The following is a 144179-nucleotide window of genomic DNA, read 5'->3' on the forward strand; positions in this document are numbered from 1 at the left end:
GCAGTACCTCCATCAGCTCCACTGCTGACACAGTCACATACTGTGACTTTTCATTGAGCATCTTGGTTAAATTGGGTGAGATGGTCCAGATCAATATAAGTTCTAATCCTGTGTGTTGTAATTTTTTGCTGCCCTTAAAGTCAGCTGATTTTCCCCTCTCTTTCTCTTTCAGCATCTGCTAGCATGTACGTACCGACCGTCTGCAATGGAAGGGAAGTTCTGGACTCCACCACTTCATCTCTGTGATTGTGACTTGCAGTTCAGTTCTTGAGTTTTTAGACTGTTAGGCAAAATTTTGCACACGTTGTGCACTCCGGAAAACACCAGAAAACAAAAGAAATCAAAACAAAACTAGTACCTTTTTTTAGAAACAGTGTAATAAATTATTTTTGAGGATTGTACAGTATATAGTGATGTTCTGGAACTTTTTAGACTGATTTTAGCCCTTCTGTTGTTAACGGTTGTAAGGGACATGTAAATAACCATGGTTCACAATGTGCATAGTCCTGCGGTAAGGGAGTGATTTGTTGCAAGCACAGTTGCAATGTTAGATGACTTCTTTCCTATGAAATTTTTTTGTAGCTCCTTGTTGTAATTAACTTAGACTGCATTTCTATGTTGTATATTATAGTTACCTTACGTGTAACAGATTGGTTTTCTCAGCACAAAACAGCAGCATTAATGTAAAGGCATCAATAATAAAAAGATAAAAGTTTTTCAGCATGGTTTCATTTTTGTTTCTTCCTCCTTCAAGGTCATTACATTTCCCTAGACACCAGGGTAGGTAAAAAGAATAAAAAGTCTGCAGTACTAGTGTGTGTACACACGCACCTGTGTATGGGTCTGTGCTTGTGTTGTTACAAAATCCATATCACATAGTATGTGCTTACAATGAATGCTGTGTCAGGGTCAAGTATAAATTCCCTCTCCCTAAAAAAAAAATGCATATTATTAAAACATCCCAAGTGCTCTTTTTGTCATTAAAATGTAGGGTAGTTTTCAAAAGTGAAAATGTCTAATTGCATCTCAATGAGATATTAGAAAAAATTTTTGATCACTGGTTCAGTCATTTGGCGTGACTTAATGCTGTGATGCACACAATAGATCGGTAGCATATAAAAAACAAAGAGATTTTAGATTAGGTTGGCAACGATATGGAAGAAAATCTGTCAGAAAATTAGTTAAGACTGTTTTATACTTCCAGCCAAAATAAAAATGGTTCAGTTTGTCTGCATCAACAGTGCCGTGAAAGGTAATTGGAGGACTGCAGAAACAGAGACCAAAAAAAAGTCAAAAAAGAGAAATCCAGGAGACATTTACACACGTCTCTGGGGTGACCTTTGCATTCAAACCAAACGATTCAAGACACACATAACAGCTACTTAGACAACAGCAAAATACCTTTAAAGTCTGGCTTTTATAACTGCACTCTTAAAGCTGCCCTCACTCTATTAAAACAATCTGAAATCCTCCCTTCTGCCGGGTCCAAAAAGTCATTAAGGAAACAAACACACCTTTGATTAATGCGTCTGGGCATATTTACCTAAGGGCTTGTTCCCGTTGATCTCATTCCAGCTGAGGTCAATAGCAAAATTCTCATTGACTTCAAAGGCAACACCACTGAGGCTTGAAAGGCAGATACTACAGATACATGCTGTTGGATGAACAAGTTCTCTGGAGCCTAGTTCTCCTGCACTTGCAGATGTTTTTACACATTTCTGGAAAGGTGCAAGTCCTTAGGGCTGAACTGGCAAAGGAAATAGCTGTTATTTTGAATGCAAAAATTCAAGATGCAGGTTCTTAAAATTCCTACTCACAGATAGATGCCTAATTTTTCTGGACATCCACATGTCCACCAGCAAAGACCTCTTGATGTCAACACTTCTGTGACTGGCTACACAGGCAGCCATTTAAGCCTCTTCATCATGGAGCTGTCTAGTACAGAAATCCCTGTGACTTTCTCCAAAATAGGCTCAGCCTGCATTATGTGCAGAGCTCTGTATTCAGCTTCTTTCTCTTCACAAGCTCTAGAGTGCCTCATGTTTCAGGCTTTGTTCCCACCTTAATGCACAGCACAGGGATCAAGTTTTGACGGGTTGGGAGTCTTGCTTTCTAAATCAAGACCCCTTAAAGCATCTCAAGTTGGGCAGCTACATTCATTTGACTTTCGTATGCTCTTGTGGATTAAGAGGCTGTTCACAGTATGGCAAAAGGTCAGAATATCTGACTATAAAGCTGATGTCCCTGCATCTACATTATCTTTATGGAGCTCTTAAAAATGCCTAAGCCAATGAGAATTTCTTCTCAATTTTTATGGAAAGCAACAATCAGGGTCAAATCCACCTCACCTAACATTCATTGTCTACAGTATTAATAGCTACATATGAGATTGTCAACCCCTTCTCCCTTTGTACTCAGTGGAGGGAAGTAGGCATAATTCCCCTGGTTTATCTCAGACTGCTACTATGGGCTGAGATTAATCTCTCCAAATAAAGGTTAGCACAGCTTGCTCAGATCACAAAGTTTGCACTGAAAATAACGGCATTGTGTCAGATGAATTCCAACCCTAGAATCTAAATTGGCATCACTGAAGCTAATTTATAGCAGGTGAGGAACTTACTGTCCCGGAGTTTTCATTCATTTTGATAGCACTATTGAGAAAATGACCCAATGTCTGTGTCTGAGCACGTTATGAATACTTAGGTGGTCTGAAAGCCACTTGCATGTGTTTTTTTCATACAAAAAAACCCCACGTGGAGCTCTGGAGTTCCAGCCCCACTGAATGTTCCCAGCATTCTTGTACTTTACCTGGTTTTGTCTTGAAAGCTTTTCACTGTTTTCCATTGGATGTCCAGGGATGCAGATTATCTGGTATTGCCTGACGATTCAAGTAATCTAGTTTCAAAACACAGCAAACCAAAAAAGGAAAATGCCAAAGTCTGGCAGAGGCTTTGCACGCCATACTGGCATGAAAGTCTCTTGAGAAAGGGATTTATTTTTTTTTTACTGTTGTCTCACATCATTATTTTAGTTTCTCTGTTTAATACAGTTTATAGGCTTTGTTCCCATTTGTGTAAAACTTGGCTTTAGAGTATAAACCTCTTCTGGTCTCTTTATTGCTGCCATCATATATAAAGATTTGAGCAATTCACCTCAAAGCACAGTGGGTCCTGTCACGGTTCCTTGCATGGTGAAGGGGAGCCCCAAGTACCCTCGCTGTGAGCCTGAAGAGTCATCACACTGCTCTGAGCCCTGCATGCAGCCAACCAGGGGGAAATGCTGGGGACGAGAGCAAGGCTAAACCCAGTGTCTACAGTGCCTTACTGGCGGCTGCAGAAAAGTTTAGTTTTTCATTCAGAAGCCATAACTTCAGAGTACTTTAGCTCTCTGAAACAAATCAAGAGTGTAAAAAAGTTTGTGAAAAACTGATTACTTTTTATTTATTGGCTAAGCAGAAAAATAAAACTCAAAAAAATCATCGTAGGTCAATCTGAAGTCAGAGTTTGGGGTTTTTTTTGTCTTTGTTCTTGGTTTTGTTGTTTTGGGTTTTGGTTGGGTTTTTTGTTGTTTTGTTTGTTGTTTTTTTTTTTTTTGTAGGAGAGGTGTTTCTTTTTTTAAGTCTTGAGTGAAGTTTGAAAGCAAAATCAAAATCCACTGTTGTAAACCAAAACATTTTATCTTGTCTTAAAGTGATTGTTTTTCCTGAATTAATTGAACACAACTGGTTTCAGTGATAGCCAAAGAAATTTCAAAAGGACTTGTCTTTTCAAATTGAAAAATGATTAAAACCTATTTAAAAAATGTCATGTTCTACCCAAACGAAACAAATCCCCAAAATCAGCAAATATGTCCAAAATATCCTGGCTCCACCCAGAAATCTCAGCTCTGGTTAAAGAGGTTTCCACTGCAATCCTTCACCCAATTAGTACACTTAGAGTAAGGGAGACCAAAACAAACCCTTAACTCATCAACAAACACAGTCCAATGTCCATTATGTCATTGCCTACTCATTAATGCTTGCAGTCTGCAAGATGAAAGGCAGAAGCCATTTATCCAGAGCCACCTTAAAGCTTCTCAGGCACACAGGCAAAGCTGAGCTTTGTCACTGCAAGAAGAAAAGAGGCCAAGACCAGGCTGGGCTGTTTTTGCAATAGGAAGCAGATGGGTAGAAAGCAAAGGCTGGGGGGAGACCTGGAGTGCCAATCTTCTCGCTTCTCCTGCATCTACAGAAATGGCAGGGTCAGGGAGGGGGTCCTCTCTCCCTGGCAGTGCCACTTCCCTACAGACACCAACCCGTCCTTTAGAGGCAACAACGGCAAGGCAGATATAACGACTTTACCACTGCCTACAAACAGCTGGAAAACAGAGCATCTTACCCCTAAAGAGAGTGACTTTCTAGTACATTGCCATTTTAAATATGAAAGGAGGCAAGGACAGGAATGGGCTGTGTATAACACCAAAACTCTCAGAGGTCACTCTTTCATGTCTTTTATTCAAGCAAACACACATCCACACAACCTCGCTTTGGCTTTTAGGTGCTGTTAGAGCAGCAGCCTCACAGTACATGGGACCTTAGTTTTCTTCCTGATGAGGTCCAACTCTATATATCCAGAACACTAAACACAGTGGCAACTCATGATCAACTCACTTCTCATGTCTCCCTTGTTCCTGCTGCGCATATTCAGTGTAGGCACATCCAACCAGGTGACTGGGGATGTCACTGTACATTGTGATACACACTGTATATTTTAGGATGAGCCTAACCTGCTTTTATTTCTGTTCCTATCTCCTTACATGCTTGCCAAAGAAGCACAGTTCATAAGCATTCAAAAGCAGCAAGAAATAAAAACAAGGGGATTCAGTGAAATAAGTATACAAGGGGAAAGACTAAGCGAACACCACCAAAGATAAGCAGAACTTCCCAAGATTTCTCTTGAGGTTATTATTCCCTGATACATTGCCTGGAATAGCTATTTAAGGCGTCCATGCTTCATGATATGGACCAACCAGCAGCATTCCTTGCTTAGGAAGAAATGTCATCCCCATTGGTGTATCAGCACCAATTGTAGCTGCTTTTACTCTTACATTGAAGCATTTGTGTTGGCCACTGCTGGAGATGAGTCAACAACCACTGGCTCCTAAATGGCAACACTTGCTGCTATCTTGTCTGATTATAATTAAGTATCTTGATTTTATGGGTACTACTGGCTCTGGCAGGACAGAAAAACCAAAACCTGCAAACTTTCCCCTTTACTAACGAAGAGTCCCAGAACCTCTTTTTCAAGAGCAAATAGTCAAATCCTTTCTTTGAACAAAGATGACAGCTCTTCGAAGCTACTCAGTAACTTCCCATTGTGGCTCTAAGACACTTAATTTTCCCCAAACCTAGACTCTTAATCAATCATATTAGATACTACAAACATCAACCAACATAACCAGAGCCAAGATAGAATACATTCTTTGCACATTCACCCCCTAGCAAGCACTGTCAAAGCTGAGACAATAACATTCTGCTAATTTGCTAGTAATTTATACAGAGACACCACTAAAATGTGCTTAATCCTCAAAGAGATTCAGTTGCTTGACTCCAGACTTCAAAGAAAAGCATGCAAATGCAGCAATAAAATGCATTCCATTTAATCAAGTGAACACATAACAGATTGATTCACATTGTTTTATGGTATCAAATAACAGTTTCTGATGTGATTCCATGTAGGAGAAAAGGGGGAGGTTGCTGTAAGTATATTTTGGCAGAGTACTAGAAGAGGTCACAGACAGCTGATTTCTTAATGAAGTGTTAAAGGTTTCTAAAATTTGCCTTTTATGGGAAAAAGGAAACTTTCCTTCTCTACTATATCTTTAACAGAATGAAAAGAATAGCAGAAGTCAGCTAAAATATGCCAGTTTTAACTTGTTGGAAAATTCAATTTTCTTATTTTATGGTAAATAAAGTCTACAGTATTGGTTTGTATCCCCCTATGTTAGCACTGCACCAGATAGGCTATTAGATTGCCTGGAAGAATTTTCAGGAATATCATGACAAACCATTTGGAAGCAGAGCTGAGAAGGGTCATACAGCAAAGTCTGTAAGAGCTGACAAAAATTTTCCACTCTACTTTATTTGGAAAATAAGAGGGAAAGAGAAGGGAACCAAACAAACCCCTTGTGGTATTATGTCAAATTAAATATAGTTCATAAAAATTAAGGCATTTTGATGTTACAGAGATATGGGTCCAGTGATGAAAGAAGAAATGATGTTCTGGAGAATGAACTCTAATTATGGCTTGGAAAACATATGGAGAGAGAAGGGAAAAAATTAAAGGAGGTGTAGACATACGCAACATAGACAACAACGCAGTGAAAAGCTCTAGCCACCACTGCAGACCTGCAATGTTCAGGAAATGCTGCAGTTCTACCAAACATTTCAAGTCCAAAATTTCAAATATATTTTCACTTTATTTTATGAATGCCCATCCGATATATATCTTTGATGCAACAGCACACTAGTTGAATAAAAATCAACAACATAAAAACCCTCTTCATAAAAGATCCAAGAAGTGAAATCCCAAAGCCATAACCATTTACTCCGAGAGCATATCATCTTTGACAACCATATATAAATGACATCATGACAACAAATACAATGTACAATAGTAAGTGTGCAATGGTACAAAATATACAAAAAGGAATGTGTATTTCATATACATTCAACAATACCCCATAAAAATCTTTGTTGGGAAAGTGAAGTGCCTTTTCAAGAACAACAAAAAATGTACACCACTTCAGTTAAGATGCCTGAAGTATCTCCCATCAGAAGAATAAAGCCTGTGTTCTTTGACTGGAGATACAAAATAACTGAGCTGAATTTTCCCTAAAGAAAAAAAATCTAAACTTCATAAAATTTTCAGCCACATCTATAGTATAATAAAATATATAGAGTGCAGAAAATTCAGTTTAATTTAAATTTTGCTTAAAAGTGGGCCCTCTTTTCTTGATAGATCTAGCTCAGTCATATAAAATCAAAAATCTATATTCCTTATAGTAAAAAGACCATTTCTGCCCATATGTCTTTTCTGGTTTTGATGCATTCCACAATTCACATAATTTTGTTATAATGGAAATATGAGTCTTACCAGAGGTCAATACATGAATCGTTCCTCATTTTCTCCTGGCTCTATACAAGTCTTGCATAATTTTACTCAAATATTTTTTGCCTAAGTTTCAGATTCCTTTGAGTTCAACCTCAATGGGAATTTCAGGAAATTATTACAGTGGATATTATGAAGATCACATACTTATAATGTGGCTGATTTTATTAAAAAGTCCACCTATCCTCCAGTTTTCAAGGCACCATTTTGTGCCCTTCTTCCAAAGCAGGTACTTGCATTGACAGCAGAAAGCATTTAGATGCTGAGCTGAGCAAGTACGTAACCCATGTTCAGCTCTGCTGGGCATCCGTCCTCGTTCCTTGCACAGGTCCAGGAATAAAGGTGGCTCAGTTATTTCTAATAAGCCTCCAAACTGACAAAGCTGATCCCTCATTTCCAGAAGCATTGATTCTTGCTTTACCTCTAGAGTTCAGGCTTTGTTGGTTTGCAACCCAGGGAAAGGTGACATATTGGCAGCCCAAGGGAGGGTACTGAAACTGCCAACAACTTCTCTTGAAAGGACAAGCTTCCACAGAGAGAGACAAGTGCAATTTGCACTGTAGGTATCACTTTCCTTCTCTTTATAGAGTTTGAGCCTGCTACTGTCTATAAACTCACGGGCCCAGACCTACAATTCACACAACAGCAGTTAACACATTTAAATTTAATAGCACCAGGTTTTACCCCAACCCTGATGGCCATGACTTAGGCATCAGAATGGGTTCAACTTGCAGGTGCAACACCATGCCTCTTGTATGAGAAGCCAACACAGATCATCCAGCCCTTCAAAGCATTAAAATCAAAAGTATTTTCCAAAGTTCAAAACTCACCTGAGGCTCGTTCCAAGTACCACTCACAATTTTGATTTTAAGAGAGACTGATAGTTATGCTACTAAAGGGCAATACACAACCTTTGCAGGAGGTTTCAGGCCTCTCTGAAAATCATTTCTTATGAATATGTGTAGAAGGAGTGATAGGAAATGAAAGATACCTATAAATCATATGGCATGCCTGAGCAATGCCCAGGTGAATGCAAAAAATTCATGTTATTTGCAGTATGTATATCTCTTCCTGAGTTGAATTTCATTCCCAGTATGGAATCCAAGCGTCTGCTTTCTTTTTTGGCAAGGTACTCAATCACATGGTAAGGCAATCCAATTTTCTGGTTTGCTTCCTGTCTTCTTTCCTCCTAAATGGCCAAGCATTTCTCACCAAGATCACCACTACAATGTGTGCCAGAATATGTTTAAAATATGGTCCTGTAAAAATAGAAATTACGTTTGTTTCTTTGAAGGCAGCATTAATTCTTCATATATTCTGGGATCTTGAAGATTTCAGCTGAACAGATTCAAAATGATCTTCCTTTTCCTGCAATGGAAAAGACAGTTTTCTATCAACTGGGATTCCTCAAATTCAATCCAACAGTTACTACAGCCACTTCTAATATCTCCAGAGTAGCATTTGCCAAAGACTTCACTTTATTTCTGGCACAGTCATTAAGTGCACAGTTTGACCCTTTATTATTTAATAACACTACTAATTCTGTAAAAAATTGCAAAATCAATAAAATTATGCCATATATGTTGTTCATGGTACTTACTTTAGAGGGGATGGGGAAAGTTTGCATTTCACACTCATAGTATAGGACAGATAGTCAGACCTGATGAATTGCAAAGTAATCATATCTATGGTTATTATTACTTGTTAATGTGTTTCCTACAATAAATAAAATGTTTGGAGGAAAGTCTGTGAATGTGAACACCACTGCCTCACTCCTGGATTCCCATCCCAACTCCTCCTCTGGGAGACCCACAGGACAAAAAGAGTCCACAAATCCTCTGCCATCTTAAAAATCAGGGCTGGAGGGTTGAGTTTTATTTCTGTTTTTATTTGCTGGGTGACAGCCTAGGCCATCTGGCCAGCAGGCATCAGGGTGAGAAGTCTGGATGTACGCATTACTGCGTGTGTGAACGACCTAATGGTCCATGCAGAACCAATGAATGAAGGAGCCCTAATAAAACTACTCACTAGAAAATGCTGGTTCTTGCTTTGTGTATCTACCTTTTATACATGTTGATGTACACAAACAGTTTGGAAACTATGTTAAACTACCCTCATGATCTGATCTTTAAAGCCATCTCACTCAGATCAGGACAGCCTAGTGCAGACGTGAGAAAGAGCAGGGCAGAAAATTGTCCTGCGCTAGCCTACTGCAGAGTATATATTTCTTGCTCTCAAGGACCTGGTATTGTTACGCTGGAGACAACAGATGGAACTAGAACAGCCTCCAGTCTGAAGCAGTGTCATAATTCTTTAACTTCTTTATTCTCATTAAAAATAACAGTAATTTCTTTCTATATTACAGCTCTGAATTCCTTGGGTACTCAAAACCACTAATAGCTACATGAGATGTTGTTCTTCATAGAAATACCATTGCCTGAAGCTTGAACATATAGTTAGGAAACTTCAGATTTTTCTTTACCCCACAGTTTACATTTCTCCTCTTTTTCTCCCCTATTTTTCTCCACATATTTTTTCCATATTTTACATGCATATGCAGCAGGAGATGAATTTCCTCATCATTTGCATAAATGAGAACTGATGCCTATAACATTTGTTTTGGAGAAATATATATTAAATTCCAGTTATCTGCAGGGATACAGGACACAGATTTCAGTAAGCTAATGAGGTACTGGAAGCTGAGTTTGCCAGCTATGATTATCTAGCAGGAGAAAAAGAACCAGCTTAGAAATATCTGACAGTCTTGTTTAAAAAGGAGAAAATACTCAGGGAGACTGCTACAATGGATATAGGAACTTTCAAAAACTCTTTTTGAGTCCAAATAGACATTCAAGTGGTCTGAATACTAAAGTACTAAAGCTTACTTTAAAGAGAAAAAAAAACATTTCTCCCACACTTTTGTCTCTATACTTCTAATCAGGAAGGAGCCAGTGGTTGGTGCTGCAAATGGAGTCAGCAAAGCTTTTACAGTTATCAGGCGTACAGCAAAACATGACCCTCACCAGCAGCACTGGTCATTATGCTCAGCCACAGCCAGCCAAGCCATTTCACGAACAAAAAAACAATCATCAGTATTTCAAAGTCAATCCCTATAGGATTCAAAATGGAATCAACTTCCATTTTTGCAACACCACCACAAAATTTGAGGCGATTTGATTTTTATTTACATATTTACATATTCAATATTTTCAATATTCTTAATATTGAATTAAGAATTAATATTGAATTTCTGCCCCTTTCCACAATATTGATTTTGCAAGACAAATAGTCAGGCTGGGGTCAAGGGGAAGTTCCGCGTATTAGCTGTGTAATGGTAACATCTCCTAGGAGGGCGATCTGGGGAGCATGTAGTGTGGAAAGAGGACAGCAGTCTAAAAAAAAAAGTAAAAGAACAAAGAGAAGAGAAAAATAAGGGAAAAGAAAGGAGACACACAGGTTTTAATTACATTGCACTTAGTCACAGAAAGGAAAAAAGGAATAAATGAAAAAAAATCTTAACATTCAACATTCTGAAATATTATTTGCATAAGAAACAAGAAAGGGACCTTTTAAAAAAAAAAAAAAACTATTGTGATTTTTTAAGAACCTTGCTATTTTGAAACAACCCTCTTTGGCAAAACTGTTCGAAAGGGAAAATGTCATCCACCTTTATCCTGATCATAATAGATACCCCAGCTGAACTCCCTTAAAGACAGCACTACTCTTCCCATTGACTTCAAGGCATTTGGAATAAAGACCAAAGTGTTTGTGGGATCTACCATGACGGTTCTCTGTTGCTCGTCTCAGAAATGTTCAAAGGACACCAAAGACCTTTGTGCTATGAATTCAGACATGCAACAACACACCTCACATGCGCTGCAGAAAAAAATGTTTTTTGCTGCTGCTTCCCACTGAAATGGAGGAGGTTGCTGTATTGGGTGACAGGCTGTGGCTGATGCCTCCTCTTCAGCTGAATCCTATAGTACTCACAATGATGGTTCTCAAGTCAGCCATGAAGCCAGCCCAGGTAAGCTGCAAGCGGCTGGCTGGTGGCTGTGTTCCCAATGTTAATTTTCTGGATCTATAATAGCTGTGTTTGCCTCAGCAATGGAGGCGTCTGGTAGGAATTTGGGAAAAGAGGATCTCCCCACCATTAACTGCTCTTTTTAGGTATATCACCCATACAATAAAGAATGCTGCTGAAATCGCTCTGCAGAAGAGGGAGCATTTACTTAACACCGTGCAACATTTCTTATCATTATCCATACTGTGGATTTCAGCAGATCAACTATGGACCGGGTGATATGTGCGTGGGAGGCTGCACAAAGCACTGTGCGAATTAGCATCACGGCCTCATCACATCCAGTAATAAATAAAGGTAATAATTATTTTTAGTATTAACAGTAGTAATTACTACTCACCTTCGTTGCCAAGGACTTGAGCTTCCCCAGCAGTGACTGCTTATTTGAATATACTATTTCTTCTTCATTATCTTCTCCTTCCATTATAGCACAGCTGTCAGCAGCTGGCAGCTCACACTCTTTTGAGTTTGCTGTCATCACTAATTTGGAATATTTATACTCCAGCCTGAAGATATAAAGCCAGACAGGCATAGATTTTTTTACAAATGTCCCATATTCAAGGTTTTTGTAATTTAGATTATCTGCAGTCCTTCCATATAGTTACTTCTGAGGTATTTACTGGAAATTAGATATTTCTCAATCATTAAAAACATGTAACCAGAACAGTATTAACAATACATCAAGCTCCTGCTCTCCAGATTACCCCTCTATCCTTATAAAAGAGCCATGTTTTGCCAAAAGACCACAAATAGGCTGAGAGGATTTCCTGCATGAGGAAGTGTGACCTGTGTGCTGGTTGGGGCAACAGCCTGTATCAGAATCTGCATCACACCCATGTCCAAGGGGGCTATGGGGGAGAGGAGAGATGTGTAACAGTGTGTGGTAGGAGGCAACAAGAGGTGGGGACCATGATACTGGCGTTGGGTTTGGTGAACTTGAATGTGCTATAGGGCGATGCAATTCCATGGAGGTGGGAATCATGTTTTGAAAGTTTATGGAATGAGATTTGGGAAGCAGAGGACAATGGGGAAGGGGAACACTCAGCATGTTCAGTCTGAGAAGCAGGGATCTTTTGGGTGTATACCAGATGTGTTCTGCCAAAATAGACCTAAGCCATATACAGTCAAGAACCTTGATATTTGAAAAGTCATGGCAGTCAGGTGAAGTCCCTGGGGGCTGGAAAAAGGGAAACATTGCACCCATTTTTAAAAAGGGTAGAAAGGAGGATCCTGGGAACTACTGACCTGTCAGCCTCACCTCTGTGCCTGGGAAGATCATGGAACAGATCCTCCTAGAAGCTATGCTAAGGCACGTGGAGGACAGGGAGGTGATTCGGGACAGCCAGCACGGCCTCACCAAGGGCAAGTCCTGCCTGACCAACCTTGTGGCCTTCTATGATGGAGTGACTACATCACTGGACAAGGGAAGAGCTATGGATGTCATCTATCTGGACTTCTGTAAGGCCTCTGACACATTCCCCAACAACGTTGTTGTCTCTAAATTGGAGAGATGTGGATTTGATGGGTGGATTTCTCAGTGGATGAGGAACTGGTTGGATGGTCACATCCAGAGGGTAGTGGTCAACAGCTTAACGTCCAGGAGATCAGTGACAAGTGGTGTCCCTCAGGGGTCCGTACTGGGACCAGTGCTCTTCAGTATCTTCATCAATGACATTGACAGCAGGATTGAGTGCACTCTCAGCAAGTTTGCAGATGACACTAAGCTGAGTGGTGTGGTTGACATGCCTGAGGGATGGGATGCCATCCAGAGGGACCTGGACAATCTCGAGAAGTGGGCCCATGTGAATCTCATGAGGTTCAATAAGGCCAAGTGTGAGGTCCTGCACCTGGGTCAGGGCAACCACCAGTATCAGTACAGGCTGAGGGATGAAGGGATTGAGAGCAGCCCTGCCAAGAAGGACTTGGGGGTACTGGTGGACGAAAAGCTGGACGTGAGATGGCAATGTGCGCTCGCAGCCCAGAAAGCCAACCATACCTTGGGCTGCATCCCCAGCAGCGTGGCCAGCAGGGCGAGGGAGGGGATTCTGCCCCTCTGCTCTGCTCTGGGGAGACCCCACCTGGAGCCCTGCCTCCAGCTCTGGGGTCCTCAGCACAGGAAAGACATGGACCTGTTGGAGTGGGTCCACAGGAGGGTCACAGAAATGATCAGAGGGATGGAACAGCTCTGCTATGAGGAAAGGCTGAGAGAGTTGGGGTTATTCAGGCTGGAGAAGAGAAAGCTCCAGGAAGACCTTATTGCAGCCTTTCAGTACTTAAAGGGGGCTTATAAGGAGGATAGGGACAGACTTTTTAGCAGGGCCTGTTGCAATAGGACAAGGGGCAATGGTTTTAAACTAAAAGAGGGTAGATTCAGACTAGATATAAGGAAGAAGTTTTTTACAATGAGGGTGGTGAAACACTGGAACAGGTTGCTCAAAGAAGTTGTGGATGCCCCATCCTTGGAAACATTCAAGGTCAGGTTGGACGGGGCTGTGAGCAACGTGATCTAGTGCAAGATGTCCCTGCTCATTGCAGGGGGGTTGGACTAGATGACCTTTAAAGGTCCCTTCTAACCAAACTATTCTATGATTCTATGATTATTTTAACCCAGCTGAAAGGGAGTAATTAGATTGAAGAGATATACCCTTTCGGTCTTCAGACCTTGAGAAAGCAATGTTGCTTCAGGACCTAAGGTCAACTTCAAACTCTTGGGGGTTAAAAAGACAGACCCTGTTGGGAAACTATGCCATCACAAATTACTGTGGATTTCCTGTACTTTCCTCACCAGCATTTTTGATAGCCACTGTTGGCAGAAGAAACCTCAGCTTGGTGGATTAACAGACTGATCCAACATGGTATTTCTCATCGACATTGTCATAAGGTCAGATCCATGAAATGGCTTTCTGTTCACTACATCAAGCTTTTAGCTTACTTTTATACGGACCACAATCTGCAGTACTTACTTCTGGTTCTTCTTCCAAAAATAGCAGGTCAAGGCTATGAGCAGAACAGCTGTGAAAGCACCAACACCAGCTCCAACTTTTAGCCAAAAGTCCACTGTTTCACAAGTGCTGGTCCTTTTTTCTGGCAAGGGAACCCCTTTAATGCAATGCTTTGGCTCATTCCATACATACAAGGTTTCCTTTCAAATGGAAAACAGAAAACATCAAAAAGTGAGCTGCTTATAGGAAAAGAAAGAACTATTTAGAGTTGAAGAAAACAAGCTATTTTGAGGTAGACAGGTGAGACATCTTTTCAATGAAAGCAAACCAAAACATGTACTTCAGGTTTTCAGACACCAAGTTGAGTCATATTGTCTGCTCAACTGTCCCCTTGATTGTACCTGCAGGTTCAGACATGGCAAAAGGATTTCATCTTCCAAATTGCTCTTCACCTGGCACAATATGGGTTGGACAGCGATTGCGAATGTGTTGTGCCTGCATTGGAGCTGTTGATCAACAGGACAGTTCTGAACCTGTGAAAGGACTTCCTAATATTTGACTAAAGAAGGCAGCAGCAAAAAAATTGCAAGCAAGGAAAGATGAATTTCTGAACTGAAATTCTGAATCCTTTCCTAGCCTGCCCCTGATGTTTATGGCTATTAAAGGACTGAAGTCCTTTGGGCACTCCATCCTTCACAAATAACTTGCCTGCATGTATGAATGCATACAGAGTTCATATCCCTACCCACATAGCTGGTCAACACAAGCCAGCTCTCCTCCAGGAACCACTCTGCCCTTGGCACAAATATCCCTGAGTCTCAACACAGCACCTCACCAATAAGACTTGCACCCAGACAGCTCAGAGCCTGGACTGAGATTTCCCAACTCTACCTGCACTTACATGTCGACTCGCACGCCAAATTTCGACAGAGTCCAAGTTATACCCAAATGAACCCATCTGCCTTGGAGACATGGGTCCTATACCTGAAATCCTTTTTTGCAGGCTCCCTCAATCTCGTGGTAGTCTTGCTCCGTGCAGAGAGGGCAAGCTTCTGCACTTTCCCATACAAAGTAGAAAGTGCATCCATCGCAGGTGCCTGCGGGGCATGAGCTAGGAGGAGAGCAAAGCTTAGTTATCACTTATGAAACACTCTGGGGTTTGCATCTTCACTCCACATTCTGCTGCTGAAGATTGGTAATGGTAAGTGCAACAAATGGGTAAACATCCATCAAGTCAGCAGATGGAAAAATCTGGGGGAAGAATTTTTCCCAATTTGTAAAATGTTTTCTGAAGTGAAAACAGATGTTGGGCTGTCAAAGGTCTAAAATAACAGTTTAGTTCCTGGCAGTGAATGCAACTCACGCACCTACAATGAAGAGAAAGAAGCAAACGTTGGAGACCAGCAGAACTACTCCAGCGTTTCACCAGCACGGGCTAGCCCAGCATGCACGTCTATCGCTGTTCTCCTGCACTGGGTGACTGTTCCACATGAATGCTGCTATCTGGTTCCTGCTGTTCTAATGATGTCTGGGTGATTTCGTCCATATGGAATGGACTTGTCCTGTCATGGTTAATTATTAGAAGGATGTTCACCAGTTAATGAAGAAATAACAGCTTCTCTTAGTCTAAGAAAGACGAATGACCCTATTTTGTATTCAGCCTGCAAAGAAGAAAGTTGTACTGGCAATGGCAGGACATTCACACAGCTTTTGTTACTGACAATTACATCAGGTCTAACAGCAGCAGCGGCCAAAAGTCCATGCAAGAAGCTAGGTCATATAAATGTGAAATATATCCATACAGAAAAATGGATTTAAAGATTTTTTCTATATCATCTGGAAATCTCTTATTCTGATCTGAAGGACTGAAAAATCCACAGCCCTAAAAGCCCATTCTGGCTTATTCTGATTCGAATAACTGACAACTGTCCTCTCTGGATTATGGAACATTTTTTCAATGTACATGGCAAGAGAATTGACAGACCTTTCTCCTCAGCCTCTTTCAGCTTATACTGCAACTTTGTATGATACTAAACACCCTGTCTGGAGGATCAAGGAGTTATATACAGTATTATTTGACATGTATCAGATACCTCACTGTTTGAAAATAGCTGTGTGACTGCTGAGCTAATCAAAGGGGGCTAGGAAGAAGTCAACAAGACCTGAGATAAGTTACATCATGTCAGCTGTGTGCCACTTCTGTCCATGCTCACACTTTTAAAAGGTAGGTTACTCCTCCCTCGCTACTGGTGAGTTATCACAGCTCACATCATGTTTAACCTACAACATTAGGACACCTGAAGGATTTTCACACAGCAGCTGATAGATGGTGGCTTGTTTCCCAGCATAATTTGTAGTGTATCAATCAGGTCTCTAAGAAACTGGGGTAAACATCTCCGAAGGCGTTCAAACACCAATCACTCATCTATCACCTGTGAAGTAGATGCCCCTTTGCCTTCATTCAGGTGAGCATGGTTCACCTGTCCCAACACAGACAGGGACCAAAGAGGATCCCACACTTTCCACACTGTTAGCTTTTGGGAAGGAGGATCAGCGAGGGGGCAATCAGCAGATTTACAGCAACGTCCAGATGGACTAAGGTGGGCCTTGACAGCCAAAGAGGAGGATTATAGTTGAGGGGAACTTCTGAAAAATCACAGGGTGTTGCTGAGGAGTAATAGAATTAATTATTGTATTGGTTTTTTTCTGCAAGTTTTCAGTTGCAGTACTTTGGAAAAAAAGAAGTTTTTTGGAGTCACTTGAATCAGAGTGAAGAGAAAAAAAGGTCAGGCAAATTAAACACAACTGGTGCAACGGGTCCGGGATAGAAACTGGGGTGATAAGACACATAAATAAACACATATAGAACTTGAACTAGACAGAGTCAGGGCTCACATAAGCATTGCAATAGCAGATTTCATCATTCCTAGGACAGGTTGCTCTTTTTCAAAAAAAATCACTTTGTTCACAGCCACTGTTGTAGATCAAGGAAGAAAAACTACCTCTCAAAGCCCAGACTAGGCAGTTTTAATCGGATGCCAAAGACCAAAATAAGGATCTGAAATAAAGGAGAAGTGGAGACAAGAAAATATCACTACATTTGCTTTTGGCTTTAAGCTTGGAACAACCTGCCTGAGCTCTAACCTCTCTCACCGCACAGCCTAAATACACAGCAGTTGGTCTGCTGGGAGTAGACAGACACACACGTCCTTCACCTAGGAGAAATGAGTGAGACCTCCTGGGTGGCTGATGAGGGAGACAGCACTCCTCATTGCTGTTAACTATAAAGTTACCAACGAGTTTTGTAAAAGTTGCCTGAGGAGAAAAGGCTTTTAGGCACTACTAAGATGATACAAATACTTAAATACCTGGGCACAGAAAGCTCTCCTTGGTCTGGTTTGTTGGGGTTGCATCTCATTGTCACAACAGTTGCACGGCCATTTTCACATGAGGTTGTCACTGTTGAAGACCTAATGTCAAACAAGAGGAGAAATGTAATATGTTTCCACTACAGTAAATACGTGTTGCTCTTTCATAGGTCTCTGTCCATCCATGCAACTGCAGTACTAAAGAAATACCCTTTACCACAGCACTTTTGCTTTGTCAGCTGGAAGAAAAAAAAAGGAGCAACAGAAGCAGGGTGGGTTTCACCACTTCATTTAAATTTCAAAGTGCTGAGATGCCACTCAGCGAACTGCTCTGTTTTTCTAGCTAGTTTGCATTCTGCTGAGTCAAGGAATAAACCTGCCCACAAAACAGAACAGAACGATTAAAAAAGAGAATCGCAGGTGCTGTGGTTGGTGTGTCACTCTGCTGGAGAGTTTATGATGGCTCTCTCCTCGCCTAGTAATCTGAGAACGACACTGTCCTGAAATAGCACAAGGCAAAGGGGATTCAAAAAATGGCCCTTACTCCAACATGATGGACATTGTAAGCCCAGTTCATAATATACTCAAAGTAGGGTCACTGGTGTGGTGTTCAGTTTGCAAAATCAGACACATAATTTAAGTATTTACGTATGCATAAAGTGTTGATATCCAAAGTGCTATAGCCAGCTAAGATCTATCACTATACAAATATACGTATGTGCCTTAAGATAAGCTGAATAGCCCCACGGGCGCCAGAGTCCAAGCTTAGGAACTCAGTTCTTACATGAAGACACCAGCATGTAGACATCTTAATACAGGTGATCTTTGAGCTAGTTCTTATCCAAGCTAAGGTATTCTTTTTATGGAAGAACGTGAAAAATAGGAAAAGCACACTAGTAACTGTGCAGGTTGGAACAATTATTTTTAACCTCAATTAGTTCATTTTTGTAACATCAAAGTAAATACAAACGAATGTGAAAGAAAATAAGTAACTGGAAGTGGACATATGAAAGCCATATATAAGAAATTATGGAAACGAACATGACACTGGAAGTGGCACCTGGATGAATCAAAGCTCTGGTATCACTCCCTACAGATCAAGTGTAATTTAGATTTGAGTAAACAGTGTTTGCTGATTTCATGAGATGTTCTTCAACATGCCAATCAATATCAGCCAGATACTGATTAAAGAAAGAAAGATTAAAGGTGGATTAAAGATCTCCCCTCACCAATTTCATTTCCTTTAACCAAATGAAGAAATTTGACATAGCAATAAACAGTATTTTTTACCTACTTGTAAAAGAAATGCACATCAGGTATTTTGCTTGGAGAGGGAGGAAACATATCTGTCTTGATGCTGATATTTTCCAGTGTTGTTTCAACAGTAGCTCCTAAAATTTGAGAAGGAAGAAAAAAAAAGGCAACAAGCTAAGAATGGATTTCTGAGGGGTTCACATATAACATTTTCTCGGTCTGAAAGGTGTGGGTCTCAATAGCATTCAACAACTTTACTATACATTATACACTTTCTTCTATTCTAACTAAACTTTGCAGATTTGTATATTCCTCATACAGTCTGATTTCCTCATACAGATATAACTGAACAGAAAATTAATAAAACAACACCAGTGTAAATAAGTTTTGCTCTTTTGTATGAATTTAAAGCAATCACGGGATATTACAGAATCATAAAATCATTTAGGTTGGGAAAGGACTGCTGAAGATATCTGATCCAATCAATCAACTGCTCAAAGCATACACCTTGAATGCATAACCTTAACACATCATAACCACGTAACACCCTGAGCAATCTGCAGTACCGTGGGAGAAAAACTGAAAGATGCAATGACAAGATCCAGAAGGATTATGGAGTCATAGGCAAGCCTTGATCGTACATTTTGGAACAAATGACAGGCCGATGTGTGGAACAACACAGGTTACATAGGTCTGCATGGATTTTGGAGAAGAGCTGAAAAAGAGGAAAATTCAAGTAACCAAAGTTCTTAGAGATTCTTCCAACGCCATGAACCAAAGAACACAGAAAATATTGGTGCTGCACTGCAACATTTCAGAAGAAGAGTGAGCTGTACAGATGGGACAGGCTGCATCCTTCTCGTGAGGGGAAAAATTGCTAGAACAAGAAAAATTGGTAGCAGCCAGCAACTGGTAGAAAGATGTGAAAGACTGAAGAAAACAAGTTTTCCACTTGTTCTTGCAACAGTTGAGAGAGACTAGCTGATTTCTTAGGACTTTTTGACTTGACTTCGACTTGACTGGCATTACATTTGGGAGGACAATTCACAGTGCTGGAAAACCCATGTCTGGTTATAACCCTTTTCAGTAAATATAGTAGATAGCAAAGGTGACAGTTTGGTGCTAGACACTGGTACCTGGTGTAAGACAAGTCAGAGCTTGGGATTGTGACAGCCCGTGGATTAATGTGCTCAGTAACATTGCCCAGGAGGGCTTGCAGGTGAGGAATAGCTACAGAGCATCACATCAACAGACAGAACAAAATGAGCTGTGCTGCAGCAACCATCAGGAGAATGTGCAGAAAGATGTCAGGTTGTTGTGGAGGGACCTCTGAGAGTATGAGAACGTACGCTGACGTCAGCAAGGATTATCATTTCCTCTCATCAACGACATTGCATTGAACACAGGGTAACTTCAATTTGCATTGCGACACAATGGACAGAGATTAATTACTCACTAGACTGGAAGATGATAGCTCCTAGGTACCTTATTATATTGAACAGAGGCAATGAGAGAATATTCCCATCCAATATGCAATACTGTAGAGATGGCATCTCAAAGTGCAGTTTCTCAAAAATAAGAACACTGGAAGCAAAATCAAGTGTGAAAAAAAAAATGGCATTCTTCAGAGGATATTAATTATATGGCTAAAAAGCCACAATGACTGTCTCAAGAGTGACAATAGCTTTGACTAAGAGTCCACCTTGGATCAGAACAGCGGTAAAAGAGCAATTCAAATAAAAACATTGGCACAAGCTTCATGGAGGGGGAATACAGAATCAAATAAAATCAAAAGTTATGAGTTACAGAAAAATGATAATGGATGCTAAAGACTTCAGGGAAAAGCCTGTGTTTGGCAGCACTAGAAAAATTATAAGTTTGAAGATTTTTAGAAATACTAGAAATAAAAGTACATCTTATGGATAGGAAAGGCAAACTTCAACCATTTTAAAATGTAACAATTGTGATAAAGAAAAGGCAGCAGAAGAGCTTGATATCTTTTCTCTGTATTAGGAAAAAAATCAGGACTATCTACTCGCTTTTCGAGACAATGACTGAACACCTCATTCCTTCAGTGGCAGGAGAGGATATTGGCATCTACCTGGTATGCATGCTTACAAACTAGCAAACCCATACCTAAGAGTGACCTTTAATAGAGCTTTTAATGATAGCAAAATGTCAGAAGACTGATGGAGAGGGGATATGATGAGCCAAATTACAATGTGGCTAACATGGTGAGGCAAAATAACAGGAATGGTAAGTGGAAGATGGGTTTCAGTTAATGGCTAGATACATAATGAGTGACAGTCAATATGAATTTATGGAGAACAGCTCTTGTTGAACAAATCTGATTTCATTCCTTGAGTGCTGACGAATTTGGTTGCTAAAGAAAATTATGTAAATTTATCAAGTATTTCCCTAATTACCACATGAAATTCTAATTAAAAAGTTAGCAGTGTAATATCAATTAAGTGCACACTCTGGATTAAAAACTATTTAACTAACTAATTATAAAATTATCTGGCCGTGAGAAATTGTCATCAAATGTGGTATGTCTCCAGGCTTCTCTAGGCATTGATATCGGAGTCCCAAAATGCAAGATTATCATCAGGGATCTGCAAGTAACTATATAATCACTGTTGGTAAAGTGTATAGATGAGACAAAGATTAAGAGGAACAGGAATAAAATACAGAGCAACTTGGTTCATTTGGTAAGCTGGTCCCAATCAAACTAAACATATTTTAGCACAGACAAGTGCAGCAAGGGATGAAGGCCAGTCCTCAGGAAGAGAGATTTTCCCTTGGAAACTGTAACTCTGAAAAAGATCTAGAGTGGACATCAGATCCAAGAAGCCATCATGAAGCTGGAGTCTGGAGAAAGAAGGACTCAGGGATTCCATCCTTACATGTTAATACAAACACAGAAGTGATTTTTATTGCCATTACAATGAATTAAATACTGGAATACTATTCTGATGTTCATGCTTTAAGAAAATATAATTACAAGTTACAGAGGCTGCAGAAAGAGCCCCAAAAAATATTCAGATGCTTGAGAGAAATACATGATAGCAAGAGACTTAGAAGAACTTTGTCTACTTAGTTTATCAGAAGAGCAGACTGGGGAGGGTGTGATGATTCCAGTACACAAAATATTTCTCCAAGGAGGAAAATGTGGGTGTGAAATGGAGAAAGAATAACAAGAAGCAAAAGCTGAAAACTGAAGCCAGGCAAATTCAAACAGGAAACAAGTCTGCTTTAAAACAAAATACAGAGATGGTGTTTGACCAGCGGAAAAAAATACCAGTGACTGTGGAAAAGCTTTTATTTCTGGCAGTCTTAAAAGTCCAGGTTGAATGCTCTTCCAAAGATGTGCTTCTGTCAAACATGAGTTTCTGGGCTCAGTGCCAGGGAGAAAGTACAAACACTCAGTGCCTGTAATGGATAGGTGAGCAGACTAAATGACTTCATTGTGTAATCTGGCCTCAGACCCTGGGAACTTGTGAGATGGAGCAATGCAAGACTTAATGATGTGCATGGCCCCATGCTGCCCTAAGCTTCCTCCTTCCTCGCCTAATTATGTCCCAGCACCAGCTTCTTCTTCTGAAATTGCCCAAGTGGGGACTTGGCATGGGCAGAAACACTTGGACTAATGTGACTACTACAGTGATTGGTCTTGCTCTGCGTGAGGTGGGTAGGAAACATGAAAGAAAAACAGTGCTTTTTAATTACATTCTCCAGATTTTTGTGCTGAAATTCTATGCACCACGGGACCCACCAGACCAAACATGGGGAAGAGTGAGTAATATGTGCATGGAAAACAAAGAATGGGGGGAGCCCTTACTCTTCTCCTCCTCCAGCCATTAGCTGGACCGAAACAGCAGCAAAAAGCAATGGCATCTGTCCACATCTGCTTCACAGCTCAGGAACAAAGTGGGACTGAATCTTGGGCTGCCCCTTCGCTCCTCTCCCAAGGTAATGCAGCACTGCTGAGCTGAGAAGGATTTGCTCTGCAGCCCTAAACACATGAGAGTACATCCATGATAACAACATGCAGAAGACAAACCATGTACCTAAGAACCTGTCAGCAAGGCTGTTGGACTGCAGAGCCAGGGCTGTTCGGAAACCCTTGCTGTCTGACGGGATGATGGTGGACTGACAGACAAAAGCTCCCACAAAGTTGGAAAAATCTTCTGATTCTGCAACCATGTCCTTCAGAGTAACATCTGTGATATTGTCTGTGCAAATAGCCACCTTCTTTCCCTGTGGACAATCAGGAAAAAATGGGGAAGCTGTTGGTTGTTGATAAGACATGAAAAAGTTTGGGAAATGAGAGACTGCAAACTTCCTAATTGCAACCTGGATGAGTTTCATTACTGCACATTAGAAGCAACTTGATGATTCTATCATGAGAGGGACAAATTGCAACAGCAAACTGTGCCATTTGTGAAAGCTCCGATTAAAGCCTTGTACAGAGCCAGAAACACAATGTCACCTCTGGTATGTGTCTTATCAGAAACCTGTGCTACGAAGCACTCCTCTTTGTTTATCTTGACAGCTCAGCGTTTACTTGCAGAGCATAATAAAATGGCTTGCAAAGGAAACCATATTTCCCTTGCCTTTAAATAATATATTGTAGAATACGTCTTTATTTGGGATTTAATCCAGATAAAATATTTTCAGAGCACAAATACATGAAATCCCTAAACAGACATATAGCCTTCAAGGCTGCATTACTGTCAGATGTCGAGACCAGTGCTAGAATCTCAGAGCAACAGCAAGGAAAGACAAATCACCAGACTCAGGTGTCCTGACAAAACGTCAAGCACTCAGGACCTAATGGTAACGTACCAACTACAGTTGGTAGTACCGTAGTACCATCACAGTAGTTTGGGAAAATAAAGACCAGATCCACAGGGGAGTGAGCATGTCTGTACATTTGTGGATCTAGTTGTCAGCAGCTCTAATCCAGGTGGTACTTAAACACGCATTTAAGCCTAGAAGTATGAAAAACACTGTAAAGAAATGTGACTACTCATTTGCCTCAACTCATGCAAATCCTTTGGTACATGGGAAAGAGACTTCAGAACTTTACAGGGCTGAACATCAATGTAAACTACATGCATTGGCTTTCATGGGACAATACACATCACTGGCACTGCTCCGAAATTTCAATTTATATATGTGACAACATGCTCTGGTACAGTCCAAGCCCCAGACAGAAAAATCTTGACTCTGGGGCAGAGACTGTTTGCACTCTTGGACTAAACACATTTTTCTACCACTTTAAAAGGCTGCAAACAAAGACAGCAATGAGCACCTCGTCCACTGGCAGAGAGCACGGTGACGAGGGGCTCTGCTGACAGCAACATCTCCAGCCAAGTCACAAGGGAAACATATGGAAAGAAGCTGGCAACTGAAAGACTCAGGCTTTTCACTTGAGTTCCTTGGTGGCAGCACAAAAAAGGTCAGGGTTGTGACCCAAGTGACTTGAAGACACAAGAACTAAGAAAAGGTAGGGATGTGACAGGGTTTTCCTTCTGAGCGTTACTTATGCCTAAAACACTGTCATCTCTGCTCTGGAAAATCACTTGGCTGCTCAAAAGTCCTTTTGCACTGCTGAGCAAGATCCAGAGGAAAGTGTTTGCATGGTCTTGGCAACAGCTCAGCTGTAGGAGAGTCCTCGTCCTGTCTCAGTGTGATCCCACAGAGCATCAACACAGGCAGCAAATTGGTTAATCCCCGCGACCCTCAACACCAGCTGAGCTCACCTCATTCCCACACAGGCTGATGTTAAAGAAGTGGAAGAACTTGGTCCCTCGGGAGGTGAAGCTGGGTCCGCTCATCAATGAGCCCACCTGGCTGAGGTTGCTAAAATCGTAATTCAGGCTCTGGTTATCCTTGATGTACGACACCAGGCAGTCACTGAAGCAGGCAGAGTGGTCCTTCAGAGAAGGAGAGGCATCCGTTAAAAAGCAGTTATAGACCAACAGCAAACCGTTCACCTGGGAGTTAAAGCAAGCAGGTGCAGACAGGACTGCTTTCCTTGTTAAGGATGGAGGGGAATTTTGTCCTGTTCCTGTAATTCACCTTTCTCTTGGGAGAATTCCCATTCCTGTTTCAGTCCCTTGCAATCACATATGAGGACTTTAATGTTCCCTAAGCCTGGCCTTTCTGCTGTCTGCTGCATTAGTCAAGAAAATGCAGAGTTTCTTGCTTTGTTTTGTTGTGGGTGCTTTTAGGATCCCAGTGTCCCAGCTTAAAGCCCCGTAGATCGACCAGAACACGGCCTCAGTTATGCTTACATTGTGCAAAGGAAACACAGGAAAGAGCTCAAGAAACAGGGACAGGATACGAACCCAGCTGGAGAAAGGCAGAATATGAACAAATCGGAGCACTTCTTCAAGTCCCTGTGCGGCTCCTTGCCAAAGGATGCTGCACACGATAAATGTTTATCTAGGCTTAAGGGCAATTTCATGTAAGAGGAATTTGTTACAGGTTTCTAAAGGCACAGAAACATCATCCAGCTGAGGGAGCCGCTGAGTTTAAAACAGCAGGAGTCCGGGACAGTTGTAGGTGGAAGCAAGGTATATGCTTGCCCTGTTCTTACACTGTCCCCAGTACAGCTTCTTGAAATGGACCTTTTTTTGAGCTGGTGTGGTCAATCTTATCTTCTTATTGCATATTTGCAAACAGGAATTAGACTAGGGACATATTTAGAAGAGTGGGACCATTGGTTATAATTATACTTCAATGTTCACAAGGCACATACCTGTAGGAAAGCACTAAAACTGTCCCTTTCAGTGCTTATATCCCAATAAACCCTGTCTGCCCATCTCTCAGAGACACTCGGTTTCTGTACCTTGGTGCTCTTGCTGCCAGGCCCACATGGGATGCAGGCCTCCCTGCCGTAGACTTGGTGGATGGACAGGAAGGTGTTGGCTGGACACTCCTTGCACTGGCTGGTCTCCTTTTCGATGTAGTGTCCCGCCGGGCAGGGCACGCACGATGAGCCAGACTGCTCAGAGCCCAGTGCACAGGCCCGGCAAGAAGAGGCAACTCCATCCACTGCATTGGTCACCGTGATGGAGTAGATCTTTGCCATGTCATTGATGAACTGTCTGCTCTGGAACAAGAGTTGAGGAAACCACCCTGGTGCCATTGCGCCATGGCATGTGGACACTAATCACAGCACCGTGACCCAGAACATTGATTCAGGGATGGACTTATGCATGCACCTGTCTGTCAACATGGATGGTTTATTCACAGCTGCCTCCCAAGGGATGCTATATGGTGACAGCAACTCATCCTTTACAAGAAGCCTGTGAGCTTCAATGGAGGGCAAGAGCTCTGGCAGTGAGTGTCCAAGGAAAGCTGTGCTGTAAAGCCCTGAACGTAAAGAAGTACTTACATCTTGGCCCTCGTTTATTCTCTGAAAGGCCCAGGTGAACGTGAAGGAAGCATTTTTGGAGATGATGTGAGTGTAGGATTGTTTCTCTTTACTTCTTTCCCATGATTCCACCACATTGGTATTTTTTCGATTAACATCCTATAAAATGGGAATAATTTTTTTTTTAAAAAATGAAAAGTGTGGTCCTGGAACACTAAACACTAGTGTTTTATTATACAGAGATTAATATATATAAATGACTTTTTACAATTGCATTTAACATTTAATAAAGGAGAGCAAACATATTTATTTTGCTTTCCATCACTGCCAATTTTTTAATTGAGAATGGGTGTCTATTCCAAAAGATGCTCTAGTCCACACAACAGTTAAGTTCAAAGTCCTACAGCAGGTTATAAACGTTATGAGGACAGATTCAGCACAGTGGTTCTTTCAGATTTGAAATTCCATTTTTGTACAAAACATGTGGGTACCAGAGCACAGAGAGAGGAAGGTCAAAATTCAAAGAAAAATTGTAGTTTCCGTCATCTTCAGATATCCATTTTGTTGGTGTCTCTAGTGAAACAGAACTAAGGCCAATAAGACAGCGTCAAAGTTTACACAAGAAAAACCTGTTCAATTTATATTCATGTTTCTTATGTTCCATCAGTTGTAAATGTTCCAGTGAAAGATGCTTTTCCTTTAAAAGAGTTTCCTTTAAACTACCACCTAATTTCCACTTAATTCTCTTTTAATTAAGAGCAAATTCCTTTAAAGTACCACTAAATACAAAAAAGAAAGGACCAGCTTCCCTTTGCAATGGCAGGGGCAAGGGAGCCGTCACAGATCCAGTTACCTTCCTCAGCTGATGGACTTTCGATAAGCAGATGACAAAAGTAAAAAACACAGCCCTTTGCTTTCCCAAACAAATGTCTGTCTGCTGCTCTCCCGATTCTCCAGGTCACTGACAGGATCAAGAATAAATTTCCAAATTTTCCATTTCCTGTCCCTCTGTCCCACATCTTGACTTCTGACTCTATTAAACTTCTGGAGGCTAACTCAACTGCACAAGAGACACGGAGAATTTTATCAGTCAGCTTAACAGGGGAAAATTTGACTCTTTGGTGTCCAATGAGTTATTTCAAAATAAACAGATAAGCAGGAATGGTTCACAACTCACGTGGTGGAGGAATTTTGCTAGGTCATTCATTAAATCCTTCCTGCAAGGGCACCTCAGATATTAAACTAATGTCATACTTAATCTTAGTCATAATAAACCTAGTGCAACTAATCACGCCTATGTAGAGGTATTAAAGTGGCATGTGGAATACTAGGTTCAGTCCTCAGTCATGGAGAGAGAGGTCTCACTTACCGCCATAAAGTACAACACACAATCTGCTGAACAGATGGTCTCAAAAATAAAAGTAATCCGTCCTAGTTCTGACCCAGTTGCTCCTGTCACCGATGTTGGAGGTCTATTTAACAGAGAAGGAACGAAACACTTACATGGTGCTCTCCAGACAGGCAGCAGTCAATCCTTCAAATTGCTTTTCATACAGTGGGGAAACCATCAAAGTCCTGTCACATAAAACCTGCCCTTGCAGAACTGCGGAGGTCAGGTTTGCACAGCAGCTCTGCACTGGGTATTGGGCACAGCAAGATTATTTTTTAGGTATCTGACTTCTTTATGGTACAGTTCCCTCCTTATAAGCAACACCCAAATTTGACCGTATCAGTAGGGAATTTTTTTGCTTAAATGCATTGCATGCTTTAAGTGATTTACACTGATTTAATTGCATCTGCCCTCCACTAGTGGGAGACGCATTCAGGAGTTTCGTACAAACCAGAAGTATTCAAGGTGCTCCCCTGCAAAGTACTAAACAGTAAACTCCAACACATCAAACATTTACATGGATAGGTTTCTTGCTTCTCTTTTATTTTCATTTCTGTTTGCCCATACTGTAAAATAAAAATCAGTGTTTGCTCATTGGGTGTAAGAAGTCACAACCCCCCTCAGTTGAGATACAGCAAAGGGAGGGTGAGGTTCGTTTTGCCATACCTTACCCATCTTAATAATTGGCACCTGGTCTGAGCTAGGAGTCTAAGCTCACTCTTTTGACAAAGAGGCACAAGCACCTCAAGCAGCTAATTTGTCCTGTCTGAGGGTCCAGGAGAGGTGGGATGCCCTGTTCTCCTGCGGTGCCTGCATCTCTCCACTGGCTCCAGGGGAAGCACAGCCTGTGCAGGCTGCCCAGAGCCACAGTGCAAAGTAATGTGGGTTTCTGTAAAACACCTGCAGGGCAGGCACCAATAGACACTCCACAGCAGGTTTAGCTGGTTACTTTGGGATAATTTAGAAACAGAGGGATAGGAATATTTTTTCTCTGTTTCTAGACAGCCAGCTGGCTGGCATCTCAGACTGAAGCAAACACTGCTGAAAAGCAAGGTCTTACAGAATAGTCTGCTGCAATGGGCTGAGTGGGGACACAGCAATAAAACCCAACTTTCCCCTTGGCTCTCATTCGTGACATCATTGCACTTCAGAAAGGAAAATTCTGTTCATTCCAGGGATAATATGAAATAGGTGTAAGAGGCAGAGATAAATGAGAAATAGATGACAAAAAGTCCTGTTCCTTACTTAAATCCCGGGATGTGCAGGTTCAAGATAAGATAGTCATTGTCAGAGCCTCCTGCCCCACTCTGGATGTGATCACCAGCCACCTCCCAACCTTCATAGGACAAAAAAGAAAAAAAAAAAATCAAGAAATGGATGGTTTCTGGGTCATATGGCAAAAAAAATTCTATGTTACCACACTTTTTTAAGCAATTCAGTATTTTAGTACATTTTAAAGATGTCTGTGATAAACTGTAGAGCAGTACAATAATGCTTTTGAATGAAAAGTTTTAGTAACTGTATGAACTGCTGATTTTATAGGCAAATGTCACCTTGAAATCAGCAAAGCAATTGAAATTCCCTGACCTGTGCTGTGCAGCTCAAGGGGGATGATCCATCTGATCTCTTCCAGCCTTAAAACAGATGAATCAATGAATCTATGTGTTAAATGTTAAGCATATATTTCAGTGCCCCTCTGCTCTACACACATAATTCAAAGCTTGAGTTACATCAGGCTGACAGGGCAAATCAGACTGAGGAAAATCTCTCAGAGAAGGCTGGAGGTTGGGAGAAGTCCCAAACGGGACGACTTTCACCGGTGAGCTGTGACTGCTCTCTGCTGCAATCTCAGCACATGTGCAGAGAGAAATCTCTGAGTGCTAAATGAACAAAGATCACAGACTTTAATTAAGTTTGCCAAAAGAATTATGTGTGACCTCAAAAGGCATAGTTATCACAAAACATGAAAGGAGATAAACTAGAGAGAAGTCAAACAGTTGGATTTTTTTCATTGGGGATATTTGTATGCATCAAAGTCTATGCTGGGATAGATCCTTGGCTGAGAGGACTTCACATAGGCTGCAGCTCCTGCCCTCTTCTGGTATACAAGAGATTTTTTATTTCTTCTTTGTGATATTGTGACATTGCTTCGTACAGGAAATTTCAAGCCTGCTGCAATTAAAGAAAGGGGGGGGGGGAAACTGTGTTGTGACTCATGTAGCAAAGAGCATATTCATTTTGATGAATGCTCCATTACAACAGTGATCAGCACAGGTGAAAGACAGGCAGGTAACAACACAGGGAGTTCGGCTCACCGTTCATCCCATCACACTTTGAGTTGCCGACATTAAAGCAAGACGTCTTCATGTTGCCTGGCAGGATGTTCCACCACTTGTACTCAAACCCAAGAGCTGGTTCAGTCCCAGCAGGGCAGGCTTTGCATTCTACAGGGAGAGAGGGCGGGAAGAAAAATCACATGGCCAAAGTGCACCTCAAACAGTTTTTAAAGAACATAGACATTACTTTTTTCTCTCTGGGGCAAGTGATGAGCAAAGAAAATAATTTATTTCTTTATAATTAAACATCAAAAGACTTGTCAGGACCAGAAGAGTGGAAACGAGACCAGCATTTTATAAATTGTAGATTATAACCTCATGGTAAGTAATCTGCAACTGATCCCCCAAACCACACTTCCTTTTTAATGGCTTCAGCTGAAGGTTTGATCATAATGGTAAATGAGTCCCCACAAAATACTGTAGGTGACCACTGGGCCAATACATCTCAGAATCAACAAGTCAGAGTTTAGGCTAGACAATATTGGCAGGGTACTCATCTGACAGTGCTTAAAATGAGATTTTCACAGGGAAGAATTTGGCACGGACAGGAGAATGGGTGAGGAGGAATTACTGACTGTAAAAGTTATGATTCCCTTCTCAGAATCCCTTAAAATAACCCTCAGGATGTTTATATCAGCCAAGAAATGCATCCAGAACACAACAGGTCAACTTAGAGCAGCAATCCCTGATAAGAAAGGACTTCAGAGAGAAAACAGATATCTAACTCCTTCTCTCCAATGTTATTTAATAAGTATTTTATGCAAAATGAACTCTGGCTTATGATGATGTGTCATTAAACTAAGTCACATGCAAGCAGACAACTGCTTCTGGGGACACAAGCAATTTTTTTGTGGACTCCTACCCCGTGTCCCATCCGAAAATGTGCCTGGTGGGCAAGGAGTACAGGAAGATGAGGCGTTGTTGTAAAAGCCAGGATTGCAGGGTGGACAATCCTTCCTCTCTCCAGAAGGAGGTAGGGTCAATGCATCGGGGAGATCCTCTCTGCAGATCTTGGGTTCAATCCATTTGTACATAATCTGAGTCTGGAAGGAGAAGACACCGAGCTCACATGGTGTGTTTGAAGCTTTAGGATGAGATGTACCAATCAAGGTCCCTCTTGTAAATAAAATTAGGGTATTCCCCATGTTTTAGGCCAAAAACAGACCTTGCACATCCAGGACAACAAAGGAAAGGGCAGAGAAGGAAAACAGAAGTGACCAGGTTCACAGGTGATTCCAAGATTTCAGGTCTTAAGAGCAAAGAAAAATGTGAAGCTTAAAACAATTACTACTGTTCATTCCTATTTATCTAGTGGATTTTCCCCTGAAAATGTTTCTGAGGAATGTCAGATAAATAATTCCAGCAACTGCATAAGCAATCTCTGCATTTTAACCATAGTAACCCAAAATATAACTTCTGCATTATGAAATCCCTTTATCAAGAAGGCATCTGTTATCAGAGAACACAAGTTCTGCATTTTCTCCATACTGGCCTGTTCTCTGGAGAGCCCTCAGTTCTCTCCAGCCATTTTCACCTACTGAGCGAATGCCAAAATGACACAGGAACTCTTCCAGCCCCTCTCCAGTCCCTCCACATTAAATAAGGAGCATTCTATGAACACTAACATGAGTCAGTCCTTGGCTTTACCATATACAATGGTATCACCTCTCTGACATCACCTCTGTTTGAGGAGATACAAGTTTTCTGGCTTAGGTGAGATGCATCACCCGTGGTGCTGGGTTTCAAATTTCATCTGTCTTTGGGTCTATCCCTGAAAGGGTTTAATATCTCAAGACAAAAATTAGTTAAGTTCCAGAGCTGAGAAACCCAACTGGCAAGACTTTAACCTGGCCACAGCTCCTTCTCTGGGTCCTTCCACTCTTTGGTCCCAGCAGTGCAATCAGGGATCCCTGAGGCCAGAGGCATGGGTGCAGAGGTTGACAGGGAAGATTCCACCTTATGAATTTGGTTCAGGGCCCTGAGCACATGCCCCTGCCATCCCGGGCACTGAGCTGCTTGCGCTCAAGGTTAGCCCTGTGATAACACAGAGCTGTTCAAGAAGTATTGACCTGCTTTGAACCTGTTTGAAAAAAAAGCTAGAAGAAGCTTCAGTGCAGTGTCAGACCTCAGCTCCTGGGAGCTGCAATTGAGCTGAGGCTCTCACCCTTTGTCCCTGCTCGCACTGTGTTGCAGCCATGCCTGTGCCAGGTCATGTACCCTGGCTGATCCACACCCTGACTGACCCATGGACTTGATGTCCCAGCTTGACATTGGTCTTGCCTCATCACTATGGACTTGTCTGGCAGCCTCGGCTGAATCTGGTCACGGACGTTGGGTCTGCTTTGCTCAGGTACTGTGGTACTGCGGTACTGCTCCTGCTGTCAGAGTGGCATCTGCCTCTGCCTGCCTTTCTGTCACACTTGGCTCCCAGCTCCCTGTCCCTTATGGATCCATCTGCCCTTGCTGCTCCTGAACACTTACAGGATTTTCTAAAGTATGGTTCCAGAAATGCTTCAGCAGCATCAGGGTGCACAGCATTTAAAAAGGATCAGAAGTTGGTAAAGTACCTGTGCGATTGCCCAGACCCCAGACACACTGTACACGCTAAACTAATCCTACTGCATCTGAGCAGAGGGAAAAGGGTCAGGGAGTGCCCACAGCCACGTAGGTGAGGGTTTCTAAGACTAGGGCTGAAGCAATCAGCCTAGGATTTTTAAAGCAGTAGATAGGTGAAAAGTCAATAGGAGTCAAGTGCCTAAATTTCCTGAGGTCTCTTCTACACATGGAGTGGGGACAGCAGGAGGGAGACAACCGTCTCGTGTCCAGTGGAAAACCTGGCTGATTTTAGCAAGCAATGGATCAATAGACCTTTAGGCTGGTGCTTTACAGCCACTGTTCACCCGAAATTGGGCTGCAGAGTCAAGCCCTCTCATTGGACTGCATCACATGGAGAGATGGCTGGGGAGTACAGCAAACCTGGACTGATTTCCAGAGATGCAGAGCACTAAGTGGTGAAAGCAGTCCTGAAAACCCAGCCAGTATCTGTGTATCTATGACACATGTTGGGTTTGCAACTGGAAGATGAAGGGTGTCTGCAGAAAGACCCACTTTGTATGCTGATGATGTCCATCAGTGAAGGGAAAAGCCATTGAGGAGGCAGGAGGAAGGTCAACGGCAGGACCTTATTCAGTGCCAGGGAGCCTTGAATTGCACAGAGCAGTGACAGGGTAACCCGCGGGAGGCTGCAATTAAAGCAGTACCTGGGGGTGTAGCAGTGAACACTGCTGCTAATTCCTCAAGTCATTACAGGAAGTTAACAGAGCAAGAATCAGTGAGCAAGAGCAGGTTGTGGAGCCTGCCAGCTCTGGGGCTAAACTCACTGATGCTTCGTTATTAAAGCACACAAACTCTCAGCTGCATTTTGGAACTGGCTGACCAAGAGACTTCAAAATACTCCATCCTGCCAGCAAATATTAGGCCAGCAACCTACAGGTGCTACAGATTTTGACTATTTGCCATCCCATCTGGATCAAAGAGAGATGGAAATGGGAAGACAAAAGACAAAACAGGCCTGACCACGTGTCCACACCTTTGTGGGCTCCATATCCCAGTAAACAGGAGTTTCTTCTCCAAATCCCACCAAAATTCCCACTTGACTGCTGGGGCAAAGGGCAGGAGAGCTCCAAAGCCAGGCTGCTCCACCAGCAGGTCCCTCTATGAGTAGAGCCAGTAGATCTAAAATCTCTGAGTGAAACAATTTACTGAGAGTCCAGCTGTTTTGAGGCGTCCCATGAGGCAAGCACATTATTAGCAGCTAAGGTCTGCTGCTGCACATGAATACTCCCAGGCTATGTATATACCATTATTTCAACAGATCTCAGGCTCTTCTTTGATGCTAAAACTAGAGGACATGATACACATCACACCTATGCAACCCAACACTTTTCCACCTGAAATAGGTATGGTCATGTCCAATGCTCCTGTGCCATGGAAGCACCTCAATCATGCCAGGGCATTGCTAGGACAGGGCAAATTGTCACAAGCCAAAAGTATGCCAGGAAAGATTGCTAAGAACTAAACAGTAGGGCTTATTCTGGGACAGTACTTTACCCTGTGCTCCAACCCTGTCTTTTTATGAGCATGGAGGTAGCACGGGTGACCCAGTTAGAGTAATCACAAGTGCAAGGAGCTTAGCATTTTACGACAGATCCCTTAAGCAGACCCATGACAGGCAGATTCTTACAGATGGATAAATGCTGGAGAGAAAGCAGCTAAAGGACAAGCCCAAAGCCTCAGAGAGATTCAATGCTGGAAGCAAAATTGGGAAAGCAATTGGGAAAGAGATTCCTAGAAACCCTAACTTGTGTTCAAATCAAGGGATCATAGTAAGCTTAAAAATAAGCTTCTACTTACTTTTCCTTCCTTATCACATGGGGTATGGATCTGGAAAAAGTCTTTGTTTGTGCATGGAGGACGCTCTATACATGCACTGGATCCCTCATCTAAAAAGAAAGGGTGAGGAACAGGATGTTAAACTATCAAATGGTCCCTGGAAACAATTGTAACGAGCTTAAAATCTGGAGATTAAAGTGAGTCAGCAGAAAAATACAAAACGAGAATGAAAAATCAAACTCTTAATGGAGTCTACATGAACGTTTCCCTGAAATGAAGTGGGGGGAACAGGGAAAATACCAGTTATGCTTGTACTATCATACTGAAATTCATTGATTGAGTGTAACCAGGGAGTCACCCAAACACCCCAACCCTTCACCTTCAAGCAGTAATTTATGTAGTTTGCCAAGCATGGAAATACATTGTCACTTGATAAGGAACAAAAACATTCTAAGCCATTATAAACTTCCTTACAACACTGGCCCACTTGTTCCTCTCCCCAGATCTTTTTGCAAAAATTCCCATTCCCATCATAAGCACAGGCACAGGTCCCCAGGCATTTGCCATAATCTGTGATAGCAGGTTCTATGGTCGGTAACTGATTCTTCAAAAACTTTCTTATAAAAGAACTACAAGGAAGAAAACTGAAGACATTTTGACCATGAAGAATGGATTTTGCCTGTGTTATTTGATGATCACCAGCTAACCACAGCTGGGAATGCAGAGGACTTTGGGGACTAGGGTTTGCAACCAGACCACCACAGCTTCCAACCACAGGGGAGGCAGGGACAGGCCAGAAGAGGATTTGGAAAGGAGATTCCTAGAAACATGACAAGTCTGAAGGCAGTGATGAAGCCAATTCAGGTCATCGCCACCTGGTAACACAAATTACCACGAGAGGGCACAGCACGACTGTTATTATCCTTCAGAGAACTGTTCCCTTCGAGGTCACAGAAGACCTCCATCCCTTTATATTAGTGTAGGTGATCCTAACCAAGATCAAGTGTGGCCCATTATGTCTATAAGTGCCCCCTGCAGCTTTTAGGAAGCCCCATCTTCATTTCCCCTTTGCATATCAACTGGAGACTAAATTTAATTGTTGGATAAAAACATTCTCACATCTGCACGCAGAAACAGCTTATGACCTTACGTACTCAGACTCTTTTGGTTTTTCTTATCCCATTTGATTTACGTACCTGCATAATACATTTCTTCTTTACACTTGGTGCATTCTTTAGCTCCTTTCTCAGAATAAGTATTTCTTGGACACACCTGGCAGCCAGATGAACCTGGTTTGTCACTGAAGGTACCAGGCTTGCATGCGAAGCATTCAGACGTATATGCAACTCCTGTAAGGTAGATTACAGGTAAAACACTGAAATACAGAGCGGTATGCTCCGTAACTACCACCTGCCCGCCTGTGGGAGAAAGTGAGCCAGCTGGATAACACAGCTTAAAAATCACAAACTTTCACCACTCACTTTAGACACTTTGGCTTTGCTGACTCATGATTTAGGTCTTTAATCTTTGCTCCTCAATGCAAGTCTGACCCATGTAAGAACCTTCTATGACACTCCAAGCTTGATTACACTTAGAGCAGGACCAAAAGAGCAATCCCAGATTAATTAAGTTATTTAAATAGTAATTTAACTATCACTGTTACGATGAATATGTCCATCTATTTATCACTGTTGAGAGGCTAACTGATAAGCATGGTCTTTCTACGCTAAATAAAAGAAAACATGTTTATTCTTTTTCTCCTTCTTTGCTAAGCCAGTCTTCTCCAGTAGACGGCATCACTTACCAGCTAAATTAATTTTTCAGCCTTTCCCTGCCAGTTTTGCTGTTCTGTTTCTACACTTTAGAGGAAGAGACATGGGACAAGGGGGCTAAAAAAGCCACTTCGGTACTGTAGGCACTCCAGTAGAAATAGCACTTGGCAAACACTGTGATGAAAGAGTGAGATAAGACCTAAAAGGCAAATATCACTTACCTTCAATTGTGATGTTTTTCACCAGAACTGGTTTTACTACTTTGGACCCCATGAGAATCCCTGTTGTTCTCCAGTATAATATATTGCTACCTGATTTCAGAGTTACCTGCAACAATATGCATGACAGTTAGCAAGCATCCCCTCACCAAAAAATTGCTTTATTTCTTACTTCCATTACTCAGATTTCTTGCACCCTAGCAGCAATCCTGTTTTTTTCTAAGTTGCTTAGTGAGTCAAGAAGTAAAGGGGAGACAGCTAGGCAGATGCTGTAGGGACATCTCCGAGGAGTGCCAATGTGGGTCTAATAAAAAAGCTGCTCAACACCCCAGTTTTATGGAAAAACACCAAGAGCTGCTTCTGACCTTGTTGTAAGCAGAACTGGGAAAAAGCTGTTCCTGCCTTTATCCAGCTACCCCTGGCACTCAGGAGATCTTATCTCTAGCTCTATGTTCAGATATAGTCAATCAGTTTGTTTTTAAAGCCTTGAGATACACTTTTATAAAGAAACCCAACATGACCCAGAGTTCAAAAATCCAGGCTTACAAGCAAGTTTTGTTTATAGGCTTTAAAAATCAAGCTCTGCCTGCATCTAACACTATAGCATCATGACCAGTAAGCCAGGCACAAACCATGAATAACCCCCGCAGCAGTCCCATCCTCCTGCTCATTTCTGACCCTGAACAGCAGATGAGATGCAGGAAAACAACCCAGTTTCCAACTGCTTTGACCTACTTGCCTTCACAGCGTGGTTCAGCATAGCCCCTGTGCTGGCATAGGAAGGGTGGTGGCCTGGTGGCACCATGGCTGGGATAAGGGAGAGGAGGAGGAAGGCAGGACCACTTCTTTCAGCAGCAGTGTTGATGCCTGCTGCCTTCAGCTCACCTGTGTAACTACAGTATCACTCTACTCACTAAAAGCGTCAGGTTTACCAAGACCCTGCCTGGCCTGCAAAGCTGTACCATATCTACCAGCCCAGTACAAGATGCCTGCTGCCAATACAGTGATACTGGCCTGAAGGTGCTATATTTTCACATAAGAAGAGGGATAAACTCTACCAGCATAAGGGTCCAGGATAATGAGGTTTACAGCAGTGCTGTACAGGCCTGGACAGACCACAGTTTTTGTTCACCCAAGATAAAGAGTCCAAAAACTCAGCAAAGTGGAGATACAGCATATTGTATCTTCCACTCCCCAAATACCTACTGTCCAGGGGGCAGAAGAGAGCTGGGTTACCGCAGGTAACAGCAGAAGTGGGACCATATAGAACTGAACATCATGTTGTGTGGTGTAGAGATACTCAGCATCAGCTCTGGTGCAGCAGGACTCACGTGCTGAAAGCAGAGGCTGCAGCAACTGGAAAACTGGGCTCAGAGAAGCTGCCAGGACAGGATTTGCAATGCAGACAAAAGCATTGAGGAGAGCCAGAACAGTCATCTCACCTAGCTCGCATGTCTACGCTTCAGCCAAGCATCCAAGCAACCTTCATAGCCAGTGGAGACACTTACACATCCCGGACAATGAGCTCAGATGCCACCATCTCCCGTGCAGATGCTGTTTACATCTCTCAGCTCACCCAAGTCGATGCCCTGGCCTTGGATCTACCTCTAGCCTGTGCCACTCACCCCTCCTCACCCAGTTCTCCTGCCTCCTGATGTGACTCGCACGGGGCTTGAACCTGAGCTTACAGGCATTGCCAACCAGAGCTGGCTCAGGAATATGGTTTCTCCTCCAGGAGGATAAGCAGACCATGGAAAACAGAGACCAGGCTGCTGTCCATGCCCATAAAAAGCCTTTTTCTTCTGGCATAACGTCACCTATGCTGGGCCTTTGCTGGTGTGGCTCTGGGAATTAGGGTATGATGGTAAGCCAGGCGTCACCATGAGCTAATGAATCGATCTACCCATGGTCTGTGCACCAAGCAAACTCAGCCACTGGGTCACAGGCCAGCCAAAGGGCTGCTGCTGCCAACGTGGACATGCTTGTATCAGTGCTGCAGCAGCCACCATGGTGCTGCCAGCTTGCTTTTCAACCAGGTAAGTCACCGCGGAGCACAAGCTGGGTGCAGTCCAGCTCTTCTGCACACACTTGACAATAAAATGCCCGTCCTGCCTGCCTCCACATACACACACCACTCCCGTCACTCTGCTGAGCAACAGGGAATAATCTTGCGTTCTCATGAGCAAACAACTGTTGTAGAAGATTTCAATTGCAATCATGCAGAATGACTGTGGTATGCGGATTTGCATAAATCTATTTAAACTCATAAAGCACTTGATTCAAAGCCCAGGGAAATCAATACAAAGTCTTGCATCTATATCATTTGCTTTGGGATCAGCCCCTTAGAGATCTCGGTGGCTTTGCCCACAGTACTAGGAAAGCTGTGCTTCTTCAGATGCATTCATAGGATCTGGCCCTTATTTGCTCTCTGCTCAGAGGAAATCACAGACATTTCTAAATGGGAAAAAAGCTTCATGAAGGATTTTTTTGTACACTTACAGAATGAGAGCCCCATTCCCCATTGTCTGTTAGCTTCACCCACTTGTCTGCCGTGGACTCCATCTCTTTGCACTGGTCATTTTGTATCTGTTGATTAAAAACACAAGATCAGTGACCACAATCAGACGCATCTCCCTGTCAGCATAATCACTGCTGCAGGGAATGATAAGATTCAGCTTTGGTTTTGTTGTCTACATATTTAGAACCGCAGCTGCCTTATTTGTGGCAAAAAACCCAACTTCCAAAACCTGCTAGCAGCTTAACAGTGCCTGCAACGACCACCTCTGGTGCAGATGGAAAAAAAGAGCAGGAGGAGATCTTAGCTTTGTCCTCTTGCTATCTGGTCAGACTTGGATGCTGAGCATTTTGTCTCGGTTGCCTCCTCCTTCTCCTGAGCCCACCAGGACCCAATTCTCTAAAATCCAGAGGCCGTGGGCTTCTAAGCCAGAGAGGAGGTAGGAGTGGACAGGCCAAAGCTAGAGACAAACTGCTTTCTCTGCAGCCTATATCTGCCATGTCTTTGGCTCCCTGCCACCTGACCTTACTAGGGATGAGAGTAACATTATCAAGGGAGAGGCAACATTCCATGGAGAGTCTGCCCTGGCAGAGGTGTGAGGTTGATTGTCCCTCACCCAGGTCCAGTGCAGCTCAGCAGCCTTTCCTTGCAGCACGGTTTGGTGCATGGCCTCACAGCCGTCCACTTCTTTCTTCTCATAACTGTCTTCTCTGAAGAAAAAGTATCAAGTCCCTTTGAGGCACGAGTTCAATTACTCAGCTTTTGTTCCACCAGGGAGAAAGGCCAGTTCAACACTTTCAGAAAACCTGGGGACAAGCATCCTCCTCAAAGTTACTCCATGTCAAGACTGAAACAAGTCACATAACCCCACATCCTCCAAAGCATCTGTGCACTTAATTTCCATCTAGATCAACAGCACTGAGGAAAAGAGGTGAGAAGAAGCACCTAAGTAGAAGGTAGATCCCTAATTATCTTGTGCAATCTGAGCCACAGCACCTATGTGCCTCGGTTCCCATCTGCAAAAAGGAGATAAGAATATATAGTCTCTTCCCACAAGGTGTAAAGGGGTTCAATATGTAAAAAGAGCCTGGGAAGGGCAGGCTGCAGAAGCACCGGGTATCTAACAAGAAGTGTCCACACTTGCTTTCTACGTTTGAGGACATCTCCTCACTTACCCTCAGATTGGCAGTGCCTGTGAGTGCCTGGAGAGCCCAAAAACTTAACCATTTCCCAGCAGCCTGCAAGCCACTGCCACTGAAATGACACTGTCCAGAGCTAAAGTGTCATTGTTAAGTATATTTAAGCACAAAGGCATGCTGGACAAAAAAAAATTTACTTTTAGAGGAGTGATAAATATGGTTTCCCTGAAATACTGAGGCTGACTGGGAATTATTTACATGGGCATTTCTATAAAGGACTGCACCACTCACTGCTTCTTGAACAGGGAATGATAAATTTAAGGAGGTGAATGAGTGGGATATGGATAAAAGTAATATTCAAAAAGCCATTTTCAAAGCCAGTGCTCAGAGAAACAATATATTTGCTCCATTGCAGGAGCAGGTCAGTCAGTCAAGCAACTGGAGCTAGGATTCATCATCCTGGTACATTCATCTGACAGCAGAAAGCATATTTGCTGCTTTCTCCCCATGAAGAAGGCGGGATAGTCTAAAAGTAAAATGGCTAAATAATATTGCCTTCACCATCCGTTATCAAAGTGCAATGGATTGCACTGATGTAGTAGCAAAAGGGTGCCTCCAGCAGGTTATTTTTGTCTTCCTTTTCCATCTTTACTAAGGATAAGGATACTTCGCACTTTTCTCCAAGCTTCAAGAAACATTAACGAACTCCAGCTAAGGCTTCGCAGTCCTGTGAGACATCATGAGCTCTGTTTTTCAGATGAAAACCAGAACTCACCAGACTGGGAGAGAGGCAGTAACAGAGGAGATATTGAAAAATTCCAGTCATCTCCTGCTCTGAGTTGCCCTCTCATTGAGTTTTTTTCTTTCCCAAATGGCAGATACAACATGCCAGGGAAAGCAACCCGTTGGTGAAACCTTCCAAAGTATCTCAGTGACGTGGAGCATCTGCACCGCACTGCAGAGCCTGGTGCTAGGATCCCTCTGCTCCCTGGACCCCAACCAGTCCATCCACGTGGGCAGAGCAGGGCAGTCCTTCCCATTTGGGTCCTTGCTGATCAGATTGTTTTAGTAATTTGGGTACAGCGTGGCACAAGCCCAGCCAGGCTGCTCCCATTTCAGAGCTAATGACCCCCAGCTCCTCCATTTCACAGTGCGAACACGTTCTCAGAGCCTATTTCCTACTGAAAGTCATCTGAATTTTTACTCCTAAATCTCTTTGGAGAACTGCTGTTTCTGGCTTTTTCTTTCTTCCTTTTTTTGTTTTTTTTTGTTTGGTTGGTTGGTTGGTTTTTTTTAAGGATCACTCTTTTGTCTCTTCTCCTGCTTTTCTTTTCATCTTAATTGCTATGTCCCAAATTGACCTGAAACTAAAGCTAAGATTTCAACATACTAATGCCTTGGGAGCATCTCAGGTTCTGGATGCCTGCCTTGGAAGAAGTCTTTTTAAATGTCAAGTCCCTTCAAAGGCATCTCAAGTCAAAAACCCCCAAACTGAAACATCTACTACCAACAGTTGTCTCATAAAAGGCTGGACTAACAGGGGCAGTCATGACCACTAATGGAAAAATCCCAGCGCATGGTAGATAAGATCAGTTTAGCCTGAGTTTTGAAGCTGAAATAAATGCCAAAAGGCAGCATAAGTGACAGAAAGAGAAGATTTTTTTTTTTTATCTTGTTCGGCAATAACAAGCTATGGACATATGGGGAATTTAAAGGGAAGAAAAAGCTGTTTCTAATGGTCTTTATCTGGATTGAATTCGTACAATATAAGGTTGGATTCACCATGTAAAAGGCCTTACAAAAAATTCAAAGAAGATATTGTTGTCAATATACTGGTATTCGAAGAAGACAGAACCGGATTTCTTCAGGTGCACAGCATAGATGAGAGATACTGTACAATCATCCCTGTTCGACTCTATGTAATTCCCTCGAGGCGTCCACGAAGAGCTGATGAACATAAACAAAACAAGCCTCAGCTGAGATCATAGGCACTGAGGAGACTTTTCTTACACTACTATACAAAAAACATGTTACTTAATAAAGAACCCAGAATCCCACAATAGCTAACTAACTGCAATGGTTTTATAACTTTATTACTGGATTCCCATTTATTTTTCATGTAAATATAACACTTTTCATTAAAACCGTGCATGGGAAAAGATATGTAATAGAAATTTAGGACCCAGCCTACATAGGAAAGGTTTATTATCCATTGGTTCAACATACTTTCAATTATACTCAAAAACAGCCTTCTGCAACCACCATGAGTCTCTGTTACTGTACCATGACCCTGGAGCTTTCAAGCTACAAATAAGAGTAGCTCCAGGCTGGTCTTAGACTCACTAGCTGCTGATGAGCCCAAGGAGACCGTGATGACAGCAAAGAGATGGCAAAAAACTTTGCTTTCCAGCCACTCATTTGCCATTACTAGGGCTGGTTACCCTCTGGAGAGCTTAGATAAATCATTAAGCTGGCTTTGTGCTGCTGAACTGTCTCAGGTTTACCCATGGCTGCATAACCCAGATGCAAACAGAACTTCTTACTTGCTGCAGCTGTCAGCTTTATTCTCAGCCGAGCCAACTGCTGTGTCCATGAAAGTCGCCACGTTGGAGAATCCTGCCGGCAGCTCATCCCACTCGTCAAACTTGATCCCGCTGCCCAGTGAGTAGGTCCCTTCTGCACATTTGCTGCACACCTGGTTCTTCATCTCCAGGTACTCACCAGAGGCACAGGAGAAAGCTGGGGAGACAATCGTTTCCAACATATAAATGGAGAAATTAATCCCAATTAATTTCCATTAATTTTTTGCCACTTAATTAATTAAGATTGAACTGTCACTAAAGGAAAACAAACAGGAATTCCCCAGGCCCAGGAACACAAGAGCTGAACTACCAACACTGGCTACAAAATTGAGATGTTCACCAGTGCCTGTTTTTTCACCAACGTGGCAGCACTGAAACCAAATCTCAGATGACGGCTCCTGATTTGCAGCTTGTCTCCACTGGCAAAACAAGATTTTAGAAATGAAATGTCTACCCACAGACTGTGCCCAAAAGCAATTTGTGAAAATGAGGGCTTGTAATACAGTTCTCCTCACCCTTGCTCACCCACCTGTTACACCTTGACCTCAATTAAAATCACCAGCACCTGAGAGCCAGAGCAGACTTGTCTCACCCACCTGTATGGTAGCTAAGAAGAGTGCACAGCAGCATGTTGACTGTAATATAACACTACAAACCTCAGCTGAGAGTCAGAGACCTAATCCAAGGTCCACTCCACATTTCTCTTCACATAGGCTGCTTACAAAGCCTTGAACACTTTGCCTGATAGACCAGGTGGTCTTGGAAAAGATCACCAATGGGCCTGTGTCTCGCGAATGGGGATCTTTGACTGGGGTGATATTAGCATGCTGAGAAAATAAACCCTGGTTGCCAGCACAGCAAAGACAGTACTCAAACATATGTAACTAGGGGAAATATAATTCAGAAGGAATGTTCACAAAGTGCTTTTTTTACTGATGTCTTTAAAATTACTTACTCCAAGTAACTATGTATCCCTTGTTCCAGTCTGATCACATCTCTATCTGATAAGGGAAGAATATTCCCATTATATAGAGGAAACCTGGACAGCAGCTAAAGTCCTGTATGCTCACAGAGCCCCATGTCTGTGCCAGGAATCGTAACTCCTGCCCCAATGCTCATTTCAACGGCAGACCATCCTGCTTTCCCCCAGCCCCATGCTGTACCACGTCCTCTCTGAGACTGAACATCCTAGCTGGAAAACAAATGAGTGCTTTCTGCAGAACATAGTATTTCCTATGTTGCTGGCAGATTTTTAAACTTAACTGCGCCAGTTCAGCCAAAGCAGGATTCAGAGCAATGCACACAACTCACATCCCAAGAAATGGTGGGATTTTTTTACTGGTTCACACATGCCACGCTGTGCAGTGACAGTTATTTCATAAACTCACTTTAAGAGACATAAACTCACAGTCTGAGAAACTGTAGGACAAGACCAGACTGCTAGCCAAAGTGGTGAAACTGGCCCAAAACATCTGACGCCAGCTGAAGCCCCAGCATTTGCAGTTTCACAGATGTGCTGATGTTTACCTAACTGCAGAAGAACTTTTTTGATTGTAAGTACATTGATAAAGTCATGGCTTCGTAACACCAATTTCCATCTGAATCCAACTGCAATCCAGGCTCCCATTTCTGTGCTGGCTCTCGCAGCATTTCTTTGTGTAATTGTCCTTGACGGGCAGCACTGGAACGCAGATACAAGGTCCATTTTGATGGAAAGATCTGCCAAAGGCTCATTTTTCCCTCTTGGTCATATCAGCATACTCTGAATTTGAACCAGTGGTCTTCAAGCAAACAAATCTGTTTTTCTAACCCCGTCGCTCACTGGTGATGGACCAAGAAGGAAAGTGGGCAGGAGCCTAGCAGGGATGGGTGCTGGGGTAGGTATATGCAAGTAAATCCTGCCACAACAGATTTCTGTGAAAGACTGGCAGACAGGCAAAAAATCCACCCTCAGTGGGGGCAAGTGGTTTTCTGTAGGCAGTGGTACATGATAGAGTGGTACATTTAACATCCCATCTGGCTACCTCTGCGACCTCAGCTCAAGCCATAGGATGTAGCTGCAGCTGGGTTTCAGAAGCACAGCTTTTTTCAGAGACTCGGAGAAAAGAAGCGAGCGCTTCCCCATGTGTCTGAACGGAGACCACACATTGTACAGCTTTTCACCTTAAATTCATAAAGGTGTCCTGACTCACTGCTTTAGCACTACTAATTAATGCTCCTTTATTTTTTTTCTTTTGAAGGGTGCAGAGAGAAGCCATCAGGAAGGGAAGTAAAAGAGCAAACTCTCTCATGACATATTCAAATCCTTTAACAGTTTCAACATTTTTTTTAAGAAAGTTAAATAGCAAGAAATGGAGAGCGCTGCTTAACCACACGTTCCAGATTTATGAATTTCAAATAAGGAGTCGGTAACTGTGAGCAATTTGCTGCCATAATGAAGACAAGACACAGAAGGCAGCAGAGCCTCCTCTTCCATTGCAGATTGGAGATTATTGCTTTAACCGAACTAATATCTTTTAACTCCTTGCAACCTGATCATTTTAGAGAAAAAAAGGGTATAAGAGATCGGGCAGGCTGTCACACAGGACACTGCCATCCGTCGCTCACCTTCCAGGAGAGAGATGAGGCTTTTACTTATTTAGGTAGGGAATTACCTTCTTTCCCTTTTCTAAGAATTGTATTTCAAAGGCAGCAGCATTTCCCATCAAAACACATACGTCTGCAAGCACACTAGCTCTGAGCATGGCAGCTGCTTGCCAGGTTCAATTTGGGGCTGAATGCGGCTAATAGCAACACGAAGCACTTTCAACATTGGAACAGATGCATCATTTGGTCTTGTTCCAGGTGGTTGGGAGTGGCTGGAGGGGAATGGGGAGGAAACATGGCGTGTGATGAGCACGGAGATGGTCTCCTGTCCTAGTGTCGCACGACTTGCTCTTCCAGCAAGGGGGGAGACCAAAAGCCAGGCTAAACCCTCTTTAATCTAAGCAGCATCAGTTCAGGAGTCCGTCCCAGCCAGAGATGGGCAGGTTGTGGCCATGCCCAGAGGGACCCTGCAGAGCAGATGTCCCCCGCAATGGGCCAGGAGGCACTTGCCCAGGGTGGGGACAGGGCACAGACAGATGCTGCATCCCAGGGCACTGGCACTTTGCCTTGCTCGTGGCTGCTCCGTCTCACAAAGACGTAGCTGAGCCCAGATTCAGCACTGACCGGCGACCACTTGCCCACAGAAATGGTTGACATTATCGCAGTACCGCTGTGTTTGTGGGGGTGACACATGCAAGGTGCTGTGAACGGGAAGGACAGCATCACCAGGAGGTTAAGGTGTGATGTGAAGTTTCAGGCATCAAAATTATATATTTTAGGTGTGTGCTCTGATTCGTCCTCCACTACACCCTCCCTCTTGCTTCAGACTCGAGAGGAAAAATTAGTCTCCTGGCTTAGAGGTAGCCTTTGTGAACACTGTCTGCCCCTGACCCCAGAGCCCATTTGTTTAAGCATTTGATACTTAATTTTCAGAGAGAACATGTCTATTGAATAACTCCTTACATGTCTACCCTGTTTCAGAAAACAGAACTAAGGCTGCTAAATCACGTAGGCAATTCTGAAAATCTTTTCCCAAATCGACACTATTGATCCTGTTTGGACATCACTATTCCTTTCCCTCTCGACTGCAAACTTTTACACAGAGCAACGCAAATTGTGAAGACTGAATTTGATCTTTCTGTGAAAAAAACTGTGAAATGCATTAAAAGGTTTCATGACTTGCCCCATCATGGGCATTTTTAAAACTGGGAGAACATTTTCAAAGGCAGTTAGGAAAAGCACGACATACTGAGGTGCTGGATACACTGATGCCTTCAGCAGCTCCAGTGAAGCCAGTGATGCAATTATTGGTGATTTGCAGCTGCAGCTTTCTTAAAATAAATACAGAAGGGAAAAAAAATGTTGTGGTTTGCACAGGCGACCAGTCTTGGTCACAAAAGATGCTGTAAAATACTGTTAGACGCTGCCACAGGCAGCCACACACATTCATACATGCATGCAATAAAGCTGCCACCAGATTCACTTCATAAAAAATTAACAAGAGCTACAGTACTAATACCCACCGAAACCATTGTATGTCAAACAGACCTCATTTCATTCTTTAACAGGATTACAAGTCACTTGATAAAGGTGACTGAGTGGATGTAATAGACTTAGGGTTTCTAATACAGTTAACTTAGTTTTGCGTGTCATTCTGATGAAGAAGGTAGTACCACACAATACCAGTAAGGCACATCTTAAATGGATTAAAAACTGCCTGAGTAACAGATCTTAGGCAGGGCTGTTGGTGGGAAACGAGCACTGAGCAGGGAGGAAGGGGGCAGTTCTGCCTGCCCCAGGACCGAGTCTGATGGCTGTCCACATTTTTATCAATGATCTGCTGGCAAATAGAAAAGGAACAGTATTAAAATTGGCAGGTAAGAGACTGTTGTCAAGCCTGCACCCACTCGAAGTCAGTGTGTTTGTTAACAGAGTCAAATGTAAAGACAAGCCACTGAAGGCAAGAAGTGCCAGCCCTGCCTGCAGAAGGCTGAAAATTATCCCAGAGAGCAGCAAGTCTGAGGGTTGGAGTGGACCCGCCATTCATCAAGAGCTTCCGCTGTCAAGACGTGCAAAAAGGTCCTAGTGAGATCTGTGGATATATTTAGAGGTGGAGGCGGAGATGTATAGGATGAAATGTGTGTATTACAGGCAAGAAGATCGTTCTAATAATGAATATAGTTGTGATTCAGCATTTTTAAGAGGTCAATGTAAAACAAAAGGACTTTAAATGCTTTTAAAAATAGGGGCAATGTCTTGCAGCGAGAGATCTGAAGTGCTTAGTCTATTTAGTTTATCAAACGAAGACTGAGTCAACTTGATTAATATATAAGCATCTCCAGGGAGAGAAAACACAGGATCCCACTAGACTCTTTAATGAAGCGGAGAACTGCATAAGAAGAACTACCTTCTGGAAGCTGAACCCAGACAAATTCAAATTGGAACTAACGCACACATTTTTAATAGGAAGAATGACTGATAGCTGGAACAACCTGTCATGGCATGTGATGGACGCTTTGTCTCTCAAGTGCTTCATACCATAACTGGACACCATATGGAAGAAAAGCTCAAGCCAAATACAAATTATCAGCCTCAGCATCAGCCTAACTGGATGCATTTTAATGGCCTGCGAGGTCAAACTAGCAAATCTGATTAATACCCCTCCTCTTAGACTCTGTGAGTCGAGAGCAACAGTATCTTACCTCCCTCCTGGGACACACCACGGACGTGGGGCATCCTGAAGCAGGAGCCCTGCCCACTGTGTAACCACTTCCAAGGAGTGCTTGCAATAGATTACTCTGCAGATCTGATAGCACTTTACAATCACTTTGCAGAAATGGAAACAGCTCCCTAGAGGGCAAAACAGACCATAAACAGGCTTGCCTCATTTGCCCTTTGACTGCAAGGCTCCAGGGTCACATTCTGCCTTTTAGCACAGCTGTGGCCCTCTCAGTGCTTTTGATGGACTCAATGTTAGTTGGCACATTTCTCTTCTAGTAACTGATCCTAACAATCACATGTTGCTTAACTTTCTGATGCTGGGGGTCAGGACAGGCTTATCGTGAACACAACTAGACTGACAGAGTAGATCCTCACATGTATATTACTACTCAACTACTTCTGAAGTTTGAAACCTGCCTCTAGAGTGTTTTCTCATGTCAAGTATCTCCCAGATATTGCCATGCTGTGAGAGGGATCAGAATATTTGTGATTTCACCAGAAGATTGATCAAGGCTGCCTCAATGCTCTGCATCCTCCAACACCAAACTGATAATATATTCAGTTGCTCCTCTCCTTTACGCAGCTCTGGCCACGCAGTCTTACACCTTCCCTCAGCTAGCTTCCCATCCCACACCACTTGGACCCACTACTTCTACCTCTATCACTCTTCTCAGCAGATGTTTTTCTCCAGACATTTCTCACTTATGATACCTAAAACTATCTCAGTTCTGTTTATTCTGTTGCCACTGAGCATGTGCACATTCATGTGTATCTTTCTGTGTCCTCCTGGCTCTGAATACATTACAATTTAAAAAAAGACACGGGACTGGATTTTGCTAGATTATAACAACATTAGACGGGGGTAGCAATGGAGCAATTCTACCTAGACCAGTGAAAATACACAGGAAAAATAATCTCAAACACTGGCTTTCCATCTCTCCCCCCTCCATTCCTCTGTTGTTCATCCAAAGCCCCACTGCCTGGGATTCAGGTGAGATGCTGCCATGTCCTGCAGGCAGAACCTGGACTGCGCTGTCTCAGCCTTCTGTGGGCAGAGGTGAAAACTGTAGCTCAGAAAGGAAATATGAGGTTGGCAGCATCCTGCAGTTGCCCCTCTGAACAGCTGCTGGGTTCAGCAGATACATGCCACAAACCTGGAGGGGAAGATGTGGCCAAGGACAAGTACACAGAGGCATCTGTTCAGTGATACCCTGGGCCATTGGGGTCCACACAACATGGAACCAAGGACCAAACAAAATATGGGATGCAGAGGAAAAAAGAAAGCCAAAGGACGAGAGGAAATCATTGCTTCATTATTAATATTTACTATAATCTCAGCCAGCTTCAGAATGTCTTCCATGAATAATTTATATGAGGCTTCTCCAATAGGCTGTGAATAATTGATGTTCGTTTTCTTCAGTCATTATATCACAATGTGTTATCAGGAACCAGACTGAATCTTAATTTAAGAAAAAAGTCTGTCAAGGATGTTTAGGCTTGAAATGTGATCACACTGAAAGCTGATGTAACTTGAGGAAGAGTACCTTCTGTGAAGGAGACCATTCCTTTTTTTAAGAGTAAATAATTTTTCCTTTTATCCAAGAAATTACAAAATAAAGCAACACTTTTTCCAGTTCACCTCCTTGGCAGGAATAGTACCATTTTCCCCAGCTGGCCTGGCACACAGAACAGTTTTATTATCACTTTTATTTCATCATTTGGACACTGAAAGGTGTGGTTTTGGAATGGGAATACTCAATAAATTCTTGAAAGTGTGGTGTAGAGCGGAGGAAGGCAGTCATCACCAAGAGGCTAGGAAGCACATTTGCTGCCAGGGTTACAACAACCATCCTAATGGATCAGCACTGGAGATGGCAGAAAACATACCTCAAGGTGACTGAGTAGCTCTCCAGGCCCCACTGACTCCATCAGGCTTATTTTGATTGGTTACCAACCAAAGTGGTTGGTGCAAATGCCTTCTAGTGCCATCTGAGATGTCCTCTGCGCATGCGCGCGCGTACACACACACAGACACACACACACACTGCTTGCCTCTCATCCCTCTACCAAGCCATAGCAGATCTCAAGGTCTTGCCAGCTGCTTTCCTGTTGAAAGAGAAATCAGTGACTCAGAGGAAGCCGTGTTTAACTGATTTAATTACATCATGTACACAAAGAGGGTGAAGAAATCATCAAAAGACATTAAGGTCAAGCTTTCTCTTGGAAGTCTCAATATACGTATCAGCATGCAGTTCCCAGTAACTCTTCTCCAGGAATTAAACTCTGCTTGTTCAGTCCAAACTATTCTGCTTTTTTGACTATTTACCTAAAAGAATCTGTGCTTCAAAAAGGCAACAGTGGGACTTTTTTTGCAAAGACAGTGTATTGCTCATGCACGGAGGAAAAAATCGGGAAAAATTACTTGTAAAACTGGAGTATCTCTCAGGGTAACAATACGCATTAGGAAAACATCCAGATGGAAATGCCATGGCAAAATGTAGCCCCAAGCCTCAGTCCAGGCGAGAAACCTAATGCCATCAACAGGACTCACCCACCCGATTTGAGTTAGGAACATGCATTAGCAGGGATGCTCCAAGAGGAATAGGAATAAACACCTGCTTGAGTGCTTTGCTAAATCACAGCCTTTTAGTAGTGACTGTCAAACTGTGCCATGCACACCACTGCTAGCTAAACACCTTTGCGACATGACAGACTTGCATTAATTCCTCAGCTTCACAGTGTTCCTCAGAGCAGCCTCTGCTGCTGTGTGCTAGTCCCCTCCCCAGTGTGCTCTAGTCCTTTCAGAAAAGGCATAAAAACTTTCCGAGAGATACAAAAGAGACTCAGGTGAAATTGAGTTGCCCAGTCCTGCAGGCCATACACACAAAAGTGCCCCTATAAAGATCATGACTTTGAAATCTACTTCTCGCACATCTTGCTGTTCATGTCAGACATGGCTCCAGAGACAGAGTTATATCATTTTTTTCTCTGTCAAACATCCTTAATTGCTAGGTAATACATGACAGGCCAAGGGCCAAATCTATAGCATAGCAAGAAATTCTCCGATTCCCTGGATTTCATGTCCACTAAGAATCAAGTTTTTTGGTACTTAGGTTTGAGAGAGCAGCCTTCCATATCTGACTCTTATACGTTGACAGGCAGCTTCATGGGAGCCATACGACTGTTCAAAGGAGAAGGGAGAAGGGAAGATGTTAGTCAAAATGAAGGAGCAGATCAGCGTATACCATTCGAGTCAGCAATCTCAAGGATGGAGGAATGAAAAGGGAGATCTTCTGAATACATTTTTTGAACATTGTCTCAAAATAGTACTTTCCTACAGCTCAGGATACCCAACAGCATCTGTCACCTTATGTAAGTATATCTATGTGCATATGTCAGATCTAAATGACATGGTTAAACACCAGCAGCCATTAATAGCTTGACCTCATTGTTTCTTCCAAGGTGAATACCCAGAGAAGCAACGTCTGAATGACATTGAAAATGAAAAAAATATTAGCACATCAAGGTTGATGAAGAGAAGATCCAGTGCTTTCAAGCCATGAGAAAAAACAGGAATGGATACACGCTTAGTCCTCAGAGCTATGTTGATGTCACCATATTTCCTCTCTTCAGTTGAAACAAAGAAATCCCAATCATTTCAAAACTCATTAATGAGGCCAGAAAATAATCCTCAGTGAATGTCAAATAAAAAAGGAAAAAAAAACCTTTCTGATGATTTGTTAGGATTCACATGTTTGTTTCAAGAGGCCGTAACTCTGGACTTATTTAAGCCCTATGACAAGTAGTTCTTACGTGCATTCATATATGAAGACAAAGACACTGTGGTGATAATAAATTTTTTGATTACATAACAAACTATTTTGAGACAACATAAATAAATGTGACTGTGTTTATTAACAGAACCATTCTCATGGGAGTATTTGTATGTATATTCACATCCACATGTGCAATAATGTAAACATTAAAGAAACTACTAAAACTTATTGTTGCCATTTTCAAGTCTTCACCAGCCAAATTTCAAAGTTCTAAGTAAAACTCCAGAAGAATCAATTCTTTAGCACAAAGACTGCACAGAATTTGCCTGAATACAAATCTAGTTGACAATGAACAGATGTAAACTTTATGTCAGAAGGCTGTAACACAAGCACACAGGTTTTGCCAGATGTATAACATTCATTTTATATGATCCACCTACACAGATATGTATGTGCATACACCATATGTTATAAAATTTGCAGATGCCCACTGATTTCAAGGGAATTAGGAGCAGAGCCACTTCTTACCTGCTTGGGATACTCAATCTTACCAGAGACCCAGAGAAATCAAACTCAGAACCTTCTATTTAGGTTTTCTGTTACAAGAGCAGAATGGTAAAACTCCTGCAGATCACCTAAATTGCCTTAAAGTGTTATAAAACCTACAAGCCTTAAAAAGGCCATTTGCCCTAATTGTGTCTAAAGCACACTGCAATTAGCAGGAAGATCCATATCTCCTCCTGTGGTATCCTAGGAGCAGATTACACAAGTTAGAACAAACTCAACAAACACAGCTCAGTAGCAATAAATCAGGACAAATTTTGGTTCCAGGTCCCAGAAAAGCCCATTGTAATTAAGGACAGTCTGTTTTCTGAAGTCAGTGGAGCTTTTCACACGCTTACCTTTTGGCACATGCTCACACGCCTCACCTAAAAACTGAAGCACATTCATGATTTCAAAGAAGTTGCTCCCGCCTTAGTGGCACCAGGTAGAAGTGGAGTTTGCCAAGCAGAGTCGTTAATAACTCCATGGCACCATACTTGATCAAGTTCTTCCATATTACCAATATTTTTTGTGTCTCCTTTCTTAAGAAATCTTGCTGATTATAATTATAACTGGCATTTGGATGCTGACTATAACAGGGACCCTATCAGAACTTTTTCCCCTTGAACATGGCAAATTCAACTCCTTTTGAAGTTGCTCTATTATTCTCACTGCAGTTTCTTTATTATGTACATAGCGCCACTAAAATTAACAGATATTTATGAGATAAGGTGCAACCTATTCTTGTTTAGGTTGGCAAAAAATAACTCGTATTCTGTGGAATAAGAGAGTTAATATTAAAAAATAATTTGAGGTCAAAATGTGAACCCTTTAAGCCCTTTTTGGTCACAAACTGCTCAGAGGAGCATATCAGTGCACCTGGGCACAGTAAGGGCACACTCGGAACCAGATATTCAGGTTGTACTTGAGTGAAGGGAGATGACGAAGAGAGGAAGGAAAGGAGACATGGAAGGAAGGCAGGCTCCAAATTCAGACTTTTAATTTGAGTGCAAAACATGCAGCATATGGTCAGGCTGGCAGAAAAGCCTGACTGTGGCCACTGAAACAGACTGCAGCGTAGTGTCAGTGGGAGCGCAATGCCAAGTCCTGCTCCCACCGCCAGGCCCTGAAAGGTCCCCATTAGGCACTACATACAGCCGCCACACCAAAGCAAAGGGTTTTCAGAGATACCAGCCATATGGGGGTGCAGGCAAGAGCTTAGCCCCAAAAGCAAACTGCTCCTGTTGACTGCCATACATATTTTCCGTTTAAAAAGCCAAGCACACTGCCCTAATGGCAGGGATCCTTATCAGCTAAATTCCCTTCCTGCTATCAGACTCATGAGGAGATCAGAGCGAGATCTGTGGTAATTAAAAATGAACGAGACCAAATTAGTTAAGCACATTCCCGACCGTCAAGAAGTAATGGAGTGATTCAGAGAGTCTGGATTTCACTGAGGGAGGCTTTCTGCCCTCCACAACCCCCAGTGCAATGCTCCCTGCCTCCATGTATGTACCTTACCTCCAAAACGGCACTGGGAAGATGCCTGGAGGGGACGTCTTAAACGTGAAGCAGAGGAGAGCCACACAGAGTAGCTTTAGGTGTAATAAATATTGCCTTTTTCCTAGCCAAGATCCTTGCTGTACTTTTAATGTGTCTCTTTGCAGGATCCCTTGCAACCGTGATGTGCTGGTGTCAAAAACATGACTCATCTCTGACCAAATACCAGCATGAGAGAAGTGGCAGAGCTGTCTGGTGTGGCCATGCTGTGGCTTGTCCGGAGGCAGCCAGACCCCACCAGGTGAGCCTTGAAGTACCACACCGTGCTGAATGGCAAAACGGAGGCTGACACCCTGATGTGGGGTCTGAAAGTGGCAATGGCCACAGTCCCTCGGGGCAAGGAGATCAGAAAAAAAGAAGGGAGTGAAATATAGAAAGGGCCATGTTGTCCCAGTGCATTGCAAGCAAGCTATCATGCTGCAGAGCTGCTCCCGCACCTTCCCTCCCACATCTGGGGTCACTGCATAGCAGGATCTCCTACAGCATCACAAACATCTGTCATGTGAGATTCCTTCGTTCTTCCTACCTCCCACCTGGATGGTAAAGATGTTGTGGGGAGGGTGGCAGGAGGGGAAGTTGGTCTCATCATGCTGCTCTGTGCTCAGGGCAAGATAAAGTAAAAAAAAAACTTAATCCAATACCCAGGTCATAGAGCAGTCAAAATATGACAGTCCTTTCTACACTGAACCCCATGACTAATTCTCAGAGGACCCTGTCTTCTCTTCAGGTAAACTTTGCCAATTAAGTTTCTGTAGACCCAAAAGGAATGAGTCCTGACATGTTTCGGAGACTACAGCCATTTTGGGGAATGCTGGCAGTCACTCTCAGCAGGTCACAGTCAGCTGTGCTTTGCAGGTCAGCGTGCACTTCAAAATGCAGCAGAGCACAGAGATACCCAACCTAATTTTAAATGGGCTCATTTGAATGAAAAGATGTAAAACACAACATCCTGAAAATGAGCACATCTCGAGACACCGATTGAGCTCCAGTGCCACAGTTAGCTTGCTCCAGATATGTGAAGCACCTGAGCTAATATATTTTTAGCAGTCTCAAGTGTCTTTCCACTCCACCGGAGACCACAGTCTAGACATATTTACAGAGATGGCTGGAGACATTTAACATATTGTTATACCTTCTTTTGAATTTGTAGTTCAGGGACAATTTAAAGGGAACAACTGCTGAGCATTTGGAAGTGGGAGAGGTTGGCGCAGTATTCTCAGGATCCAAAATTAATGACAGCCTGCAAGTAACTTCTGGTTTCAGGGAGCAGTAAAGATCAATAGCAGATATTCTTAAGCAGCAGGCATTTCTGAATAGATGAAAACAACTGCAAACAGTACATCATGAAGTCAGCAGTGGTGGCAGATGTGTTCCAAAAAAACCCAAGTTCTTACACAGATACCTTCATATCCAGTGTCCTAACTGCCACCAAGGACCACTGAGGGCTCTGCCAACCTCAAGGAGACAAAAAAAGCTCTAAGAGTTCATGCTACTATACAAATGAAACCCTTTTTTAAGAGCAGAGACATAGTTGGCTCAGCTATATCTCAGGACTAGTAGATACCAACCAAAACTTCTGAAGACAACAGATCTCCACAGCTGGAAATTGTCCTGCCTGTGGTGATTGTACTGTGGTCCCCAGCTCTACAGCCTGAAGGACTGAAAGAGATACCTCAGGGAGTCCAAGACTCTACCAAATGTCACGATGAGCCCCAGTGTCAGGATGCTCTGGTGCAGGGTAGGATCTACAAGATGTAGCAGAATCTGAATAAGTTTGTAGAATGACCAGAAAGACTCATCTCAAAGGATATGCCATACTTATAATATTTCTTGATAGACTTCAGGATAAAATAACTCTAGACCTATAAGAAAAGGAAGGCATCCCATGGAGTCATTAATTACTTGGTGAGATGTATATGCAAGCCCTGGCCAAGTTTGTAGCACAAATCTCACTCTGTACGTGATCCACTGAGAACGTGTGTTGTAGCAGCCCCAAATACAGAACCTTTCACCTTCCTGAGGCTATAGCAATTTGTGGTTTTAGTATAAGACATCCTTCGTCCAACTCCTGTGTTGTCAGATGAGACAGAAGCCACCAGCTCAGAGAATATGACAAGTCAGTGAGGAGGTATCTATCTGTCAGCATTTCCAGTACAGCTCATCATCAACAATAGACCCCCATGTGAAAACTCTGAAGAGCTGGAGGGCACATAATTTTCAAAAGCTGCGTCTTCCAGTATATCCCACCCATTGAAGAACAGACTGTCAGCCAAACTCTACATTGGTTCAAATATTTTGCAGTAAAAACCACCACGTTAGCCAAGCCGAATGGGAGGGGTGTTCCCTACACATTCCTGCAGTGATTGACTGCTGTTGACAGATTCATGTTTTCAGCTTGAAAGATTGGTTGTTCTTAAAGCAAAAGGTGGAAGACTAAGAGATGAGAAACCTAAAATTACTTTTGCCATCAGAATATAGCCAGACATCTCCTGAAGCCAGATAATCTACTACAGACACAAAAAAAAGACAGAACTTCATTAACACCACTGCACTCCCAAGAGCCCAGAGAGATGAGATCTGAAGGGCTCAGTCAAAAAAAAGTCAAATATCCAATTGCTTCTCAAACCAGCTGAACTGCCATGGGACTTAACAGCAACACAATGAGGAGGTGAGAAAACAACTGAGATGAGTTTTCCAGTGTATGTAACAGAATGCTGTATTTTGGTGTGTAATATCACAGCCAATCTACTGGGCAAAGTTTTCCCCTTGTCTAGCAGGGGGGCAAATATGGAGAAGCCAGAGATTCATCTGTTGTTATAAAACAGTTGAATTTTCATTGGAACTGATTTAAGACCAGAAAGACACACAAATAAGAGGAGATGAAGAGGCAAGTGCACCGTTTGTCAAAATCTGTAGCAGAAAGTCAAGGAGAGTGTAATGTTGCTGGACCTTAAACTATTTATCACAAGGTTTAAGAAGAAATAGTATATAGCAGAAAAAATGAGTTATACCTATGTACTCCAGAGTACACCAAAAGTGGTTGTGCAGCAGAAGGGATAACACTATCTGCTCCTTTATATTGCAGACAGCAAAAAGTAACAGGCTTGAAGTACAAGAACAGAGATTCAACAGCAGAAAAATCTGTAACAGGAGGGAAAATGAATAGAACAAAATAGATGAGCAAATATCTGGGGAGCTTGTGGGCTCTTCATCACCGGAGGTCCCTGAAAACAGTCCAGCCAAACATCAGCCATGAATGAAAAAGTCATTGCTACTATAGCTATTTGGGCTGGGGGATGAGTTATGGGGTCACCTGAGGTGCTTCCCAGCTCTGTATTTCTGTAATTGAAAAACAGATCCTAAGGATATACAGAGATTCCACATTTAAAATGTCAGAAACTAAACCCAAATACCAGGAATGACACAGGCAGCTTCTCAAATGATGCTCGCAAGCAGTCAGACACCTTCCAGTGGTCAACACTGCTACAGAAAACATTTATGTGTTTTACGCTGGAACATACGCCATAAAGAAATGAACAATAAACCTTTACAGGAGGAGTCAGAAGTGAATAAAACCTCATCTCTCCTACACTAGAACTGAAAGGACATTGCCATTGTTCATCCCTTGTTCATCTGCTTGTTAGCTACAATAATTTATACCCCGTGGTACAAATAACTGAGAAAATAAAGCACTGCTATGGTCTTTTGTGCAGAGAATTGCTAGAGCAAGGAAGTGTGATGGGAAAGAGCATTCAGCTTGGGAAGCTACAGAACAGTGAGGGAATAGTTCAAATGTATTTGCAGAGCAGCAGTTCACTTATGTCCTCAGGTGCAAAGTGTTTTAACATCAAAAAAAAATGCAGGAGCAAGTAATATGAGAACACTCCAAGTTGTTAAAAATAAATATATAAATAAAATGCAAAAACTTCATCATGAAAATAGCTCATGCAAATAAGACATTTACCCTTACATTCAGCTTATTAATTAGCTAAATAATGCAGGTAATGAGAAATGACCACTCCTGGTCACCATTTTGGCCAATACAGCTACAAATGAACTGGAAAGCTGCAGAACTTAAGAGTATGGCAGCTTAAGACAAGCAACCACGTCTCTTCAAGGGGTGTTGTAACAGATGTGGCTTGTCTGTGACTTAGCATACAAGGGTACCTGTAGCAGATATGGAGTTGTACAACTACACTGCAAAGACAATCCCTGCTCCACAGCTCCAAGAGATAAGAAGAAGGATTGGAGGGGAAGGACTAACTCGGGGACACCCAGGACATCAGTGACAGAGCTAAGAAGCCACACAAGGGTAAATAGCACAAACAGCTAGTAATGGTCTGTAAAATGAAAAGTGCCGACATACTGCATTCCTTCCCTTTCACCGGGTCGGGTAGTCCAGAGCACTCCACCAATGGATTTGGGACGGCCACCCTCCATCTGGAGCCACTGCTGTCGCATTCTGTGTACTCGAAGTGGTAATCTGTCTGCAAGCAATTACAAAGAGTTTCAGTTTCATCATAACATTTGCATATTAAACTCATTAATCAAGACTGAGATTAGCAAACTCAGTTATAATTAAACCAGAAAGGAAGTAGCTGGTGTGGAACATACTGTGCAGCACTCTCACTGCTTTGATTATCACTGTGTATCATCACAGAGCAAGCACAAAGCACAGCACTTGTGCGCAGCACAAGTGTTAAGGCAGAGGGTGGGATTTGCAAAAGCACTTGAGAGACAGGACACAGATTCCACTAGAACTTTTTTCCCAGTCTCTTAGAGCAGGATTGATCCCAAACTTCTGGCCATCATGGTATCTGATCTACAGTAGCCAACAGGCTTCCTCTTTGGTCAATGGAGCAAGCCATACCCAGAGCACAAGTCATCCCATGTTAGTCTGGATGTCTAAGATGCGTGGGACAACTCACCTTCTGCGGGTGCCTTTCCCTCTTCATCGATTTCAGAGGAAGCCCAGACAAATTAGCAGAGATAAACCCAGTATTGGGATACCTCTGAAAATGCCATCCAGGGTCAGCTCTGAGGAGTACCTCAAGGCAGAATGATGATGTGAAGTAAGATCATCCCTATGGTCTCTGTGACTGAGGTAAGCCCTGAGCAGTCTAAGTGAAAAGCAGTAAGAAACTTCCTAGCATTAGCTAGGAAAGAATATTAGCTATTTATCTTATTAATAATATTGATTCAGATCCTAGATACAATCTAGACTCACATCTAGTTACATTTTTAGTTTTGTCTTTGTAGCTTTGTTTCCAAATTCATAGCCCAGAATTTTACTATTAAAATAAACCTCAACATCTCATTCTTGAATTGCTTTGATATCAAGAGAGAGTTTGGGTGAAGCTGGCAGAATTGGTCTTCAGAGGGAACAGGCCTATATTAAAATGACACATACTGGCAAGCTTCATGAGGTGTCTCCACATGGGCAAGGCCACCTCCAGCTCCTTTTGCAGTCAACAGAGGGAAAGCATTGGCCACATGCCTGTTTTAGGCACCTGCTGCAGAGGGGATGAGGAGATAAGAAATCCTAGAAATGCCTCTCTCTCAACCGGCTACAGAGGGAGACCAGTCACTTGCTTTGGATGGAGACTTCTCCATTTCCTCAGGGGAACCCCACCTCCGACACTGCACGGCCCTGCGTGGCCCATAAAAATAACACGCAAAATCACGGGACTGAGGAAAACAGGATCAGAGCTTTAGCCACAGGCTCGAGGTTTACACAGCTTTAGGGTAGGCTGGTGTGGTGGATCCATAAAATTTGTTGGTTCCTTTCAATTTAGCTGGCTTCTCCTGGCAGGACTGGCCACAAACCAAAGAGGTGGAAGGCAACGGTCATGTCCACAGTCCAAGGCACAAGCAGAAGAGCTCCTTAGCTGGCGCAGCTGACTCTCACTACCGTGAAACCCACCCATGAGGCAGCATAGGTCTGCCTTCCTAAAGATCTGTGCCGCCACGACTGCAGACATCAGTCCCTAAGCTATGCTACCCTAGGAGGAGGTACTCTGTGCACACAAGGATTATTTTGGGGGCAAACTTTTCCTGCTCCTTCTATGACCCCTTGAAGTGCCGACATCCCACACGAATGGAGCAGAATAGGGGGAATCAGGTGGATAAGGGTGAGTCCATGCTCACTCTGGTAAAGATTAGTTAATACCTTCAAATATTCAGCTGACTCACAAGGAGAAGACTTGCAATTCTCTTCATTTACTTATAGAAAAACAAACAATACTGAGTTTAATACTTTTCCTACTGTTACCACAGCTCTCCAGAGATATTCAGATGTTAATAAAGTACTACCTAAACATCATTAAAGCCTTTGGTATTTCGCATCCAAATGCAAATAATATTCTGATTTCTCTGGAATTAATATTTTCATGGTTCAACAAATGTCTTTGTGACTCAGCCTACGGTTTAGAAACCTAACTAACAGCATAGCAGAAAGGAAAACTATTTGTCTCAAAAATAAATCAAAGCATAAGAAGATACTATCAAACCCAGAGGTACACATGAAATATGATACACCACACTCTCAACTTCATGAATATACTCAATTTAAATATGCATTTTCCCACTTTCATCTCATTATACAATCTTCAAGGAACAGAAAAAAAACAGTCCTTAATCATCTTGGTATGAAATCTGCCTATAAGGCAACCAGAATACATAAATAACATATCTGTAATAGAGCCATCTCATAGTTCATATCACATAAGAAAAAAATTATCTATTAAATTAAATATGCAAGACTGGAGTGAAGCAAAGAAAAGGATATTGAAAGCCTCTGAATCTGACTCATATTCAGGTCTCTTTTCTATTTCATATCAGGTCAAAAAAATTACAGAGAGCAGTTTGGTGTCAACAATCCAGGTTGCTCTCATAGCTACCCTCTCAAAATACGCTTCAGGGATGTCTAGCCAGCAATCCCTCTGCAGCCAAGAAGGAGCCAGAGGGGGTCTCAGAAGTTGTGCAGCTGGGAGGGACACACCATGCAGTGCAGAAACATCTCCTCTAATGGTGTCTGACTGGCAACTATCACCGGAGATTCAAAGCTCAGGACAGCAACTAAAATTATAAAGAAAAAAGCATTTCTGCTCTCCTTCCAAATTCAGGCAGAAGAGTCAGGTCTCCATCTCTCCTCTTCCATCCCTCCAGGGAAATCTCTCCAGCTTTAACCAGTCAGATGAGGTTTCCAGGGGAGATGGACCCAAGAGATGTCCTTCCCTCTGACTACCCCATTCCTGTGTGCAGCTACCTGTGTCCACCAAGGGGTCTCACGACTCACTAGGAAGGTTGTACAGCAGAACTAAGTTCTTACATGATGTCTTTCTGCTACTTTTTCCTCTGCTGTGATCAGTTCCCTTATGGAAGAGGGGCATTTTTCTTTGTTTTCTATCATCTCACTTTCAACTCAACTTTATGTCTGAAAACCTCAGACTTGGCTGTTCCTCTGGTAATTGACTGTAATGAAGACTCTGCAAATTAATTTCTGCCCTTGGTCACACACGCATAGCTCCAAAATCTCTTCCAGCTACCTGCACTACCATCTTTTCCCCTATAGTATTGTTTTACCTAGAAACAACCACTGAGGGTCGAGTTGTATCGCTCTTTTAAAACCAGACTATATTTGCGCCACACTACAGGCATGACAGCAGCTCACAACTTTGGCTGCACCACTGGCCAGCTTTAAATTAACCAGCTTGCCTCCTGACAGTGGGTGAATATAACTGCATGGAGCTCTGGTTCAGCTAAATGATCCAGCATCTCAAGCTGATTTAGCAGCCATGGTGATGCTGTCCTCAGCACCCAGCATAGCTCAGGTCCATCCCTGTGAGCTGGAAGCACGCCTTGACTGCAGCACTGACACCCTCAGAGCACATGTGATGTATCCAAGCACTGGAAATCACCCATTAACACTGGCTTACCAGGCTCAGCACTTCTAATCTGCCTCAGCAATTTGAGCTTGCAAATATAGAAGGCTGACAGAGGAGCCTCTTCAGCACCGTGGGACACTTACAACACCTTTGCAACTCACTGAAAAACGACGTGCCATTGTGCTGGGATTTCTTCTCCTCCCTGATGGAGAAAATTCTTTACCCACCAGTTCTCTGAAATGAATTTCATGGCAAATCCATTGCCAGATATTATCCATTCCCAGCTATTACTCTGGTTTTGCTTTCAATGTTTTTTCCCTACTATGCATCCAGACATATAGTATCTTCAAATTTGGCCATGGGCCTGTTTTAATTTTAACTGTAAGTCTGACCCTGTTTTATTACTTCTCTGGGTTTGGCCTTAATGTTCTAAACATATCCCTCCCCCAGTTCAGCTGTTATTTCCTATAACATTTCCTACTTTATTGCTCATAATTCCTAGGTTTTGACAAAACTAGTTTGAATTTCAGACCCAAAAAGTAGGTTTCCACAGGAAAGTGTCAGAAAAAAAATGAACAACACCCGATATAGGGTTAAGCTAAAAAAAAAAAAGCAATTTTCTAAACAGAAAATTGATGCTGTTCCAAGAAGCTGCTCAGAATCAATGTGTAGTCCTCAGCATTAAATTTTAAATGAAAGGTTAATAGTAACCTGAAAAATGCCGCCAAAAATAGGCAAGTGTGTTTGTTTTAGCCTGTTCTGAATTTTGCTTTATTGTTCTTGGGGAATTAGTAAAATCACATCTGCGCTACCATGTGAAGCTGTTGTAAGAAACTCTCTGACGTACATACACTCTCTTTGAAGAACACCATGTACAAAAAAGATGCCCTCATGCATGCACATGACGTCAAAGAGATGGTGCACTGGTCACAGCTCTGGCCAGGGGGAGAAAAAAACCAACAGAATATGTCCAGCATGCTATGTTCAAAAGGCATCAATACAGGATCGATGGTGTGGGTCTGCCACCCTCACATGTGCCCTGTGCAAAACGCCCGCAGACATCTCCTGGCTCTGCGGGGGCACCCACACCGCCTGCTCTGCAGCCCTTCTCTGGCTTCCAGCCCACCATCAGCTGGCTGAGTGACACTTCAGCGAGGCATGTCCTCCCCATGTGTCCTCCAATTCCACTCTCCCTCTTCTCACACAATCCTTGTCTTGACTTTAAATGGCACTGAATGCTCCTCCTTGCCCAGGTCCCCGGGACCCAGTGCATTTGGTGTTGGATGCCTCCAGTGCAGAATTCTACATCTGAACTAGTTATCTCACAGTCCTTTACAACTGTTGACAGACACAGGCATTTCCAGGGCACAGCTCCTCTAGTCTTAAAGTATATGCTTATTTCAGGGCATTTCTGAAACTCCAGAAGTATCAATTTCCTCTCCATTGACTGGAGAGCTTTCTCCCAGATGACCCTCTGTGAAACTGAGCTTTCTCCATAACAAAGAGCAACACCCACTTCATTGCCTTTCCTATTTTTCTGCACTACTCTTTTCATTCCCTCCTTTCACCTAGATGGGAGATGCCCTGTAGCCCTTCCCACTTAACTAGAACTGAAGGGCAGGGAGGGCACAAGCCCTTACAACCAGTTCCCAATGCACTGAACACTTGATCCACGCAGAAACAATAGATGAAGCCCAGGAGCAATATACATTTACCGTATCTGTTATGAAATATAATAGCAAATCTCTTGCAGTTTAACAGCTTGATCTGCTCATGTTGTTTTCCAACCACAGACATCATTAAGCCAAAAAAAAAAGAAAAAAAGCTTCTACTCTGCCTGCCACAATATTACTAAAAAAACAACTCTCAGGAGGTTGGAGGTCTGTCGCTTATTCTTTCCCTGAACTAGCACTGCTTGTTCCAGTGATACTTTTGCTTAACCCGATTAACTGCACACAATGCTATTAAAAGATATTGTTTGCCAAAAGGGGCATCCATAATCTTTACAGACCCATGTGCTATCTATATTTACATGTGCAATAGGGATTAGCTGTGTATTTACAAAAAAAAAAAAAAAAAAAAGGCCCCCACACAAATAAAAGCCCCTTTAAGGAAAGAATGAATTCAGGAGGAGATAAGAAGGGAGTCCAACCTCACTGACCACTCTTGTGATCCCCCCAGATTAATCCCACTGCAAAGGAGACAACGCTTTCACTTCCCTGGTGCACTGCGACGTGATATCCCAAAAGATGGCAGATGTAGAAACACGGCAGTCTCTCCGCGTGGCTGTGTTTCCCCATGTCTGGCCTCTGTAGCATTAGCACACTCAGGGACTACGCTTTCAACACTTTGAGACTACTCCAGTGCTTTCAAGGGCTGCCTATCAGTCACTTCTAATTCAGGCTTTGAAAGAGGAGATGCAATTTCCCATTTCTTATTAGTTTTGGGCTTCTAGCCCATCCTCCTCTTTTACTGCACTCATTATTTCTAATTATATCCTCTGGCATCAGTAAATATTCCTGCTTCCCCTCTGTTCTCCTATCTTCCCCAGCCCATGACTGAGCAGCAGACCCGTCCTTCAGCAGAGCTCTCTCACATCACTCATTCAGACCTAATGCCCAGCTCTACGCTTCTCCTGAATGTGAACATGTTCCTCTTTAATCTCCTTTGAAATTACTTATATCAGTGCTTTTCAACTGAAAACTTGAGTTGGGCTTTCAATTTTTTCCGTCTTTATTCCTAAATCCCCAAATTCCTGAAGACATTTATGTGTATTCTGTCATATTTGTCTTTCCGGACTCCTAATTCATTTGCGGCTTTTCTGGCAGTGAGAAACCCAGCCTTAATTGCATTACTTAGAACCCCACAAGGCAGCTGCATATATTCATACTTTCTGAAAATCAGGCTATTTGCGTCTTGAGCCTAATTCAAGCACCAAGTTTCAACCACCAGAAGCTGAGGTTGAACCACTGCCAAAGCCATCTGCAAATAAAAGACGAACTGAAGAGGTGTACTGAATGTAAGCCAAAATTCAGCAAAAATATATCATCAATATTTGTGAGGAATCAGAATAAATTACATTTTAGGTAAATTTTTATATAACCTGTTTAAACATAATTTCCAGGATTCTAACCCAAATGTATTAAAATAAATGTCTAGTCCTAGGCCAGCGAGCAGAGTGACCTGCAGTGGACAGAACTCTGCAGAAGGATGGGGTAAGTTCAGAGAGCCATGAACAGCTCCGTCAGCAGGAGGAGGACAGAGACAACCCTTATCAATGTTTAGAAACAAACAGCTGATAGAAAAGTGTTTGGATGAATATTGTGTCCCAGTGGAAATGAGAAAGGTACTGAGCTCTCATACCAACCAGGTCAAAGGACTTCCTTTGCCCTTGGTCAGCATACTGCAGCATGGGATGATGGTCAGCAAAGAGAGGACGTGCTTCCAGCACATCTCAGATGTCCGGAGTAGGACACGTGAACTGTACTCATTTCTCCCTCCAGAGTTGGAGGAGGTAGCTAGCCTAGCCTGGACACACACATTTCTGCACAAGCATCTGAGGTTAGGTGGGACAAGTCCTTCCCTCTGTACCTCTTCACCCAGCTGTGACATGCTGGGCTGCCATTTCAATTTTGAATGCATTGGTGCAGCCTCTGAACAGCTCCTAGTCCAAGAGGCACCCACCTCTTAGCTAAGCCTTCCAGAGATGCTTGTCATAGAAATAACATGCTCTTACTATGGCAGAGTTTTAAAATAAGAGATAACAGGGCTAGAAGGGCCCCTCAGAAGCCGTTTAGTCCGTCTTCTTGTCCCCCATACCTAAATCATTCCTGAAAGAAGTTTGCCTAACCTCTTAGAAAATCCCCAGTGATGGATGTTACGTAGCTGCCAAGGGTAAAATGATGCTAATGTGCATGGACCATTCACCAGGCAGCTAATGAAGCAGTTATCATCATCAAGGAAGCTGAGCACAAGAGCTAGGAGAAATACGTGGGGGTGAAGGGTTTATTTGTTGAAAAGCGCAGCCCATTTCAACACATAAACAGATTCAGAGAGCAGGCTGGCACCAAAGGCAGCCTTGTCCTTCCAAGAAACTGCATTTACTGTACTATACATTTGCTATATGGCTTGCTAAGGACAGCGCATTCCCATGTAACACAGCATCATCTGCATGAAACTTCAGGGCTGTGCTCTGAGCAGTGTCTTCTCTTGGCCTTCAGCCACCCTCACTCTGGCTGAAATCAGTGGAGATTTCACCAGCCTCGCTGGGCACCGGACAGGGTCAGACACAATCATCTTTCAGCAGGGACGGTGTGCTTTTTCACTCTGACATTTCTTCAGCCTTTGCCAAATCCCTTTCAGCAGCAGTCCAGTAATGACTAGGAGAGTTTTTATTATCATTATCTTATTTATCCAAAAGGTCAGGTCAGCCAGCAGCCCTTTGACTGTAAGAAATTTATTTTTCTTTTAAATAAAACTTCACAAACAAGCTATGTGCAGCACTAGCACAGCCACCTTTGAAAGTGTCTGGGATTATTTATTTTTGCAACCTAGAGAGAAAAGTAGTTCTTAGTAAAACAGTGGCTCTTTCATCCAGGGCCTCATCTGTTGCCCAGCTAAGTCAATAAAAGATATCCATTGGCTTCAAAGGGCAACAAGATGAGCCACAGTCAACCAGCTCATTTACTCATCACCCTAAGTATTAAATAACAGGCAATGGGCATTGCCATCCTTGCAAGTAAAACGCTGGAGAAAGTAAAGACCTTTCTACCTTTTAAGATCATTCCATTGAATTTTATGGGTGGAAATACCAAATACAGAATTCTACAGGATGGTGTAAAAAGGCCCTCAAAAAGATTATTTTCAGCCAGCCAAAAACTATCTGTGGAGGCATCTCCAGTGGTGGCTTAATAAGTTTATAAGGTGTATAGGGCAGTTTGCCTGCCCTGACCCACATTTTTCCTCTTCCCTTGTGTCAGCACTACAGCTTAGAAGAACCTGATGCATCGTAAACTCTTTTTTTTTTTTCACTACTTTTCAGCCAGAACAATTCCTTGATCCAGTTTTGTGTGATCCAGTTATTTGTGCGAGCACTGCTGTAGACACAGGAGAAAACGGCAATGAGTGCGCAAGGTGGCAAGATGGAGAGCAGAAGAGGAGCAGGGAACGCGACTGACCTAATGGCCACGCAGACTTAAACTGCGTTAAACTGATGGTGAAAGTGCGCCTTGATCCCGATGGCTCCTCTCCCAGCTTTCATAGCTGTGTTGTTCAAGAGTTTGGGTCTCTCTCAGGCACCACAGAACAGTTTAATGAATACAGAAATTAAAACAGTCTCTAGGGATACACATCTCCACAGCCACTCAACAGAATTTCCAAATGCATATTCTGGTTCATAGCAACAAAACCTTACAAATCTTCATCAAAGAGAGATTTTTTTAATGCCAATCAGGCCATAAAAATAGAGTTAAAGAATAAACTTTGTGCTCTAACTGCATCGTTGGTAAAACGCTGACTCCTCTTTTAATACTTCCCCCCTGCTTTACATAAAGCAACTTGCAGGAAAGCCATCAGCAAGAAATTCAGACATTATGATACATGCTTGAATGGTATCTTAAGCCCTAAAATACTTTTTTCCTAAAGGAGAAAGTAGGAGTTAAACCCTCCCATCCTGCTCCATTGCCTCCCCATAGCTTGACTTGGGTAATTTGGAGATGTAGGAGTGAGGGCTGTAGACACATCTCAGATAAAGTATGTGAGATGGAAGCAGTAAATGGCACCTTGTAAAAATGATGGGAGATCTCAAATCCCTTATCAAACAGGAGGATTAGGACTCGTTTATAATGCATAGGCAGTTTAGTTTGGACCAGACGCACAAGTCCTCCTCCTTGGTCAACTGCCGGCTTGCTGTGGAGTCTCAAGGAAGTCTTCACTCACCTGCCCTACAAGTATAATCTCATTCTGCACACCTGCAGGTAATACAGTTCTCTGCAGATTATTTTGGGAACCAGTCCATTTCTGAGCATCTTACCTAAAGCCAAATTATGAGACAAGGCAGGAGTGGAATCCAGAAGCTGTGTCCTTAGACAGATAACACTTCTTACTCTACAGGCAAAGGGCAAAGCCACAAAACAGATCTAAATTAACTAATGTAATTCCACAGCATTTCACCCACTGTCTGCATAGCTTCAGAAGAATGAAAGGCTTGGAGCACTTATTTTCTTTACATTTAAGACCCTGTAATAGGCCAGTTACAGGAGCCTCGAATAGGATGCTTGTGTCAGGACAGAGCTTGTAAAAACAGCAGGTTAATAGCCTGTCACTGTGTCTCTGATGGGTCATTCCACATATGAGCGCCACCAAAGACACAGCAGAAAGAGGGCATAAGTTGTCAAATAGTATAGCACAGAAAGCAGCAGAATTTTCCCCTTGTTTCTCCACCAACACATCCCTGTCATCATCTGATACAAGAAGTCTCCTCTCTAGGCTGAAGGGATATTCCTGCAATCATTTGCTTTTGGGCTCCACTGCCCAGGACTATGAAAAGCAGTGCTGCTTAATACCTTTGGAGTATGTTGGGTTTAGAATAGGATGCCAGTCAAATAAGAGTAGTTCAAGGATCAGGAAAACATTTCAACACTGCTCTCAAGTGGGACCTGCTGATGGAGGACTAGACTGAGGAGTTCCACCTTCTCATCAGAAAACTTTTTATAATATCCATCCCTGTACCTCCTACAAGGTCACCAAACTTTTTAGCTGAAAGGTAACTGTCTCAAGGGTGACACAACTTTCTTAGGCCACAAATAAATTCAAATGATGGTATGAAACTGTCTGGCATGTTTCCAACAGCAAGGATAGAAGAGAAATGAGAGAGACACGTTCAATACCCAGAGCTTCCGCTGGGAGGAAAATCTGCTAGATGTGATCAATTAATTCATTGTAATAAAGAGCACTGTAACCTGCTATCGATCATTTTTTTCCTGTGCTTTGTATCAGATGGATTTCTAATATATGCACATGTCAGGGGACCGAAAGGAATATTACTCAGTGAGTCTTTCAATTGGCTTTTTTAACTACAAATCATGTGATAATTTTGTTAACAAGTCAGGGATGTGTTAACGATCTGATGATATTTCATTTATGACTGTTGTCTAGGTAGGGCCTCCAAAGTGCACTAAATACAAACAAATGAAAAAGCAGTCACCTTTAACTAGTGTGCGGGCACGTATGCACCTGCAAGCGCATTTTCATACACACACACAAAAACTCACACAAGGATAATTCTGTCATCATTTAACCCACAGGCTCCATCTCTCCTCAGCTGATAAAATTTGGTAGAGCTCCACAGTCTTCAGCAGAGCTACACTGATTTACGCCCACGGAGACTCCAGCTTTTTGTTTATCTTTTAAGAGAAGGACAAAAGGTCGTTAAAGGTAACACATCAGTCTCAGGTGAAATCTGGTGTATCTATCTCACCGCTGCTCCACGAAACAACCCCCCCAATTGTGCAGCCAGAACTGTAGCTTTTTGTCTCTGCTTTCAAACCCTTCCAGCAATGACAGCTAATTAGGTGCCGCAGAATTAACTTTCATCTTCCACCTGTGTGCTGGTGGTGACTAATTGCATTCACAGAACGAGTCAGAAAGCAATTCCAAGCACGCCAGTAAATCCCACCATGGACCAGCATGAGGAGACTCTGTAAGGAGGCAGACAGGATGGGATTGACCTTGCCAGGACGGGGACGGCAAGGACAACAGAGCAGGAGCTCGATGTCTTTCCCTATCTTGGAATAAAAAAATGTTCTGAGCAAGTGCTCCTTTTCACGATGCAACACCTCAATGCAGCCAGGGCACTGGGCACAAACACTGCTCCCTTCCAGGGTCCCATCATGGCTCCTCAGGGTCTATGGCATGGGCATGTCAAGGCAATGCCCGCAGTGCTCCAAAGGAGGGTTGTAGCTAACTTCTGCCTTCTCTGCCTTCTCACACCCACTGAAACACCGCAGCAAAGTCCATGGCTGGATTTCTTCCCAGGATCTGACAAACCCATTTCCCTTATCCCCCCTCTCCCCAGATGCTTTCGTGTTGTGTTACATATCACTGAAGTGCTGGTGCTCTGGGAGGAATATTAACATTAAATATAAATATAGGCATTGCAGCCAAAGCCATCTGTTCCTTTCTGTCGATTACAAATCTATTCTCCTCACCCTGTGCTACTCCAGCCTTGTACTTCTCCTGCAGCCTGTCCCTGTGGCACCCCAACAAATACGCACATACACAAATTTGACTCCAATTACCTCTACACAGGGATGCAGATCAGCCTGACGAGGGATTGCCAATAGCAGGGAAACAAGTATCTGAGCTCCTAAGGTCTGTAGAGCTGGATAGAAAATATCATGATGGACATTGAGAGGGAAACACATCATGGGGGCAATGCAACTGCCCATTAATAGCACCCTGAGTGCTTCAGTGTCTGCTTCACCTCAGCTACATGGAGGTGAACCTGTGACTCCGGTAAGATAAAAATCACGTTTCAAGTGAAGCACATGGTGCTCTGAATTCAGGCGGTTGCCAGCAGACCACTTTAACCTGTCCCGAGACAAGTGCAGGTCTTTGGAGAGCTGAAAGGGATACAGGTGCCCCAGAAATACAGGAGGGCAGAAATACAACGTGGGACAAAGCAGAAAGGCATTCAGACCCACATGGTAAACCAGGAGCAACCAAAGGCTCTTCCTTTTCCTTTAAGGACTGGGACCTAAAGCTCCAGCTAAAACAGCTGCAGTAATACTTCCCCACAAGCTCCACATAATCGCTTTTCCCCTTTTCATTATTTCTATTTCCTATTTCTATGGAAAACTCCCATGGGAAAAGGTCGCAGAAGATTTGGACAGAGATAGTCTTCAGCAAGCGGACCAGAAAAAACAATTTACAACCCTTTTCCCGGAGCCGTGACAACTCTCTTCCCTCCCTCTTGACATTGGAGATGCAAATGAGAATTTTCCTAGCCTTGTGTCCTTGCCAAGCCAGACCAGCCTCAACCCTCCAGCAAAGAGCAGATGCCAGAGTCCCCATCTTGTCCCTGTCCCCTTGGCCACCTGTCAGGATCGCTGCTCACGCCTGCATGGGATGGCCAAGCTGCTCAGATCTGCCCCGGTCAGTAACAATAGCTCAGGAAAGCTGTTTGCTCCCTCAGTTCCTCTTCAGGTAGCATGCAGCAACGGAGCCAAAACCCAGCAAACAAAAGTTCAATCAGTCGAGGCTCAAAATAGAAACAAGACCATGCTGACTGTCACAACAAAGCGCAGAAAGAGTTGCACAGGCTTGATTGCATGCAGAGCTAAAAGAGGCGTAATATTTGTTCCTGGGGCTGCAGAATTTGCATACGACTCCCTCTGAGTTTATCAGGCGTTTTCACTGTGTAAGGAAGTAAATAGGTATTATTAATTCCGAGCCAAAAGCAGAAGAAACTCCTCATTTTACAGGAATTTATAGAACTGAAGGCTCAGGCTTGCTGCGCTGCTCCACAGACACCAGCGACAGATAGTCAGGCTCTGTGTCTTTGCCACGCAGCAGGGGAAGGAGTTGCAGCTAACGCTCTAACATTAAAACATACAGGAATCAACCCAAAAAAGCACCAAAGGCAAAATTCAAAGCAAGTCTGAAATTACAGGAAAAGAGCAAACCTACTGCTCTCCCCATAACTGGCACATCACCTGAGGCATGGGTACGAGGAAAGACCACAGTACATGCTTCAGTCAATCTCTGTTAAGCAAAAGTTCAGCACACGAGCTCTTGATCAGCTCATGACATTCACCTACCTTGCTGCAAATTCCTGTCCGAAGCAGGATCTGTCTGCAGGGGTTTGTGTTCCCCCTCTAACTGGAAAATGTGAAATTCTGAAGTAGTGGTTGCACCATGCCCAAATATTTGAAATAGGTGAGAACAGCCCCGATGTCAATACCTGCCCTGTACTCCTCAGCTTCTAGATCTGAGAGGTGAAATGAGTGCCTACGAAAAATGTTATAATTCAGTGTTTAGCTTACATCTGCTTCCTTACGACACAGAATACCAAAGCACACCCTGGGCGATCTGGTGTCTTAATCCTCACAGCACCTTTCTATGGAAGACAAGTGTTGTTATCCCCAATTTAATCCTGCACAAGAGCTCAGACCCAGGGTATTTAGGTCCAATTTGCAAATGGTACTTAAGAGCCTTCCTCCTATCCAGGCATCTATTACTACAGCAGCTGAGCTCTTGACTGGCTTAGTCATGCTCCAAGTGCTATGACAAGGTGGCACACAAGAAAATTGAATGCAGGTCTCCTGATGGTCTAAAGACTGGATCAATCTCCTCCTTAAGAGCATCCTAAATCTGTAGTGTCAACCCTGCCTGAGGGACTGGTGGAAGGTGTTTTCACCGCGGGAGGAAATCTTGCAGCAGCCCCCAATGGCCATCCCAACCAGCACCTCAGCGGAGCTCCAAAAAGCAGCAAAATAGGAACATTTGCCCCATTTTTGTCATTCTGCAAAGCTTTCCTGATAATCCATCTGTTTTCTTGCGAAGGAAAGCTCATCACACAAAATCAGGGACATGGGCTTCTCCAGCCAATTAGGCAGATAGCACTGCTAAATGTGCTTTTATTGACCGAACAGGCTTCCCCCTTTGAAGGCAGCAGGTGCCATTCAAAGGCATTTGGCATGTGGGCCGTTATGCCAGGCCACCAACATCATCCATCTTATGTCAGCCAGCATGATGGAGCCAGCACAAGGTTAATGTAGTCTAGATGTTAAAAAAAAAAAAAAAAAAAAAAAAAAAAAAAACCACACTGGAAGGCAACGTGCATATAAAGCAGCTGACTTCCAAATACTGTTAACTCTGCATTTCTCAGGCTAATGTTGGCATGGGTTTCCACAGCATCTTCCCACCACTGACCACAGTGCACTTTGCAAGCATTGACGTTTTAAGCAAGACTCAATATTTAAGGAGGGACAAGTGGAAATTAAGAGATGTCATATGGGCATGACTTGTTTGTACCTTGCAGTGGGCAACTGAATGCATTCTTAATTGGCTCTGAAAATCAGAATTAAGCACAAGCATAGCATGATTATGTTTCCATTTTTCTCCACAACCTGTACCTATTTCAACAGTATCAAATCTGCCCTGAGTTGGGAGTCTGGAAGTTTGCTGTCCTCATTTAAATGAGTCTAAATGTCTCCCTTCACTGTCCAAGGAGAGAGGTAGGGCCTCCAGAGGATGGTACATGTCACCTCAGAGGAGTCTCTGCCACCTGAGGGTCTTTAAGGTGAAACCACTCGGGATGTCAAAGTCATTCACTCTAAAGGCTGGAAGGAGGGAGGGGATGAGAGAGGATTGTTTGAGTTGTGGGGTTTTCTTAGTTGAAAAGCAAAGAATATTTAATTCTGAAATATCAGTTCAACAGGAGATGGCTTGCTTTCCAGCTAAAAGCATGCTTGTCAAAATGCTTTAGAAAACATTCCTTTTAATGTGGCAGGCTTCAAATCCCACCCACCAAAACATTTTCTTCTAAGAAAAAAAAAAAAAAAACAAAACAGAAAACCAACCCAGTGGACATTTGTCTCTCATTTCACTCATCTAAATACTGCAGGCTTAAAATTTTGTCAAGACTCAGAATATAACCACAGCATAACCCATATGGCAGTTCCACGCAAGCCGGAGAGACCCTAGCCAAAGCTTTACTGTGTCAGATGGAGACACCATCAGTACTAATTCGTTGTAGCACCCAATGCAGAGGTAACCCCAATCAACACGCCCTAAGTGTCTCCTGCAGCATCCAGGGAGACTCCAGGGATGGAGCAGCCCTGCCAAGTCAGCCAAAGCCACCCCATGCCTTTCCAACCTGCTACCTTCCCTGTGCCTTTCTCTGTGCAATGTCCTGTCCTATTTATTCACAATTTGTCACACACCAAACAACTGTCTGCCTAATGCCATAACTCAGTGTTCATAACGAATTGGAGTAATTAGTCTGCTCATCTTCACTACAGCAAATCAATATACAATCATGCACCACTAGGCACACAGACAGAGAAATAATTATGAATCCTCCGCCACTGGCTGAGTATTTTGCACACATGCAGGCAGGCACAGAACCGAATGCAGCAGATCTCAGTTACAGCCTTTCTACCTGCCTGACACCTTGGGCAGGACTGGAAAATCCAACACAAGAGATGACAAAGTCCACAAAGCTCCTGGGGGTTTCCTGTAGAAAAAATAGCTTTACATCCACGGGATTCACAAAGAGAAGGAATAAAGTGCTAAATCAAATCCTCCCTCAGCAACCCTGGCTTCACCACTCCCTAATTCACCATTGCCTCCACCTTGGTCTCTTATGAAGATCTGTGACCATTTGAAGCTGTTTTGCTTTTGTAGGCTTTCACCTCCAGCCTCTATAGAAGTTTTCCAACACCACAATTTAAAGGCCAAGACATTTTTTTAAAAATACATAAGCATAGGGGAAAGCAAAAGTCATGGGCCAGCAAATTATCTTGATGGGAGTGAGGCTGCACCCCTTTCCAAAAAATTAATTCCTCTTCTGTGTTGTTCTTTTGTATGAGAGATGCTCGAGTGAAGCAAACTGCTACAGCCAAGTTTCATATCCCAGGAAAACTGTTGTCTCTGACGGAAAACTCTGACTAGCAGAGAATCACAGCTGCTCTGTCAGGAGCCATTACGATGAAGGATTACCAGCACAGGCCATCTGCCTGAGCTTGGGGGTTTGCTTTGCTTTTTTTTTACTGTGTGATGTTGCAGTAAATCATGACAAAATTAAACCCAAGAGTGACCGATCTCTTTGGGGCTGAGCTGCCCCCAGAGCACTACTATCCCCACCTCGACGGATGGGGAGGTTAAAATAAAAAAACAACCCAACCTGGTGATTTACGAACAATGATTCAGCACAATATGAACTGCACGGCCAACGTGTCCTCGTTAAAAAACATAAAGAGTGTCAAACAGAAAGGAGGGCTAAATCAATAGCCATGATTTGGGCTGCATTAATTCCAAATCCCTTTCGCTGTGCAAATATATTACAGTGATTCACGGAGACAGCCTCAAAGAAATAAGTGCCCCTGTGTTATTACACAGCAAAATGTTAGGTGCTCAGGAGTCATCCTGGGCAGACAGATGATGGCATTACTGATTTAATTGACCCTTACGGATAAAAACGCATATGAGGAACAGCAGGACCATCAGCAAGCAGCAGCACACACAGAAGTCAGGCCAGTGGAGAGCAGCAGAGGAGTTAAAAGGTTTTCCCTGTGCTGGAAAACCAACACCGCTGTTTGCTTGGTGTGAAAGCCATGGCCAGGCAGCAGAATCACTGTGAGATGCAGCTGGGTTTACGCATGGAGAGGTATGAGCATCCCTTGGGGATGGTCTTGTCTCGCCCACCTCAAGGGCCACCTCCTCCTCCTGGAGACCACAGGGCTGTGTGAGAGCAATGGTGGGTGATGGTGTCCTGTACAGTGGAGGAAGAAGGCGTAATCCCAGGATTATGTTTGGGTTTAAAGCAGGGAATTGTTTTGAAGAAGGTACCTGGTGAAGAGTCACATACTGACAGCACACATCATGTAGGCGCAACCAAAACCACCGCGCTCATGGGTTTGGAAGGTGCCTCACCAAACCTTATCATTGCAACAGAGTGGGAGATGCCCTCATCCCGCTCACAGACGGGACACAGAAAACATCCATCATTAGCTGAGGTTGGAGATAAGGACACGCTGGAGTGTAACGGTGCACTCCCTGACCCCCCTCCTTCTCCCTCAGTCATTGCTGCTGTGCAGCAAGACCCGTCATGCCGCAGACAGACAGCCAATTCCCATCCTTATAATCCCCTGCCCAGAAGCAATTTCTAAGTGTCAGCGTCTTGGTCCTGCCCATGGCCCCTCAGCTGCCAGGAGCCACAGAGCCACAGGCCAGCTCCCACCGTAAGCAGTCCCAAACGGGGAAAAACTCTGAAGGGCCAGGACCTAAATTTTGTAGACAGAGGTGGGTGTAACTGGACCATTAAATGCCATTCCTGCATCCTGCACACAGAACAAGCCTCTGTATTTTGAAATAGTAATAATATAGCTGACTAACAGCTGTTTGCACAGGGCCATAGCACGTACATGCTCAGCATGGTTTGTAAGGAAGGAAAAATGGTGCAAATAATGCTACCAGGCATATAATCAAGTTCTGACTATTTTTTTCTTCTCCAACCATATGCTACCCAAATTATAAGCTATATCATGTTAGATGATGGTAGACAGAAGCAGAAAGCAGCTTTTTGGTGTCTTTCCTTGCCCATGGGAAACTCATCACCAAGCAAGGTCCCACCTTTGGGTTAGCGGTGAGAAACCCGCAGCCTGTGAGTACAGCTGACCAGCCGGCTGATTTAGGACATTTCCACTCACAGATGCTTCACCCACCTGGGTCCTGGGCTGTACCTGTAACAGGGCTCCCACAGGGGTAAACCATCCAAAGACACCCCGTGTAGTGCAGAATGTGAATTATCGTAGAATCACAGAATCACAGAATAGTTTGGGTTGGAAGGGACCTTAAAGACCACCCAGTTACAACCCCCTTGCCACAGGCAGGGACACCTTCCTCTAGATCAGGTTGGTCAAAGCCTCATCCAACCTGGCCTTGAACACTTCACTTTTAGCAGTTGAACACCTAAATCTCTGCAACAAGCAGAGAGCAACATGCTTGGGAAAACCAGACAAAACCTGTTACTGTGGGTTGTGCCTCAGTGTAGGTGATAGGATGGTTTGAAGGCTTGGAAGCAGACACGCCTGGGGCTGGGGAAGGTGAACCGTGAGGCTGTACGCAGAGCTGAAGGGGAAGAAATTGCCCACAGAGCTGTATTTGGGGTAACGAAAAGGACTGTAGGGCTACACAGGCTCTCTAGGGGACGGGTGCTCACGCATTTGCTCACACAGTTGGGGTGTTTGCCATGTAATTATTTGTGTCTGGAGCTCATGGATTTAATACAACCCTAACTGGGTGGCTCAGAGAGGAAAAATTCGGATGTAATTGGGTAATCTTAAAAGTACAAAGGTTTTCTAGTACTTGCATGCAAGCAAATTTCGTCCTTTTACCTAGAAGGATTTCACATATAATTCTTCCTGTTACAAATGGTCTCATTATTCAATATTGCAGTTCACATAACCATAATCCTTTCATCCCAAGGAAAAAAATGCTCTTTTATAGGCACATTCAGTCACATTTAAACAGCCTCCCCCCTGAAGTCCTGACGAACCAGGGTGAATTCATGAAAATGAATGTAAGCTGAATAATTATTTTCCATGAGCAGAAATTTAGGCAGGAAAGAGAGAGAGGCACAGATTTATTGGCATATGAAACCCTACTAAAATTCAGGGAATGAATAATAGTTCTTAACCACTGGAGCTCAGGTCAGGGGGTAGATGCAGCAAGATTAGGCAGGGGAGCCTGTGCTGCCTGTTTTAGAGAGAGAATCAAATTTCCAGCAATTAAACAATTTAATTTTCCAAAGCAAAGACAGAGACGAGTCTAAATTAAGGTTACGACATATGAGGAAAATGTTAATGACAGCAGCTTTGGTGGTCTCTTCTTCAGGTGAATAATGTACTTTCCTTAGCAGAAGGCCATGAGTTTCTAAAGAAAACCCTCCTGGACTTAGACCGTGCTTTCATGAATACCCATGCATGTGAGAGAGAAAAGACTTGTCTTAGAAAGGATTAACTCCTCAGGCCAAACAAGCTTTAACACATGACTAAGGATCCTCTGATGATTTATGCAGCCAGGAAAGGAGGAATAAAAAAAACAAAAAACAACTGGCTTTTGCAGGCCAACAGGCACCGTGGCTGAATTAGGTCTGCCTAATGCTTGGTTAAGATCTGTAGCCTCAGGCAATCATTTTCTATTAAATAGATTATATTCAGCACAAACACAGCACATTTGTAAGCTTAATGCTAAGAGGCTACACATGAAAAGGCAGAAAATAAATTGGTCTGGGAATAGGAGCAGGAGGAGAACTATAGGAGGAAAAAAAAATGTTTTTAAACTCAGGAAAGGAGGTGCTTAGTATTTACCAGAGACAATGATCGCCCCTCAGAGAACATCATCTTACTGCATAAATACATCTGGGATACAAAAACCCTCTCCTGTACTCCTACCAAAATAGGGAATACAGAGATGGCAGAGCGCAGGGCGATGCATCCCCCCAGGGCTCCTGCTGCTGCTGAGATGCTCCAGACCACAGCGGGGCAAGTTGCTTATCCAGGAGGGCCTCGTCTGGCCTTACACCACAGCAGAAGCTCTGGCTCGGAAAGGTCAGTACGTATGGACAGGAACAGGCTGGGAGTTTCCAGATGAAAAATTGCTGTTTGGAAAAGCATCAGTTCCCTGAGATATTTTGTAGGAAATGACCACATTTTGGTAAACTTCTCAAACTGAACCATTTTAGAAAATCTGTATTGTCCACATGTCCTCATTAATCATTTTATATAGAGATTATCCACTTTTTCACTCATATGGTACAGAACACTTTACAAGTAGACAAACTCTTAGCATCTTAAAGTCTTGTCTTTTCCAGATTTCTTTTTCACTTTTTAGTTAGAAAATTAAGCTCAACTTCCATAATGAACTGGAGCACGCTTCTTCTGAGCTTCCAGCACTTTTGCTGAGCAGGGAAACAGCTGGCTCCAGAGAAGCTCGGCTTTTAACTGACTCAGAAAAGGGCCACCATCCAAATCCACTAAGTCAGTAACTATCTTTGAACCAATTTTAAGCAGGCCAAAGAAAAAAAAAAAATCTCACTCAGGACCAAACTCTCTTCACTTCCATGGTGTAAGAAAGCTTCACCCTTTAAAGGATGAAGCTCTGAAAGGGCGCCTAGGATTTGATTCACAAGTCCTCCTGCCAATGGGGATTTGGCACTCCCATCAATTAGTAAGAAAAAAATGTAATATGATCTCTCAACAGAAAAACAGTGTTTGGTAAAGCCTGTGTTATCTGTTTCTCCAGTGGCTGGAAGAGTCCTGTGCTTTGGTGGAGAGGCAGCTCATGCTTTGCTATTTTCTGTCTGACTGCATTTGTCGCTTTTCTGGAGTTGTAAGTAAGCCAAAGTGAGCAGAGGAAAGCTGACAGCAGTACCCCTGGTCTGTCAACCTATAAATCTAGTGTGGACAAACAAATTAAATGAGAGAAGGAAAAATCTCTTTTAAAAGGAAGGTTCTCCACACAGCAAAAATATTTTAAAAGTAGATCTGAACAGGAAAAGCCACTCAGCCCAGATTTCAGCTGGGCTTTCGACAGAGCTGGAGCCACAAAGAAAAGCAGAGCGGGTTGTACTGAAAATTGGCAGTCGTAGTCTGCTGACAGGGAAATCAGTAATTAATATCTGCCTGTATCTGTCACTTTGGTGCTCAGCAACCTAGAGTGGAGACAAAGGTTACAGCATCACACCATCGGAGGGGCTTGTACCTACTGTGCCCACTCACACACCATGACGATGTCATTCCTTACAAGCCCCTCGGTCGGCATATATTGCTATTAATGTCAACAGAGGTTTATGTGAACATATGAGGAACATACGATGTAGCTGCAACGATCATGCACTGTAAAGTATGGGGAAGGTTGTCCAAACATTTATAGCAACCACCAGCACTAGCATCCACAGGGAATCGGCTTCAGGTGCAAAAGGGAAAGGGACAGATGATCTGTAACTCTGTGTGATGCTGAGCGTGCCCAGCACGCACCAAGGAACCAGAAGTCCTGCCACACCACAGCCTCCTTCCCTTCCCACAGTCTGCAGCAACCTCCTTGCCACTGAAACACAGAGCAAAGACTTTGTGTACGTGGCATTAGTAAGGGACAAGAGGAATATGTCCCGCAAGAGGTTATTATTATGGTGTCTCGGACAGGGGTGTCCACATCCCTGGAGGGCAAGAGAAAAGGGACCAGTGGGACCCGTTTCTCCCCACCTCACCCCACTAAAACAGATCCCTCTGGGGAAGGGGAATCACACAACTGGGGCAAGAGAGGTGAAGAGGAGGAGAGAAAAATCGATCCCCATTCACCGTTCCTGAAATGCCCTGGTGAAAAGGTTTAATAGCAACATGATCTTTGATGATAACACAGTATTTTTATGTTATACAAATTATAAAAGTCTTCAGGTCCAGCCACCCTTACTCCTTTGTCTAGCTGGGAATACACAGCATGACTAGACATAAAAGGACAGACTGAAGACGAGGTTTATTATAGCCTGGCACTGCTCATAGATCCTCATAAATTTAATGTATTTTAGTCTTACAGCATCTTATGACACTGTTGCAAAGCCGGTTATAAAAAGAGCAACTCTGTGTTTTCATTGTGAAGAAGCTACAACACAGCTACAGGAATGAGAGCACGGGCTGTAAGTGAGAGATGGCACGAGGGGAGGACACGGAGCAGCTCCAGAAACCCCTGAATCCAGCGGAAAAACTTCCCCTGTCTTCAGCACACTTTGAATCCATCCTCCTTCGGTATAAGTTGAGGATGATTTGCATTTCAGACTTTTTTTTAACTTAAAAATATTTGCTTCAGAGCCCAAAACTGTCCTGGAGTTCAGCTGAGGAGAGAAGCTTTCTCATTTCCTATTGACTTCAAGGACAACTTAAATGCTTTTCAGGATTGTCACACTGCAATTTGCAAATATCTATGAATTTCCAGGCTCCTAGTCCAACTTGGCTTCGCTTGCGGTTTCTTATCAGTTTCCTGTTAGTAGTAAGAGTTTCCTTCTTTGGATTTCCCTAATGTGATTTTTTTTTAACTCCAAAGTATGATTCAATAAGCAAATGATAATTCTGTTCCTTTAGCATGACTTTAATAAAGTCTTCTAAAAGTTAAAGACAGAGAAAATTATAAATTCAATACAATTCCTAACTTGTAGCATGTCAGATTTGAGATCTTATTTAGACTGGTGAAAGTGGTCTCTAAAACAAGAGCCAATTGTTTACTGAAATCAAGGGTATCTATATGTAGCACATTTGTACATTTAAAAAAATGTAAATGCTCTGTAAATGTAATGCTCTAAGAAAGCAATGAGAGCTTCCAATGTATTTCATAGCTCGAGTATAAATGCAAAGGTTTCACCCCACATCTAGAAACCACTTCTCATTTATATCATTGGTATTATCACCAAGTTAATTCTTCTAATAGAACAGAATTTGGTTGCCAATATTTGTCTTTCTCTATCTTTGTTGCCTGTGTTCTTGTTCTTTAAACAAATGACTTGCTCTATTTTGATAGCTCCTATCTACAGTAACCCCTGGTGCATTTACATCCAACTTCACAAAACTAAATTTCTGCTCCAAAGAGCAAGCAGTGAAAAATGTTAAATCACAAAGATTTCTACAACTCTCTTGATTAAATTTCTTTCGTCCAAAGTCACCCTGTTACATCTTCACTGAAGCTACAACTTGCTGTAGTGCTTTTTTTCCTAGAACATGCATTCTTCAAAGGAAGCTACTGAGTCAAACTCAGTATCAAAATGCAATTTCATTTGCACCACTGAAGTCAATGGAATTTCCTTACAGCTTGATCCAATGGCACATTTCAAAGAAAAGAGGAGAAAAAAACCCCATAGGCTTATGAATAGCAGAAATCTTCCCCAGCTTCCTTCAGGAGTGATTCCCAAGGTTAATTGGTCTTTTATGTACAGATGACTTTCAGGAGCTGGCTTTTTATCTCTGTAAAGTTCAGTTCATAAAATAATTTCTAAACCCGACTGTGCTATAGCAGGGGAGGAAGCACAAGGCTAGCAGAGAAAGGAGATAAATGGAAGGATTATAAGGAGAAGGAAGACATAAGAACTAAGATGGAGGCAGAAGGCAAGGTCATTACTGCCAAAGGGGAGGTAGGGGGTTGTTTTAACTGTAAGGAATACATTAGAAAGAAATATATTAGCTATCATGTTATACATTCAGAGAGTAAACTAGGCACAGACAGATAATATTGCAGCATGGTTATATGAAGTCAACAGAAGATTACATTCATGCCTGGCCTCATCTTACAATACTGAATTTTACATTGAGCTGCTTTTCCTCCAACAGGATTTTTTTCTTTTTTCAGCTTTTCTCGCTGTTTCTGGGCAGTGGACAAAGGCATTAAGCAGAACAGTCTCTTCAGCTGGAAAACACAACATCCTCACAGGAACTAGGATGCATTTTCCAGATGAATTTAATGATCCTGAAACCTAAACACCACCTATAATTGGCCCTTAATCTCCACTATTGTGAGAGGCAGACTCATTAAAGTCTTTCTGGCTTCAGACACAGGCGGGAGCTGTATGTCAGGAGGGGACAAAGCTTTCAGCCCTCAAGCAGCCTTAGCAACATGGGGTGCCGTCAGAGATGGACCTAATTGAATGCACACTTCATGCTGGCCCCGACAGGCTGCTGGCTCCCTGGATCCACCACAGCACATACAGGTGCTTTGATAAGGCAACATGAAAAAGAGTTAGCAGCTGTGTCAAGATTGTTTCTGTAATTATCTTACCTGCATTTGCAAGGGTTTTTAAAAGACAGCAGTTCCATCAGCAGTGTCCCTCGGGACACCTGTATTTGATTTAGAAAGTCTAAATCCACCCAAGCTTCCCAGGAAAATATTTTTATGCCACACCTTTGCTCCCCAGGGGAAAAGATGACTCTTGGAAAGCGTCCATCTTTGCCACCACAGGATGCAGAGATGGACCCAGGAGTCCAGGAACCAGTCCCAGTCACCCTGGTCATCTCAAATTGGTCACCCTGTTAGAAGTGAGATGTCCTCATCTCATGCTGTTGGTATTTCAGGCAGTTCAGATTCAACTCAGCGCTCAGGGAGCCATAAACAGCAGAATAAAACTGATGTCGCATTTTCCCTCTCCATTACAACCACTTATAATCTATTTGAATTTAAATTGAATTTTTGAATTTAATTTGAATTGAGTTTGAATGAAATTTGAATTTGAATTGAATTTTTTCCCTAAGCTATTTATTTACACCCTTCATCACTGGTATCTTCTATTATTTCTTCAGAAAAAGCCACCAGGAGACAGACTGGCACTTTCTGTCATCAAACGGATCTTTTCCACTACTCTACTTGATGAATTTAGTCTGCTATGTTGTCACCCTGTATCCCTGGTTCTCTTTAGACCTTCCTTATTTCCAGGTTTCTGCTTTCCACTGAACACATCTTTCAGATTATTTTTACTACAGATACTTGAATTATTCACTGGAAGTCATTTTTTCTGGTTAATATAATCCTCCCTTCTCTAAGAAGTCATTAGAAAGTAATTTTTTTTATTATTGGTAGATATTAGCTAGTGTGCAGCAACTGAGTCATTTGGGAGAGTGCTCTCACTTGCAGTTACATGGTAGAGCACTCTAGCATGTGTCGACACTTCCATATTCTCCATTTAAACACAAAATATAGACTATTCTTCTAGTATCCAGCCCAGCCTCAGAACTAAGCATGTATCTGTAGGGTGCTGATGGATTGGCGGCTAGGATCTGTACACTCTCTTACTAGTTGCATGCCCTCGTACGTGTTGTATCGGATCCTTTACAGGAGAGATGGAACTTTTAAAATTAAAATTAGCAAATATGCATGTGGACAAAAAGCTGTCTGAATGTCCAGGCACAGCTTTTGAAACCTTTTTTGTAAGAAACAACTGCATTTCCATTGCAAATTTGGCCAATATTGGCTCAGTCTCCTTCTGAGTAAAGCAATGCAATTCTGCTGCTAAGACACATCCAGTCGATTCACTGCATATGGCCAACTCTTTCTTTTGCATAGAAACAAGGAAGAGTTTCATGTCATTTTTCTTTTTGTACACCTAAAATCCTAAACAAAAAATAAACCAAACACTGAGGATGTAAAAATAATTTATTGGATGCTCTGTCACTAAGTTACACATTTAGAAATCAAATATCTCCATGCCATGAATTATTCCTTTTTCCTCAGTGTTTCCTATACCTACCAGTTTAGTACCATCTACACAGTTTCTGAGGGTAGTTGAAACTTTCCCTTATCAAAGGAAACACTAAATAGAAATGCTTTTTGCTCTGTGAACTAGTTACCCTGCTATGAATCTCTGTCTGGATGTGTCATTGATTTGTTTATAGCTCCTCAGCCCTTTACCAATCCATGCGATAGGATTCAAAGCACAGGCTGAATTTGTTTTATGAGCAGGTTTCAATGCAATACAATAGCAAGTGCTTTATCACAGGACAGACATAAATAACATGAGCCGTAGTCACCCTCATCTACTCATTTGTCTCTATCACAAAAAGCAATGAAATTTGTCTGACATCATTTGTTCCAGTAAAATCCATGATTTTGCTATTTGCTAGATAATGATTTTCTCTCCTCTGTTATTTGTTACACTGTTTTAGTCAGGTTTATGGGCCAGTGATAGCCAAGACTGCCTTTTTTTGAAAAACAGTACAGCATTATTTTTTCCATTTCTCAGAATTTTCCATTACTTGTTATCATACCAAACTCTTTATATACATTAATTGAACATTCGTTTTCTAGATTCAAATCATCCTTCCAATTATTGTACAAGCTCTTTGCCACTTTCTAATTATTTTCCAGAAAGGTATTTCACAGGTGAGTATCCCTTCCTCATAAAATACTTAAGACATTATCAGTAATGGAGTTAGTGTAAAGTAAACATTATTCTCTCTTCTGTAGGAGTCTAAAAGCTCTCTCCATTTCCTTGATATATTTTGGCCAACATCACCAGCCAACATCACCTATTTTATATAATATATATAATTCCTCATTTTTGTTTGTTATTTTTCCTGTATTAGTCAGAGATGCCTCTTTATACCTTCATCTGGTTGTTTACCTTTCTCAGTGCAGATATTTTTATCCCCACTGTTTTGATAATACCATTGCTTTTATTTCTTTTTCCGAAGAGCTCTGGTTAGCTGGTCCATAATACGTTAAGAAAAACCTTACATCCTTTACTACCACTAGATTTTTTCAGGTACTCCCCAGTAGTCCCTGTCCCAATAAGAGCACAAGCATGTTGTAAAGAAATTCCCGATGCTCTGCCCTCTGCACCGCTGCCCGCAGAGCACTGTTACCAGCCCAGCAGAGGACTCCGGCCGTGCTCAGCTACCACCAAAATCATGACCAGGATCATCAGTGGATCAGGTCCTGCAGTCCAGTTTTGCTCTGGTCAATCTTTTTTTGTTTTTAAGAATTTCCAAGTCTTGCTGCATACACAGCTCATAGGAAAGCATCCTTTCAGTGTCATCAACTGCATGTTGTAACACCCCGTATCAAAAAGTCCATTGAACAAGATCACCAGTGAAAAAACATTAAATGATAAAAGCAGCACAACTCAGGCTGCAGACTCGTTTCCAGCCATTCCCACCTTATACCTCACCATGGAAAATGCATTGCAACTTGAAGAATATTCATGTGCAGCTGTCTGGGAAAATTTGGAATCATTAATATTACTTGAACTGGGTGGCTTTCTTAGCCCTGGTTTTCCTTGTAGACACCTGTAGGTAACAGTTTCACTATATTCCGGTCTGCATTATTTTAACCTGCCGAAGAAATTATGACTACTGAAACCAGTGGAGGTAGACTATCAAATCCATCAAAGACCTGGTCACTGGCTTACAAATGAATATGGCAGAGATTATTACTCATGGCAAGAATGTACATAGCTTCTAGGCTAATGGAGACTCCCTTCCCGCTGATCCAATAGCATCTAACCTAATCCTAATAAAAATATAATGGGAATTTTTGACAGGAACAATTTCTTGAGTCGTGTTTCCTAAAATGATGAAACTACTGAGAAGCAATGATTGCCCACACCACCGTCTACTCAGTAAGTCTGAATCTGTGCCTTCCTCTCAGAAGCAGCAACCTTCCTTTAGCAACATGAGCTTCATTAAGGATGTACAGAGCCAGACGCAATGACTAATGGCTTCTACTCAAGCAAGTCATCCCACTGACTTCAGAGAAATTAGCCATGTAAGCCAGAGTTGCCGAAAAACACCATTTCTCATCAACTGATGCTTTCAAACATCATTAATCTTACTACAGCTGCTCCTTTTAAAAAATTGTTAAAAGATTTACTGATGGTGCAACTGGGTTTGCTAGCAAAGATTGACAACCTAAAGGTTGTGGACTCCCATTTGGCTGGGTAAAAGAATGGGAAGCCGTGTCGTAAGGTCTGTCTATAGCCCAGTCAAGTCTGAGCATCCCCAAGTTAATATGAATGAGCAGATCCTTCCTTAAGTGATATGGTTCCCAGGTGACATTTAACACTAAAAATAGCATCCCTTAGTGCCCTGCTCCAGTACTTCTGTCATGGAACTAAAGATCTGGCATCCGCAGCATCCATGCTGGCAAAGCCATGCTGCCTGAAGAAAGGGAATGGAGACCATATCCCAAAAAGACAGATGCCTTTTCCATGGACTCAGGAGTGTTTTTTTTAAGGTCTGTGGGACTGGCAGGACTAATCCTTACCTGCTCCGTGCTTCCCTCCTTGACTCCTCCTTCTAGAGACACTTGACATTGTTTGCATGCTGCCTTCCTTTTCTCTGCAATATGATCCAAGAAGACGCAGGAGGAACATGTTCAACCACACACCCATTCACAAATTGAATTTGCTGCTGAGAATTTAATTATGGATAGCAATCAACGCAGCAAAATGAGGAGCGACCAAATGTGAAACAGGGGTAAGTGCAAAGCATAGGCATGATATCAGAGTGCATTTCTTCCTATACATTACACTTCATGTGCATCTACAATCAAAGAGCTTTATAATATACAAGGATGATATCATACCACATAAAAAGAACATGCTTTAATTACCAATAAATGACCACTTAGGTCAACCAAAAATAACAGGTTTTTTTAATCAAATTTTATCATCTCCTCCAAAACATTATTTCTACGAAGTTTGGTGCAGTACACTAGTTTTAACATGATATTCACTAATTAAAATATATTAATGTTTTCCAAGCACACATTACCCTTTACGTACAAGAGCCATTTCTATTCCCAGAAAAGATCATTTTACATTGACATTTCTAATTAAATGAAAAATGTTGCTCATAGATAAATAATAAATGAGAGTGCAGATGCTCTTTTCTGCATGGCAGAAGGGAACAGGGAATTACTCATGAGCATGTATCCAAATGAAACTACCAGACCTGTCCACCACATGCACATCTGGGTACCATAACAACTAGAGAGTCACTGACTCATTTTCCACCCACTCTTCTCCAATATCCCATCTCATCAATTGTATAGTTTTCTTTTTCTTCCTGAGGAGTCCTGTGATGAGTAAGTACGATGAAAATGTACATCTAAGAATGAATGCTGCTGCTCTTTGGGCTGTAGGTAGTTTTGGTAGTCACCTTAAGTTGTACATTAGTTGTATGTTTTTCCCTGAACACGAGAAACTGCTATAAGTAATCAGAGATATTTCCATCATTTCACCAGCTTGATTACTCAAAATGGTATAGAAGAGTGAGTCAGGACTGTGACTCTGTATTAAATGTCTGGGAGGGCTGAAGATAACTGGCTTATAAATATCCTGAGTTTCACTCTTGGATATTTCACAACACGGACTTTAGGCTTTGGCTTTACATTAGGAAAAGGCATGTTCATTAGTGTTTAGAGCAAGCACTGCGAATAGGGCTTACAGCTCCTGATCCTCCTTCTGCCACCAGCTTGAGCTGTTGTGCGGCTTTCAGAGAACCACTGGGCCTCCCACTTAAATCTCTGCTTCTCTAATACCTTAAAAGCATACTCTTTTAAAGCCCTTTTTCACAGGACACAGCTATTACAAGATACAAGTATATGTGCACACATAGGCTTGTTAAGGTCCTAATATGCCAATGGTTAAGGGCTGCAGCATATTGTGTTGCCTCGCTGTTGGAAATGTGGAAAACTCAGAAGCAAGGCACAATTATTTATAGGCTGCTTAACTTCCAGGCAGTATGCAGGTTTCATCCCCATCCATTATCCTATACAGTCAGAGAAGACAAATAGCTGCAAAACCTAAACCATGCATCTATATTAAGAAAATTCAGCTGCAGACGCCAACTCTCCCAATTGCGTTGGGAGCTTGGGTTCCCCTGGACATCTGAGGGTCTGAATCGACACTGCTGCTCTCGAAATCACGACGGCAGCTCATGTGCCCGCCGTGGCTGCAGCCGCCTGCCCACGGCACAGTCAGCTCCCGCTCCGGTGGGCGAGCACCTTCCTGACAGCATCAGAGGGAGCTGGAGCAAAGTGGAAAATGACACACTCTGCTTCTACTGGAGAATTAACATAGAGTAGCATTGCTCCTAAGAAATATTAGTGATAAAATGCTAACATTATTTAACACCATTTCATCTAGCCTTACTGATTGAGAAGTTGTTAAGGCAGCAATTTAGGCTTAGTCACAAATGGGCATAATTAAAATTTCACTATGGATTCACCTAACTATCTAAAGCACTTCTTATCTGAATGTTCATTCTTGTTTGGATTATGGAGTCCAACACTCCTATCAGTAATTCCAGTTCCTTCTTAACTTACTTAGACAGGGTCCGCATTTATATCAGACTTTGTGTAAGTCCTTTCTCTCCTCCTAGGCCATGCCAGCACGGGGGAAGGGAGGGAACACGTATGCACCATCATATCTCCTCAAAATAATTAGCTCAAAGACCTAGAGATTGATTCAAAAGGCAACATCCAATAACAGAGAAAGAATGAGCCATTGTTAAGTCTCCAGTTTCAGTAGCACATCACTTAATCCTAAAGGCAAAATAACAACAAGCAAGCAAACGATTTCCTCTATCATTTTATTTTTATTACTTCCCCAGTAACAGAGAACTGGACCAGATTTTACCACTGCTAACTAACTCTGCTACTCTAGGAATAAAAGGCAAATATGTGCTACCCTTCGTAGGAGGCTGAGAAACTGAGATGTCAGTTTTCCTCTTTTGTAGAATTAGAGGAAGAAATTATATCAGGCCATAACATTGAGTGAAAATAACAGCTTTGACATTGAAATTGCCCAAAGGCGGGAAAATGCTGCCCAGTTCTAGAGGTAAAACATTTGAGATGGTGATAATTACAGACGAAGGCCTCAAGACTGTCAACATATCTTTAAAAGCACAGCTAATTAATCCTCTAATGAGGAGGTGTGAGGTACAAAGTTACTACCTCTCCCCTTAGCTGGAGGGCTCAGGGAACACTAGGATTATTTTATGGTAAATATTCCAAGCATCTTCCCATCTAAGTGAGGTGTTTAGGTAGCTTCCAAGCACACAAACCCTCATGTGCTTTGCTTAATGACTCCCATGCGGTGATGGGGTTGCCCAAACCTTGAGGACCGAGGGGGACTGGCACAAAACTGCTCCTCCATGGCTCAGAGCTGCTGATGGTACCTGGGGCACAGCACATCTCTGGACAGGCGACAACCACGGCACAGCATCCAGGATGGTGAGGAGAGTGGTGAGGAGCCACCAGCCATCATGGCCCAGCACTGGAGTCAACATTGTTAATCATGGGGACACTTGCATGGCTGAAGCTAAAAATCAGCCATGTGGGGATATGTAACTAAAACCAAAGCTTTGAAGAAGCTTCAGTCGTTCAGGATTTTCCTAGCTGCTCCGTTTGGGTTTATTTTCCTCACTCTGAAGGTGAAAATGAAAATCTATTTGAACTGAAAATAGATAAACCCTGACAGAATTCAAAATTTGTCCTAAAAATGGACAGAATCAGGACAGAAGTAGTTCAGGGTTTTGGCCAAATGAAAAATAACATGGTAATATTTTAACAGGAGTCAAACTTCTTGTGAAAATGCAAATTTGCCCTAAGATGCTTGGTTTAGACCTACAAGTCAAAAATTGACCATCTTTGTCTGTACCTCTTGGCTTATACCTGTCTATTGACTGCAGGTAGCTCCAGCACATTGGGGAACGCAGTGCTCACTCACATCACCACCAGAGAACCCCATCTTCAAGGCCTAGTTTTATAGCTCCAACCCAGGTTCTCATCTGGGTGCAGACTTTCACACTACAGTTTTGGAAACCTTAAGGTCACACCATAACAACATATGAAAAAACAATGATAAGGCTTTCAGAGACTAGTCTAAGTCCACTCCCATTTCAATCAGTAGAAGAAATTCCACCCATTTCAATGGAAACTAAACCAGACCAACATCAAATCCTTTGTAAAACCCTTCCTTCCCATCTGCCCAGGACTCAAGATGTAATTTTTTTCCATCATTAAAAAAATCCACCATAATCAAGCAAAATTAAAGGTCCTGAGGAAACTCCAAACCTTGTTCTGACACGTGCCGAGAAGATGCAGCTTTGCAGGCTGGAGTAGGAGAGGGGTCCGGGCTGGTACCGCTCTCCATCGCATGGGCAGGGATCTCAGCTGTGAGAGCAGAAACCCTGTAGTACCACGTAGCACCAGCTCAGCCCAGGAGCATGGGAATATCACTACGCAGAGGGCTCGAATGGCCATTTTTCAGAACTAAATGGGAACAATCCTCTCTGAACTGCAACTGGATACACATAAACCAGTCACATCTGCCATTGTTTTTCATCTGTAAAATAAGGCTACAAGATATCTGCTCTGCTACAGAGCCACTGCAAAAGAATATCTATAGCTTACTGTGAGGCACTGGAGTATTGCAGGATGGACTCCCCATGTACGTATCACAGACAGTCAAGACCTGTTTTCCCACATAGTCTACAATTATTTAAGGTTTTTCTCTGATAGCACCAAAATTCATTAATTTTTTTTTAATGAATTTTGAATTCAACTCAAAGAATATTGGTCAGCAGCAATAACATGGATCCTCCTTTTGCATAAATGACAAAGACTTTCTGCTCTTAAACACTCTGATCATACACTGTGTTTCGGATGCCACTGTGGTAAATGAACAGGGTTATACTCTCCCCACCTGCTACTCACCCCAGCTCATCTCCTTCCACCCCTCTCCCACCCACAGGACGACCGGCTCACATAATCCCTCCTTCACCCGCATCTCTGAAGATGAGCCAACACGCCCCTCAATTTTTAAGCTCAGCCCGGAGAGGGGCTGGCAGAGAGATGGAGATGCCCTTTCCAGCCAGTACAGCTGCATTCAGCAAGCCCGAAGCTTGTCACAACCCTTTCTGCAATAACTAGTGCCTTGAACTCCAGCAGTATTCATTGGATTCATAGAGAAAGTTTACAAGCAGGAAAACATAAGGAGCTGCCTAGTTAGGAGAATATATAATATAATACAATATAATTTAGTTTATAATATAAATTTATATAATTTTGGTGCAAAAACCAGCCCAGCCAACCTCTGGCCAGCCAGTCTCCAGGATGAGGGAGAAGTTCAAATGCTGCAATGGGCTGCATTACCCAACTCCACCTCCCCCTTCTCTACAGCCCTTGCTCCTGCCAGGACACGATGTACCCAGTTCTCACCTGTCAGTGTTTCATCATGCATTTAATTATTGTTCTTTCCAATCCCTGGACCACATGTAATATTTTGTTAACCTTTGCTAACATTGCTATGTGTCAATTTGCCTTTCAGGATTCCCAGCACCAACCCTATGTGTTTCTAATCCACACTGATCCAGTTATAATGGTTAAACCACTTGCGGTCTTGCTCTTCTGATCCATAGGACCTTTCTCAAAGGGTTTTGCAGTCTAAATACCACATTGGATTTGATTGTAAGGCCAGATTTTACCATTTCTGGCCTTAAATAACAACTGCTTTGGAGGAGGTCAGCTGCTTTGACACCAGCATTGTCTTTGGTGCGGAGCAAAGAAATTGGTGCAATCATTTTGTCACAGCTCTCCCACAGAATTCTTTAAAACACTTTACCCTGTGTAAAAAGATGCTGAATGCAATAAGCCACAGACAGACCTTACTCATAATAGTCTTGTCAGTGGCACATTGGCTTACTGCAGGGTAGCAGCATGTCATCTTCTGTCTCTGTGAACTGTAACACCGAGCACTTACACAGACTTTCATCCTCATAAAGCTCTACAAATATTAAAAGAGCCCAAAGGATGGTTCAGAAACTTCCTTCTTGAAAATTAGCCTCTATGAAAATGAAGTCACTGTGCCTAAGTCCCTTTCGTGTCTCCGTTTTCTTCCCAGGAGTGTGTCAGTCAAAGTCCCCAGCATGAGGGCTCTTGGAAAGCAAATGATAAATCCCACAACATGGGTTGGCAACTCCACCACCCAGTGAGAGGACAGAGCCAAAGGGCAAGACTCACATCCATTCACACTGCACCAAGTTTCAGTTTCAGCATTCCAGGAGTCAAAGCACGCTCTTGAATGCATTCACACCTCACACCCTTTATACACCTCCAAGGCACAACATCTCCAGCTCTCTAACTCTGCCAGTGTCCTCCATCGTTGCTGGACGAACACCAACAGAAGAGGGATGGATCCGTCTCATCCCATTCCAGCCGTCTACACAGTGGAACTTCTTGTGTGGTCAACAAGCACACGGGGAGGGTGCACTTAGTATGGGATAGGGTGGGATACAGGTTGGAGACAGCAGTGCTGCCCGCTGGGAAGCACCACTCAGAGAGATGAATCTCACTCCATTTCACACACTAAAAGAAACCCATCAAGTCAGATTCTAAGAAAAACGTGGTGTTTGCACATGTTAATTCAGACTGGAGTTTTCTTTAACAGAAAACCTGATCATTACATTCTTAACAGGCAGAAGTCGTTGACCTTTTCAAACGCTTGCTTCAGACCTTCATTAGTCTGTAACGCTTGGTTTCAACTCAGTTGTCCAGCCTTTCTTCTCAGGGAGTTTTTCAGTGTCATTTACACAGGCTGAAGTTAACTCCACAACCAAAGCAAAAATGCTAATGATTTCCATTATCACATCACTCCCCTTTCTTCACCATAGCCATCAAGTTCCTTTCTCACAAGAGGAGGAGGAGTGTGAGACTGCTGAAAAGGGTAATGAAACACAGGACTGTCCTAACTCTGTATAAAGCTTCACAGTTGTCACTAGCAAGTTACAACAGAGCCCAGAAAGCGAGCGAGTTTGAACATGACATTACATCCATGTTCACACCCTGGTCCAGCCTACAGAAGAAAGGGCTGTGGTGAGGCACATCCACCCAGTTGGGCTCCACAGCTTGGAAGGAGGACTCAAGGAGGACTCAAGGACTCAAGGAGGACTACCTACTTAAGGGTAGTCAGGTATTGGAACAGGCTGCCCAGGGAAGTGGTTGAGTCTCCATCCCTGGAGGTAATTAAAAGACGGGTAGACGTGGTGCTCAAGGACATGGTTTAGTGGTGGACTTGGCAGTGATAGGTTAACGGTTGGACTCAATGATCTTAAGGGTCTTTTCCAACCTTAATGATTCTATGATTCTATGATTCTAAGACTTTCCCTGCTCCTCAGTGTTTCCCTCCTATGACACCCAAATTTCCTACACAGCCTGTAGCAGAAATTTAAAGGTCTAATACAGAAATTAAGATTTAAATCAAGGCAAGTGTCAGCAGAAAGGCGGAGAACCCCTCTTTGACCCAGGTGTCCCTCCAGACTGCCAGGCTCTCCCAGCAATCAGGAGGACATTTCTGATGAACCCAGAAATTCGGGGTTTGGGTTGTGGGGTTTTTAACCGTTCAGTCTCAAAACCTAACAAATTCACCTGCAAATCTCTACTGTTTCTCAAAAAGATTTTAGACAAGGGTGATCAGGAAATATATTTTTTTCAGTGAGCTCCTAAATCTTCTGGAAAAAAAAGTCAGATTAAAGAGAAAATTGAAGTGAAGACCATGGTGGTAAAGGATGTTTATAAATACATTTATCTTTGTTGTCCCAATGTTACTGAGTCATCCAGTCTTTTAGTCACCCAGAAGTAATATTTGGACAGGTTTAATCCAGTTTCATAAAGTGAATATTTTTCCATTAACTGCAATGAGCTTTCTATGAGTTTTTATATTTTTTTCTTATATTTACAGCCAAATAAATATAGTTTGTCAAACTGAGAATGACTTTTATTACTACCAATCTATACATGACAACTGTTCTTTACTATTCATGACAAGAAAATCTTACAGTTTAAGGGTTATCCATGAAGGGTTGTTTTTGTGGGTTTTTTTGTCTTTTTCTAAGTCTTACTCACTACAAGCATTTCAATGCACATATAATAATATTTTAAGTTTAATAAACACACACACAACTTGCTACTTGGCTAAACTTCTTAGGTGATACTTGCACTATCTGTGGCAGTACATCTGGGATTATTTTACACTACCCCACAATATTCACCCCACTGCCTCATATCACTTTGCTTCTGCACAGCAAGAATCAGCTGTTACAAGATGCTGGAGTTATGAGATCCCACTGTTGCCAGCCTTTTCAATGATGCCTTTTCCTGAGGTTCTCTCTTCCAAAGCAGGAAGCCCTATTTCAATACTCAATAAAAGTATTTTAAAATAACATTTTTTTCACTTGTTCTTGTTTGTGACAAGAGGTTTTCAGGTCACTGCATGTGCAAGTTTGTGGCGGCGAACAGGGTCACAGTGGTACTGGCCACATCTTCACCTCACCCCAAAAAGACCAGTCCCTTAAACACCTTGCTGAAGTAGGCTCTCAAGGCTTAAACCTGCAATATTGAAGCCAACTAGCTTGAAACATCAAGCATTAACAGAGATATTAGGCTTAAGGAAAAAATGTCAGGTTTAATGCCAGTATTCATGATCCCATGCAGGCCATCAAAAGTAGAATTAATGGGCTACAGCTTTTTAACTATCAATATTTAAGCATCCTATCCATAGGTTAAGTACTTGCTTTGTTAACTGCTGGGAATCTATCCCTTATCGACTCTTTTATAACAATAAAAGAAGGTAAAAAGAGGTGTAGTGCCTCACGCTTTTGATTTGATAGTATTTTCCCTCCACCACTGTCATAAATTTCTACCTACAGAACTATAAAGGAGAAAACTCACCAAATCCTCATGTTTTGTTGTTTGGTATTCAACAGTCAGAGCACAAAGCAAATAAGCAGCCTTACAGAGGGAACAACGACACGTTGACTCCACATACCACTTTGTGAGGAATTTCCACATCCCGCTTTAGCCAAGAGCTGCAGGTGATGTCCATGATCACTACTGAAGGGTCTTCCAAGACCACCCACATGATGACACTCATCTGTCTTCCCTATGGCAAGGAAAGCTTTGGGTAGCAGTGGAAGACATTCCCCAAAGTGGTCCAAGACGCCAGGTGCTCAGGCACAGCCTGTGTGCTGCGGCGCCATCAGGATGGACTGTCCCCAGCTGGCCGGGTGCCCCTCGCCTACTCTCCACCACACTAACAGAGCAGCATCCAGGCACATCGGCAGAGAACTGTTTGCACAAGGTCACTTCCATACTCACAAACCAGTTTTCATCTTCAGGAAAGTAAATTTTAGTGCCTATTATTCATAAACATCAACTATACAGTAAGTCTTATGCAAACATTGTGTGCATATGGACACCAGATAAAGCCACCCACAGGATCTCAGTACAGCATACTCTAATTCACACACGCTGGCACTGTGTAATAAGCCAAAACGTTCTCCAAGAACAAGATTCATGTTTCACTGCAAATATGGTTAGGCTTTTTATTCAAAGCTACGCAGTTATTACATTTGAGAAGGCCTGACAGTATCAAAGTTGATCACAGTTCTAATTATAACTTTTAATATGCTGGATTTTATTCATTCCTCCTCCTTTTCAACCTTGATGTTTTATTCCCAGCTATTCAAGGCTTAAGACTCGTAAATGAAAAGAGAAGCTTTTTTTTTTTTTTGAGTATAGATGTTGCTGACTGTTGCCTATTCAGAAGGCAATCTGCACAAAAAGAGTGCAGGGTATAACTCTTTAATAGCCCAGAAGCAAATCCCAAGAAGGCAATCACCTAAGGTACCTGCAGCATCCCAACAGATGTATTAAAGCCACAAGGAAAATTGCTGAGCTTTTGTTTGTGAAGGAGTCAAGGCCATCAGGAGGTTCCAGACCTGAGATGGACAGCAACCAGATGAGTCAACCGCTTCAAGGCAAGTGAGCAGATCTTGGCTCCAGGCAGCCTCTGCTCAATAGATGTACAAGCTTTCCCCAGGCTTCCCTTGGGCACTCAGCTTTCCATCCCCCAAGACAATTTTTTCCTTTTTATTTCTGCCCCTTGCCCTCCTTTTGAACCCCTACACCAATGCTGTGCCCAATTTCAGCAGTTCCTCAAGCACCAGCCAAGTCAACCCACTTCTTGTCATGCCTTGTCATGTCCTTTCTTTATCAGATGCAAGACAAGATGACAAATCTGGGTCCTTTTTTATATTCTCAAAATAAAGGACACAGCAAAAACCTCACTTCGGGTGATCCTGAGGCGTGTAGAGTCAACAAACTAGAACTACATTAGACATAAAACAGCTGAGTAGGATAAAATAATTTACCTCAGATGAGGACCTGAGCTGATAATTTCAGTGGGAAAAATATATCTAGGTACTTGAGAAAAATGAGACAGATGGAGCAAACATTAAGGTAAATATTATAGCATATTTATCTACAAGGCTCCTCCAATCTGAGTGAACCATTTAGCGCAATATAAACATTTTTGGGCCTGTGCAAGTGCATCCTAGAGCCCGTACATCTCCTTCCATATGGCCGTTACCTCACTGAGCCACCACTCTGAACCAAGTTTAACTTCTGCAGTTACAGTATCCACGGGGAAAATATATCTCAAGGATTCAGTTCACAAACTATCACCAAACCACCTGTCTCATCCTTGCAGGGCTCCCAGCAGGTTCATGTGGAGCAGTATAAAGATAATACAATTTTACAAGTTGTCCACTTTAATCCAGTGAGGGCCTGAACTATGGCCAGATTTAATCATCTGAGGAATCAATGTGGCCCATTTCATTGCATTTCCTCTCCACTAGCAGAGTCCCACAGCAGCATCCTGTCCAATCTGCTATACCAATTGAAGTTTAAAAAGCATAGAAAAGGACATCATCAGTTAGTCCTAAAAAGTCTGCTGAATGTATACAGAACAAAAGAAGTATTTTTATGAAAACCCACAAGAGACAGCATCAAACGAGCACCAAACTGACTTAACATTTAAATATTTTTAAAGAACACCAGTCAATGCATTTTTTTCAACACAGCACCTAAAGGAAAATCTTTGGCTTACTGGGAGTAAAAGGTTTAAATTCAATAATATATCATCTCAGTTATGTCAGAGTATTGACTCTCTGCAGTTCGCAGAATTCCCCGACCTTAATCCAGCATGGTATTTAAGCATGAACTTCATCTTAAATAAGGCATTGGTTTTCAAACTTTAGTGGAATTATTCATGTGCTTAAAACCAGGAACGTGCATGAATGTTTTGCAAAGCTTCCGCTCCTGCCTCTCTGCTGTCAGTTATCAGTTTCCATTAGGTGTGCAAGTTTTTCATACGGCACTAGGCAGCAGAAAAAGATTAGAAAATGAACAACACTGTTATTAGAGGGAAGTCTGGGTGATGCTCGCTCATCTGATCTTGTATCATTTTTCTGCCCTGTCACCTCCTCTACAATTTCCTACCAAATGCATTTGCTCCACATTTCCTTTTCTCTCTTGAGAGATGTTACTATATGAAAAAATATCCGCTAGCTATTTGGCTTGCACAGGGCAGGAGCTGTGAAAAGTCCATCCCTCATTTCCCCGTCACTACTGACCCAGCTCTGTGTGCTCTTGGCGTGTTCCTCACTCAAGCCATGGATGAGTCTGGCTCAATTCTGAGCTCAGCTTTTCCCTTTCAGACCTTGATTTCCTCAGAGGCTGAGTTTTAGGTACAGCCAGGGAAAGATATAGTGAAATAAACCTTCCATGCGGAAGGCATTACCCAACATTACCCCAATACAAAGGCTCCTCTACCAAGATATATAGTCCCCAAAAGAAGAGAGACAAGAGCTACAGGTATTAGTCACTTCTGTGTCAATACAAATTATTTGTACTAGAACTTGAACTTGCATAATTTCTTCAAGACAGGATTTTAACCAAAGTGGCCACATTGACAGAAAACGTGTTTATAACTAGGACTTTATTTGTTACACTTACATATAATACTGCAAAGTAAGGATTCTGATAATGAAGAAAAGGTGTGCTTCTTTCACTGAGCCTAATTAATCCTTGGGGGAAGTAAAAATAATAGAAATATTTTTATTGACTTTAGGCTTTGCCAAAGCTGCATTTACTTATATGAGGATCATGACCAGATTCTGCTTTTTACAAATACAAATTTAACTCAGCAGTCTTCTGTGTGGGTAAAAAATTGCAAAACCAAAACCCACCAGACTACAGAAGGACTGTGAACTATTTCCTTCTCCCATTAGTTGTTTTTCAGTGTATGCTTTGCTGCCAATATCATGCAGCATTTTATTTGTTTGCTGACCAGATGGCTGAATATTTTCAAACAGGAAAAAAAAAAAAGCAACCCATAGCAAATAAGGCATTTTTTACAATTTTTAGCTGAATCTTCATCGATACTCAACTTTGGGAATGCTGCATGTTTTTATGAATATTCCATTTTGGGGGAAAAAAAAGACAAAAAAAGAGACTGATGACACCTGTAACACCACAGGGAGGTCACATTTGGCAGGTTTAGCTCAGGAGCTTCTGCCTGACTTGCAACCACTTGTCTCAGGATAGAACCATGCCCTTTGTGAGTGCTTAACTGTATTATGTGTCTGAAATAACCCTGTTCAGTGAACGAAGCAAGATCTTAAATCACAGCCTGACAAGAAAAATATGTAACCGTATATTCTTATGAGGAAGCCTCATCCAATATTGTCCTCCTGGGTTGCCTCCAAGCCCACAGAGTCCATTTCCACTGCAAGAATAACTAGCAAACAAAACCAAGGACAAGCTAGCAGCCCAAGGCAGCCTGAGCTAAGCAAATGATGGAGAAAATGCATCTTAGATTTAAATCGGCCAACAGCTGCGTTCAGCCCCTAGACTCTTCTCTGTACGCACACTGCTAACCCCAGTCAAAATGATCTCCAGTAGCAGGGTCTAGCCAAGCCCTGCTCAGTGCACACTTCTTCTGAAGTCCAGATTTACCCATAGGGCTAAGGCAGCTTTTTAGGCAGATATAAATCCAAATTTGTTAGCATTTCTAGCAGCCAGATGGTGCCTGGAGCTACAAGCTTCCCTCTCGTGTAGAACCAAGGCTGAGTTGAGGCAGGAGTTGGGGGGTGACAGCAGCAGGCAGAGCTTTGGCTGCAGCACCATTAATCCCCCTTCAAGGGGCGGGGTAATGCGTTATCGCAACGGCTGTATCAGTCAAATCAGCAGTGACTCACCAGCCCATGGACTGGGGGGAAAGGCAGGACAAGGAAGAGATCAGAGTTTTGCTCAGGCACGGTTCCTGAGCTGTCCCTTGCTATCGATTGCACCCGCGAGACACGATCCAGTCTACAACAAGAAGAAAGAGCTGCATTCATAGCTGGTTTTCCTGCCCAGGTAATGCAGTCAGCCTCTAATCATGCACATTGTAAGCAATCATAAATTCAACACCTGCCTTTTTGCACTAGGAAATTAAATCCACATACAAGGTCTAGCCCATTTGACAAACAGTTGCAATAAATTACAAGCTGATCATTACATGCAAGCTTACGTGTTAGGTTTAATCCTGCATATATCATAGACAAAAATTTACACTGGTATGAGCTTGGTGTTAATTATTCCCTGGATAGGAAGGGACTCAGCTGTGTCATAACACACCTTTGGTAGGAAGCTGCTACAAGGCAAAACAATATAACTTTTTACTCACAAATAACTCTCCAGAACTAAGGACCAAGGCTGTGCTCCTGCTGTGTTTTCATTTTAGTTCAGCAGTCCAGAGGCAAAGATTTGGGTCCCTTCTCCAGTGTAATTAGGTCATTGCAGAGACCTAGCTCCACCACCACCATGTCCCAGCCTTATCAACACACCTTCACCCCTGTGGTTTACAGAGCAACCTCATAGCTTGTGTAACAGCTAATGTAATTCAGTTACAGTGGAGATTAATTCCACTGATGGGTCCAGATTCATTTTATTTCACTTTAGATAACTAAAAGTTGAACATCTACCTGACATAAGCCAGATTCCCTCTGTAGTCAGTGGAAAAAATTGGGCACATTCAGCAGAAAAATCACACCACCCTTTCAGGATGGGAAAAATTAGTCTCGAAGGGTGACTGTCTCTGTCTTAAGAACTAGATATCTAAGTCAGACTAGGTGCTTAGCTTGTACAGTTAAAAGCCAGATAAGTCCTTTTCATGGTATGAAATGCTGGTTCTGCCCAGTGCTCAGCTACTTCCATAATACCAGGATCTCATGCTTGGACTATGTATGGATCACTGGAGCAAGTTTTCTGTTCACACTGTTTTTCTGCTGTCCTGAAGAACTACAAGGGTGCTACGTGCCCTCCTAACATGGTAGGTATTCAAGTAGCTGTACCCAGTTATAGTCATCCCATGACAAAACTGCCTCTATTCATCTTTATTGTCTAACTGGAGGACTACTGTGGGAGTTCATCCACAGCTTCTACTGCAACATCCCATCCTGTGCCGACTTTCATGGGCAAATCCATGCCAGGGAGCACGCTAACAAACCTTGGGGTGATCTGGACAGTTCAAGTTCTTTGGGCCTGTCATGTTTAGCAGGCTAGAGAAAGCAGCCCAAATAATTTACTGTGGTGCTCAATGAGGTGCCACTGGGACTCCCCATCAGACTATCTACAGTGTAAATGCTGTTCAATAATGGCAAAGTTTGTTAAGCAAATTGTACTTGCAGTAACAGTCACATAAAGCCTCCCAAAACCTTGAGTCAGGCATCGTTGCTTCCACTCCATCAAATTCATACGACTTATTTAAGTGCCACAGGACCTTAAAACACTATGCAACTTAGCTCCAGTTCATTTAACTTTCCAGATTTTTGCTTTTCAAGGTTCACATTTTCCAACTCTTCTCTGCAATACTGAGGAGCTGACTTACTTACATTTTCTTTTCCCCGCTTTTTCAATGAAAGCTGTGATTCCTGCATAACCACATGATGAGGTTTTAAGGAAATCTTTTTCCTTGTTTAGCAAAGCAGTTCAAGAGATTAGCAGGTCAGTATTGCAATGGGAAATGCTGCAAACCAGCTTCTTTTTTTTTAATTTAAAAGCTGGAACTAAAAAGCGATGACTCTAGAGAAGCCAGCAAACATTTAAGTAGGGTGGGCTTTAAGTGCAGTTAAAAATACCGCAAAACAAAAAGATATAGGAATTGATTCTTTTTTACATTATGGCTCCTCTTAGCTAGGGTGAATGGGAATCTGATCATTGATCACAGCTATTTCAGTAGCAGTGCAGGGCTCAGTGCTGAACTATTTGTGATACCTGGTCTGTGCATCCCTAAAAGGCTGCCTGGACACTAACAGGACATGTTGCTCCAGTGCAGGATTGAGCAGCGCCTCTGGATCCCTGCCTCTTGCCATGCAGAGGCTAACACAGAGCACAGTGAGCTTCCAGCCAAAAAAAGGAGAATTCAGAGTCCTGGTGAATCCTATATTCAGCATCAAAACCAAGCGTTAATCGACAGAGTCACCCTGTCTGGTCTTCTGGAAGAGGAGACAGTTGGCTTGGGTTCAGCTGTTACTTGAGCAGCTCTCGGGGAGACAGCCATTACCTCACTAATCAGGGCACTTGACATTCATCACAAGGCAAGACAAGCTGCTCATCAGCAGGTTTGCAGGGCAGGTGCTTGCCAAGAAAGGTGTGGTGTGGAGACCTGCATCATTTCTCCACCCCAATTCTACTGAGCAGCCTCCCCCCAGCATCCCTGAGATGCACATCAGCTCATACTCCCTCCATGCAAGCATAAAACCTGCTGTAAAGGAGTCTGGTCAGGGCCTCTGTTTCTTTCCTTACAAGTCTGAATGTTTTAAAAATTGGATGAAATAAGACCAAACAAAGAGAGAAGAAAAGAACTGTCTTGGGAAATCTTTCTTTTTCTTCATTTGCTTTAAGGAACCACAGAGCCAGAGATAAAAAGCAGCTAACCAGAAACAAGCAGCATTTGATCAGCACTGTTGACCTGCCAGCAGGAGGGAGCCATGGATATAAAAGCCTGGGAAAAATCAGAAGTCATCCATTTCTGACGTTCGTCTCTCAAAAGACACAGCACCACCCCTGCACATGTATAAAATATGGCCGGCCCGTGTGCAGATCTTCCTTTGAGAAACTTCAGAGAGTAAGTACAAAACCAGAAGGATTTCACAGGCCACAAGAAACGCGATGGGAAATTAACACTTTAAGAGTCAACAGCTGAGGTCTAAATCACCCTTGAGTTTGCTGCTAAAAGTCACCACCTCAGTGTATTTTAGTTTTCTGGGACAGTACGATCAATTTAGACAGTGATTTCTCTACTGTTAAATATGCACTGTACTTTATCAAGCCAGCAGCAATTATGTTAATGGCATCTTCAGGTTTTGCACTCTCCATCACTTCTTCCTCTAGCTTGGTTATCTGATGCATTTCAATTTTCTAACCATATTCACTACATCAAAAATACCTCTAAGCATGTTCAGGTCAGTTCTAACCTCAGAGGGAAAGTTCACTGTTTCCCCAAAGCGTGGTTTTTTCATCAAATTGGATTATAAGATTAGCATTAGTGACCCACATCATTGGTAACTATTACATACAAAATAGCTCTTTTGGCTATGTCTACCCTGGGAACTAGAAGAGGGCCAGGGGTTTGTCCAGTGTCATGGACCGGCTCACCTTGTTTATGTGAATCTATTCTCCTGATGCTGCTCCTGTATCTGGCAGGATGGGCCTATCCTTTTAACCAATCCCAAACACCCTGAGCCACTTTCCCGTGGACTATCCCTGGAAAATATTTGCACCTCAAAGGTGGAATGAAATCTAAACAAATGAAAATTGAGCTTCCCAGCATTTTCACCACCAAATAATACAGTTCCTATCTTTTTTTTGTAGGTACTTTCCAATAATCTTCACATATCACCATAAACCATCTCTGCTGTGTGTTGTATTTCTTGACCATAAAACACTAACAGATAAGAGAGGTTAATGTCATATCTGCAAGGGAAAATAGGATGAGTGATTTGCCTTCTTTTTGTAGAAGTAAAAATTCTCTGTCAAAGAAATTTTCTCGTTGGGAATAGCCCATCATCTGAATTTTCTTTTTTTTCATTGAAAACATACCTTACAGGCAGCAAATACCTTTCCTTGCTTCTCTGAAGCCAGAGCACAGACCTCCACAACAGAGAGCAACAGTCCATTTCTTTCACACCTTTAACACACACCTCTCATTTTCTTCTTCCTACGTCAGGAAATACAATCCCCTTGCCATTATAGAATCACAGAATCATAGAATCATTAAGGTTGGAAAGGACCTCTGAGATCATCGAGTCCAACCTGTTAACCTCACTGCCTGGACCACCTCTAAACCATGTCCCTAAGCACCACATCCACACATTTTTTTGAATGCTTCCAGGGACTGTGATTGCACCACTTCCCTGGGCAGCCTGTGCCAGTGCCTGACTACTCTCTCCATGAAGAAGTTTTTCCTAATATCCAACCTAAACCTCCCCTGGCGCAGCTTGAGGCCGTTTCCTCTCGTCCTATCACTTGTTACTAGGGAGAAGAGACCGACCCCCACCTCGCTACAGCCTCCTTTCAGGGAGTTGTAGAGAGCAATAAGGTCTCCCTTCAGCCTCCTCTTCTACAGCCTAAACAACCCCAGCTCCCTCAGCCGCTCCTCATAGGACTTGTGCTCCAGACCCTTCACCAGCTTTGTTGCCCTTCTTTGGACGTGCTCTAGTACGTCCAGCAATATCACAGTGTAAATCCGGGCTAGCTCTATCTGACCAAAATTTTATGTTCCAGAAATAAAATAAAAGGGGACCAGCTTTGTGCCTGGTGGGTCCCAAAGCCTCCTGCACTACTTCTAGCCCCCCGGAGACTAAACACTGAGTCATTTCTGCCACGCACCCAGCTAAACACTCACCCTTTTCTTTTTTTTTATCTTTTTTTTTTTTTTTGGCAGGTTCGTTTTCGGCTGAATCAGCGTTTGCTCTGACAGCACACAGTGACAGGATCGCCAGCACCAACGCAGAGGAGCCGGCAGCTCGGCTGCAAACGTCATCTTAGATCATCTTAAATCAGCTGTGAGTCCATGTCCCAAGTGCACAGCGATTACTGTCTGGCACTATTTATAAAAGTGAGTATCACAATGCTTGTGAAACAAGGTCATTTTTAGATTTGGCTAATGTTTTGTAATTGAAAGGTTTGGGTTTGTTTTTTTTTAAAAAGGAAGTTGACAAAAAAAGGCTTTTTAACCATCCTCTTCTTCAAAACCAGAGATTTTCTCTTTCAAAAGACTGAAAACCAAAATGTTTCCACTGCCAGCAGCCAAAACCTAAACAGATTTTCAGGTCCAGGATAAGAGCTAAAATATTACCAAGGGGGAGTGGGAGGGACACTCTTTTCCAAGTAGGTGTACGAGTTAGGAAAGACACAGCCATGCTGGGTACCAGCACAGGACCTTTGCAGTAGCAGCCCCTAGAAAAACCTTGGCAATGTCCAGGAGACACACAGGAACTGTTCCCTGACCTGCTCCCAAACACTGTTTCTTTCCTATCTCAAGCATGAGGGGTTCAAGGCTCCCTTTCTTGTTACCAACCTTATCTATTCTCCACTTTTTTTATTTTTTTCTACTTAACTGGGGCTTACCACTTTCTTCAGCAACTGTCGATAGCGACTTACCGGTAGGGCACGGGGGAAGCCTGCTCTGTTGGCATCTCCCTGTTGACCACAGAGTGATCTCTGCAAGTCCTGATAACCCTGGCTCTGCACCGCGGTCATTGCAGTTGGTGGGAGCCCTGCCAACATCTTTGCTGAGCACAGGGTCAGACTTGCAGGCAAGGGTTTCCCTTCAAGCGATTCCAGCACTTCTGACCCAGGTCATCAGCTGGCATAAAGCAATGCACAGTACTCCTAAATCTTTCCCAAACAACACCCGGTGGAAAACGTGGCCCAGAGGAGGCAGTTGACAACCCAAATCTTTGCGTACACCCTTCCCAGCACCCAGCTTGCTGATGGTCCCCACCGGCACCATGCATGGATGTGTCAGGAATCCCAGCAGAGCTCCTGTCCTCGCTTGCCCTCTCTAAATCTACACAAGCTATGAGTAATAAAGGGGGGGTGGGGAGAAAAGAAAATCACGGGCTTTTTTATAGATGATAACTACTCATCCTGAATGATCAAGTGGTGTTTGATGGCAGAAGAAATGCAATCTTGTGTTGGTTTAATGTCTACAAGTCTTTTGAGTTTATGGTCTGTTATAGCAGTTTCCACCATGCCTAATTTTCTTATTCTTGAATCATTACGACCATGGCTCACTTTCCATTTTTTATACCAGCATCTGTCCTTCTCAGGTTTCAAATTCTGACATCTCACTGGTTTCTCCTGTGCTTCCCCCCACCTCCCGCCTTGGTCTGCCTACGTGCTGCGGTGGCAATGCTTACTGCTGCAGTACCTGTGTCTCAGCATCTGTCTTCTCACCTTTTGTGCATGTTTCCACTCCATCAGCTTTATTGTCAGCAGTTTTATAGCATGGGCTTTTGCTCTTCTTTCCTCATTTTTATGACCCTCCATCACCATGGCAAATGGAAGCTGTACATTTCTCTTTTCACCTCAAAGACACAAGTCTGCATAGCAAGAGGTGATAAAAATAATATGATCTGTCTAGGAATCTTTCCACAGCCTCTTCTGCTGACTATGAATTGATCATAAATTAAGAGTCTAAGATCTTTCAGGGTGTTTAGAAATCAGGGAATACAAGACTGGATCACCCCAGCAGCTGGTATAGATAGCTCGTGCTTTGTTGCCAAAATAGCCAGTGAAGATGCTTCAGAGAAAGAGGCAAGGGTACAAATAAGGGACAGCGAGGGAATCTACTTAGGAGAATTCCTTCCTAGATGTTTAGTGATGAGCTAATCTCTTCAGAGATTTTAAGGCCAACAGAGACTAAATGAATCCCAGAGATCAAGATGTCCAGAGGCTGCTTACAGTTACATGAAAAGAAAAAAGTATTACCTTTTAAGAGTAATAGCATTTAGCCTTTCAAGTGCACAGAAAGCCTTTTTATTTCTACTTCATCCTAAAGATTTGCATCTCATTCATTTTCTCTACCCCATGCATTAACGCATGTTCTTCTTTCTCCTCCTCCCTCAAGTTATTCCCTCCTCACTTAGACAGCATCACCCTCTGCTGTGATCACTGTATGCTTATTAGCCAGTTAAAGAACAAACACAACATTCACGGTTCCCGAGTACTAATGACAAGGCACAAAAGCACTCTTACATGTTTTATTCCTTTTTTTTTTTATCATCCATCCAACTTATTTCACCATGAGCACATGGGCTGTCTCAGAGTCACCCACAATGACCCCAACCCTTTTCCCCAGCAGGTCCAGTTCCCTTACAACATAAGAGTGTATGAGACACTCAGATTCCTTCTGGCAGACATCCCTGTTATTCCTGCCATGTATATTTGGTGACAAGCATGCTGACTTTTATCTAGCTTTGTTACACAACATCCTTCCAAGACTAACACGTATCTCCTCTCCATCCTTTACATGGAAAGACAGAACTTCACCTTGCTTCCCAGGCTGCTTAGCTTAGTACCTAGCATCTTGATTTGATATACTAATATAATTAAAATACTTCACACTTAACTTAGACACATCCCATTTTTTTAACCTTTTCTCACCATGAAAATTGACATTTTTTCAACATACTTAATCCACTGTACTTGACCCAGTTTCAAGTTCATGCTTCCTCTCCCTCCTTAAGACTTCTTTGGCTTTGTCTTGCAATTGATTTTATAAAAGATATTTTCATTGTCCAAATAAATTTCTTCTGTCATTTCTATCTTCTCCAGAAGTATTGCAGCAGACTAGTACAAAAATACTTCCCCTCATAGAAGGCATTTAGCATTACCTTTTCCATTCACTTAGTCACTTTCTAATTCTATATTTGGTTTACCTACCTACTGAAACGGCAGGTAAACCATCCAATGTAGCAGAATCACATTCATTATCTGTATCAAAAACATATGTGTTTGCTCTCAATCTGCATAGTAACTGAGAGTCAAGCAGGGTATATGAAAGAAAACATTTTTGCCAGCAGCTTGGATGCTCCGCATCTCTCTTTGCAAACAATTTGGTTGAATGGGAAGTAAGAAAAGAGTCACTCAGTGATTTTTTTTTTTTATGGTTGCTTAAACAGAGGGTAAGGAATGATTAAATGAAGAAAAGATCCATTTAGGCTGCGTATCAGTTAAAATGTCCTAAATGCAAAATCTGTTCAGATTTGGGCAAGTCTCTAAGGGGAAGCTGAAGAAGACTCATTCAGTTGAAAAGTTTAGAAAAAGCACCAAACACTGGAAAATAAGATGTAATATCTCATCATTTCCATCGTAATAGCTGAATGTGCATTTAATATCAGTGAAAAGCATGGGTGTCATCAACTCCACTCAAAGTCATAATTTATGCAACACATGAAACATTTGCATTAGTATCCCGTTCATCATTGGCATAGGCAGAAAGAGTTCACCAAGCAGTTATTCTTCTACTACTGTCCTAATCCGAGATACTGAGTCACCAGAAGCACAGGACACAGCAGTGGGTCTCCCCAGCTTCTGCACCCCAGCGGTACCCCAGCCATCCAAGCCCAGAGCCTGCTTCCATCTCCTGAAGATGCACCTAACTCACCTTCAAACTAGCTGCTGGCATCACAGAGCTCAGGGAAAGCTCACGATGTGAATGGACATCACAGCCTGGACCGAACGCTATTGTGCCAGAAGCTTATGGCTGTATCAATTTACTCCAAAAACTCATGGGAATACTCATTTGAGCTGCTCGTACATTTGGGTTGCAGCACAAACATGCCTTTCCTAAGTGCTAAACTACTACAGTCCCCAATGAAAAAAGCCAATGACAAAAAGGTTTCTGGAAAGTGACATTGCTATACATTATTATTTTTACTATCTATGTAATCAGAGCACCACGGAGCCTCAGGCATAGCCAGAGATCCCACTGCTCCAAATGCCGTACCAGCGCAGAAATCTCACAAACTGGCAGATATCTGTATTTCTCATAACAGCGAGGAAACAGAAAAACAAGCTGTCAAGGAAGGGAGGAAAAAAAGCGCAGCTAAAGGAAAGATCCCCTATAGATTCAAAATGAACTACCTGCCAGTGCATTAAGCCTTGTGCTTCTCAAGCCTTTTGGGTATAAAACAATAAGACCTTCACCAAATCTTCAAAGGACTGCAATAGCCTCTAACAGGCTGTGCTTTCTCATTGCACAACTTCATCCCTGTCTGAGCCTGCCCAAACCAGAGTCAATCACAACGGGAGCTGTTGTGATTTTAACGGCAATACACCCAGATCACTCAAATAATTAGGCTGAATTAGGGCAAATGGTAAAGTTTTGAGACTGACACATAATAGCCAGGTATTAGCCACGTTTTACATGAACTATTAACTTTTGTTCTTCCCTTTTGTAAACCAGATCATCTGCTGCCCTGGTTCTTTGCAAGCTTTTTTTTTCCCCCTCCATCCAGACATGTTTGTAATTATATTCCCTGGGACATATGGTTGCGTGGCTCCACAAGTTAACATACAGCTTTTTAACCATGTGAGTGAGGGATGTCTCTGTCTCAATGAGTATTCAAGTGAAACTAAAGTAAAACATTGTCCATCCTTCTGAAAAGAAAGCAAAAGCACTCCCGTCCAGATCCAAAGGGGCACAGAAGTGGGGCTCAGGAAAGAATTTGCACACCTAAAGCCCAGTATGTAATGCTCAAAATACCAGCTCTACATCTGGTAACCATCTGCAGAGGTTCATTTTTTTAAGCAAAGACTTTAGGATGAGATCAGCTTTAGAAGGTCCTGTTTCCCTTCACCAGCTGAACAGGGAGATAGGTAATTCAAAGCAGGTGGGTACATAAATCCCCCTCTCTGAGGATAACCAACATTTAGGAGAAACAGCCACCGATTTGGGTATCCCACATGTCCCCCTGCTGCAAGATTTCCCATGGCAGACTGACACTGAGCTCTCCCACTGAGGCTCTGCTCCTTGGAAGACAAAAAGTAGGTTCAACAGGCAAAGAGGGAATATTCCCCGGGCCAGGGATGCCCTCTTTCACCACAGGGAGGAGACATGGGCTTCTGCACCCCCAGCCGAGGAGGTCCCACGCTGCAATAGCCCCCAAGCATGGATCAGGACCCTTCGCCAGCCGAGTGCTCCGACCTGGCTGCAGTCACCCACCCCCAATCCAGTCTGAGGATATACAAGTTATTTCTTGCTAAACAGTGCAACTGCAGCAGGAGAGGTGAGAAAGCTCTGTTCCCGGAGCATCCTCGAAGGGGTAGGAGAAAGGGGACTGACCGCTGTCAACACACCTGCAGGTTTCTGCTTGCTAGAGCAGCGCCCCAGCCACCAAGACCTGGTTGGGAAGGTGGTACCTAGCCTCCTCACCCCTATACCTACATTTAAAACACAGGAAAGACCCAGTTGCTCTTGAAAAGTAGCAGAGAGGATCTACCTGCATGTAGGAGGGAGGATGGAAACCCTGGAGCAGAGGCTCAGCCTCGGTCCCCTCCATCGGGGCTCCTTCTGGGCCACCCGGAGCCGGCCCAGGGCTGGGCATCCCTGCCCGGCAGCCCCAGCTCCCCGCTCCGAAGCCACCGAGTCCCTCCTGTTTCGGGTTTTTACAATAGGAGAAAGGCAAAAAGTTTCTCTCCCCATGTCACACGCTCGGCTCTGCCTGGGACACCCCGGGCTGACACAGAGGGATCGGGACAGCTTCACCCCCCCCCCTTACTCTCCCCCTTTTGCGCTGATTTAACACGGCATATAGAAAAGCAGCGAGGCCAGCTGAGTCCCCATCGTTTGGAGGGGGGCTCTGCTATTTCCACGCACCGGAGGGAGCAGCAACAACCGCGGGGGGGCTTCGCGACCGACGGCTAAAGGGGGCCGCTCCACGCGTGATGCGGGGGGGCTCGGCCGCCCCGCAGAGCCCCCGGCAGCACCGCGGCGGAGGGTCCTTCTCCGCCGATCCGACCCCTCTGTCGTCCCACGAACAGCCCTGGGGGAGCAGCAACAACCAGCAACACCCCCTCCTGGGGTGCCACTCTGCACCCCTCCCCCCCCCGCCCCTATGGATGGGGAAAACCCCGGAGGAGGAAAATCTCACCTCTTCGCAGGGCGGCAGCTGCAGGGCGGCCGCCTGCCAGCCCAGCAGCCAGCAGCACAGCCAGGCTCTGCCCGGGTACCCCCGCTCCGCTCCGGCCCGCCGCATCCTCATCCTCATCCTCATCCTCATCCTCCTCCGCCGCGGAGCGCCCGCGCACCCCTTCCCCGGGGGCGGCGGGCGGGGGGGGATCACCGCCCCCTGCCCCTGCCGGAGACCTCCCTGCCCCGGCCGCGGCCGGCGGGTCGGGCAGCCCCTGGCCCTGCGCCCCGCCTGCAGCCGGGCATAACCCCGGGGGCTGGCACGGACGGCAGCGGCCCCGCCGGCCGCCCGCTCCCGGCTGCCGGCACCGCCAAAGCCGGGAGGAGGGGCCGGGAGGAGGAGGAGGAGGAGGAAGGCAGGCAGGCAGGCAGGCAGGCAGGCAGCGCAGGCGCACGCTGCCGAGACTCGGCCAGCCCCGGCGTGGCAAGGGGGAGCGCGGTGGCAGCCTCCCGGTTACATCTCCCCAGCCCCAAAGGCTCTGGGGTGGGAGCGGCACCGGGGGGTGAAACCCCGCAGACACCGCCCGGCTGCCCCGGCCCTGCTGGGGGGCACGGCAGCATTCCCCCATTGGACCTCCCCGGCCCCCAAAGGCTCTGGGGTGGGAGAGGCACTGGGGGGTGAAAGCCCCCTGCCCTGGCCCTCCTGCGGGATGCTGGCCTGCAGGCCCCGTCATCCCTCGCTTGGCTGCCAGCACCTCCGCTCCCCATCCTTGTGCCTGGCAGCGCCGGGCGATGCGGAGTGCCTGCACCCATCTCCCTGCTCCTCCGGTGCTAAGGATGGCCGTGTCCCCCCTTAAGGTGGGATCCCGCCAGGTGGGACGTGCGGTGGGCTGCTCACCTCCTCGCCAGACCATGACAGCAACCCTCCTCCATGCGATGGGAGAGCAGCTTATTTGTGGCCTGACCCAAATTTTTATTATCCCCAGAATTATGCAGATTCTCCCTCAGTGGTGGCCTTCCAGTCCAGATTTTGTCTCCCCTTCCCCAGCAATGTTGAGCTACTCCCTCCTAATGAGGTGTTTTACTGCCTCAGGCACCGAGGGTCCTCTGCCTCCCTGGCATCTCCGCCAATCCTGCTCACTTTCCTGCTCCCTCCTGCCTCTTCCCTCCTTTCTGCCGCCTCTTATCTAACCAGCAAAACCCAGCGCAGACACAGCGCTCCTCATCGCTAGCACATTATGTTCCTGTCCCTATTGATCTACTTTTTCAAACTCCAATACATAGCCCTTTTTTTTACTTCTAATTTGTTGAGTGACTTTTTTTTTGGCAATTTTACTGCAATTCCTGCTCACTGTGATCCAGGTTTGACTCAGCCTTTATTCATCTCTTGAAAAGAGATGAGGAGTGTAAGGGTAGAGTCAGATCTTCGCCTGCGTCGTGTAACCCCCCTCGCCATCCCTGGCTGGTGTCAGCGCTGCGGCTGTATGCTAACACAAAAATGGATTCGTTTGCTCATTTTATGTCATTTGAGGACCTTGCTGGAGCAGTCTGGAGGGAGCTCTGTGAGGCTCTGTTAATGGAGACAAGTTTGAAATTTCCCTTTGTTCTCATAGCGAGCCTTGCTCTGCTTTTAGCTCTAGCTGGAGGAAGGAAAATGGGTTATCGGTTCTTCCACCGATGGTCCCCATCCCTCACCGGGGTACCAAATGAAGCAGCTTGTGTAAACTGGTACACAAAAAAAGTCAAATTATCTTTCCAGAAAAAATGGAGAACAGGATAGAAACTGTGATGCTGCTTTATGTTTTGTGCTCCTGGACCAGGCAGCTCACAAAGTCGGTCCCAAGGATTCATCACTCACCTTGACTGTGGGATAAAATCCAATGTTTGAGGAGCACTGATTTCAGCTGGAGCAGCAATTCTCTTTGCATTTGCTAAAATGAAACACACAAAGCTGCAGGCATTCCTAGACGTGCCTCAGGGGAGTCACCCTGAAAGTACAGAGAAGAAAACTATATTGTTTGGATTCAGCATGTCTTTGGTACAAGGAAAATGGATATAAGGTCAACCTCCAGAAAAGTGCACTTCTGGCTGCAGTTGTTGGCCTTGAATACAGTTCAGGGTGGAAGCAGACCTGGGGGGGCTGCTTGCGGAATTGCTTTCCACAATATGAGGGTTACTGCCCCCAAAGTACTGCCGATTGCAGGGACCCTCAAGAAGGCAACGGGGCCACTAACACAGCAACGGCAGGAGTCAGTTCAAGTGAGGAGACATCCCGCGTGGCATAGGGATGGGTGAGGAAAGCGAGTACCAGAGTATGCTTTGTCAGCTGCTCTGTCACCCTTTGGTTTCACTAAATTATTTAATTTTAAAACTCAGAATGGGAAGAACTCAATTTACAAATAGAAAGCTAGATACTCATCTTCAGTGCTTGCTGTATGTGGCCAAAAATTATTTACTGTCCTCTGTGGGACTTGCTGTCTTCCTAGCAAGAAAAATCACTAAGATCTGGGCTTTTTTTTGTCTTGCCTTATGTTTCCAAATGACAGAAAGTCCAGAAATTTCTCGAGCTTTAAAAGCAATGTTGTCACTTCGGTTGCTGTGCTATTTGAACAGGATCTGAAATGCCTGAGATAGGAAATCCTGCAAATCTTACCTGAAGGCAGCATGGCAAACATTCTGCAGTGCATAGTAAGCATGAGGCCAGCAGAAAAAAAGTGTACTATTTAAAAAATTAATCAGCTTAGATAGATAGACGTGAACAAATGAGGCAGATGAAAGCAGTGCTGGATTTGAGAAGGATCATGTAACTGTAACACACAAAAAAAGTAACACCTGTATACGAGGCAGCAGAGTTAAAGGATTTTTAAGTCTAGTAAAAGCAGATAGCAGTCAGTGAACCTGGGAGGTTTGACATCTGTATCTGAAATCTTGACCTACTGTTTTGATTCAAGTGAGAGGATACAAAAGTAATTCAGGAGAATCATGCAATCTGAGTTAAAAACAATTGCCCTGCTCTACTACATTAAAGTACAAAAGAAAAGGAAAGGAAGAAAGCTAAGTAGTAAGTAATAATTTATACTGCAACAACTGTGAGATGTGTTTCAAGCTACATCTCCAGAATTTCCTGTGTTTTATTGTGCCTCTCCATTAGTTTAGTGTAAGTGAAAGATGCTCTTAAAAGTCTACCTTTGTACTGTTGTTGTAAGCTGTGCCCAGAAAACCCAACAGCTTTCAAGCACTTAGGATCCAGGTCTGTAACCGGTTCTTCCTGACATCAGTGAGATGCTTAAAGTTAATCATGGACTTTCATGTTTGCAGAGCTCAAGCCATAGGTTTCGCCAGTAGCCATTTAGCCGTGGCAGGGAAGCAGCCATATGTCGCTAATGTTAATGACACCAAGTGAAAGGGAAAATTAAATGGCTGCCAGCTACTGTTTGGATGACAGCAATTAGTAACTACACTCGGGATTAGTCAGGCCTATAGGCTGACATTGGCTTTCGTGGGAATACATAGGGTGAATGAAACCATTAACCCTTTTTCACTCTGCCTGCTTCTGATGAAAACTCTTTAAAGACCTTGCCTGCACTCGCATTTCACTGCGGCTTTTGGAAAAAGCAATCGATATGAAGCGTTTGAATGGAGTTTCTTCGGTGGGACCCATTTTCCAACAGCGGTGACTCTCCACGTGGTTAAATGACATGATCCCCCTACGAGGGTAACTATTTTTTCCTACAGAAAGGAAACATGTTATTTTAATTTGCCAACACATCTATCCGTGGGCTCTACCACAGTGTGTTTTGCTCACACATCTCCTTTTTCTTGCAGACTATATATTTTCCCATATAACCGGGTCATCTGTGCACTCTCCATGAGGGTATACTTTATCTGAGATAAAAATTAACATTCTTTCAAGACGTCATGTCATCCTGGTGCTTTGCTAAGTGCAGTTCAAGATAGCATTAATATGATCTTGCTCATGTACATGTTCTTACTTTTAGATTCGCAAACTTTTCAAGCTCTTCGGAAATTCAAGATACATAGCAAGAGTAAAGCAATGTTTTATACCTGTGCCTCTGGTTCTGCTCTGACCTACTTAGACATCACTTTTACTTTCAAGTCATTCAAGGACCATCGTGAGTCCTTCCTAGGATAGTCTGGAGAACCACGCTGAGAAAGCTGACGTGTCAGGACAGAGGCTAAGCAGTCACAGTCACTATAAAATGGGTAACATTTGCTGTGGGCTCCCTCTAAGGTTCTCCTGCAGCCCATGGAAGAGCCCGATGCTGGGATCCACCGCGCTTAACTTTGTCACCCACAGCTTGGGGTACTTTGGGAGTACCATTCACCCTCTCCTAAAAAAGTTATAAACATGTCAGACACATGTTTTAAAGGGTACCCAAAAGCATCCAGAGCTGAAAGTGATGGTAGCACTCATCAGACATATTTTAATCACCTATTTTAGGAGGAGCTGAATGTCTTTCTTCTCCATTAACTGCATCAGTAGCTCAGATATGGACACCTACACACGGTCAAATGAAGCCCACCCTAGATAATTTTCTGCTGCCTAGCATCCTTTATAGATGAAGTTCATGTCCTCCAGCTTTAGGCGTGTATTCAGTGGTACACATCTGACGGGTCTATATGTTACACTCTACAGCCCCATTTGCATCCAAACCAGAGGACAGCACAGTGAAATGGACCTGGGACAGGGGTTGCCGGGCTACGTGATCTGGGTTGTGCAGGCTTCATCACGTGGCTGGAGACTCCTTATGTAAACCCACACCTGCAAAAACCCTGGAAAAAGGCTTTCTGGCTAGAGAAAAGTCAGGATCAGCTTGTACTGCCTTTTCGTAATTCTCACCCCTATATGTAACACTCAGCATTTATCCCTTTCCCTCCTTTCTTCATACCCTTGTTTCTGAATGCTGTATTTTCACCTCTTCTCCCTGGAGATGTTTAGAGTGCCTGTATTTTGCTTTTCTAGCAAACTTCATCCTTCGTATCCCCTTTAAGCCTCTGAGAGCCTTCCAGTTGTGATCTCTTTCTTCATCCTTTCTCTCATTGTGACTTTAGTTGAATTTTCCTGTAAATCTTGCTCATGGCTTGGTGCTAGAAGAGCTCCGTGAATACATACAATTTAATATCGGCTCTGCAAAGGTTAGACATAAAAGACCCAAACCACTCCTGCACCATTTTAATCTAAAGACCTGGAGAAGAGAGGTTAGAGAGCTAAGCTGCCTTGCTTGAATCTGAATCACAAGACATTCAGCCATATGAGAACAATTTCTCTGCTTTTGAGATAGCCACATGATGTGACAGCTCCTTCTTTGCTTTCCAGACCAAGGGGAAAATACTCATTTTCTGTTTTGAAATCTATAGGCCAGCTGATTTCTGCCCCCTCCCCACCCCTCTCTGCATATAGAATAAAAAGCAGCAATCACTGCATTAAAACCAGCATGTTTGTTTTGAGTAAGGAGGAACAGCAGTGATAAATATTTCCAGGATAACTGATGACAGACAGCAGGATCAGCATCCGAAGCCTTTTACTGTTGCTATTAGTGTTTCTTACCCATTCATCCACAGATGCCTTTTCCCAGCAGACCTATTTATCTGCTATCGGGTAGCAAGAATGTGTTGAGTAATGATGATTCTCTTGACTTTGCGTGCAAAACTGCGCCTCGTTAGATGACTCTCAGGGACCCATCATGACATGGTTATGTCCGAAGATGACACGCCGTCTGGGGGGGTTGGGTGAGCAACCTGAAAAGCAACGTAGCTCTATTTATAGAGCACTAAGTGCAAACTATTTGAAAGCTAAAATCTATATGCTCTGGCTGTGTTGATTTGGTGTGTGAACTATGGACACTGAATACATAGCTTTCTGCAGTAAAGAAAGGTTATTTGGGCTAATCCTGTATTCATTTCTATAGTGATGCCGGCCATATTGAGGCTGCTCATCTTCACTGTAGGTTAGCAAGGGCTCTGCAGATGCACATCCTTGGCTCTGGGAAAGAGCAGAAGGCAGAGCGGCCTCCACGCAGTGCTGTGTCCCTGCCCAAAGGGTCCCTACATTAACCAACTTCTCCAGCCACCATTTGTCCCTCGCACCATCACCAAAGTGTCAGGGGCCTCTGTTCCACGGTGTGGTGGAGAGAACTCCCTCTCCCATCCACCCCACCAGAAGCATCTTGCTTCTCCAGAAAAATAAAAATCAAAATGTCACAAGGCTTTCACATAGTTGGACTAGGTGACCTTTAAAGGTCCCTTCCAACCCAAACCATTCTATGACTCTATGATAGTGTCCCCTGGAAGGAAAAGGGGCTTATATTTTCTACTGACCAGCTTGATCTTGATGAAGGCTTTTGTGGTTAAAAGGCTGCATTTTCAAGGGTCTTCTCAAAGGTCTTTCTGCTTCCCCTGAATCAATGACAACATCTCCTCACTCTTCAAATTCTTCAAATAAAGCAATGCCAAGCTCTCCCAGGGAAATCAGTGGGATCCATATTGAGCCAACAACAAAATGCTTTGAAAGTCTCACCTGTTTGATAAACAGGAACTTTTGTAGATATGATGTATTTTATTACCATATTGTTGCTATCATTGGCAGCAAAATTAATTGAGCTGACACTGCCAATAGTGTTTACACACGCAATGGCAGCAAACGACTGTAACTCAGTATTAACAACAGTATTGATTTTCTGCTCCCAGGAGAGCCTTTGTAAACTTTCCAAACCCAGTTTTTTCAAATAAAAAGCACCCAACTAAATGTCAGAGCTTGTAATGAAGTCATTTTAGTAGAAAGCGGAGATGTAATTTATCACATGAGAAGGCTGACTCTGATGTCACATATGTGGGTGTGAAATTGCACTGACCCTACGCGAGCATGCAGCTGAAAGAAGTCTTTTGAAGGTGACTCCAAGGTGATGCTGTGACCGAGCGTCCACCCTGACAGGCTGACCCACAAGTCAATGTAAAGTCCCATCTATATTTGTGGGGCTTTAGCTGTAAGGAGGCTATAGCTATGCACGTTGCACCTGACTCCTAATGCTGCAAAAGCGTGCTCCTGTGGGTAAGGATCTACGTAAGTTAAAGCAGAGCATGTGATGTTAGATGGTTTTGCAGCTATGACAGGGAAAGCTTAAAATGCACAGTGCTGTTAACAGCTCTCTCAGCATCTGGGAGGCTTTTGCCTCCATCATCACCAGTCCTGGAAGCAATAAATACCATCAAACGTGTGCGCTAACACAAAACCTTCTTAATGACTTCTTCTTCCCTCTGTTGGTTATTGCAATTAGATGAGCACATCTAACTGTCACACGCATCATGTATTTGAGAAGTTATTTTGTCCTAACACTGCGACAGTCGCCGTTCGGGTTTTCTGTAGCTCAGCTCTGTATGAGTCACAGAGTATTTACCCAGCACATTGGGCTCGGTTATGTTTAATTTCTGAAAACAATTTCTGCAGCCATTCAGGTGCCGCAGGCAGATGCCTGCATGCTCAAAAATAAAGATTGCATAAACTCTTTGCATGTCTTGCTGAGTTTCCAGCCTTCCTCTCCTGAAACTCCCACACTTTTTCATTCATTAAACCCCATCTCTCTCTCTTGATCTTCAAGGAAAGAGGGAGGTTTGGGGCTCAACCCAACAGAGGAGCAGCCCCCCAGGTTGGGGGCTTTCACCCCTTTCCAAGGGATGACTCGTCTGGGGGAAAGGACACACGGATCTGGAGGATGGCTGGGCTTTGCGTGGTTTTCTGCAGGAGGAGGGAGCCAATGTGTATGTAACACGGCAGTCCTGTCCCCACCTTCAGGAGATGCTTCAGACTGAGCCTTAGCTGCTCCACACGTGGTTTCGGGGTGAATTGTCTCTTAAGCAGATGCTCTGAGTCCTATAGATTAAAGAGTATTACGGCGTCTTTAGGAGTATAAGCTGTTTCACTCACAGGGAATATGGCAATACTTTAACAGGGAATATACCTTTGGCTGCACATGTTTACTTCTCCAGCTCCCTACGGATGATGTTGTTTTGACTCAAAGCCTCAGTTTGAGTTGCTCCACAAAATACCAATTGCTCTGTCAGCACCCTTAAATTTGGTAACACACCCCAGCCTTCAAAATACACAAATGTAAATTTGCAATTTAAGGGGTGAAGTGATTTCTTGCACTATAAATAGCCTACTGCATTAGCATACTAGCGCTCAAGTGGCACTAAGCTAAGTAGAATACTTGTAAATGTAATTTTGATGCTTCATTAATTGTTCCCTCATGGAGCTGCTTTCCTCTTTACCACTTTTCTTGGTGTCTGATTTTTCCCCCTCTTTAAACTGCTGCTTAACTTATTACCTTACCCAAAGATGCATTTTCCCCAACATTTTTCCCAATGCCCCCTTTCCCTACAAACTCATTTGAAAGAAAATATTTTGAATTAAAAGTCTGTGAGGCACTTCAGTTCATTTTAAACCCCTCTTTCTGAATAGAGATTCAGCTCATGTGCCAGCCTCACTGGTTATGAAGATGTAGAGCATCGCGGCGAGGACAAGTCCCTGCAAGAGAGCTGTGTCTGGTGGGTAAAACGAGCACTCCAGGGACATGTTTTCTACTCACGTCACTGCCACTGACTCATTCTGGGTAAAATGTATTCTTGTGCAGAACATCAACCCGAAAGTTACACCTTATTTAGGCTCTAGTTAAAGACTCAAGGTGGGATTTCAATAGACTCAAGAGATGAATGATGCTTTTATGGGTCTTCCTCCCCCGACTGAACTGTGACTTCTGCTCTCTCAGGGAAGCCACTTTATACTTCCTTATTTCAATTTCTTTCTCTGTAAATTAGTATTTACTCAGCCTTTGAGATGCTGGGATGAGAAGCACTTACAGTAGGACAGGAGGGGTTTATCTGCCACCTGATTCTGGCCAAAAAAAGTGCAGTACCTAGCAAGTGAAGTTGGAGTGCAAGTCTCCTGGATCCAAGCTTCTACAGGCCCACAGATGCCCATGCTGGAGCACTTGTCTGCTTGTCCTTGGTACATGGATGCTCATTCCAGCCTAGACCTGCCCAAGGAGAGATACAGGATGACCCACGAGGAGCCTGGTCCTGGCATAAGCTCCACAGGGCTCCACAGGAGGATCAGGCATCTCATGATGGGACCAAAACAGCCAACATGTCACCATCCCAGACCGGAAAGATGGCAGAGCTGTGCCTCTGTTTTACCTGCATTTCATTACCTGCTGAGGGCTGGAAAGATTTCTTTAAACCCCTTGTGAGGCTATGTATTAGCTCATCCCTAGATATTACCAAGAAATAATGAAGGTGAGGGCAAGGTGAATCTTTAGCACCTCTGGCTTTAAAAAATACAAACATCAACGTCATTAGAAACCCACAGACCTGCAAGACATCAAACCAAGTGAATCTGAAATTAACCTTGCAAAGTGAATAGTGTGTTTGAATTAATCTCTAAAAACGTGCTTTACCATGGAGGTAAGGTAAAATGTCAGCCTGAAGTTAAAAGCTTTGTCAAAGCAATCTCTGTTTTAAGACTCAGAATGACCCTTGATATTTATCAAGGTAATAATGAAAATACTACAGGCCTTTTCAAAAGCTGATGAGAGGTTGTACTCAGCTCACCCATCGTAATAACCAGATGGTTTTGCCATAGCTGGACAATTCTCTTCTCTATCACTTTCCCACAGGCAGGGGCAAATCTTGAAGATTGATTATTCTTATTTCCTATCATATTTCTCCTAAACTTCACTATTAATTAGATATACATATATTTATTTTGTAATTATATTTAATTAAAGTATATATATGTAATATATACATATTTCTAGAAGACTGAAGTGGCCGAACAGAGGTAACCCAGCTGACCGCCAAATGCTCCAGATGACCTGGCAGGCAAAGATGCTTTAAGCAGCAGGGATAACAGAGGTGACTCAGCCCTCTTCCCACTGTGTCACAAGCAGCTGAACAGAGACAGACGTCACCCCCGCACGCACGGGCACAGTCAATGAGCTGGCTGGCTGAATGTGCAGGCTGCTGTCGTACAGGTAATCCATTAATGCCTGAGGCTGATGACAATAGGTCTTTAATTTGCTGAGCACAATACAAACACAGAAGACAAAAACTCGTGAAGACAAACCGCAAAGAAGTCCTATGTCAAAAATATCAAATGAGTAAATTATAATTTCTTTGCAAATACAACACTTCCCTATCTGGTCAATGTAGCTGGCTTCTACTGCCAAGTACTTTCCTTTTCCTCTCCCCAGGAAATCACAGGAAAACATTCAACCCTCATTTGGAAGAAAACCAGGAGAACCAACCACATGCTTGTGTCCCTGATAGTGAGGCAAAATACAGGCATTTTGTTGGCTCTTGTGTAAGATGAATTGGGTGCTTCATCCTGCTCCACTTGCAGTTGTCCTCTCCACGTGAGTGCCTACACAAAAATCCAGCTTCACAAAAGGCTGCTCTCTGTTGGTACCCCTTTCTGTGTCTCCAGTAAGCACAGGTGAATGGGATTTCACAAATGAAGTATCAACCAAAATCAAGGCATCTGGAGGCAGTGGAAGCACAATGGGGTCAAAAATCCCCCAAATCCTGAAGGTTTTAGAAGTAGCACAGCTGCTGTGAAGTCCGATTCCACTTTTTGCCACCCAACACCCTTGGGTTTTTGTGCTAATGGATGGTGAGCTGGGATCGGGCCAGCTCACCAGGACCTTCTCCATCTGTAATACGTTCACCACCTAATTTTCAGACATCCCACTGCCAGTGCAAAGGTAACTATAGGGCATGTTATTATTTGTCTTTTGATATGTCACTCTAAATCTAATAACTGATGTCTTATTTTGCATTTTAGTAAGTGATGCTCATTTTACTCTTACCTTAAATATTCCTTGTTTCAGAGATTTGTAAAATTCTTGGCAGAGCATCACCCAGGGAAGAGCAATATTAAAACAAAGTCAGCTTGCCGTGCCAAGGATCCTGAAGCGGTGTCAGGAGTCCCCAAAGCTGGAAACCGTGGAGCTGCTGCAAAGCTGGCAACTGAGTTTATGGAGAAGGGACTCCCACCAGCAAGTGTTAACCAAAGCTGCTGTAGTATTCAACAAAGCTGTGAGGGGAGAGATTGCGGGGTCTCCATGCAATTGTAGCATTGAGTTTACAACACATATTTAGTAAGTGAGCTAAGAATATGAATGTTTTGTACAAACCGCAGCTTTGATCGAAAAAGATTGTGGGATGATTGTTATGCATTGAGTTATCGAAGGATTTTGTCCCATTACACTGATTTGCTAAAAATAGACTAAAGCTCTTTCTGATTTTTAAGGTGGAGCAGCCAGAATATCAAACATTTCAGAGCCATCTGCTGCACATTTGGATTCACATGGCTTATTTCAGACATCTGCACTGAAATAGGATGAATGACATCCAATAGATACCTGTTTCTCTCCACTGGCTAGAATGGTCTAGGCAGCTTGTTGAAATGCAGGTGTCTGTGCTGTAGGCATACACTTGCTCAGGGGCATCCCAAAGTAGTGCTAGTTTCAGAAGATGATAATTAAAAATCACTGACATTGCTAAGAATACTTCCATTTGTCACAATAAGGATTAAATGTGACCCTACAGAGCTCCTACAAAGTATTCAAATGATTGAGCCCATATCAAGATTGTTACTTTCACCAAGATTGTGTCCAAAGATGAGGTTATTTCTCCAAGCCAGGGTCCACAAGCCACAGCAGGGTAATGTTGGAGAAGCTGAACTGCCCTGGGTCCAGCTCTGGGTGGAATCCCTCATTCTCCAAAACCGTAAAAACCTGCAAGTTTCCCCACAATAAAACTGAATTTTAAGTGCTTTACAAGTTTTAACAATGCTTTGATTTTTGGCCAGGAAAAAGGGTCCATTTTCTTGAGCAGAAATGCAAAGCTATCGTGTACAATTTATATTAAACTAACATGCCCCATTGACGTGATACCCTTATGCAGGATAACCAAAAGCAGAGCCCTTGCTAATCTTAGAAAGGCAGGTCTGGAAGCAATCTCCAGGGCAGTGGATACCTCATCCACATTCCAGGCACTGAAACTCCTGGCCTCGTGCAGTGATTCTGGGAGCTGCTTTTATGAAGATCATTATCTTTCTTAACCTCTATGCAAAATTCATAGAAATGGAGAGCGCTGAGAGAGACAGGATTCACTTTACATTAGTCATGGTAATAGTCTGACACTCCTGAAGTTCTCATTATTCCATACAGCAAAGAAAAATATATATATTCAGTGTTCATTTTGATTTAGACCAGACAGGATAAATCCTGGCTTATAGAACAAGTCCTGCCTGCCTAATTCATCAAATCGTCCCCTGAGAATCCACTTTTGTCACCCAAAGAAGTTCTGCCTTTAATCACGTCATTAGGAGAATCACCTCTCAGATCTGCTGTAATGCAGAACTGCCCTGGATTGCCTCGGAGAGCAGCTTCGGACAGAAAATAGCACAAACTGCTCTCTCGGTCTTCATTGTAACCCTGGAGCATAATAACAACATTTCTTCCTAAAAGAAAGTGGAGGCAAACCCATAGACTTACAAAGTTATTAAGTTGTAATTCTGGGGCAAAGAATAAATAAAGCAGAAGCAAAGCTGATGGGGAAGGAGCAATGTTCCTCCTGCGTTTGTTTGATAAAACAGAGTGTTTTTCAGGAGAAAAATACAGAAACATTGATCTGAGGCCCCTTCACAGCCAGCTGATTACATGGGCAGACCTTTAGTTTTTGGTGGAGCCCTGCCATCATTTTCATGGGACAATCATAGAATTGTTTAGGTTGGAAAAGACCCTTAAGATCATCAAGTCCAACTGTTAAGCTATCACTGCCAAGTCCACCACTAAACCATGTCCTCAAGCACCACGTCTACCTGTCTTTTAAATACCTCCAGGGATGGAGACTCAACCACTTCCCTGGGCAGCCTGTTCCAGTGCCTGGCTACCCTTTCCGTCAAGAAGTTTTTCCTAATATCCAACCTAAATTTCCCCTGGCGCAGCTTGAGGCCGTTTCCTCTCGTCCTATCACTTGTTACTAGGGAGAAGAGACCGACCCCCACCTGGCTACAGCCTCCTTTCAGGTAGCTGTAGAGAGCAATAAGGTCTCCCCTCAGCCTCCTCTTCTCCAGGCTAAACAACCCCAGCTCCCTCAGCCGCTCCTCACCAGACTTGTGCTCCAGACCCTTCACCAGCTTTGTTGCCCTCCTCTGGCCACGCTCCAGCACCTCGATGTCCTTCTTGTAGTGAGGGGCCCAACACTGAACACAGCACTCGAGGTGCGGCCTCACCAGTGCCGAGTACAGGGGCACTGTCACCTCCCTGGTCCTGCTGGCCACACTATTCCTGATACAAGCCAGGATGCCATTGGCCCTCTTGGCCACCTGGGCACACTGCTGGCTCATGTTCAGGTGGCTGTCAACCAACACCCTCAGGTCCTTTTCCACCAGGCAGCTCTCCAGCCACTCCTCCCCAAGCCTGTAGCGTTGCATGGGGTTGTTGTGACCCAAGTGCAGGACCCGGCACTGAGCCTTGTTGAACCTCATCCAGTTGGCCCCAGCCCAACGATCCAGCCTGGCCAGGTCCCTCTGTAGGGCCTTCCTGCCCTCCAGCAGATCGACACTTCCACCCAGCTTGGTGCTGTCTGCAAACTTACTGAGGGTGCACTCGATCCCCTCACAATTCAATTACACATAATTCATCTTATTCATCATTTGAATTCAGCCACTTCAGCTTATACATAATTTCAGGTTATTATTAAAATTACAAGAGAAAGACTTCATTGTGACCCTGCTAACTGGGATTTGCTTCCTAGCTACGCCCTATCTCTAGTGATGCTTAAGGACAGTCATGATTGCCTGCTCAAATTTTATTGTAAGGGGAATATTGATGAACCAAACAATATAAATCACATGAAACCTGTCTAGGTGCTAGTGTTTTAATCACGGGGAATCAGGGGCTTCCAAGTTCTCTTTTGGAAGGTGCACTACAGAGTGGTATAGGGATGGATAAGTTATCTCATTAGGAAGAGTTCTGTGAATTAAGCTAGTTTTTTATTTCTTTTGCAGTTTTTTTTAGGAATTAGATAAGAATTCATCTGAATAGTATTCCCCCTAGATAAAACTGAAAGGAAAGAAATCTCAATGCTTTCACACAGTAAAATACCATCTGCTTCTATTTAAGAAATCCACGATAATGGAACCCAAAACACTTTGATCAGATGTTTAATGTGACTTTAAGAGTTTTGAATTAGTATTCCAGATCAGCCTCGCAAAAAGTTGTCAGCTCCAAAATTGCTTCTCAACTCCTTCCCATGGCGACTGAACATGAAAAAACAATATTTCATTCTCTGAGAACAATAAAAAAAAGAATTCCCCACAAATTTGATGAGTTGTTATAAGCACAGAAGAAAACCCTGACATACTCAGAGTGTACGCAGTTATAAACACCAGATTTGGGTCAGACCGAATGAAATGGCTCTTACTTTGAATCATCTACTTAAGGAGCATTTAAGAGTCTCTTCCTATAGACTGTAAATAGGAATTTAATATCCCAACATAGAAAGACTGCAAAATGAATACTCCACAAAATGAAGATTGAGTAGAAAGTTAAAGTGGCAGAAAGATGCCTCTCTAACGAAAAAAAAGATTAGGAACCTCAGATACAATTTCATTCATTTCAAAATAAATGGCTCTGCCTGACTGCAGAGGCACCGCTGTGACCTTGCAGGGATTTCTTCAGCCGTGGTAGGACGTGGCCAGGGGAATGGAGAACAAAATCTGGTATTGCTTTAGGCTGGGTCAAGACACTAGACATGCTCAGGGTTAACTCAGAAAGCTGAAACAGGACTCGATCAGAGGCAGGAAGGTGAGGCAGGGGACCAGGAAGGAGCTGAATTAGGAGTGAAGCAGCTTCAGAGACCAACGGGCTGAGAGAGCTGCAACAAGGGGCCAAGGCAAGGTCACACTGGCAGGGCTGACGCTGGTTTGTGGCAAAGGCAGGAAAGAGGAACCACCTTAAGAAGACATTGTCCTTAGGCAAGGACTCAGCAAGACCTCATTTTGGGTGAAGCCTTCCTTCTTGAGCATCACCAGCACATGCTGTTGCCCTTGGGCTGGTGTTGTGGGCCAACCTTACCCTTCTGTAAAGGGATTGTGCTCTTATTGGAGGTGTCCAGGCTTCTACAGATCTTCAGGACAGGAAGTCTCTATACAAGGTAGGCAGGCATATAGAATCATAGAACGGTTTGGGGTGGAAGGGACCTTAAAGATCATCTGGTTCCAACCCCCTGCTGTGGGCAAGGACACCTTCCACTAGGTCAGGTTGCTCAAAGCCCCATCCAGCCTGGCCTTGAACACTTCCAGGGAGGGGGCATCCACAACTTCTCTGGGCAACCTGTGCCAGTGTCTCACCACCCTCACAGTAAAGAATTTCTTCCTAATAGCTAATCTAAATCTACCCTCTTTCAGTTTAAAACCATTACCCCTCATCCTATCACTACACTCCCTGATAAAGAGTCTCTCCCCATCTTTCCTGTAGGCCCCCTTTAAGTACTGGAAGGCTGCTACGAGGTCTCCCTGGAGCCTTCTCTTCTCTAGGCTGAGCAACCCCAACTCTCTCAGCCTGTCCTCATAGCAGAGGTGCTCTAGCCCTCCCGATCATGGTCCTCCTCTGGACCCTCTCAAGCAAGTCCATGTCTTTCTTGTGTTGGAGGCCCCAGAGCTGAACACAGTACTCCAGATGGGGTCTCACGAGAGCAGAGCAGAGGAGGTGTTTTGAAACAAGCAGATTTCCTTGACCTCTTTGGTGGCGAGGAATAGCCCTTTCATAGGAAAACCACAGATTTTCTTGTATTTAAATATCCCATGGTCAGTTCTTCACGGTCATCTCTGGTTGTCACAGAGGTCACAGCAAGCTTTCCAAAGCTTGCAAAACATGGACTGGGTTGGGTAGATGAGAGTGGTCACTGGCTGTTCTTACCTGGGCAGGGACTGTGAGGGATCCAGGAGAGAGCATCAGAAACTCTGAGAGCGTGGGGGATCCTGGAGGAGCCACCGCATTTGGGACTGCTGGTTTCTCTAGCTTTTTCCTGATAGTATGGATGGATTTGACTTAGTGTCTACATTATGGCAGAAATGTTTGCTGTTCCCTAGGATTTATAAGGAAAGGAGAGAGAGAACAGTGACAAAATCCATTACTTGTACCCCAAAAAGAAGAGAGCAATGGACGAAAAAGCTAACAAAATTACAAAACACTAAAATGTATTCCAGAGCAAGTCATGGCACACATTCTTTGTAACCTTGTTTATCTCAAATCTATTGGTAAGATACACATGTGCCCTTAAAAATATCCACTAAAAAATCCAAGATTTGTATGTGTTCGTGTGTTGCCCTGTATACATAAAAACATATCCAAAACTGTAGTGTAATGTAGAAGCTGGCAACGTCCCTGTCCCTTTCGGTAAAAACAATGAATTCCTCTCTATTGTTGTTGAAAACAGTTTTTTTCTTCAGTAAACTATGTAAATTCTGGCTATATCAGTCTTTATTATCTGAAATTCAAAAAGACTTCAGAAAACATATTCTAAATTACTAAAATCCCAGGTTCCTAAAACATTAATATTCAGATTTCATATATTTTTCTGTAGTTCTCTGGAAAATAAGGGGTTAAAATCAAACATTTGTGCCCTATCCAACTCTGGAACAAATAAACCTTTTAAAGGAAAAGAGCATTTAATACAATTTATTCCCTTTACCCAGCTAAGGAAAAGCTAAATTAAATTCATTTTCTAGATGAGTTACAGTGAAAAGCAAATGACATATGGTTTACCCTAGGATTTCTTAACCTATATTAAGTGATAATTGAAATCAGATTACTTTTAGGTTACTCAGCCTATGCTATTTTAAAAGCATGTGGATACAAGTACATTTTAAATCTTGTAAGATATTAGGAATCCTGCCCTATGCATGATGCGCACAATGAGGAAGAAATGGTCACTTCTTTAGATTACAATGGATATGAGATGTCCATCTCCTACCTTCGAATCTCATCTCCAGTACCATTTCCACCCCAAATACAGACAATTTCAGTCATAGTCGTCAATGTGATGCTCATAATCATAGAATCATAGAATTGTTAAGGTTGGAAAAGACCCTTAAGATCATCAAGTCCAACTGTTAAGCTATCACTGCCAAGTCCACCACTAAACCATGTCCTCAAGCACCACGTCTACCTGTCTTTTAAATACCTCCAGGGATGGAGACTCAACCACTTCCCTGGGCAGCCTGTTCCAGTGCCTGGCTACCCTTTCCGTCAAGAAGTTTTTCCTAATATCCAACCTAAATTTCCCCTGGCGCAGCTTGAGGCCGTTTTCTCTCGTCCTATCACTTGTTACTAGGGAGAAGAGACCGGCACCCACCTGGCTACAGCCTCCTTTCAGGTAGCTGTAGAGAGCAATAAGGTCTCCCCTCAGCCTCCTCTTCTCCAGGCTAAACAACCCCAGCTCCCTCAGCCGCTCCTCACCAGACTTGTGCTCCAGACCCTTCACCAACTTCATTGCCCTCCTCTGGCCACGCTCCAGCACCTCGATGTCCTTCTTGTAGTGAGGGGCCCAACACTGAACACAGCACTCGAGGTGCGGCCTCACCAGTGCCGAGTACAGGGGCACTGTCACCTCCCTGGTCCTGCTGGCCACACTATTCTTGATACAAGCCAGGATGCCATTGGCCCTCTTGGCCACCTGGGCACACTGCTGGCTCATGTTCAGGCGACTGTCAACCAACACCCCCAGGTCCTTTCCCACCAGGCAGCTCTCCAGCCACTCCTCCCCCAGCCTGTAGCGTTGCATGGGGTTGTTGTGACCCAAGTGCAGGACCCGGCACTGAGCCTTGTTGAACCTCATACAGTTGGCCCCAGCCCAATGATCCAGCCTGGCCAGGTCCCTCTGTAGGGCCTTCCTGCCCTCAATAAGCTAGCAAAAGCCCAAAAAACCCTCTCTGAACCATCCAGCTGCTACAGCATTTATTACTCAGATATCAAAATATCACAGGTCAGACCAGGCTACGTTTATTTCGATTCTTTCGGTCTTCCCCATTTCATTTGTACACTTGGCACTCTCTCAGTATTGCCCACTTTGCAGCTAGCTTGTACAGGGAAAATTACACGAGGTGTGCGTATCAGTGAACCAAGGCGCCTGGATTGAAAAAGCCTGTACCCTTGCAAGACAAATAAGCTGATCAGACGTAATCATGAGGAAATTTTTAACAATGTCATCTTTAATTCCTGTGAAATATACCTTTGGATTTCCCAATACTCTGAATGCCTTCCTATAAAAGCCTCAGGGAACAAACAGAAAATGCTGAGGTTATTTCAGTCTGTAAATGACTGTAGCCTCATGAAGACAAACTCACTCTTCATTTGCGCCAGCTGCGGAATTGCTTCCAAATCTGCCTAGAATCTAATAAATCACTCACATCACCTTTTTTATTAATAGATTAATATTCACGGTGATGGTTTGCACTTGTAATTTGTAGGATGCTACATTTCTGGCAAAGTTTGCACAGAAATAACCAGTTCGTTTTTAACTTTAATTATCACACATCTTTAAGGCACTTGTTGAAACTGCCTTCAGTTTCAGGAATTCAAAAGAGTACCGTCAAGTGGTGAAACTCAAAGTATGCAGAGCGTGTTGCTAAGAAAGACGCAGGTGAAAGCTTTGATAGGGAAGAGAGAAAAGGTTAGAGGGGAACTCCCTCTTCAGTTCCTCATTTCTTTTTATCTTTCCTTTTGGATGTCCACAAAAATCGATGCAAGTGAAGTTTGGAAGCAGGCAGAGCTGAATTGTCATCTCTGGCCTTTTTGTGTGTCATTCTGGCGCTCCCGGCTGTGCAAGCTTTCTCCCATTTGGCAAGATAAAGGCTGAGCCATCTTCTCCTGGGAATAAAGCACAAAGCTGAACACCAGGCTTGAAATAGCTGCACACCAGCCATGAAATTTCTCTTTGGTATGAAAGCTAATTTGTGTAGAGGGAGCATCTGTTCAAAAAGCGATTCTGCCCATCTCTACTCATTGGAGTACTGATGATGTGAGTTGGGTGATTCAGTCCTTTGCAGATGAGGTCTCCAGTGGGGTGCTGGCTCTATAGATAACCTACAGCTTCCTCAAGGCCAGCCCTGCTGCAATCCTGTCCAAGTTAGTGGGGATGCACAACACTGAAAATGACCCTCTGGTGCAACCGTCCTGAAGAACCTCACCTGTTCCTATCTTGTTCTTATGATGTAGTCTCATTTAAGTGTAATCACATTTATTATATCAAAAAAATCCTCATTAAAAATTAAAATAATGCAATGGTAAAACAAGCACGCATGCTTTTATTCAGGGCTTATTTTTAAATCTCAGATCTCCTTTTACAGAGCTGAACTATCACAGGGCTTTTCAGGTCAGCTCAGGTTCTCTGTGATTTTCTGAAAGCTAGATACTGAGATTTCATTAATATTTTGACCCCCTAAAACATCCCAATGGCATTAAAACACCCATGAAGCTTAAACACAAGTAGTGAGGGAGTTTTCTTCCATTTATCGAGTATTGTGCCTTTGGGTATGTCAGGGCTCTTGCAGGATCCAGATGGCTCCTACTCAAAGGTCAGGTTCAAACACAAACCTGCCTTTTTCTTTCCCTTTCTTTCCCTCCCTCTCCTTCCTCCCTTTATTTCCTTCTAAATCGCTAATACTCTAAATAGGACATAAACACCTGGACTATAATCAGGGTTTGCCAGAGAATTAAGCTATTTTGTCTCCTAGCAATAGAGTGACAATCCAGCCATTTTTGCAAAAATTCCTACCACTGCTGTGGTCTGACCCCATCTCCCTCCCTCTGAACCAAGCGCTGCTGCGCTCGCAGCCCTGACCGACCCAGCCTGCAGCCACATTGCAGCTCAGCCAAATTAAGCCCAGGCCACATTGCATTGATTCAGCAAGTATCGATGAGAAACAAGAGAGAGGAGAGGAGAGGAGAGGGAGAGGAGAGGAGAGGAGAGGAGAGGAGAGGAGAGGAGAGGAGAGGAGAGGAGAGGAGAGGAGAGGAGAGGAGAGGAGAGGAGAGGAGAGGAGAGGAGAGGAGAGGAGAGGAGAGGAGAGGAGAGGAGAGGAGAGGAGAGGAGAGGAGAGGAGAGGAGAGGAGAGGAGAGGAGAGGAGAGGAGAGAAGTGGGCATCATATCATTAACTCTCATCAGCATGCAGAGGTATTGTGGGCTAGGAAAGTGGTTTTTAATGCCTCAAAGTTTGAAAGATGAAGGAAGATGATGCATTTCCACAAAGGCAGCTTGCAGGAGCTCCTGACCATCTTTGCTCCAGATTCACGAGAAAAGACTTAGTATTTTCAATAGAAATCCCTTGCTGGATATGTGCCCTGGAAATGGAAACCAAATCCCTGTCCTTCAGCCAGCAGGTAGGACAGGGTCGGGTCAGGATTGCCTGTGACTGGTAAAGGAAACAGAGGCAACCGTGCATGAAAGATTGTCAGGGCAGAAATTAGCAGGGTATAGACAAAGCACTAAAGAGGCTTTGCGACTGCTTGTTTCCCATTTCTTTTTCTTGATTATTTAATGCTTTTCTGAAAGCCTACATTGACAGCACATTGAACTGTTTAGCTATTAACTATTTATTCACTTGACAAATGTATTAACTTAACATGTTCTAGAAAATCTGCATTTTGGAGGAAGCAAAGTCAAACCATGGGCTGCTTGGAGCAAAAAGAGATCCTGCAGGTCTCTTCAGATCTGTTGAAGAAGAGAGAAATGTGCAATTACATTCTAGCAAGGATATTCCTGATGAGGTTGATTTCTCCATATACAATTAACAGAACTCTAATAAAAAGGGAGTGGCTTTCTGCAGCTCCTGAAATCACAGCTCTTCAAGTTCATTCTCATTCAGCATGGAGATTAGTTCCTTAATCAAGATGATAACCATTTCGTTCAACACATGGGAGCTGCAGTGCTAGGTGTCCCTGATTGTTCATGGCTATAAAAGATGTGTGTCTGATGGTTTGTACCTTTCCACAGAATATTTATAGGGTGAGACTGCCAGCTCAGCCATAGACAGATATTTTCTGAGGTTGTGAAATGGTGGAACCAAAATGCAGGCACCTAAGACCCCCAATCCTATCTGCAACTGAAAAAAATTAGACACGCAATTAATCTAAATAAGTCTGGAAAGCATGACTCACAGCAAGAGGGAAAAGATACCCCTTTTCCTCCATTTATTCAAAGAAGGTTCAAAGGTGCTTTGTTTACAGGTGCCTTCTTCACAGCCTGTACGAGAAATGTGTTTTGGATTCTAGGTGGTTCCTTCCCCCCAAAAAAGAAACAATGAGAATCTACTCCAGCTGGAAGCTGATGCTAAATAATTTCACGTTAAAAATAAGATAAGGTGTAGAAAGGTGACAGGAAAGGTGAGTCATGGAACAACATGTGTAGGGTTGTGTGGGTTGTATATTACCAGAAATCTTTAAATCATGGCCAGATATTATTCTGAAAGGTCTGCTACAGCTGAAACAATTTCCCACTCCACGCAGAAATTACTAAGTAGGATTCAGAGGTTTGTGCTATGCAAGAGGTGAGTTAGTTTGAGGCAACAACGGACCCTTGTAGCTAAAACCTGATTTTGTGACACTGCTGAAATTAGGTGTGAATGCAAAATGATACTGCTAACAACAGGCACATGAGGCCTCAAAATCTAACTCATAAACTCTCATTGAGCAGAAGGTGACACTCAGCACAGCATTCACCCCTCCAGGAGCAAAGGGCTTGACAGGGAGAACAAGAAACCTGCCAGCAAAAGTTGTTTTCAGCACACCGGATACTGTATGTTATGGTCACTGTTTGCCTATGTCCACTTTATAAGTGAAAAATTCTTTCCCTCTGCCCCTCTCTCCGAGCACTGTGGAAAGAGGAAGTCGATAAAACCTCCATTGCAACTATAACAGAAAAAGATCAAACAAGAGCCAAAGCAAACAGCAGCTGGCTCAACAGATATGAATTCCAGGTAACGGTCATAAACAACAGGCTGGAACTGTGGATGCTAATAAAGTGAGAGCAAAGGTCAAATCATGCTTTTTAACAACATGGTTTGCTTCAAAACGACAAAACAAAAGCTTGGTCCACAAAAAACCCACTTGATTCTGTGAGTAATGCAGACAACTCTTCCCCACCCCTGCAGTCCCTCAGTCCCTAGCATGTACAGGAGTGGTGCCTCCAAACAAACCAGCAATGAAAAAGCGCCTGGGAGATCGAAATTGCTGCCGATCCCACTGACCAAACCCCCTGTTTCGTAGCATTCCTCAATCTGTTGATTCGCATCCACCGGCCATCTCTTCTCTGATAAACAGATTGTAAACCGTTTGGAGCAAACCCATCTTTTTATTTTTCCTTTGTGTGGTGGGTCACACAAGGGGGTTCTGGTCTCGGCTTTGACACTTTGGATCTATGGAAGCAGTTGTAACAGTAACAGATAATATCTCATCCTTAACCACTGCTGTGTACAGAGCCCCTGGAAATAAACAGAACTCACATGGTATCCAAGCACGGACGCTTAGGGAAGAGGTTGAGCAGTTACACAGATACTGGGGTTGTCCATTCACAGCAGGTCAAAACCCAGGGAGGGTCAGTCTTGGTGAGGTCATTGCTGCAGTTGGTTTCTTCCCCATCTGCTTGTGTGAGATTTCGGATGCAGCTGTGCAGAAACGCCGGGGGCAGGATGCTGAGCCACACGGATGTCGATACTGATCCAGACTCTCAGCTCCTATGAGAAGCATTAGCCCTCAGATAGCTGTAAGTAATAATAATCAGATTTCATGCTTATCACAAGAAAAAAAAATCCCATAATTGTCCTAATAGCTCTATAAACAATTTACCCTGTTATTTATTTCTTTGTTCACCAGTGCAGTAACCTGAACACAGATGGCCAGGAAATATGTTTTCCATCATGCGACATTTGGGGTCTATTGTCAGCTTGCTTTCTGCACCGTGCAGCAAGCTCATTTGTGAAAAGGTAGAGGAAAAAAACCATCAGAATAGCCAAGAATTTTGTATTAAATATATCCAGTTGGGCTGGGGGAAGGTACCTCTGAGTCCAAACCATCTTGAAACCGGCTACTTCCAAGACAGAGAAATCTCTGACTGACCCAAGGATTATTTAATCAATTAGACAAAATGTAAAAGATCTCACAGGATAAACTAAGAATCATGCCAGGGAGCCAACAGCCGTGGTGCCTGGGGGATTCAGGAGGTAGGCTGAGGTCCGAGTCACCGCCCTGGGTCAGGATTCAAGCATGGTACTGTCGCACACCTACTCCTTCATCTGTTGTTTTTGTCCTGTCTCTGTCACAGGGAAATTTTACTTTTTAAACTCAGAGGCAAAGACAGCCAGAGGTAAAGAAGCTCTTCGCCAGCTTCCCGTGCTCTAATGAGGACTGCGGTTCCCATATTGTGATGGGCGAATGGTTGACCAGCCATACAAGCTCTGCACAGTAACCCACATCTCATTCAGCCCTGAAAATGATCTCAAACTGGCAATGGCTATCTAAGTGGCCATGTTAGGAGGCAAAATTAAAGAGGCAATTTCAAATTCAAGAAATAAATTAATACAAATGTTTGCTAATTATGTAGTTTGGGGATATTGCATCTATGTTAATCAAACTTCATGGCATTTTGAGACAGTAAATAATGTTCTCCTTATCTCAAAAATGGAAAACCTGCCAGGCTCACAATGATGAGAGGGAAAGAGATGCTAAAACACACTAGGATATGGCAGTGCTTGGACTGGCATTTAAAATTGGTCTTGCACCTTTGTGTGGAACTAAACTGTGCTATAACCATGTTATGAAACTGTGAAAACCTGTATAGGAGTCCAAACTGGGATATGTCACACCACGAGGCCAGCTGTGTTACAGGCGATGCCCTAGAGGCTAATGTATTTTAAAAGGACAGCTTAGATTTCTCAGACTCCTCAGAGAAAGAAAAAAAAAAAAAATTAAAGGTTACTTTTGTTTAGGGTTTTTTTACTGAAAATAAAGCTTAAAACTTTTGTTTTGGTGATCAGATCCAAATATTGTCCCCAATAATGGTTTTATCCATGACTTTTTTTGAGAAATACCTCATTTTTTGAAAAAGGGTGAATTGAAAATTGACTAGTTCTAGTTTTTGACCAAGCAAGGCATAAATACTTCATGCAAGGTTAAGCACCAACACTGAAGCAAAGTGAGGAGACAGAACTCCGGGCTCCCTGCTGTGTGTATGACCTTACCAGTGTACCACGCTTCTTTCCATATATTTACAGTAGTCAGGGATTTCCTATATACAGATGCAGGACGAAATGAATTAGCACAGAGCTGTTCAAATCAAAAGGTAATGATTACCTGTAATGAGCAAATAGAAAACTGAGAAATTTCTAAAGAAATCTGTCTGCCTCTCATATACGCTGCTGGGCTGTTGGTGAAATGTTTTTTCAGGGTATTTTTCTCCTTGGGATAAACGTGCTAGATCTTGACTCACCTTTTTCCTATTGCCAAAGCACAAAATAGATATTTTTGTTAATTTACCAAGACGTTAATTCTCTTTGCAATTTTTTGACACTAACCAATTTAATGAAGTTTCACAGAAATAATTTCTGGGAAAATACATCATGCTTTTGTCACTTCTTCTGTGCTACATTCACATCTCTCTCAGCTCTTCGTCCACATAAGCGGAGCTATTACACACTGTGAGGTTAAAAAATGGCTGCATAGAAAAAACCTGAACTTGACTGGCAGACTCCCTGAAGGTCACAGAGCAAGAAGGACTTCACACAATTTCACACGGCTCTCAGGGAAAATATCTTCTCCTACTAAATTTAGACAGGGGTCCACATCCAAATCCCTTGATCTGGATGCTACCAAATCTGGGAGAAGGCTGAATGTAGATCTAATCTCTCCAAGTGGTCTTTGCTGCCTCTCAGCCTTGACTTCAGATAGAAGCAGCTTCAAATTTAGGAAATATCCAGAGCCAAGTTTGGAGCACATTGGAAATCTGCACCTGAAACCTACTTTTTAATGCTAAAGTCTTTCTTGCTACTGATGAACAGTGTCTTAGAGCTAAGGCAATTCCATCAGCCTGAAAGAGCAGGATATAAAACTCTCGATCCTCTCTAATGTCAATTAGAAGGGCTTCTGTGGCCCGATCATCATTAGAAAGGGAAAGACAGAGGAAAAAGCCAGAACTCACTGTGCAGCGTCCTGCATCAGACCTGAAAGACTAAGTGGCCTGACTCATAGCTGCTGCCGCAGCAGGCAGCAAACAGCTCTGGGATTAAAGGCCCAGTACAGAAAAGCAAAAAAGAAAATAAAAAAACAAACCAACAACAATTAAATCACTGATTTCACCCACATCACTGCATATATATCGACAGTATTTATTTGTTCTTTTATTGAATGAAAAACTTCAATATTTACTGTCAATTGAAATGTACTTCTCTTGGCTTTGTTTCCATATTTTCCCATTTACTCTTCACAACTGTGTGTGATGTCTAATACAGACTACAGGGATACGTGAATTATTAAAAGCTATCTTTTCAAGAGGGCTGAGGTGCTATGAAATACCTGAAAGGGCTGATGTTACAGTTGACATTCTTTCAACCATGCATTCGGTTTGGGTATTTATCAAGATTTTTTTCATTTATGTAACCAGAACTGAATTTTTTTCCAAAAGAATCAGGAGTTGCTAGGCTTTCTAATCATAGGGCTGTTTGCCATAGCTGACAATATTTCTCAGCAGGGGATTTGCAAAGAAAAGTCTAAAAGGGATATGCAATACTTGTGCAAAGACCTCAAATTCAGGCTCTTTAAATTCTATGACTCCTCGGATTGCAGCCATTCTGAAAAAGGCCCTAAATACCCAAATATCCATTACAAAAATTGTATAGCATTGGCTCCCAACATATATGTTCCTGACGTAAATTCATAAAAACAGTCATGATTGAAGTTAAGAATATACTTAAGTATTTACATGCTGGGAATCCCGAGGGCTAATATTTTTAATTTCTCAGCAGGACTGTGCTGAAAAAGGTGAAGATGCTGCAGACGTTGAATGCACGTTTCCTGCTGCTCATATGGATGCTCACATTGTCTTAAAGGGAAGAACATGCAAGAAGCAGATCTCAAGATTACAATCTTAACACTGATGACTTTACACTTTCTTTCCAAACTAGCTGATTGATGACAGAATATTTTAATTGGCATTCTGTTCATTTGAGGGGAAAAAAAAGTGATTTTGTAATTCTTTTTTCCTTCTTGTCAGTCCTGTAAGCAGAGATGCCTTTTTTCCCCTGAACATAGATTTTTCTGATCACCAGTGACATACCCCATCAGCTGCAGAGATAAAAAAGAATTTCCTACACAGATAACTCAGAATCACCTGTTAGAGGCAGGCCAGGTGTCCTTTCACTGTTCGTTAGATTGATGGCTAAAACTGTTTTTTTAATGATATAATGCCTCATTTTCTGCTGGTAGCTTTGCCTTGTTATTGATGTTTGAAAAGGCTGTGTTTCTGAGTTTCAGAAACATTTTGGATTTAGTGAGAGAAGGAGATGGAAATACAGATTCTGCTTCTAGCTGAAATGTCCCAATTTCTTATTGTCACCGAGTGACCTCTGCCATCACCAGCATCTCCTTCTCCTGTGTCCTGCTCTTTCTAGATAACAAGTTGCACTGAAAGGTAGGTACCCTGCCAGCAACCACACACCATAGTTAAAGCTTTGTGCTGATTTAATTTGAGAACAAATTCATCTCAAAAACAAGTGAGCAGATGAAAAGAGAAATTATGTCGGGAACCAGGACACAGGTTGCAGTGTAGCAGTCACTGCTACAATACAGGAAACCAGCCATATGTTCAGGAGTGTAATATTTTGTGCTTTATTTTAATTCTGGTTGGCTCAAGATGGTTAGAGAGCCTTTACAAGTGAGTTGAAGGAATGAGTCTGATATCTGAAACGTAAATCCTGCTCACTTCACTAGTAAGAGTGGTCCTACTGGCTAACTCCATCAGTTTAAACTGAAAATCTGTTGAAAAATACTGGGCAGATTCTGACAAGAGTCAGCCAGGTGGGATAAATCCCAATCTACAGCAGTATAAATCAGGAGGATACAACCCACCTGGCATGAAAAAAAAAAGCACATAACAAAAAGATCTTCCAGATGCATTCAAATCCCTATGAGGATCAGTCCTTTCCACTCATAAAAGTGAGAGAATAATGTGTTTCAGCCCTATAGAGAAGAAACGCCACTACCAAAATTATCGTAATGAAGAAACTCATAAAAACACAAATCATTTTCATACTTCACAAATCATTTTCGTACTTGAAGCAAAGTTTTCTGCTTGGATGTGATTCGATTTAAACCGCAGACAGCACGCTGACATTTACTAACGGATTAGCACATCATTCTGCATCACATCAAATATACCGCAGCAGAATAACCTCTGGCCCCACACATATGGTTGCTATTTGATACCACTGTGACTTGCATGAACGCTGCAGCTGTGTCAGCCCTAGGTGAGCTGACATGTTTGCTAATGCCTGCTGGAAGAGAAAGCTGCCCTGTAACTTGGACTGGGGCAGGGAAAGGGAATCTCAGCCAATGGAAAAATCCTGAAAATAAAGTCTAGGATTTATTAGTTTGATCCCTTTTTGAGCTGGTTGTGAGCTGAATCTGCAGCTCTTAGCTGGGGATCTCTTTGCCATGCTCCTCTGTACCCCAGACTCTTGGAAGTTATTTTAGCTTCTGCCCAGCACTTACTCCTGAGCTGGTCCCACTGAGAGGTGGGTGGTGACTGCACACCTTTCACCGTAACCACGAGTTCCCAAATTTCTAAAAACATACATCACAGCTTAAAAAACAACAAACCAAACCCTATGGGGTCAGAGTGCTCCACAGGGAAGCACAGCCATGTACCCATCTACAGGTACAGACTGGGCTGGGAACTAGAGGATAACCCATGATTAGGACAGTCACCTAGCTGATCAAGTTAGTAGGAGGGAGTGAGGTTGGAGTATCCACCATCCCTTCGGTGAACATATCCCTGAAGTTGTTTTCACCTCACAGGGCTAGAGTAGCCCAGAGGTTGCTATCAGCAACCAAGCTGGATTAATCAGTGCCCCAGGAATGAGGAATTTCCCTTGCAGGCTGAAGCCATTTGCACAACCCTTTACCTGAGCTGGGGGATCATTGCTGGAGCATAACCAAAGGGCAGGACCGAGATGTATTAAAAAGCTGAAAGGCTTTTTATTGCTGAAAGTTGAATTCATGGTCCAGTTTCTCATTTGATAAATCCATAGCTGTCAGCTACAGACACTTCAGGGCAGATTCGTTGCATAAAAGCACAACCTGCCGTACCCCCAACTCTGATCTTGGCAGATATAAATGTGAAGAATCAATTTTTCACACCTTTGTTTGAAATGTGGCTGTCTGTAAATGCTGACTGTAAACTCATTTTCTGTGAGACCCATGCCTTCATCCTTTCCCTCCACTAGGTAGAAGTATCCAAAAGGCAACAGAGGGGAAAACTAGTTATATGGCAAAGGCAGGATATACAATGCACGATGGTCGTACATGGGCAGTTCCTGCTCCATTGGAGCACAATCCAAGCAACTCGGAACTGAGGTTTGCATTAAACCAGAAAAGACAGACAGACAGATAGCCTGCATCTGGATGGGACAATCTTCCTACTCATTCATTCTCTACGGAGTCACATCCTTAGTTGGTCTAAATCTGCACAGCTCGACTGACTCCACCACGGTGGAGTGGGTTTACAGCAGGTAATTATTCATCCCTAGAAAGGTAAGGCTTGTTGGGACCATGGAGGAGCAAGTCCATCTGTAGCCTGAAGAACTGGATTTATCCTTCTGACTTCTGCAGAAACTGCTAAAGCAAAGAGCTTAATGAAGAAAGGGAAAATTTAGGCACAAAGCATTGAATTAAGTGTGGGGAAAAGACCTCTTCCGTCATGCAGTCCTCCCACCAAGGCAGCAATAGGTACCAAAAGCAACTTGTCTTCCAGAAAATTAATTTCACCTTTAATTCAGAGACAGAGAGTGGACAGCAGAGTGCAGATTAAGCCGTTGAACAGCTCACAACCACCAGCGAAGGATTTAGAACCGGTGGGTCTTGAACAATCCTTTAAATGCCCTGGAACACATATTTTCAGCTACGGGATTCTGGAGACTGTGCTACAGGCAGAAGAGAGGGGCTCCTGAAAATGCAGATGTGGAAGCCCAGCCTGCATTTTCACAGTGGGCTCAGGGCTCTCACTGGTGACTGGAGCTACTGATGGCAGTTTCATTAGTGGAACAAATTCAGGAATCGTGCCCCCAGCGAGCAGCTTTAAATTAACCTGATTATTTCATCCCAGCTCTTTGACAAATGAGTCTGATTTATTTAGCTCATTTGAAACAAGTTCATTTTAATGAAGTTATTTATATAGCTCCTTGATGCCATTAGCCAGATTACATGCTGTCCAAAGGGCATAATGCATGATCTCATTTCCAACTTAAACCCCTTCTATTTCTTTCATCCTCTAACTTAAGTAACAGGAGTTCAGAACATATGTTCTTCCATTTTCTCTCTAGACAGCAAAAAGTCGTTTGACAGCTGCCAGGTAGTATTATCGGCTCATTTAGTCACTTCTTCTCTAGCCTAGGAAATCAGATTAAAATGTGAAATGTATTTCTGCTAAATCACATGGAAATAGAGGCCTGTTTAAGGTCCAGAAACATATCACTCTGTCACTTTTGGAAATGGATAGTGTTATCCTGGCCACTGCCCTGTAAATTGCCAAATTTGGCTTATGGCTTTGATTGCTTCTGAAGATTATTCTCACCAGTTTTTGCACATCTCTGATAGGAAAAAACAGGTTGATTGTGGCTCGGGTTTCAAGCCCTACCCTGCAATGAATTTTCCAAGAGATGAACTTCTTGCACTCATACCCAACCTCTCCGACATCCGTGCATTGGCGTAGAAGTCCACTTTGAAGAGCACTTGGCACGTCTGAGCCTTGCTCTGAACATATGAGAGAACTCAAGATGAGGGACATGGGCACTCCGAATCACCACTGAAACTGGGCGCTGGCATTGGGTAGACTCTTGCACTCAGAATCCTCCATTCTTTGTGACTTCAGGTGGGACTGCAATCAGCAAGATAAATGCATCTGAAGAACTTGGTCAGGCAGGATTGGACTGATGTTACTGATGTTACTTATGAATTGTTGACTTTGAAAACTGAGGCCCAGATACGCTTATACTTCAGAGGCCTCTCCTTGGTCCTTCTGATGTACATGCAGACATTTCTCGAGATGTCAGAGGAGAGAGAAAAGTGCCTCTGGACATTTCTGGAGGATGATCTTGTCTGCCTCAATTAGCCTCTGTCTCTTCTTCTTGAGTGTGAGGCATCCACAGCAAGTGTTAGGCACCTACAGCCTAAGAGGACCCGTCCACCTGGCCATCACCTCAGAACAGGTCTCTAGTGGGTTCGTTTCTTATCAAAAGGGAAGAACGTGAGAGGAGCACCGGTGCTCACTTCTTTTTGCATGAGAGCTGCTGGCAGGATCACTGTCCTCGGAGCTGGCAGGCTTGTGTCCAGGCTCCTCCTCAACATGGGGCATGGGTCTATGGGAAAGTTCTCCTCAATAGTGGAGCCATCTAAAGAGGTTTCTAAGATACTCCTCCTGCAACTATATCTGCTCACATGTCCTGCAGCCCTCTCCTGTGGCTTTGTAATGACTTTGTGGGTTTGTGCTGAAAACTGAGTCACTGAAAAGGTCCAGGGCAAAGCAGAAAAACAACAAAAAATACCTATTTTGGACATTTTTCTTAACCCAGATCATTTCAGTCATGTTGCATTCTGGCAGGGATGGTGAAGTTTTGGATAAGGGCTGCTCCCTCTCTTATCATAGAATGTCCTGAGTTGGAAGGGACCCACAAGGATCATCGAGTCCAATTCCTGTCCCTGCACAGGACAACACCAAAATTCACGCCATATGTTTGAGGGCGTTGTCCAAATGCTTCTTAAATGATGTCAGGCTTGGCGCCATGACTACCTCCCCAGGGAGCCTGTTCCAGTGTTCCACCACTCTCTGGGTGAAGAACCTTTTCCTAATGTCCAACCTCAACCTTCCCTGGCATATCTTCCTGCCATTCCCTCTGGTCCTATCATTGGTCGCCAGGGAGAAGAGCTCCGCGCCTGCCCCTCCTCTTCCCCTTGTGAGAAAGCTGTAGACCACGATGAGGTCTCCCCTCAGCCTCCTCTTCTCCAGGCTGAAGAGACCAAGTGACTTCAGCCACTCCTCGTACGGCTTCCCCTCTAAACCCTTCACCATCTTTGTGGCTCTCCTCTGGACACTGTCTAGTAGCTTCGTATCCTTTTTATACTGTGGTGCCCAAAGCTGCACACAGCACTCAAGATGAGGCCACACCAGTGCAGAGTAGAGCAGGACAATCACCTCTTCTTACACAGAGCCTGACAATGACCCCAGGGTAGGAAGCCTGATGCTCAGCTGAGCAGGACAAAAGGGGGGGTCTCACACCCAGCTCCCTGGAGTGTGTAGGACTTTTACATTACACCCTCACTGGAGAAATCTGAGGCTTGTGACAGAAATCCTTGTTTGGCTCCAAGTGTGCTGGCTGCCACAATAGGGTCTCTCTTTTTCTTGGTGCTTCTGGTCTTCAGCTCTAGCATTTTCAGCCACTCCCCAAGAATATGGGTGCAGAGTTCCAGGTTCCTCTCAAGCAAAGCAAGGAGACGTGTGAAGAGTTTAAACACCCCTTGGATAGTAGTTCGAGAAAGCAGATGAGGTCTATCACTGATTTTTTGGCAGCTTTTTAGACCTTTACATTTAGAGATTAAATGGGCTGATTCCACCCTTCACTAATTCCCCCAAATATTCTTTTTTTTCAATAGAAAACAGTTTGGGGTTGTTGTTTGTTGTTTCCCAGAAAGAAACCACTGAGAGACACCTTTAATCACACTGCACATTGCAAGAAAAACAATCCGCAATAGGCCACAGTATCAAGCAAGCAAGATAAAAAGAAACATTAAAAACTGCGGCAGAAGTGACCTTGAAAGGTTGTTTAGGTTGTGTCTCTGGTGTATCTACCAACAGAAACTCCAGACTACTATTAAAAGGAGGCTGCAAGACCAGCATGGGCCCAAAAGGCAGGTTTTGTAAACACAAGAAAATCCTACATTGAGGGGAATAATGCCATGAATAGCTTTTCTTCCAATGGAAAGATTTGGGTTTGGAGTTGAGTTCTGCCTGCCAGCTCTGTGCTAATCTAAAGAGACAAAAATAAAACTGGCTGACCTGCTTAGACAGTCGAAGTTGGAAACAGAACAACAAAGAGGAGAAGAATTTCATTTCATAGTAAAACAAATTTAGGAACAAACCAGAATGAGAATACAAAGTAGATGCTGCTTGCTGACATCCCCTCTGAGCTGAAGAAGCTGCTTTCCAGTTACTGGATATATATCAGCACCATCTGCCAGCAGAGAGTAGAATTACACGATAAATGGTACATTTTGCCTGAAGAAAACACTTTGTCCCCCTTCAAATGCACAGCAGCTTTGTCATTGCTTTCATGGTAACCAGCATTTGGCAAACACTGCCAAAAAACTGAACCTACATGAAAACTAACCAACCTGCAGCTCCAAAACAGGACGCATTTTTCCAGTGTGGAATACACCACTCTCCTCCCACAGCTCCTCAGAGAGTTCAATACCATGACCACATAGCTCCAACTACTGGAATTTTATGGGTAACATAGGCCAAGGAATGAGCTCTTGTCCCTCGTGTTGTCCATCCCTCCCCTACACAGCTGCCGCTCCCCTGCCCACCCATAGCCCCTGCGCACAACTGTGGACAATGCCATGCAGAAAGCACCTGTCCACTTTTGTCTGTCCCTCCTACAGCAAGAACTAAATTTTGCCACCCTCTCCTCATGCCTCCCCCTGCCATCAGCGCCTTTGATTTCGGCGGCACACAGTAAGTTGCTTCCCAGCTGGGATCCATCTGCTCCTCCCATCTGCTCTGTCCTTTTCCTTCTCTTCCACCAGCGATTCTGTGAAGCCTTGTTCCTTCTCCTCTTCTACTGTCCATACACCCATCTTACAGAAACTGGTTCTGCCTTCCTGTTCTCCTGGATATCCCCTCCAGCCACCAAATCCTTTATGGATACTGTGAATTGCACAGCTCCCTTCCCGCTATACTCAACAGTAGGAAGAATGCATCATCCCAATGCTGCTGGCAGCTCAGACCCATGTAGACCTTGATGGCAGCTTGCCATCTTCTCACTGTCTCTGGGACTCTGTTCCTTTTTCTTCTTCATATTTAGCTATATCAACACAAACATTGCTAGTCTTGGGTTAGGTTCAGTGGGATCGCTACTGCTGTGGCCCCAGTCTGTGGGGAGAGCTGGGCACCCCTAGATGGCAACCCAGGTGGTCAGTGTGCTTGCCCATGCAGCCTAGGCTGACTGTGATTGTAATTTCCTCTCAGTAGAGGTTTCAGGAAAAAAACAGAGGAAAATGCCCTTCTTCCCAGCTCCACAGACTGTGTACCAAAGCTCCTGAATACACTGACATTCTCTAATATTTTCCAGGACTCTGACAGAGGGTAAGTGACACAGCAGGCATTCAAAAAGTATCACCAGAGGCTTTCAAGATGGGTCAGTCCATTACAGCCTCACTCAGGTGCAAGTGAGGAAATATATGAGATTGTCACCAAAGACAAGGTCTCAAAATGAGTGACCGCTCTCTATAGGATTCTCCCTAGGCCAGGCCCCAAAGTAATAATTTTTCTTACAGGAGATTCACTCTGCAGTGGAGAAGCCACACAAGCTCACACCATGCTCTGTTACTCTTTCTCTGGCATCTCTCTCTTTCATGGCAGCTCTTCAGAGCCTGAGCAATCCTCCATAGCCAGCACCTACCAAACTGTGAGCATATAAATGAACAAGTGTTATATAAATACTAGATTGTTTATATATAAAAATACCTTTTCTATAAATAAGTAATGAATATATTTGCTATACCCATATGTAATTAGATACATATCTATACAGATAGAAATCTATATAAATATGAATAATCTCATAAACAAACAGGAATCAGACTGTTTGCAGGATAGTGCAGTGAGGAGAGGTGTCTTTCCCTCGGGGTTTGTTCCCTCCAGCTTGTGCCAGCTATTACCTCCACTCAGAAATTCCCT

The 144179-nt window shown here is 43.3% G+C and overlaps 2 protein-coding genes across 3 annotated transcripts in view; one reads left to right on the top strand and one right to left on the bottom strand.

Annotated features, from left to right (window-relative positions):
* Nucleotides 1–246, top strand: part of GRM3 (glutamate metabotropic receptor 3) — a gene marked incomplete at both ends in the record, with an annotated part of 44949 nt that extends 44703 nt beyond the window's left edge. The window contains one exon of one of the 2 annotated variants that reach the window (XM_082309731.1): nucleotides 173–246. In XM_082309731.1, the coding sequence (XP_082165857.1) occupies nucleotides 173–246 (74 nt within the window). The remainder of the gene's footprint in view (nucleotides 1–172) is intronic. The other variant, XM_082309732.1, reaches the window with a different exon arrangement.
* A 5935-nt stretch (nucleotides 247–6181) lies between these two features.
* ELAPOR2 (endosome-lysosome associated apoptosis and autophagy regulator family member 2) lies at nucleotides 6182–109988 on the bottom strand. Its single transcript, XM_082309106.1, has 22 exons — nucleotides 109899–109988; nucleotides 58077–58197; nucleotides 42486–42681; nucleotides 41742–41889; nucleotides 38788–38874; nucleotides 36292–36397; nucleotides 35495–35647; nucleotides 34320–34408; nucleotides 30769–30949; nucleotides 29886–30014; nucleotides 28816–28906; nucleotides 27550–27652; nucleotides 26202–26339; nucleotides 25653–25916; nucleotides 24562–24735; nucleotides 22864–23053; nucleotides 18834–18930; nucleotides 17540–17641; nucleotides 15156–15282; nucleotides 14193–14371; nucleotides 11570–11735; nucleotides 6182–8516 (listed from the first exon to the last, which is right to left on the bottom strand). Exons 3-22 carry the CDS (start codon nucleotides 42647–42649, stop codon nucleotides 8457–8459), a joined length of 2748 nt encoding a protein of 915 aa, XP_082165232.1. The 5' UTR covers nucleotides 42650–42681; nucleotides 58077–58197; nucleotides 109899–109988; the 3' UTR covers nucleotides 6182–8456.
* Between the last annotated feature and the right edge of the window lie 34191 nt (nucleotides 109989–144179).

This window comes from Platalea leucorodia (genome assembly GCF_965183815.1).
Source record: "Platalea leucorodia genome assembly, chromosome: 4".
In the NCBI taxonomy this organism is placed as follows: Eukaryota; Metazoa; Chordata; class Aves; order Pelecaniformes; family Threskiornithidae; genus Platalea; species Platalea leucorodia.

What these genes read in the sequence shown, in the direction of transcription:
- ELAPOR2 (XM_082309106.1), bottom strand. Translation starts at nt 42,649, where the DNA reads ATGAAGAACCAGGTGTGCAGCAAATGTGCAGAAGGGACCTACTCACTG. An exon ending in AAAGTGTGATGGGATGAACG is followed by an intron (nt 28,907 to 29,885) that starts GTGAGCCGAACT and finishes TGTCCTATGAAG; the next exon opens with GTTGGGAGGTGGCTGGTGAT. An exon ending in GAATAAACGAGGGCCAAGAT is followed by an intron (nt 25,917 to 26,201) that starts GTAAGTACTTCT and finishes CTCTTGTTCCAG; the next exon opens with AGCAGACAGTTCATCAATGA.